This window comes from Oncorhynchus keta, chromosome 35 (assembly GCF_023373465.1).
Source record: "Oncorhynchus keta strain PuntledgeMale-10-30-2019 chromosome 35, Oket_V2, whole genome shotgun sequence".
Lineage (NCBI taxonomy): Eukaryota > Metazoa > Chordata > Actinopteri > Salmoniformes > Salmonidae > Oncorhynchus > Oncorhynchus keta.
Window position 1 is genome coordinate 24,701,492 of NC_068455.1, and position 144,179 is coordinate 24,845,670.

General features: G+C 43.6%; 2 protein-coding genes and 1 pseudogene across 2 annotated transcripts in view; all 3 read left to right on the plus strand.

Moving 5' to 3' along the window:
• Positions 1–10,409: 10,409 nt before the first annotated feature.
• Positions 10,410–14,957, plus strand: LOC118368162 (zinc finger protein 770-like). Its single transcript, XM_035751990.2, has 2 exons — positions 10,410–10,570; positions 11,048–14,957. The coding sequence occupies exon 2, from the start codon at positions 11,114–11,116 to the stop codon at positions 14,630–14,632; it is 3,519 nt and encodes a 1,172-aa protein (XP_035607883.1). The 5' UTR covers positions 10,410–10,570; positions 11,048–11,113; the 3' UTR covers positions 14,633–14,957.
• Positions 14,958–30,438: 15,481 nt separating this feature from the next.
• LOC118369068 (RNA helicase aquarius-like) lies at positions 30,439–105,157 on the plus strand (annotated as a pseudogene).
• A 38,388-nt stretch (positions 105,158–143,545) lies between these two features.
• Positions 143,546–144,179, plus strand: part of LOC118368163 (gap junction delta-2 protein) — a 5,206-nt gene continuing 4,572 nt past the window's right edge. Inside the window, exon 1 of the mRNA XM_035751992.2 lies at positions 143,546–144,179. This exon is cut by the window's right edge and continues 39 nt beyond it. Coding sequence (XP_035607885.1) covers positions 144,148–144,179 — 32 coding nt within the window. The 5' untranslated portion in view covers positions 143,546–144,147.

Here is a 144,179-nt window from a genome sequence, read left to right on the forward strand (position 1 = left end):
CTGCTGCTGCCTACCATCGCTCAGTCAGGCTGCTCTATCAAATCATAGACTTAATTATAACATAATAACACACAGAAATGCGAGCCTTAGGTCATTAATATGGTCTAATCCGGAAACTATCATCTCGAAACCAAGACGATTATTCTTTCAGTGAAATACGGAACCGTTCCGTATTTTATCTGACGGGTGCCATCCATCAGTCTAAATATTCCTGTTACACTGCACAATCTTCAATGTTATGTCATAATTATGTAAAAATCGTGTGACGAGGGTGGTTTCTTTAGTTTTTGTATTGTCTAGGGGTTTTTGTATGTCTAGGGGTTTTTGTGTATCTAGGTGTTTATGTCTATGGTTGCCTAGATTGGTTCTCAATCAAAGAATTATCGTTGTCTCTGATTGGGGACCATATTTAGGTAGCCATATTCCTTGGGTATTATGTGGGTTGTTATGTCTATGTTTAGTTGCCTGTTCTGCACTTCTCATATTAGCTTCACGGTACATTTTGTTGTTTTGTATAGTTTGTTCAGTGTTCTCTCTTTCATTAAAGAAGATGTACGCTTACCACGCTACGCCCTGGTCTCCTCTATATGACAACTGTGACAAATTACAATTTAGCAATTAAACACTAGTGATAGATGTGCAGAAGATGAATGTGCAGGTAGAGATACTGGTGTGCGCAGGAGCAAAAATAATAATAATAATAATAACATTATGGGGATGAGGTAGATGGATGGGCTATTTACAGATGGGCTATGTACAGGTGCAATGATCTGTGAGCTGCTCTGACAGCTGTTGCTTAAAGTTAGTGAGGGAGATATGAATCTCAAGCTTCAGTGATTTTCACAATTCGTTCCAGTCATTAGCAGCAGAGAACTGGGAGGAAAGCCGTCCAAAGGAGGAATAGGCTTTATGGGTGACCTGTGAAATTTACATGCTGGAGCACGTGCTACGGGTGGGTGCTGCTATGGTGAGCAGTGAACCGAGATAAGGTGAGGCTTTACCTAGCAAAGACTTATAGATGACCTGGAGCCAGTGGGTTTGGCGACGAATATGAGGCGAGGGCCAGCCAACGAGAGTATACAGGTCTCAGTGGTGGGTAGTATATGGGACTTTGGTGACAAAACGGATGGCACTGTGATAAACCGCATCCAATTTGCTAAATAGAGTGTTGAAGGCTATTTTGTAAATGGCATCGCCGAAGTCAAGTATTGGTAGGATAGTCAGTTTTACGAGGGTATGTTTGGCAGCATGAGTGAAGGATGCATTGTTGAGAAATAGGAAGCCGATTCTAGAATTAATTTTGGATTGGAGATGCTCAATGTGAGTCTGGAAGGAGAGTTTACAGTCTAACCAGACACCTAGGTATTTGTAATTGTCCACATATTCTAGGTCAGAACCGTCCAGAGTAGTGATGCTGGACAGGCAGGCAGGTGCGGGCAGCGATCGGTTGAAGAGCATGCATTTAGTTTTACTTGCATTTAAGAGCAGTTGGAGTCCACGGAAGGAGAGTTGTATGGCATTGAAGCTCGTCTGGAGGTTTGTTAACACAGTGTCCAAAGAAGGGCCAGAAGTATACAGAGTGGTGTCGTCTGCATAGAGGTGGATCAGAGAATCACCAGCAGCAAGAGAGACATCATCAATGTCATTGATGTATACAGAGAAAAGAATCGTCCCGAGAACCCTGTGGCACCCCAATAGAGACTGCCAGAGTTCCGGACAACAGGCCCTCGGATTTGACAAACTGAACTCTGTCTGAGAAGTAGTTGGTGAACCAGGCGAGGCAGTCATTTGAGAAACCAAGGCTGTTGAGTCTGCCGATAAGAATGTGGTGATTGACAGAGTCGAAAGCCTTGGCCAGGCCGATGAATACAGCTGCACAGTATTGTCTTTTATCGCTGGCGGTTATAATATTGCTTATGACCTTGAGTGTGGCTGAGGTAAATCCATGATCAGCGCGGAAACCAGATTGCATAGTGGAAAAGGTACGGTGGGATTCGAAATGGTCGGTGATCTGTTTGTTAGCTTGGCTTTTGAAGACCTTAGAAAGGCAGGGTAGGATAGATATACGTCTGTAACAGTTTGGGTCTAGTGTCTCCCCCTTTGAAGAGGAGGATGACCGCGGCAGCTTTCCAATCTTTGGGGATCTCAGACGATACGAAAGAGGTTGAACAGGCTAGTAATAGTGGATGCAAAAATTGCGGCGGATAATTTTAGAAAGAGAGGGTCCAGATTGGCTAGCCCAGCTGATTTGTAGGGTCCAGATTTTGCAACTCAAAACATCAGCTATCTAGAATTGGGTGAAGGAGAAATGGGGGCGAGTTTCTGTGGGAGGTGCATGGCTGTTGACTGGGGTAGGGGTTGCCAGGTGGAAAGCATGGCCAGCCGTAGAAAAATACTTGTTGAAATTCTCAATTATCGTGGATTTATCGGTGGTGACAGTGGGGGGCTATTCGATGCTAATGCAGTACGCCACATGATGTTTTTGTGCTGGTCAAGGGCAGTAAGGTCTGGAGTGAACCAAGGGCTATATCTGTTCCTGGTTATACATTTTTTGAATGGGGCGTGCTTATTTAAGATGGTGAGGAACCACTTTTAAAGAATAACCAGGCATCCTCTACTGACGGAATGAGGTCAATATCCTTCTAGGATCCCCGGGCCCGGTCGATTAGAAAGACCTGCTCGCTGAAGTGTTTAAGGGAGCGTAGAGATTGTAGAGGAATACAAATATCTGGGTGTACAGACCTGATCTACAAAAAGAGTCAACAGAGAGAGTACTTTCTCAAAAAGCTGGGATCTTTTAATTTTAATTGTACTATACTGACTCTGTTTTACAAATATTACATTGAGACTATATTTACTTTTTGTATTGTTTGTTGGTTTGGCAATGCCACTGTCAGCCAGAGAAATATGCTGAGAAGGATTATCACCACAGCAAACAGACAGGCTTGGATAAGATTTTTAATGTCAGGGCCCTTCGCAAGGCTCACAAAATAATCTTAGACCCAAGCCACCCCCTATATCCGGACTTAAACTACTCCCTCTGGTTGCAGGTATAGGGCACCCCTCGGCAGGAAAAACAGAACTAGACAATCATTTTTGCCAGGTGTGATATCCCTCCTATATAGCTCAGGCTAATGTTCCTATCGACCCATTAAGGCCAGCAGGCTAGTCTCCTTTTATTGGTATGCAACTGTTAAGAAAGTTGTATTGTCACCTTGTTTTGTTTTGTATTTAAACACCACCTTAAGTGTGTACATGACACTGCAACAAAATTTCACCATGGGGACAATAAAGTCAGTCAAGTAAAATAAAGTTAGTTCCTGTCCTAGACTTGCCTGACTCTGCTGGCCATCCACTTGTCCTGCTGGCTCAGTCTGTAGAGAGAGAGAGACCTATCTGGAAAAGAGAAACTACTCTCTTGCATCCACTGCATGGAGCTACAACTCCAGAACAATGCTGAAGGAAGGTCCATCCTGGGATCAGTTAGATCCACGCAGAAAAGAAGAGGAACTTGAATGTTCATACAGACTACATCTGGACGCACACCAACCCTTTAGTTGATGGCTTTACTATTTATCATTGTGTGTTGTGTGAATGTGCTGATGCAGTGCATTTCTGTAAATATGTGTATAATTGTGTACATGAGTATGGGGGCTTCCTCAAGACACCAGGCCAGTAATCCACTGTATCCTCCACCCAAGCCTTCCAGCAGCTGTCACTCTGAAACAGAGAGCGCCTTTATGAGACAAATCTACTGTTCAGTACAGGACAGTACAGCCCACATGCCAGAGCACCAGGGCCCATTAAAGACCAGCAGTCAGTGTATCCCGGACTGCGAGCTAGGAGCTACTATATATCCATGGATCTCCTGCGGTTAGCGATAGAGTTACGCTTAGCACGCTAACACCCATAATAAAAGCTTTGTGTGACAGAAAAGCTATACATTGATTTGTTTTTAGGGTGTTATGTTTTGTTTTTCTCCCTCATGCTTGGCGGGCCAGAAACGTGTTATTATTGTGTAATAGGCAATCAGAACCAAGCACCTGAAAAGATGAAGCCTCTTTACGTTGCCCATCGATTCTAACTCAGTCTGGTTAATAGGAGACGGTCGTTTCCCTAGCCTACACAGCTGCAGTGCAGGTGTCCACACAGAGAGAGTGTGTGTGTGTGTGTGTGTGTGTTTGATGGGTCTGGCAACAAGTCTATATCTGGTGTTTGTGTGTGTGGCGTGTGAAGAAAACCATGCCATGGTTTTGCTCCACGAACATTTATTTTCTCAAAGATCTTGAACCATATTGAAGAGCTCAATTGGAATGCATCTTTACTCAACCTCTATTCTCTCTGTTGTGCTTGTGATGGAGGGAGCAGAGTGGGCTATTGATCTCAACCCATCTATCTGTGGTTTTCATTGCGCTTCTCAAAAATTTGACAATAGAAGCAAACGACAGATCCTGAAGGTCCCAAAAACAAACAAGCAATTATCTATGAGGCTGAGCAAAACAACACACCAATAAAATACTCTACATGTTAAGATTAACCATGTGGGTTTAGCCTACCTAACGGAAATGCAAGGGCACAAATGTGGAATAACAGCAGCACTCAGTTTAGAAATGTGTAATAAGATCCTTACGAAAATGCTGAACACATGTTAGAAGTTTTGACTCTTCTCAGTTTATTTTTTAACTGTGAGTCCAAAGCATTCCTTTGCCTTACTGAAATACCAAGCAGATCTTTGGGTAGGCACCCCGAGGTAGGAATCTTGTGGTCTGTACAATCCTACATCTTTTTTTTAATACACCCTTTAATCTAAATGTGGTAGGCCTACGGGGCATGGTGTCAGCATTTCAGAATGCCCCAGCCACAACATTTGGTGCCACACACAGACAGACTTTGTGCCACACACAGACAGGCAGACAGACTTGTCGATCACCACAGAAAACAAATATGTCTCAGACATGCAGACAGACAAGCAGAGACATCAGACATGTTGTCACTTCCCTGGACATGGCTGTACACATCTGTAGGGCTACAGTTTGGGCTGCAAATTTCCAGGAACTTTCAATAAATTCAAATCAAATCAAATCAAAGTTTATTTGTCACGTGCGCCGAATACAACAGGTGTAGGTAGACCTTACAGTGAAATGCTTACTTACAGGCTCTAACCAATGGTGCGGGGAAAAAAGTGTGTGTGTGTGTGTAGGTAAGTAAAGAAATAAAACAACAGTAAAAAGACATTTGAAAAAAGAGTAGCAAGGCTATATACAGACACCTGTTAGTCAGGCTTATTGCGGTAGTATGTACATGTAGGTATCGTTAAAGTGACTATGCATATATGATGAACATAGAGTAGCAGAAGCGTAAAAAGAGGGGTTGGCGGGTGGTGGGACACAATGCAGATAGCCCGGTTAGCATTGGTTGGTTGGGCCAATTTAGGTAGTATGTAAATGAATGTATAGTTAAAGTGACTATGAATATAAGATAAAAAAGAGAGTAACAGCAGCGTAAAAGACGGGTTGGGTGGCGGGACACACATTGCAAATAGTCCGGGTAACCATTTGATTACCTGTTCAGGAGTCTTATGGCTTGGGGGTAAAAACTGTTGGGAAGCCTTTTTGTCCTAGACTTGGCACTCCGGTACTGCTTGCCATGCGGTAGTAGAGAGAACAGTCTATGACTGGGGTGGCTGGGGTTTTTGATAATTTTTAGGGCCTTCCTCTGACACTGCCTGGTGTAGAGGTCCAGCTGTGCCCCAGGGATGTACTGGGCCGTACGCACTACCCTCTGAAGTGCCTTGCGGACGGAGGCCGAGCAATTGCCGTACCAGGCAGTGATGCAAACGGTCAGGATGCTCTCGATGTTGCAGCTGTAGAACCTTTTGAGGATCTCAGGACCCATGCCAAATCTTTTTAGTTTCTTGAGGGGCAATAGGCTTTGTAGTGCCCGCTCCACGACTGTCTTGGTGTGTTTGGACCAATCTAGTTTGTTGTTGATGTGGACACCAAGGCATTTGTAGCTCTCAACCTGCTCCACTACAGCCCCGTCGATGAGAATGGGGACGTGCTCGGTGCTCCTTTTCCTGTTGTCCACAATCATCTCCTTAGTCTTGGTTACTTTGAGGGATAAATTGTTATTCTGGCACCACCCGGCCATGTCTCTGACCTCCTCCATATAGGCTGTCTCGTCGTTGATGGTGATCAGGCCTACCACTGTTGTGTCGTCAGCAAACTTAATTATGGTGTTGGAGTCGTGCCTGGCCATGCAGTCGTGGGTGAACAGGGAGTACAGGAGGGGACTGAGCACGCACCCCTGGGGAGCGCCAGTGTTGAGGATCAGCGTGGCAGATGTGTTGCTACCAACCCTCACCACCTGGGGGCGGCCTGTCAGGAAGTCCAGGATCCAGTTGTAGAGGGAGGTGTTTAGTCCCAGGGTCCTTAGCTTGGTGATGAGCTTTGAGGGTACTATGGTGTTGAACGCTGAGCTGTAGTCAATGAACAGCATTCTCACATTGGTGTTCCTTTTGTCCAGGTGGGAAAGGGCAGTGTGGAGTGCAATAGAGATGGCATCATCTGTGGATCTGTTTTGGCGGTATGCAAATTGGAGTGGGTCTAGGGTTTCTGGGATAATGGTGTTGATGTGAGCCATTACCAGCCTTTCAAAGCACTTCATGGCTACGGACGTGAGTGCTACGGGTCTGTAGTCATTTAGGCTGGTTGCCTTTGTGTTCTTGGGCACAGGGACTATGGTGGTCTACTTGAAGCATGTTGGTATTACAGACTCAATCAGGGACATGTTGAACATGTCAGTGGAGACACCTGCCAGTTGGTCAGCACATGACCGGAGTACACATCCTGGTAATCCATCTGGCCCCACAGCCTTGTGCATGTTGACCTGTTTAAATTCCCTGGTTTTCCATAAATCCTGGTTGGACAAATCTGGATTTCCTGCTCATTCCCTCCTGATCCGGGCTACGTCCAACCGGGATTTTGGGAAAACCAGGGAATTTAGTGAAAGTTCCTGGAATTTTGCAACCTTTTCTACAGACTGTGGTGTTTGTCGAAGTTAACTGCTCAAAGTTATTACCATTGTACCTTCAGAAAAATGTATAAAGACATGGTGACATTTTATTTTTGTATGTAAAAAAACATCCTCTACTCAAGAAACCTGCAGCCAGCCCACACAAACTACTAGTTGTTGTGGCTAACATTGTCCTTTGTGTGCAGTGTACCACCCTGCGGCCCTTGTCATTGTGGCCAGGCACATGGACTTTGACTGCGTGCTAGCTCCTTCAGGCTACCCAGGCTGGCTTCGCAGTTTTCCTTCCCCCTGGCAGTTTTATACAGTGGGGGAGACCGTGTTAGGATGTCTCTGGGGCTTCCGTCACTGTGGCCTCTAGTTTAAAATCCATGGGGGCTGATACGATTGTCATGTTTTGAATCTTTTTGAAAGTGTTCTTATTTGTGTTTCTTCAAAAAAAAGGTTTTATTTAATTTTTTACAACGGTGAATACCAGTAACCATCATATCAGACATGTATCACTGACATGTTGGTGCTTCCATGTATTCCTTTATGTAGCCTCTACGACTCTGAAAATGGAATACTTCTCTCTGGTTTTTAACATGTAGGTTCACTTTTTGTGAACAGTCCCATCACAAGTCAGACTGTTGAATAAACGTTGAACGTACTTTAGCTGTTGCCTGCTGATTTTGTTCTAATATGTATCCACAGATAATTGTTTATTAACCCGACCTTCAGTACACTGGTTGTATTTTCAATTCTAACGCAAGCAACTTGTGTATGTCAACAATGGCCGAGTTTAACCGAAGCACAGACCAAACTTTGTCCAATGCAATCAGCTGGAAAATTTCACAAGCACTGCCATCTGATTGCAAGGGAGTGCACTTTGGTCGACAACATTCGGTTACATTCGGCTATTGTTTAGATATTGTGCGTCACGTGTAATGCGTCAGGAGATGGAAACCAATGCTCCAGCACATTGGCTAACCGGGCTATCTGCATTGTGTCCCGCCACCCGCCACCCACCACCCACCACCCCTCTTTTAAGCTACTGCTACTCTCTGTTCATCATATATGCATAGTCACTTTAACCATATCTACATGCACATACTACCTCAATCAGCATGACTAACCGGTGTCTGCATGTAGCCTCGCTACTTTAATAGCCTCACTACTGTATATAGCCTGTCTTTTTACTGTTGTTTTATTTCTTTACTTACCTATTGTTCACCTAATACCTTTTTTGGACTATTGGTTAGAGCCTGTAAGTAAGCATTTCACTGTAAGGTCTACCTACACCTGTTGTATTTGGCGCAAGTGACAAATAAACGTTGATTTGATTTGAATACAAGCAACAGAAACTACCGGTACCGTAAAAAGTTGAGTAAGCAACACTTTCCTGTGGTTACCCTATCTCCACTTCCACTTGGCTTGTAGAGACTTTTGCATATTTCTTTACAGTGACTTCTTTTAGACTGATATCATGGAGTAACCATGGCAACAGTCTGATTTATAGACAATGCTTTATAAGGCTTCATGATGAAGCAGGTTATTGTGTGGTGTATGCAGCCCTCTTATGGCTGATTGTATGAATTGCAGCCAAATAGCAGCTCTAGCAGAGCTCACTGGAGGCCTTGTTAATTCCATTAAAAGTTTGTTTGTTCATTCTTTTGTGTATTTTTGCATCTCTTAAAGTATTTAGTCAAACATCTAATCCGAGGGTGACTGAGTACAGGCAGTAAACAGTATGCTTCTAGAAAGCTCCAGCGCTAGAAAGCCACTAGGTTAATTTGTTAATCTTTAATTACACTACAGGATATGGGACATCTAAGTTGAGGCTGAGGCAGGGACAGACTGGTCCATTTTTAGCCCAGTAGGCCTGTCTAACTTGGGGGTTTTGTGCAAAATAATAATTATCTGGCTAATAATAGGGCCCTCAATGAACAGGTAAACATATACTTCTATAATTGTATTTCCAATAAAACTTAGCAACCCTTTCTCCATTTCTGACTAACTATACCTCTGACAGACAGGTATTTTTATACATGTTTTACCTTTATTTCAACAGGGAGCCTTGCATTTGACAATTGACACATTTGATAGAATACAAGCAACAGTTAGAATACACAAAAATCTGAAATACAATCATTGATAAATTCTACATCTCGTAATTGGGAGTCCCATAGGGCAGCTCACAATTGGCCCAGTGTCATCCGGGTTAGGGAAGGGTTTGGCCAGGGTATTGCTGTCATTGTAAAATAAGAATTTGTTCTTAACTGACTTGCCTAGTTAAATAAATGTGACTGTACAATCTGCTTCCTGCTACTTAGGGAGAGGCAAGTTATATTTCTAAAAAAATCAAGACACTTGAAATTTTTGCGTTTCAACAAGCTCATCCATATGTTTTTTAAAGAATAAGTCTTTGTCAATCCAAATGCCCAGATATTTGTAGGTGGGAATCCGATCAATGGGGGAACCATCCAATGAATAAATATGTAATTAATCTGAAATATTCTTGTGTGAACTAGAGAACAACGCGTATTTAGTCTTGCCTGCATTGAGTCCAAGTTTTAAACAAACCAGGGCTTTTTTGGTAAATGAACAAGTTCAGATTGCAGCTCTAACACATATGGCTGATTATGTCCTGATGTACAGGTTAGTTCAATGAGTTCGGAGGAGATTTGGATTGTGGATAGAATCTTACATTTGCACTAAAATTAAGCCCAGAGATGAGGCAGTATAATTAGAGTTCGTGTCACAATTGTCTTGCTAAGCCAACCATAATCATATTACAAATAACATATTCAAAGAGTGTTTCTTGGGTTTTCAAATGTGAATCCATGTCCAAACAAATGGATTTGATGGATGTGTCTGAATGTCCCCACTAACTGGGTCTGTGAATGAGAATACCAGAAGAGTTTGGAAGCTGTTCCTGCACATTTGGTTATCCTTTTATACAAAAATTACTTTCTAGGCTGTAAGTAATTGGCCTAGTATATTAGCACATATACATGAAATACATAATCACATCATCTATTTTTTATTTTATTTTTTTATTTCACCTTTATTTAACCAGGTAGGCTAGTTGAGAACAAGTTCTCATTTGCAACTGCGACCTGGCCAGGATAAAGCAAAGCAGTGTGAACAGACAACACAGAGTTACACATGGAGTAACACTTTTAATTTTGAAAACGTTTTTAGGTATTCAAAACTAATATAAACAATTTGCTGTGCACTTCATTGACTACAATACACCACAAACAGGGGGAGGAATTCCGCAAAGTTTATTTATGTATGTATTTATTTTACTAGCGCCGAGGATAAAACTCACAGATAGATACTGCCACTACGGTAGACGTCAGAACAGCAGTGTGGGAACCTTAAATAAGTAATACTGATTCCATCCGAGCGTTATTGAGAGACGGACACAGTTGTTGTTTATTTTGAACATTGTTTTCACGTAATCGACATTTTTCGACGTTTTGGTACCGCACTAGCATCAATTTTACTTGTATTTCTTATTATTGAGAATTACCATCAACTGGACTCGTGCATGGTGACTATTTTAAACATTTATCCGGGTGAATCTGGCTAATTAAACATTATGTAAGGTTAGCTAGCTAAGCTAGCGAGTAGCGCTATCCTTTTCAGTTTGCCATTCTAGCTTGAATGTTACGTTAGCTAGCTAACTCAGTCCTAATATGTGTTGACTGCAAGTTAGGCCTATTTTATGTTACATAGGAGTTTGATGTAAATATAGCTATGAATGTAACGTTAGCTAGCTATCCCGTAATATGTAGCTAGCTACGTCTCAACAGGCCTATTTTATGTTACTTACTGTAAAGGAGTTTTATTAATCAGGTGAAATATTTTATTACGAAATCGCGCTAAAAGAGCCATGAATGGATTTGCAATATATTTTTTTGTTGCTCATGCTAGTTTGAAGAATGCCGTTGTTTTTTTATTCAATCAATTATACATTACACCTTTTCTATGTGTATTTACCCACATCATATTTGATATTTTTTCCTAGATTGCTCAATGAAGGAGAATCATCAAGCATTTGTCGAACATCACAGGAACGAAGAAGACTACGACAATGCATCAGTGCAGCGTTTGTTGTAAAGGTTTCCCGAGTGCCTCTAAACTCCAGAGACACTATCTCATACACACAGGCCAAAAGCCATTTACCTGTTTGGTTTGTGGCAAAGCCTTTAGACAATCTGTACATTTAAAGAAGCACTCCGAGACCCACACAGCAAATTACCACAATTGGAGTCCACCCACAGACAGTTTGCAACATACTATACCAGTACCTATAAACCCTGATCCATCTCTTGAGAAATCTGGACATGATTTAATTACAGATACCCCACTGTTGCCTGCAGCATATTTTCAAAGAGATGGGACCATGGAGAGGACACCACCAGAACTGTACACTACAGCCTCAGAGATCAAACCGCAACTTGAACTGATCTCACCTGCTGATAATGGTTTATTTAGCAGCCAACAAAACACCCAGCCAGGAGGCCATTTCTTCACAGATTTGCTGCATGATAACATGATTGTCTCTGATGGAATGGAGAACAGTGCATGGCACACAGATGATGTCTACACATGTACAGTGTGCCTGATGTGTTTTAGTTCCCCTCACCAGCTTCAGAGGCACTTACCAGTTCACAGTCAGCCAAAACCTTTTGAGTGTAACATTTGTGGGAAGGCCTTCAGACTAAGGGCCCATTTGAAAATGCACTCTCAAATACATGAACGCAGGCCTACTGGATTTTCTAAGACTATCCCCATTCTAGGATCTCAGCAAAGCTCTTTCAGAGGTAGAATGAGGGTGAACCACGAATGTCCAACCTGCTCAAAGACATTCTGTTCTCCATCCAAACTAAAGCGTCATTTTCTTACTCACACTGGCCAGAAGCCTTTTTCCTGTGAGGACTGTGGGAAAACATTCAGGCAGGTGTCACACCTGAAAACCCACCTATATGCCTCGCATAATAAATCAAATCTCCAAAATGTGTGTACCAAACAAAAAGAAAAGCGAATAGATGCTAGCAACACAAATGTAGATATGGAACTACAGTGTGAAATAAGCGTCGGTGCCCCGCAGCACCTGGACAAGTTAGAAAAGTCTTCGCTTCCTGTCAAATTAGAGCCGAATGCTAGTGGTACCAGTCAATTTGAGTGTAGCATTTGCTCAAAAACATTCAGCAGTTCAATTAGACACAGGCAGCATTACATGATGCATAAAGAAGTAAGACCCTTTCAGTGCCGTGTCTGCGGCAGAACCTTCCGTCTTTCGACCCATTTAAAGAGGCACCAAGTCAGTCATAAGAACCAAGATGAATCTCAGAACACAAGTCAGGTGGATGATCCAAGGGGTGCTGTGTCTGTGTCGAAGACTGAACATGCTTACCAAAATTCAGACAAAGGTATGACTTCTCCAGAGCCTAATGAATCGAAAGCTCTTGAACTCAATATTATTGTTAAACCAGAGCACTGGAAGCTGAATGTGAAAGATGATAAAGACATTTCAGTTTCCACTCTGCAGGAACCTGAATCAACTGCAGAATCTCACCTGAAGAAGGCGGTATTTGGTCAAACCAGCAGCCAATGTAAGATCAGCCAGAAAGCAAAGAATCAGCAACTGAACCATCAGTGTCTTGCATGCCTTAAATGTTTCCCTTCTCCATCCAAACTGCAGAGGCATATGTTGACCCATACTGGTCAAAGACCCTTTGGGTGCCACACGTGTGGGAAGCGATTTCGCCAGCCAACACATTTGAGGATCCACTCCCACACTCATCTGTGGTCCAAAAATGGAAAGCAAAGATATGCTCCACGTTCTAGACCTCCATCACTTCGAATTACTGAACACCGAGAGTCTCCAGTGGGTGTCCAATTTCAGGAAAAGCTTCCTGAAAAGCACAATTCTGATAGGAACGTTCACCTCAAGTCCCCTACAGAGAAACAGCCAGGTCAAGGCAGTACTTTTGCTTGTGGACACAATGAAAGCAATAGAAAAATGCATTGGTTTCAGCATTCAACTTCCTCCCTATCCAAGCCTCAGCTCCCTCTCCAAATGCCACCAGAAACAACACTGAATCAAAGTGGCCACTTGCAATTGAAAAATCAAGCAATGCCTTCAACGGGAAAAGTTAGTGATGCCCCTTTCCTGAGTACAGGTCCAGAATTGGCTTTGAAAGGCACTGACGCCATCTCTGTGGGGAGTACAAGCCAGACGAAACACCAGTGTTTGCTATGTTTCAAATATTTCCCATCTGCCTCTAAACTACAAAGACATAACCTTGTACACACTGGCTTGAGACCATTCCAATGCCTGGCATGTGGAAAAACGTTCAGACAGGCCACACACCTGAAAGTCCACGAGGGAACTCACAAGTGGAGACCCTTCAGACCTGCCTCTCGACAGGGAAATAGAATGAAAGTAAGAAGGCCGCAACAACTCCAGTACCCTAAAGTCTGTGTTCAAGTTCCTGTAACGAGTTCTATGAAAGCAGAGACATTCCATTCAAATGGTGTGAATGAATGGAGACCATTCCAGGACAATTTTGAGGATACCTGTAGTAATCAACCAAAGGCACAACAGGACAACAACATTAACAGCACTTCTAAACAGTCCATACCAAACAAGGTGACCTGTGCTAAAAGAAAAGCACACCTGTGCACGATTTGTCAGAAGGGCTTTGACACACCATCAAAACTATCTAGACACTTTCTCATACACACTGGGATAAGACCATTCAAATGCAGTTTATGCACTAAAACTTTCAGACAGCCTTGCCACTTGAGAAGTCATGAACGACGAACACATGAGATTAAAACATGTAGTGATGTCCAGGATAACAGCACATTTAGGGACCCTGACCATGAAACTCTTGCCTCTGCTCACGGAAATAAACTGAGAGACATGCCACAGTCCTACAAAGACAGTTCTGATCACTGCTCAGTCACTGATGAGGGTTTAGGTCATTCTTCAGAGGCAAGAGACCCAAGCTTTGTGGCAATACAAGACATAAGCCTACCAAATGATAATATGGAATCTGGGAGTAGACAAAGCGAGGACTATTGGTGCACTGAGTGTCACAGTAATTTCTTGTCCCCATCTGAACTTGCTACTCATCTTATTGTTCACAGACATGCCCTAAACAATGAGATGACAGGTCATAATTCATTGCAACAGGAAATGGGGGGTCACATGCATTCTATGCAAATGGAATTTCAAACCAATCAAGTCATAGCAGATGCAGACAGTCATAATGTTATCCAAAATGAGAGGCTTGATCATTACTGGCGTGAACCAATTCACATGTCATTTCAGTGTGATAAATGCATCACATCTTTTGAAACAGAAAGGGATCTTCAGCTCCATAAATGTGCCTCAAGAAATCAAATTGAGGTTACTCAGTCAAGCACATATCGGTGTGCAATTTGTTTCAAGGATTTCAAGACTCCTTCCAAACTCCAGAGACATTATGTCACCCACACAGGCGAGAGGCCATTCCAGTGTAAAGTGTGTGAGAAGACTTTCACACAAGCGTCTCATCTAAAAACCCACCAGCGCACACACAAATCAAACATGGACTAAACATATATTTCTGTTTTTATTGACCTATATCTATTATGATTTCTTTCTCATCTTTTCTCCGTTTAGTTTAATATGCCCACATCACTATTCAGAAAGGACAAAATGACCATATTAATGATTTAATAAACTGCCTTGTGTTGTAATTGAAATGATTGTGAAATGACTGTTGTGAAGCCAAGCCATTTGTGGAATCGTATAACGGTGTGCTTGTTATTTATTGGTTATTTATCACCTGTATACCTGCCATAATTTGCTGTTATTAATCCAAGTTTTAGATGACATATTCAGAACAAATAAATGTATAAATAAAAGTATTTCTCTGCGATTTTATCTTGATTAGTCAATTGGGTTATGCAGAATTATACTTGACATCATAACTGGTTACTTAATCAATAACATGCTATCTTGATACACTCTAAAAAGTAGGGGTTCAACAAGGGTTCTTATTTGAAGAACGTTACGGTTCTTGGCACTGAAAATGGCACACAAAAGGTTCTTCCAAGAACCCCATAGGTGGGGTTTATCGAGGAACCTCCTTAGTTGGTGGGGGTTCGTGCAGGAACCCAGCTCCCCAACTGAAACATTTGGATTTGAAAGGGTAGCAGGTGCAGGCACTTAACTGAAAAATGTAAAGATCTCAATTTAAGGGAAGGTTTGTCCCTTGTATGAACTAAATTGATATTGTTTTATGACGATCGATCTTTTCATATTTATGCAAAAAGGGACACAATTCAATGGATATCAATCAACAAAGAGTTAAGAATATGTTGAAGGCCTGGGTGCAGATGACTGAACTGCTCACTTTTGTGTCTGCAGGTATTCAGAAAAGGAGGCATACAAAGGTATGTCAATCGGTATTGGTATGTTATGCAGATCACATTACCTCGTCAATGAATATCCCATAGGCCTCTATATTATGGACAAGGTATGTGTATGAAAACAATTATCAAAACATTTTTTTTCATTCACATTCACCACAAAAACCAAGGTACGAATACCGTCAGGTGCATGTTTTGTTAACCATCTGTACAATTACTATTTTTGGGATTCAGACTTCCCCCTCCCTATACCGCTGATGAATATAACAGGAAACCTGTTCGATCACCATGCACTGCAAAATCATTCTGCTATGGATACAGAGATCAACACATTAGCATCAACACGCCAGAGGATATGCCCTAATCAGTTCTTGTCAAACCGCAAACAAACTCAGCATACTTTTACAACCTTTGTTTTGAGTAGAAATTCCAGTTTTGACTTGATAATACATAACATCTATAAAATTACATTTAAAGCTATATAAATCAATAATGTTTTCACTAATAACAGAATCATCAAACTAGGTGTGATTTATTCTATAAATGTCTAGTATACTTTTACAACCTTTGTTTTGAGTAGAAATTCCAGTTTTGATTTGATAGAAATACATAATTTCAAATATTGCATTTAAAGATGAAGAAATCTAATTCAGTGATTGTCTCATAAAAAAGTGAAAATATGCTTTTATTTGCAATAACATTAAAGAAATGTTAATTTCAAATGCAATTTGTTCTATATGAAGTTAGACAATGTTTACATAAAGTTGTACAATGTTTACAATCTTAAATTGTTTGCCAAATCAATGTTTGCATTTTTAGTGCAACAGTTCCACATTTTAAAGTAGTTACAAGGCACAACAGTCCTTTATTTATACACCTCTAATTTAACAGCAAAGAGGCCCCTTCCAATCATTTTCTATTTTGGCTTTGTTGAAGTGCTTCATCCCCAGACAAGCTGAATGGGATCTCTGGCACACAAAGCATTATATCTACAATATTAAAAACATAAAACAGGGTTATGTTTATTTACATGTAAATTACAGTTCTGAAATACCCAAATTCTGTTACATGCTTTTGCAATTAGGAACATTTCCAAATTGAATTGGATTTTTGCTCAATTGCTAAATTGACTTTAAATGACATGCATTTGACCACAACCCTGACAGAAGCACACAACTGAGGTGTTCATCATCGTTGAGTATTCAGGCAATATAAATCGTATAGTAATAAAGGCATGCATTTGCAAAAAACGTTATGTGTTGATAAAAAAGATATCACACATCAATTTTGTTATATCAAACATTACAATAATGGCAGTTTTTGAAATCCAAATCAGTTTAATCGTCACTTGTGCCAGATACGTGTGCACCTATTACAGTGAATTGCTGTCATAGTATGTACAGTTGAAGTCGGAAGTTTACATACAGTCGTGGCTAAAAGTTTTGAGAATGACACAAATATTAATTTCCACAAAGTTTGCTGCTTCAGTGTCTAGATATTTTTATCAGAATATTGAAGTATAATTACAAGCATTTCATAAGTGTCAAAGGCTTTTATTGTCAAATGCATGAAGTTGATGCAAAGAGTCAATATTTGCAGTGTTGACCCTTCTTTTTCAAGACCTCTGCAATCTGCCCTGACATGCTGTCAATTAACTTCTGGGCCACATCCTGGCTGATGGCAGCCCATTCTTGCATTATCAATGCTTGGAGTTTGTCAGAATTTGTGGGTTTTTGTTTGTCCACCCGCCTCTTGAGGATTGACCACAAATTCTTAATGGGATTAAGGTCTGGGGACTTTCCTGGCCATAAATATTGATACTTTTTTATTTTGTTCCCCGAGCCACATAGTTATTACTTTTGCCTTATGGCAAGGTGCTCCATCATGCTGGAAAAGGTATTGTTCGTTACCAAACTGTTCCTGGATGGTTGTGAGAAGTTGCTCTCGGAGGATGTGTTGGTACCATTCTTTATTCATGACTGTGTTCTTAGGAAAAATTGTGAGTGAGCCCACTCCCTTGGCTGAGAAGCAACCCCACACATGAATGGTCTCAGGATGCTTTACTGTTGGCATGACACAGGGCTGATGGTAGCGCTCACCTTGTCTTCTCCGGACAAGCTTTTTTCCGGATGCCCCAAACAATCAGAAATTCATCAGAGAAAATGACTTTACCCCAGTCCTCAGCAGTCCAATCCCTGAACCTTTTGCAGAATATCAGTCTGTCCCTGATATTTTTCCTGGAGAGAAGTGGCTTCTTTGCTGCCCTTCCTGACACCAGATGCACTCACACCTGCCTGCTGCCATTCCTGAGCAAGCTCTGTACTGATGGTGCCCTGATCCCACAGCTGAATCCACTTTAGGAGACGGTCCTTGCGCTTGCCGGACCTTCTTGGGCGCCCTGAAGCCTTCTTCACAACAATTGAACCGCTCTCCTTGAAGTTCTTGATAATCCAATAAATGGTTGATTTAGGTGCAATCTTACTGGCAGCAATATCCTTGCCTGTGAAGCCCTTTTTGTGCAAAGCAATGATAACGTCACATGTTTCCTTGCAGGTAACCATGATTGACAGAGGAATAACAATGATTCCAAGCACCACCCTCTTTTTGAAGCTTCAAGTCTGTTATTCGAATTCAATCAGCACGACAGAGTGATCTCCAGCCTTGTGCATGCTTTAGTGTCTAATAAGCCAAGGCCACTGGACTTGGTGTATGTAGGAGCAATTTATTTTCGTGAATAGGGTGGTGAACCTAATAAAGTGGCAAATGAGTGTAGATATCACAAACAACTCCTTTTGAGCAGTGTCTATCTTTTATACTGGTATAATGGTAAATCTGATCCCCAAGGTCCTCATAGGCTCACTTGGTTATATAGAGTTGGAGGTAAAGAAACAAATATGAAACTAGGACATTAAAACACTGGCAGAATTCTTTCATTCACCTCCATTTACATAAAATATGTATTTTAAAGTATAAATACCCTTCTAAGACAACTGTCTTTCTGGACGTTATAAAATGTTTGCAAATTGTTCTATCTGCAAGGAATATGAACTGAAAAGGATTTGGTAATACCTATGTAGGTGACGTAGTTTCTACACTGGTGTAATTAGTATAATGTGTGGTAGTTGCACACCTCCCTGCTGAATTATGTAGAGCTGATTTGGGACAGTTGATATTTATTTTCATGATCTTTTGTGAAAAAAATACATTTTCACATAGGCTTTGTGCTAGCAGTTTAAGAGAGCAAATAGCATAGGGACAGCCTGGTTGAAGTCCTAGTTTTTAATGGTTAGTGCCAGTAGATTGCAGAGGAGTTCACATACAGTTCAGAGGCAAATCATAATGTTTACATTCTGCCCAAAAACCAAACATGTACCATCTACTTCTTATATTAGTGCTTTTTTATGTTATCCACCCTCTGGTATCGTTCAATACCCATGCTGATATATGGTTATGGATATGGTTCACTCTTAGTTTTCTTTATCTCCACTGTGGAATGTTGTCCATGTTGATCTTCTTGGTTACCTTGGTTTCTCTTGATCCATCCACCTGTCTTCTTTGTTAGTCAGGCCTGACCCCTTCATCACTTAGTTTTTTTCTGTAATCTAATTTAATATGACTGAAGATGCAAGATTTTTACCAGGCCCCTTCTAATAGGGTATAACAGACTCATCAGAACTTTGACCACGCCCTCTAGACCGACTACATGCCCTCTATCAAATCAAAACTGGAATTTTTCCTCAAAACAAAGGTTGTAAAGGTATGCTAGACATTTATAGAATAAATCATACATAGTTTGATGTTTCTGTGACAAACAGTGCATTAGTTATTGATTTATATCACTTTAAATGGCATTTAATAGATTTTATGAAGTCAAAACTGGAATTTCTACTCAAAAAAGGTTGTAAATGCTAGACATTTATAGAATAAATCATATCTAGCTTGATTCTGTGACAAACGGTGAATTAGTTATTGATTTTTACATTTTTAAGAATTCGGTCAGGGGGGACATTTTCTGCACAACATCTGTCCGGCACTGCTATCATCCTCTTTTACCACTTCAACAGATATTTTCCAAACATTACTTTTCTAAACCCTTCACAATGAAGATCTGTGAAGTTATTTGAATTTTTACGAATTATCTTTGAAAGACAGGATTCTGAAAAAGGGACATTTCTTTTTTTGCTGAGTTTATAAGAAAATTATATTTTTCATTGCTTTATATGAGTGTCTCAAGATCTCCGATCTGGAAGCACTCTGAATCCATTCCAGCCATCCTGCACTCTCAGAGTTTGATCTTGTTCAGAACAGCCAACTTGTACCACCTTTCAATGAAAAAGAGGTGGATGTATATTTTACTGGGTTTGAAACGGATTGCTAACATTTCATCCCTAAAATGGCTGTGAGATATTTGGTAACTGCTCCACCAAAGTGGTGTTATGGGAAAGGCTCAAGAAGTGTAGGCAGCTTTATCTCTTGACCAGAGTTCAGATTATGACACTTAAAGCTTCTTGCTGGGGAACGTAACAAATTGGGACTCGTTTGGGTTCTTGTTTACCATGAGTATGGTAATTACTCTAATCACCTACTCTAAAGCTCTGCTGTGTCTAGATATTTGAATGTTCATAAGACAATTCTGTGGTAGAGTTTCTGTCATTGATATCCACCTGAAAGTCTAAGCTTGGGGGAATCATTTTGAGAGTTTCATAAACACAGGCTAATAAAAGAAAGCCATGGACTTAGATGCATCTGTGTTAAATCTTACATGGGAAATGCTAGATAAAAGTACAATGGCAAATCTGCTCATCGCAAAGCATTATGACATCAAGGTGATATCTGGCAATCCAAAAGCAGAAGTCAAAGGAGGAAATCCTTCTGGAGAGGGAGGTTGATGAAAAGGCTCTTGTGGGTAATAGGGTGAGTCCTGTAGATGTGCAACTGCGAGAGTTAGAACTAAAGGCAAAATGTGAACAGAAGTTCGAACTTGAGCAGCAGGAAGAGGAAAGAGAAAGTGAGGAGAGATTGGAGCAACAGAAACTAGACCTTGAGCTTCAAGGAAAGGGAACAGGAATGTGAGCATGCCATTCGATGAAGAGCCATAGATCTGGAAGCACTCTGAATCCAGTCAAGCCATCCTACACCCTCAGTTTGATCTTGGTTAGAACAGCCAACTTGTACCGCCTTTCAATTAACAATTGTTGGATGTATATTTTACTCTGTTTGAGCAGATCACTACATCCCTAAAATGGCTGTGAGATATTTGGTCACTGCTCCTCCAAAGTGGTGTTATGGGAAAGGCTCAATAATTGTAGGGAGCTTTATCTCTTGACCAGAGTTCAGATTATGATACTTAAAGCTTCTATCCTTTTGGCTTACGAGTTGGTCCCAGAGGCATACAGACAACATTTCTGTAAATTACAAAAGACAGAATCACAAAGGCATGTTGAGTTTGCAAGGGAACAGCATGTCTTTTTGAGCAGTGGTGTGGTTCTCAAGAGATCAAGGACCTTGAAGATTTAAAGACACTAATAATTCTCGAGCAGTTCAAGAATTGCCTTCACAAAAGGGTTGCTACCTACATTTATGAGCACATGGATCTCACTCTTGAGAAGGCTGCAGTTGGTGCAGATGAGTTTGTGTTGACACAAATCTACCTTCACAAACATAGCACCTAGTAGTTATCCCTATGAAAAAGTCACCACCTACTGCAAGGTTTGTCCATTTCTACAGTGCCCAAAGATAAAGATCGGCTGAACAGATTTTTCATATCCGTCAGCTTGTCATTACTGCTATGAGAAAGGACACATTTTCTCTGTTGAAACAAACATTTGAGAGATAAAAGGACATTTTTTTGTGTGGGAGCACTCAAATCAAATGTATTTATATAGCCTTCTTACGTCAGCTGATATCTCAAAGTGCTGTACAGAAACCCAGCCTAAAGCCCCAAACAGCAAGCAATGCAGGGGTAGAAGCACGGTGGCTAGGAAAAACTCCCTAGAAAGGCCAGAACCTAGGAGGAAACCTAGAGAGGAACCAGGTTATGAGGGGTGGCCAGTCCTCTTCTGGTGGAGATTATAACAGAACATGGCCAAGATGTTCAAATGTTCATAAATGACCAGCATGGTCAAATAATAATAATCACAGTAGTTGTCGAGGGTGCAACAGGTCAGCACCTCAGGAGTAAATGTCAGTTGGCTTTTCATAGCTGATCATTAAGAGTATCTCTACCGCCCCAGCTGTCTCTAGAGAGTTGAAAACAGCAGGTCTGGGACAGGTAGCAAGTCCGGTGAACAGGTCAGGGTTCCATAGCCGCAGGTAGAACAGTTGAAACTGGAGCAGCAGCACGGCCAGGTGGACTGGGGACAGCAAGGAGTCATCATACCAGGTCGTCCTGAGGCATGGTCCTAGGGCTCAGGTCCTCCGGGAGAGAGAAAGAAAGAGATAATTAGAGAGAGCATACTTAAATTCACACAGGACACTGGATAAGACAGGAGAAGTACTCCAGATATAACAAACTGACCCTAGCACCCCGACACATAAGCTACTGCAGCATAGGTTAGAGTGTTGGACTAGTAACCTGAAGGTTGCGAGTTCAAACCCCCGAGCTGACAAGGTACAAATCTGTCATTCTGCCCCTGAACAGGCAGTTAACCCACTGTTCCTAGGCCGTCATTGAAAATAAGAATTTGTTCTTAACTGACTTGCCTGGTTAAATAAAGGTAAAATAAAATAAATAAAAAATAAATACTGGAGGCTGAGACAGGAGGGGTCAGGAGACACTGTGGCCCCATCCGATGATACCCTCGGACAGGGCCAAACAAGAAGGATATAACCCCACCCACTTTGCCAAAGCACAGCCCCCACACCACTAAAGGGAGGGGGGGGGGCGCCAAACCCAGACAGGAAGATCACGTGGGTGACTCAACCCACTCAAGTGACGCACTCCTCCTAGGGACTGCATGAAAGAGCACCAGTAACCCAGTGACTCAGCCCCTGTAATAGGGTTAGAGGCAGAGAATCCCAGCGGAGAGAGGGGAACCGGCCAGGCAGAGACAGCAAAGGCAGTTCGTTGCTCCAGAGCCTTTCCGTTAAAGGTTGGGCCCGAGTCTGCGTCTCTCACATGGGTAGGCAAATTGAGCTCTATAGGAGAAATCCCTGCCTCCAGCTGTTTGCTTAGAAATTCTAGGGACAATTAGCCCATTAAGTCTCTGGTTGGGATTGGTGTATCTACTAAACAAGATTTTAGATCAGATGTGTATGAACCCTTTGTTTCATACAGGTTTGTGTCTCTGCAGAGTGGCGATGCTGTTAAGCAGCCGATGAAGATAATGCGAGACACTGGGGCAGCCCAGTCCTTCATTTTGGAGGGTGTTTTTCCTTTGTCTAACATTTCAGCAACTGATTACAGTGTGTTAGTACAAGGCGTAACAAGCACAGAGAATTTAACCAACCTTATCGATGCAGTCTTCGTTCTTGATTCGGGGAAACAGGAGTCTCGTAAAATGCAGGGGGTCGGTTTCAATTAAAAAAAATGCTCCTTTATAACAATCTTGTTGAATAGTGTATACTCCCCTGTATTTTTGAATTTGACAAACATTATTTTAATTGTCTAGTATCTGTTTGAAACTACAGAGCCCTGTACAGTTTATATAAATATCTTCTGTGAATCCATAAGGGCAGACAAATTTCAAAGATTGATAGAAAATATCCATATTTTTTTCTGGTGGTTCTACATCAGGGCAATTGAACCCGGTTCATGAAGAAATACCGTCCTCTAGGTTTTCATGCCAACTCTAATCTAGAACACCTGATTCTAATAATTAGCATGTTGATAAGCCGAACCAGTGTAACCGATGTGAAATGGCTAGCTAGTTAGCGGGGTTGCGCGCTAATAGCGTTTTAATCGGTGACATCACTTGCTCTGAGACCTTGAAGTAATTGTTCCCCATGCTCTGCAAGGGCCACAACGTTTTGTGGAGCAGTGGGTAACGAGCCCATGTAGGGGTGAGGAGAGGGACGGAAGCTATACTGTTACACCAGGTTAGTTACACCAGGTTAGTTACAACTGGGGTTGGAGTGAAAACCTACAGGAGGGTAGCTCTCCAGGAACAGTGCATTCGGAAAGTATTAAGACCCCTTGACTTTGTCCACATCTTGTCACGTTACAGCCTTATTCTACAATTTATTAAATTAAATATTTTCCAGGCTTACCGAGTGGCGCAGTGGTGTAAGGCACTGCCTCGCAGTGTTAGAGGCATTACTACAGACCTGGGTTAATTCCTAGGCTGTATCACAAACGGCCATGGCCGGGAGGCCCATAAGGAAGGTGCACAATTGGCTCAGCGTCGCCCGGTTAGGGGAGGGTTAGGCCGGTGGGGCTTCACTTGGCTCATTGCGGTCTAGCGATTCCTTGTGGAGGGCCAGGTGCCTGCAGGCTGTCCCAGTTGGACTGTGTTTCCTCTGACACATTGATGCTGCTGGTTTCCGGGTTAGGCTGGCGGGTGTTAAGGAGTGTGGTAGGCGGGTCATGTTTCAGAGGATGTATGACTCCACCTTCGCCTCTCCCGAGCCAGTTGGGGAGTTGTAGCGATGACACAAGATTGAAAATTGGTGTAAATACAATATATATATATTGATAAGTCACCTAGTCCTAGAGAGATTTACATGGTTATCAATACGTCATGCCAGGGTAAGCCTACACCAAACACAGCCCTTATTTGAAGTGTTTTAAAAAATCTATTGGAACTATTTCCTTGTTTAACCGCTAGGTGTTATGGCTCATACTGTGGTACTCTATTCTACAGGTGTGCGTTTTTTACATCACTGATTAGTAGAACGAATTCACAATTTGGCGGGGTGTCCCGTCACCGGGGTATACCTGTGGTGCGTTTGCAAGGTTGCGTGACGGTTTGTGCTGAACAACACGTTTTTGGTGCAGACGGTTCTTAAACAGCCTTTGAGGTACGTTAGCCAGCAGGTCCGACCCGCTTGCTTACAGTTGCAATGGGATAGGAAGGCTTCCTGTGTTGATTAACACACAGCAGAGGTGTTGTGAGCTATGGCTTGGAAATTGTCCTGCAATCCCAGGATGAGAAATGCGTTGTACCCAAATTGTTCCATTATCCCAATTGTTACACCAAGATAAGTTTTATAGACTGCTAGTTTAAGTTAACTGCCGTTTTCATCCTCATGCTAGCTAGCAGTAGCCACAGCAGCCATTATGGAATGGCATTTCTCATTTCTGGATTGAGGTACATTTTCTGAGCCATATCTCGCGCCAGCTATGCAGTGTCTAAATCTACAGACTGAAGGCTGTCCGACCCTAGTGCAGCTGTTAGCAAGCAGGTCGGATCTGCTGGCTAGAGGTACATTTGGTGGGTGTGGCCTGATCAATATGGATGTGACCATCTGAAATCGCAAAACTTGTGCAGCACACCAGGTCATCGCCCTCTGGGCCACCATAATCACAATGTTTTCCAACTGGTTTTTCAGTACAGTTTTCTTTCACTGTTGGAGCTAGAAACAAGCATTTTGCTGCACCTGCGATAGCCTCTGCAAATATGTGTATTCGACCAGTGAACTTTTATTTGATTTGAGTTCCATTTCTGTTGAATTCCACATTGCACACCGTTCTGTTGTACTGAATGCAGCCCTGGCTGGCATCTTCTGAATTCCGGGAGGGGTTCATTTCCCCCATTTGACTTGGCCAAGATGATTTCAGAGGAGCTGGTGTTCTCTACCAAAGCAAATCCCTCCTGGTTCCTCCACTCACTCTGGGCCAGACATCTTACCATCACTCCCAGAAACAAATCCAGTGCACTCACACAACATTTGCTTATGGGATGCCGAGATTATAGTTTTTGTTATAATAACCTCTCTCACTTTATTTTTCAAGTTGGCTAATAGATACTGGGTGCCCCAAGAATAAACTACCATTCGACCCAAAGGTTAGCCTCCTACTTAGATATATAATTGATTTATTTATGAATATAGTGGAGATGGTCTGCTTGCTCTAACAAACGGTATTTGTCACCCACTCAGGTCTTGGAGGATGTCTATGAGAAAGTGATTCTAAAGTCCGTGTGAGTGAACTCAACTCTTGAATAGCATCAGTATTTTGTAATGTTAAATCTTCTTACCACAAGTCGAATAAATGGTTTAACCAAGTATTCCATGTCTGCTATTTTATCTTCAGGTTCGCCATTAGGAAGATCATGTTACTGGAATTCAGGTGGATTTTTGACCCTTTTTAATGTGGCCTCAATACATTATCAATGATAATAATTTATCATCAGAGAGAACGTCCCTGCCTGTGAAGTAAGAATGAATACCCTGGCCTGTCAAACAGAAATGTTCATCCTTGGTTGTAGATTTTTGGTTCACATAGCAAATGCTTAGCTGTGTTAACAATCAGTGAGTGTGTTGTTGTACATGCTATATTGTTGTGAATGTGGGTGTTGTGTGTGGGCTGTACATGGACAGCCCCAGCAATACATCTACTTAGGGCAAATGTCTCCAGCGAGCATTGATCAATGTCTTCTATATCAATGTCCTCTAATGTTGTTTTTAACCCTTGGTTTATTATGTGTATCCAGGTGTTTATGAAGGTGCCAAGCCACTTCCCCTACTTATTTAAGTGTGTGATGGAGGACGTGTCTCTGAAGGAACAGACTGTACTGTTTGTCTTCCTCCACCACTGCTTGGTACAGCCTGGTACAGCCTGGTATGTTACACACCAACCAATTTCTACCTCTCTGGAAATGGGGAATTTGTTATTGGCTGAATCACCACATATTATATAAGCATCTTGGGTATAGGAGGTTGTTTTATAGCAGAAAGTATGTTGGTAAAAACCATGAATGAAGAGTCCCTTCCCTCTTCCCTTATTCACTCCCCTTCTTGGACCTGATGGAACTGTACCAGTGGAAGCAATATAGCTGAACTATACAGTACCAGTCAAGTGTGGACACACCTACTCATTCCAGGGTTTTTCATTATTTGTACTTTTTTTATACATTATAGAATAATAGTGACGACATCACAACTATGACATAACACACATGTAATCATGTAGTAACCAAAAAAGTGTTAAACAAATCAAAATATATTTTATATTGTTTATATTGATTCTTCAAAGTAGCCATCCTTTGCCTTGATGACAGCTTTGCACAATCTTGTCATTCTCTCAACCAGCTTCATGAGGTAGTCACCTGAAATGCATTTCAATTAACAGGTGTGCCTTAAATGTTAATTTGTGGAATTCAAGAACTTTGAAAGTTTCTTCAAGTGGAGCCGCAAAAAAACATCAAGTGCTATGATGAAACTGGCTCTCGTGAGGACCGCCACAGGAAAGGAAGACCCAGGGTTACCTCTGCTGTAGAGGATAAGTTCATTAGAGTTAACTGCACCTCAGAAATTGCAGCCCAAATAAATGCTTCAGAGTTCCAGTAACAGACACATCTCAACTGTGTTGAGACTGTGTTAATCAGGCCTTCATGGTCGGATTTCTGCAAAGAAACTACTACTAAACCTCCTTGTCTTTGTGAGACGCAATAGGTGAACGGATGTTCTCCGCTTGTGTCGTTCCCACCGTGAAGCATGGAGGAGGAGATGTGATGGTGTGGGGGCGCTTTGCTGGTGACACTGTCAGGGATTTATTTAGAATTCAATGCACACTAAACCAGCATAGCATTCTGCAGCGATTTGCCATCCCATCTAGTTTGCGCTTAGTGGGACTATAATTTGTTTTTCAACAGGACAATGACCAACACACCTCCAAGCTGTGTAAGGGCTATTTGACCAAGAAGAAGAGTGATGGAGTGCTGCATCAGATGACCTGGCCTCAACAATCACCCAACTTAAACCCAATTGAGATGGTTTGTGATGAGTTGGACCGCAGAGTGAAGGAAAAGCAACAAGTGCTCAGCATATATGGGAACTCCTTCAAGAATGTTGGAAAAGCATTCCAGGTGAAGCAGGTTGAGAGAATGCCATGGGTGTGTAAAGCTGTCAAGGCAAAGTGTTGCTACTTTGAAGAATATAAAATATATTTTGATTTGTTTAACACTTTTTTGGTTACTACATGATTCCATGTGTGTTATTTCATAGTTATGATACAATGCCTTGCCAAAGTATTCAGCCCCCTTGAACTTTGCGACCTTTTGCCACATTTCAGGCTTCAAACATAAAGACATAAAACTGTATTTTTTTGTGAAGAATCAACATCAGTTTTATATCTTTATGTTTGAAGCCTGAAATGAAACTTTCGCAAGGCACTGTATCTTCACCATTATTCTACAATGTAGAAAATATACAAAAATTAAGAAAAACCCTTGAATGAGTAGGTGTGTCCAAACTTTTGACTGGTACTGTAGATAGAGCTACTGGTCATGCTTACCCAGTAGTCTCAGTCGTCTCAGATAGGGCTGTTATGGTGACCGTATTACTACCACACCGGCGGTCACGACTGCAGTCAAATTCCACGTGACTGTTTAGTCACAGTAATTAGGCTTCTCCAAGCTCTTATGCTGCTGATGGTCATTAATAGCCTACCAAACTTGCTAACTGCCTGCTACTCAGTACTCTATTGTCCCTCTAATCACTCTGACATAAATGCAAATGTTATCAAAAATGAAACACTTCATGAGAGCCCATGAGCTCATGTTGCAGCAACATTTCTATAGGCTATGCAGTTATGTTAGAAAACAGATTTTTGATGGCCTCTAATTAAAAGAGGATCCTATCAGCTTTATGTCAGTTAGGCCTTTTAAGTGTATTTCTATACTTTCCTAATATTAAGTACATTGCTTCGCTTTACAACAGGAGTATAGCCTACCTGGCTGGCAATAAAATGAACCACGGGAAAGGATTCTCCGTTAGCTATTTAAGTGCATATATTACATATTTCTTTCCCCTGCTTGTTCTGAGACAGGCTCATCATGATGGTCCATTCTAAATAAAAACACATTTATATATAGTATATTTAACGACAAGATTAAATGAAGAATAGTCTGATGGGTAACAATATGAACCAATCACTTGTGAATGATGCTCAGCTTGTGCAGTAAGGCAAGAAACAGCGCATGCAATTTATCATAGGCGCACACCTCATGTATCCTAGCCCATAGGTCTATACTTGTTTTGCAACTGAAGTGGCCAAATAACTTCTTAACATTCAGCACATTCATCTGCTTTACAAATGGTGTGGAGCCTAACTGGCATAAATAGGCGTGTTAGTTTCAAGATTGGGGAAGGTAATTTTCAACATTTAAAAATGCACCTTTCTAATAAAGCAGTTTTTTTAGGGGTCATTACATTCACACAAGGGGATGCCGCTGTGAAATTCATATTATAAAATAATGTCACAGAATTCTAATCAAATCTTGTCTGCTCAGCCAACTAGTGTAGCCCACAGCCATACTTTTATGTCATAGCCAGATCAGGACCTAACATAAGGACTCTTCAGAATATGTTATTCTGAAATAGACTACATTTTCTTCATATCATGTTTCATTAGACCTGTCTAAAATAAATCATGGATATATTGTGATGGTGTAGGCTATATTACATGGATTTATTAGACTTTTTCAAATGTAGACATTCCAAAGGGCTGCATCAGTGCCTTGTAGGCCAAGTGTGGATGCCAGGAGATGCTAAATGTTTGTGTTCATTTATGGTCAATTACAGTGAGACCAGCAGTTATTTGCTTGACAATCAGCGGCTGACAAAATTCCATGACCGCCACAGCCCTAGTCTCAGATCCACAAAGCTGAGCGGACAAGAGCAGAAGTCAGGGAAAAACATCCTGGATGTGGTTTCCATGAAAGTAGTTTGGTTTAGCTTCCACTAGGTGGCAGTGTTACACTTCAAAACACTTTATACTCAGGTGCCACCCAAGCTTATCTGTTTTCCCCAGTCCTGCTCAAAACAATGGGTAGCCACTGCACCAGTCTCACTCTGAAATTCGATTGTTATCCCTCTGATTCTACTGAAGCATATGCAATGGTTAGAATCTATTTGGTGCAAAGCAATTATTCTACCAACTCTCAAATATCCTTATGTCCCTCTCTGATCCCCTCTCCCATTTTCTCTCTGTCTTTCTCTCTGCTCTCCCTCTGCTTCTTTCTGTTTGTCTGTCTCTCAGGAGGTGGATTTGATCAGAGAGCAGGTGCAGCAGCTCATCTTACTGCCCAGGTGGATGCGTCTCTTACCAGTAAGAGCTCCTCTCTCCCTTATCCTGCAGTGCTCCTTTCTTTAGAACTGTCACACTGTTAGATATGCATAATGTTTAAGATTATGCCAAAATATTTTTTACATTACTGAATAGGGATTTATTATGTAGAAAAGGGTCGGTCAACCAAAGACAAACCATTTTTTTTTATAGCGTCATTAGACTCACTGTCTGTCATCTGTACAGTCTTGACTCCAACACGAGTTGACGAATGTTCGCAAGCTCCAAAAGTTTTTCAATCTGATCAAGAACATTTTGACAAGCTGGATGGCAAAGCTTCAAAGCTTCTGGATGGCAAAGCTTCTGCCATGTGCCTGCACCAGCTGTAGAAACAGTCCCATCCTAAATCTAATGGTCCCTCCAAAGTATAATAGTCCTGTCCAAATTATAATAGTCCCATCTGAAATATAGTAGTCTCATTCTAAATATAGTACTCATCCGAAATATAGTAGTCTCATTCTAAATATAGTACTCATCCGAAATATAGTAGTCTCATCCGAAATATAGTAGTCTCATCCGAAATATAGTAGTCTCACCCGAAATATAGTAGTCCCATCGGAAATATAGTAGTCTCATCCGAAATATAGTAGTTCTATCAAAAAAATATAATAGTCCCATCCAAAATCGACATTTTTGTTTTGTCCATAGTCCCATCAAAAGTATAATAGTCCCCTCAGAAATTAGAATAGTTCCATCAAAGGCACAGCGTTGTGTTGCGTGTCGCTAATTATTATTTCCTTCCTTCTATTTCCAGAGGCAAGATGGAGAGGACATTCCTTTCTGAGCTCATTAAGACGTTTTTGGTGGTTCTGATGTCCGTCTCCCCAGCAGGTAAACATTTAGCAACACAGCTGTGATTTATGAACAATGCAGCTTTGTTGTATTCCCGTAAGCAGCTGGACACCACAGCGGGGAGACCACATTTACTGGAGGAGAAAGATTAGATTTTCAAGGCTTAAAATGGTGCTCAACGACATTTTCCTCATGCTGAAAAGTTTTCACAACTTATTGTGCCAATTTAAAAATATTCTGCCGTTTATTTTAAGCTTTAGCAGAGAGACAGACATCTTACTTGGGTACCAGAGGCAAACTAGGACACCCCATGCACATGCCTTTACCTCCTAGTCTTTATACGTGACATTTCTACAGTCCAAACGTCCCTCATTACTGGTGTGAGATGCACCATTTCCAACCTTTTATCAGTCCCAAAGTTCATCCTTTCCTCCTGACTTGACCCCCACTCTGAAAGAGCAGCCCTGTCCAGCTGCCCCCCGCCACGCCCACAGTGACAGTCTGTGTGGTGATGTAATGTAAGGCGACACACAGACCCCCTTCCTGGCCCCAGCACTCTCTCTTTCTCTCTCTCTCTCTCTCCCTCTCCCTCTCCCTCCCTCTCTCTCTCACACACACACACACACACACACACACACACACACACACACACACACACACACACACACACACACACACACACACACACGTCATGGTGTCGTCCACAGTTGTTTGCTGAAAACCCTCCTTCATCTCCCATATCCCCCTCTGTGTTTGAGTGTGTGTGATGGTGGTCATGCGTGTTGTGTATGTTATTACCTGAACTGACTGTCTTCCTGTGTTGTCTCTCTCAGGCCGTTGGGGGGGGAGGTCCACTCCTGCGTGAGGTTCATCGAGCTCATGATTCACCTGGAGGTAAGAAACACACTATTTATAAGGGAATCTATGGTGGTGTTGTGTAGCATATGTATGAAGTGTGCTAGGCATCCATTTATATAGAATCAACTGAATATCTGTATTCACTGAGCATGCAGAGACACATTTGAGGTTGCTGTATCTACCTATACCTGTACTCCTATTTTTATCTTGATATGTGTAGAGTATGCAACCTTAAATGATTGTTTTTTGATGACGTTGAGAAAATACAGGTTATTTCTAGCGTAGAAAATGAGTTTTAACGTCATGGTGTAGTGTGCTTTCTTTTCTGTGGTCTGTTTTGGTTTCATCATGACACGCAGAGAGGATGTCACATAGTCAAGATGTTTCCTTCCCTCTCTGGGCTGAATGGCCACGGTTCTCCTGTTCCCCCCGAGGGAGGATGGGATGGATTGATTTTCCCCCTATCCGATGACATGCTATCCTTTTCCTGGCACTGGCAAGGCAAGCTGCCTCCAGAGAAGTCCTTTCCTCCTCAGCAGTATCCTTTTACAAAGGGATGGCTGAAATCTCATGCTTCCCTCTGGGATGATGTGATAAGACCCTGTGAATCTCTGTATGGAAAAAGAGATCCTACATTTTGTGTGTCTGTTAGGTTGAGCCGTCTGTGACAGGTCTGTGGAGATCAAAGCTGTGGCCGTAGATAAAGCTTGCCTGTCTTGTTGCGGGAGTAGTATCATCTGCAGAGAGGTGAACTCAGTAGATGACATGGCTTTTTTTCTATTCATTTTTGCTGTTATTTTTGTGAGTAGTGTAGGATGTTGTCATTGTTTTTCTCCTTTCCATTTTTTGAAATTTGACTTCCAACCCTCATCTATGAAATGCAAAAAAATAGTCCAAACCACCCTGCTGAAATAGACTCTGAATCAATAGGGCCCTATTTATTCTCTGTGCCTCAATGCTGGGAATTCTGGTTTGTAGATGGATTGATCTGATTGACCCCTATTGAACCCAAATTATGCTTTTTCTAGTTACAGGTAGATGCGTGAATATTTATTTAAAAAACAACATTTTAAGATCTAAGATCATATTTATTGAGCCTATAGTCTTGTATAAGGGCAGCGGTTTCATTGTTTTACCATGATGTGTAATGTGTGGTTCCCTTCTATGTCTGTCCCCAGGCCCTGATCCTAACACGTTGCTGGTTCAACACGGTGCTAGATGACTCCCACCTGGTGGTGATGACTCCCACCTGGTGGTGATGACTCCCACCTGGTGGTGATGACTCCCACCTGGTGGTGATGACTCCCACCGGGTGTCCAGCCTCATGCAGAGAGAGGAGGAGGGACACCTCTTCTGCCAGTTACTGGGCATGCTGTTCTACACCGGCTTTGGGATCAACGACCAGACAGGCAACGCCCTGACAGAGGAGATGACCACGCTCCACTACGACAGAATCGCATCACTGCAGGTACTTGTATACAGTACTACCCAGGATGGATGGATGAGTTACTCTGTTTTGTTTCGTTGCTTACTTGACCTGTCCACATCACAAATGATTCTAGATTTTTCAAATCGTTGATAGGCATCAGTTTTGAACATCATTTGCACATTTAAGCGTTAAAGATAGGAAAAAGTTTACCTAAGTGTACTGTGTGCACCTGGGAGACATAACCCATGCTGTGAGTTGTTACATGTATGAATATGGAACATTCATAATTTACTGACAGCTTCCATATGTCATTTACAAGAAAGAATATCAAGTCAAAGTCAGTCCTAGAGAGAATTCTCAATATTTTAGATTTCAGCCTTACATGCATTTTTACCTCTCAACTTGATATGATCAAATTAATTTAAAGAGAAATATGCAGGCTGGTTCATCTGTTCATCCTAATATTCTCTCCATCTGTCCATCTCTCGCTCTTTCCCCTACCTCTCTCTAGCCCCACACAGATGTTGGATTAGTACATTAGGGAAATGAAAAAGGTGCCTGACATCACACGGTCTCTGGGGTGTGTGGGTAAGGAGTTGTTTCCTTATGATCTCTAAATGTTTGCTGTGTCTTGCCTTTCAGAAGGCAGCAATTTCCCAGAGCTGCAGGACTTTGCCCTGTCCAATGTGGGAGCTGTGGACACACAGGAATCCCTCACCAAACAGTTTGACCATCTCAGGTAGTGTGTGGGTGGGGAGGGGAGTCATATCTGGGATTGTGAACCCCAAAAAACATCCATACACACCCTAACCTTTATGCTACCATGATGACAAATGCTGAATTGTCACTGTCGTATCGCTAACATCCCAACCGCTGCACCCCTGACCGCAAATGGCAGGCAGCATGTGAGTCCTTGAATGTGCAGAGTAGTGTGGTACCAGCAAGAGAGAGAGACTCGCCTCATTAATTTCAGCAATTTGCAGGGGCTTGAGAATAAACTCTTTGAACAGCTGTATTTGTCAGATCATATTAGCAAGTGGCCTTGCCAAACCCCCCTTCCATCGCTTTCATGGGGCTGGGCCTTGTTAGTGTGTGTGTGCTTCCTATCCTTTCCTCCTTTCCTTCTGACCCTGGTCCTAGGTGCTGCTGAGACTCTCTTTCCCCTCTGTGTTATTGTCTCATGGATAAAGCCAGGCTCTGCATTGTCACCGAGCCCCCCGGCTTTAAAGGCTTCCATCACTTTTAACAAGGTGCTTTTTACCCACAAAACTCTCTTATTATTGCCAGCTATTCCAGCTGTGCTACCCATAAGCTAAACTGCCCCTCATCCATTATTCCATATAGATTCGCTAAGTCCCCAAAACACACATGGGCAGCAGGGTTTCCGTTAGCCGGTAATAACCGGCTTTTAGCCGAAAAAAGAACAAAGAACAAAGCCGATAAATAAAATTGCCACCAACCGATTGTCTTGGGAAAAAATCCCTTTGCGAAATAATGCTTTTTAGCCTATTCATTGGGAATACCAGTTGATGGAAATATATTTTTCTGGTAACGCTTATCGGTCTATAGGTTCATTTGCATAATTTTGTGGAATATATTGTACAGCTTATTCGTTATGTATCTTATCACATGCATACAGCATACAGAGCCTTTGAGGGGAAATCTGTCAAAGACAGTGTGAGAACTGCTTCTACAGCATCTCAAACAGCAAATATATAGGCAACGGAAGGCAGGCCTCATCAGCACTTCACACACCACTTTGCAATGAGCTGGAGGCAGTATGCATTTTGAAAACATACTTAAATTGTTTGAATCCTGAACTTTTACAACTTTTATTATGAGGTATGTCTTACCTTGCTTCAAAGTAGCCTAGCCAAAGTCAGACCACAGCCTAGGAGGCAATTATTTTATATCAACTTTCTTTCATAGTCCAGTAGCCAAAGGCACAATCCTAGTCATATTAGCAACCAATGCTAGTTGTTGCATATTAGATCTCCCCTCTTCCTAAATTTCTAGCTGATATTTTCATCTGTCAAATGAAACCGCTCGCATGTGCTTTGAAAATGGTGTTTTCCCATAAATTGCATTATGGGACAAACTTTCGTGCCTAGCCTACTGCTTAGTGCACATTGCTGCATTTACAGTGCCTTCGGAAAGTATTCAGACCTCTTCACTTTTTCTACCTTTTGTGACATTACAGCATTATTCTAAAATGAATTCAATAGTTTTTTTCCTTCATCGATCTACACACAATACCCCATAATACCCCATAATGACAAAGGTTTTTAGAAATGTTAGCAAATTTATTACAAATAAAAAACTGATATCACAATTACATAAGCATTCAAACCCTTTACTCAGGACTTTGTTGAAGCACCTTTTGGCAGTGATTACAGCCTCGGGTCTTCTTGGGTATGACGCTACGAGCTTGGCACACCTGTGTTTGAGGAGTTTCTCCCAATACTCTCAGGCTCTGTCAGGTTGGATGGGGACAGCACAGCTATTTTCAGGTCTCTCCAGAGACATTAGATTAGGGTTCAAGTCCGGGCTCTGACTGGGCCACTCAAGGACATTCAGAGACTTGTCCCGAAGCCACTCCTGCTTTGTCTTGGCTGTGTGCTTATGGTCATTGTCCAGTTGAATAGTGAACCCTCACCTCAGAGGTCCTGAGTGCTCTGGAGCAGGTTTTCATCAAGAATCTCTCTGTACTTTTCTTTATTCACCTTTCCCAGTTAAGAACAAATTCTTATTTTCAATGATGGCCTAGGAACAGTGGGTTAACTGCCTTGTTCAGTTGCAGAACAACAGATATTTACCTTGTCAGCTCAGGGAGTTGATCAAGCAACATTTCGGTTACTCGTCCAATGCTATAACCACTAGGCTATCTGCCGCCCCACCATGCTTCACCATAGGGATGGTGCCAGGTTTCTTCCAGATGTGACGCTTGGCATTTAGGCCAAAGAGTTCATTCTTGGTTTCATCAGACCAGAGAATCTTGTTTCTCATGGTCTGAGAGTCCTTTGGGTAGCCTTTTGTCAAACTCCAAGCGAGCTGTCATGTGCGTTTTACTGAGGACTGGCTTCATTTGGCCACTTTATCATAAAGGCCTGATTGGTGGGGTGCTACAGCGATGGTTGTCCTTCTGGAAGGTTCTCCCATCTCCACAGAGGCACTCTGGAGCTCTGTCATAGTGACCATCGGGTTCTTGGTTACCTCCCCACTCCCCCGATTGCTCAGTTTGGCCCGAGCTGCGAGCTCTAGGAAGAGTCTTGGCGGTTCCAAACTTCTTCCATTTAAGAACGATTGAGGGCACTGTGTTCTTAGGGACCTTCAGTGCTGCAGATACCCTTCCCCAGATCTGTGCCTCGACACAATACTGTCTCTGAGCTCTATGGACAATTCCCTCGACTTCATGGCTTGGTTCTGCTCTGACATGCACTGTTAACGGTGGGACCTTATAGACAGATATAGACAGATGTGTGCCTTTCCAAATCATGTTTGATCAATCAAATTTACCACAGATGGACTCCAAGTTGTAAAAACATTTCAAGGATGATCAATGGAAACAGGATGCACCTGAGCTCAATTTCCAGTCTCATGGCAAAATATCTGAATACTTAGAAGGTATTTCTGTTTTTTACTTGTAATAAATTCTTAACTTGGTTTTGCTTTGTCATTATGGAGTATTTTGTGTAGATTGATGAGGAAATAGTTGTATTTACTCCATTTTAGAACAAGGCTGTAACGTAGAATAATGTAATACTTTCTGAATGCACTGTGTAATGTGAAGAAATAATAGTTTATCAACATTTCCAGCGATGCGTTCTGATTTGTTGCGTCAGACTCATTGATTTATTTTTTTATGTAGCCTAGGCCTATTGGTTTTATGAATTTGGGATCTATCGTCCCACAACTGTCCCAGTGTCAGTTTAAATAGACCATTTTTTTCTTGACAAGCTAACCAATAAAGTAGTTAAATTTTCTGCTATGGGGGATAGTAGATTGACAGACTAGTGATTTTGCTGTTCATTACTAGTCATGTTGGCTGAGGAAAAGTACGTGTGGACAGTTGTTCTAACTTCTTCAAAGTGGGCATCAGAATTCAGTAAGAAGGACAGCGTATCCTTGTATCCTCAAATGGCCATGTTCTGTGAGCTCTGTCATTCTGAGCACCATGGGTGGACCCCTAATCAGGTTATGAACCCAATGCATATGGGTCCAGTAAATGTAGAAAAAATGTCCAGTAAATTTAAATGCTGCCGGTCAAATGTCCGGCACCACATTTTCCTAACGGAAACCCTCACAGGCAGGGCGTTACACACACACAGTATTTTTCTCTTTCATTTTTAAGAACTCCTCATTGCGTGTCGTCTGGCTAGAGATTTGGTGGCGATAAAATTACAATTAGGCAGGCTAGTGCGCTCATGGCCCTAACAAAAAGTAACAGCTCTCAGATCTGTCCTGCGTCCAGCCTCATCTCCCTAATGACTCAATGGAAGCAGCTATTTTAGCTTTGTCATGGAGTACAGTACAGCAACGTGACCCATGCCAGACAGACCAACTGCATGGTCAGCAAAACCCCAGACCCATGTGGTCAAACTAAACATGGCATCACGGGTCTGGCCACACTGCTGCCTACAATGACACATGTCCCGGTCTGTCTGAATAGGACTCTGTCACAGACAGTGTCTCTCTCTATACCAACCCCTGTCTGTGTCATGGTGGCACATGTCACATCTGTCTGATTAAAACAGCCTTCTATTCAGACAGCAGCCTCTCAACCCTCTGCTTCAGCTCTGAGAAATAGAGATGTGCTTGGATTTTCATAATCCCGTCACATTGATGCGGCCCCCCCAGCCCCTGTACACACCATGCTGACAGTGCAGGACTGCAGTGGCCTTAGTTAGCAGGGCAGAGTAGGAAAACACGAGGACTAGTGTACAGTACATCGCAATGCTTACAGGACTTAAGAAAATATCTGTGTCTTAGGTGAATGGGACACTTTTCATATTGTCAGATGAAAGGTAGCGACTTTGAAATAGGATCATTTTCCTCAGAAAAACATAATCTGCATGGTAATATATTCTCTTGAATGTGCGTTTCTACCGTTGGGTCTTCATTTCATATATTTATGTCAATAGAAAAGCGTTGCAAAAAATATAACCATGATGCTCAAAGAAAATACACATGAATTGGAAGTTCATAGTTCATAATGTAAAATATGCTGAAGTAGTTTTTTCTCCCTACAGTCCCAACACTCTCCACCGGGTGGCCTCGTACCTATGTCTGTTACCAGAGCTGGCAGAGGGACAGGACACCACCATTGAGAAAGAGGTCCTCCTGGAGCTGCTGGTCGGTGCTGTTTCGAAACGGGGAGATGTTGTCCCTAACCGCTGATAGGGGATCAGATATGTATTTCATCGTTCTAATGCTTAAAATGTGGGAATTGGGGAAGTTTCATCTGATCCTAGATCTATGGTTAGGGATGATGGGAAGGAGACAAGGAGAGGATGCTAAGATAATGAATATTTACGTGCCCCCCAAGATGCGCTTAAGAATGAGAGAACCCCTCCTCTATTTACGGCTTGGCTAAACCGAAGCGACGTATATGTTGGCTTGCGGAACAATAACCGCCCAGAGAGCATAGCATCATAATAGGGTTGGCGTGGCTGGTTTAAAATACATTCATTTATGCTTTTGGAGTACATACAGTATGCAACCCCCCACACACACTCCTCTCCGCCCTTGAATTTGCCTTTGAATCCAATTAGGGCTCAACATTGGCGATAGAGATGGAGTGGATGAAGTGGAGGAGAGGGAGGTAGAGAGAGACTAATGAGGAAAGAGCACTAAGGTTTCTCTTATCCTAGGAAAAAACACCACTGTTGATCTGATTTGCTCCCCAAACCCACCCACCCTTCGTCCCTCCTATAAACAGGCATACAGTGTGTTGTTAACAAGTCTCATCCCCATAACCCTCCATCACCATGCGACCAGTCCATCCACTGACCTGCTCTGTCCCTACTGCTGTAATTACCCACTTCAAGTCTTCTCTAGTCCTCCTCTCCTCTGCCTGCCACTGAAGAGAAGCTTTTCAATAATTAGCTGATTAGATTGTTCCCAGAGCCATTGTCAGGGGACTCATTTGCGTGGCTCCTGGTTGCCCTGAGCATCCGAAAATCTCCAGATTCCACTTTGGTATTATGCATTATTTGTTTGGTCACTGGTGCCAGAGGCTTGTAGAGATGTGCTGTGTAGAGATGTGCTGTGTAGAGATGTGCTGTGTAGAGATGTGCTGTGTAGAGATGTGCTGTGTAGAGATGTGCTGTGTAGAGATGTGCTGTGTAGAGATGTGTGCTGTGTAGAGATGAGCTGTGCTGTGTAGAGCTGTGCTGTTTAGAGATGTGCTGTTTAGAGATGTGCTGTGTAGAGCTGTGCTGTGTAGAGCTGTGCTGTGTAGAGCTGTGCTGTGTAGAGCTGTGCTGTGTAGAGATGTGCTGTTTAGAGATGTGCTGTGTAGAGATGTGCTATGCAGGATGGAGCAGAGCAGGTCCCACGGACACACTGCAGAGAAAGTCTGTAATTAAACCTGGGGAATGAGAGGATGAGCTGGTCAGAGTGCTACTGAGCTTCTAGCTATCACTGTTCTTGGGGTTATTTACATAATTCCTCAAAGCCATGAGCCACCCACTCTTGAAATAATAATTTCCTATTTAGATTACCGACATTGCAGTGGATTCTTTATCCATCATTATGGAATCTTTGCTTCGTTTTGCAATAACTGTCCGAGATGGGCTCGATGGGTATTAGTCTCAATCAGGGTTGTACAGTCTTTAGATCTATGTACCTCTCTACCAGTCCCGGATGGCTGACTAAGACAAAACCCTGGGTTAGAAAGTAACTGGCAGGGAACACGGCGGTGTAACAAGTTGGACGACTGTGACAAAACCCTGGGTTAGGTAGTAACTGGCAGGGAACAGGGCGGTGTAACAAGATGGACGACTGTGACAAAACCCTGGGTTAGGTGGTAACTGGCAGGGAACACGGCGGTGTAACAAGATGGACGACTGTGACAAAACCCTGGGTTAGATAGTAACTGGCAGGGAACACGGCGGTGTAACAAGATGGACGACTGTGACAAAACCCTGGGTTAGGTAGTAACTGGCAGGGAACATGGCGGTGTAACAAGATGGACGACTGTGACAAAACCCTGGGTTAGATAGTAACTGGCAGGGAACACTGCGGTGTAACAAGATGGATGACTGTGACAAAACCCTGGGTTAGATAGTAACTGGCAGGGAACACGGCGGTGTAACAAGATGGATGACTGTGACAAAACCCTGGGTTAGATAGTAACTGGCAGGGAACACGGCGGTGTAACAAGATGGACGACTGTGACAAAACCCTGGGTTAGATAGTAACTGGCAGGGAACACGGCGGTGTAACAAGATGGACGACTGTGACAAAACCCTGGGTTAGATAGTAACTGGCAGGGAACATGGCGGTGTAACAAGATGGACGACTGTGACAAAACCCTGGGTTAGGTAGTAACTGGCAGGGAACACGGCGGTGTAACAAGATGGACGACTGTGACAAAACCCTGGGTTAGATAGTAACTGGCAGGTAACACGGCGTGTAACAAGATGGACGACTGTGACAAAACCCTGGGTTAGATAGTAACTGGCAGGGAACACGGCGGTGTAACAAGATGGACGACTGTGACAAAACCCTGGGTTAGATAGTAACTGGCAGGGAACACGGCGGTGTAACAAGATGGACGACTGTGACAAAACCCTGGGTTAGATAGTAACTGGCAGGGAACACGGCGGTGTACAAAGATGGACGACTGTGACAAAACCCTGGGTTAGGTAGTAACTGACAGGGAACACGGCGGTGTAACAAGATGGACGACTGTGACAAAACCCTGGGTTAGATAGTAACTGGCAGGGAACACGGCGGTGTACAAAGATGGACGACTGTGACAAAACCCTGGGTTAGGTAGTAACTGGCAGGGAACACGGCGGTGTAACAAGATGGACGACTGTGACAAAACCCTGGGTTAGATAGTAATTGGCAGGGAACACGGCGGTGTACAAAGATGGACGGACGACTGTGACAAAACCCTGGGTTAGATAGTAACTGGCAGGGAACACGGCGGTGTACAAAGATGGACGACTGTGACAAAACCCTGGGTTAGATAGTAACTGGCAGGGAACACGCAGTATAACAGGATTAGTTTAGCATGGCGGCTAGTGACTGACTGATCACATATTAAACACAGGGATTATATAGACTTCTGCATCATATTTGGCACACAACTATCAGGGATGCTACTACATTTAGGCCCCTGACCTAAAAAAAAAAACAGCCTGCAGGCTCACTGAAGAGATACAAGCCAAACTGTATGAGAGAGATGGTCTCTAATGAAGGGGTTGTCATGACAGACGGTGAAGTAGTGTGATGCATCTGACATGATTATTTTTACAAAACTTTGTTTTTAATACCACTGTCAAGTGAGTGAGGGGAGGGTAAGAGTGGGGGGATGGTGCATTCACCCAATGTCTTTCTTTCTCTCTCTCCAGCTCTCTTTCTGTCTCTCTTTCTTCCCTCTCTCACACTAACAGGTGTCTCGTCATGAGAGACGAATCTCCCAGATCGAGCAACTTAACCAGATGCCTCTTTAGCTAACGGAGGAGATTATCTGGATGAGAACATAGTCCCGAATGAGTACTATTCTGGTGAAGGTGTGTGTCTGTCTACTGTGTCTCTGCGCAAACTCGTCTCGCACACACACCCTGCTGTGTTATCCCACACCACAGAGGCAGTGAGCTGGCACCCTCTTAATGGCCAATCCTCTTTAGGCTAGCAGGGGCACCTTCACAGGCTAAGATGCCTACAAGCCCTGTAATCCCATTGAAATCCATGAGCCTATCGACATCTATAAGGCTATCTTAACTGTTTTAGCCTTCCAAGAGATTACAGGTGTAAATTAGCATTCTAGTCTACTCTGCAGCTGTTATATCGAAGGGATTGTCCCTGTCACATAGCTACCGAGTTGTTCCTGGTCAGGGAAAACTCGAGGTCCTGTTTATGTTACACTGAAATAGGTAGGTAATAGATCTATACCAATGACATCAATTACAGAGGATTTTTTTGTCATGTCTCTCTGTTTAATCCTTGTGTTCCAGTTTGTCTGGTTCTTCCTAAACGGAACCTGCAGTTCCTGACCCTCCTCGACTGCCTGCTGAGAAACTTCAACCTGTTTCGTCTGGAGTCCACCTACGAGATCAGACATGACATGGAGGATGTTGTGACTCGCATGAAACCATGGTGAGCAGAGAACACACACCTATAACTGATGGTAAGAAAATGTTCCCACATTTCTGTTTACTTAGAATTTATCATTTTTGCCTCACTCATAACTCAATTTCTATGACATTTTCAGGCGCTCGTAGTATGATAGTGTGGTGTTTGTGGGTTGACCTGCTGTCTTGTCATCCGTTTGGCAGAGTGTGGTGTTTGGGGGCCAGCCAGGAAGTTTCAGACATCACAGCCTTCTCCATCGTGGAGGTGGCTAAGCCATCGCTGTCAACCTCAACGTACGAGACCACATCAAACACGAGTGGGAAGGCAAATGGCTGTGCCATCTCTCAATCCCCTGCTCTCCCTCTCTCTTCTCTACCTTTCAGCATTCCCTCTATATACCGTCTAGTTTTCTGTCTTTTGTTCTCCTTTCTCATGCACTCTGTCTCCCTCCCTCTCTCTTCGTGGATCCCACTCCCTCCCAGTAATAAAGCCTGGGCAAAAAAGTATTTAGTCAGCCACCAATTGTGCAAGTTCTCTCACTTAAAAAGATGAGAGAGGCCTGTAATTTTCATCATAGGTACACTTCAAAATCCAGAAAATCACATTAGTGGATTGATTATTTTTTTAATCTGTAGATGTACTAAAGGAGTCTGTTCTTCAACACATAGCGAACCTCCGAGTGCAGGAGGATGTCAGGATAGTCTAGTGCTACCAGAATCACCCTCCCTTTCTCTCCCACCTCCATACCTCTTTTACGGGTTCACATTCTCCTTCTTTTTGTCTTTCAATTGAGAGGTGTGTGATGTGATTCTCCCTGTCTGCCTCCCTCATCACCCCTCCCCATTGTATAATTACAGCTTCATGTTTTAAAGATCAGCCGAGCGCTGACAGGGAGTTTTCGCTCTCCTTCTCCCAGTGCTGCGGAAGCACAACGTTTGCTTTCTGGTCACGGTGTGGCCCAATCTGCCCTTCGGCACGCGCCTCGACCGGCGCCAGCCCTTTGTGGAGCAGACAGGCCTGGCCTACGTGAGTGGCTGCGAGGTGCAGGGCATGCTGGACGACAAGGGCCGCGTCATCGAGGAAGGTAGGCTGGTACACACGTGGACATCTGTACACACACACAGGCGTACACACACACACACATAGAAGTGCATGCATATACATACATTTCCCACCGTCACACACAGACACCCACACCCCGCCTATACACACTCACAAACTCATGTCACACATCATTCTCCTCATCCTCCTCCGAACACTTAACCTCCAGCCCTTGAGGTCTAGTGAGGTTGTCATGGTGACACACAGAGACCTGACCTTGTTCTCGTTAACGTTCCATTAACCTTAGGGAAACCCATCATACCTGAATGCCTCTCAGTGTTTTATTTATTTGATTTTACTGTGGTAGAAGGGCATGACGGGCATCTCTAGACTCCAGAATACCTTGACAACCACAGTCTCAAATTCATCCTATTGAAGCTGTGACTGGGCTTGCCATGGTTATGGCAAATCCCACTGTACCTTCTCTGCTATGTACTTCTGGGCATACAACTCTCCTTCCGTTGCCTCCAACTGCTCTTAAATGCAAGTAAAACTAAATGCATGCTTTTCAACCAATGACTTGGAATATGTGGACAACTACAAATACCTAGGTGTCTGGTTAGACTGTAAACTCTCCACAGCCTATCTGTAAATAGCCCACCTAAATACCTCATTCCTATATTTATTTTGCTCCTTTGCACCCCAGTATCTCTACTTACACATATATCACTCCAGTGTTAATGCTAAATTGTAATGATTTCACCACTATGGCCTATTTATTGCCTTAACCCCCACTACATTTGCACACACTGTATTTAGACTTTTCTATTGTGTTATTGACTGTACGTTTGTTTATCCCATGTGTAACTCTGTGTTTGTGTCTCACTGCTTTGCTTTATCTTGGCCATTTCGCAGTTCGAAATATGAGAACTTGGTCTCAACTGGCCTACCTAGTTAAAAAAAGGTGAAATAAAAAAATAATATCCCTTGTGGTTTGGCTTTCAAATGAGACTTTCAGTCATGATACCGCTCAATGTGGATCCCAAGGTCAGTGGATTAGCTGGTACTAGATCTGTAGGTGGGTTAGCTGGTCCTAGATCTGTATGGGTTAGCTGGTCCTACTGTAGATCTGTATGGGTTAGCTGGTCCTAGATCGGTAGGTGGGTTAGCAAGTCTTAGATCTGTAGGGGGGGTCAGTTGGTCCTAGATCGGTAGGTGGGTTAGCAAGTCTTAGATCTGTAGGTGGGTCAGCTGGCCCTAGATCTGTAGGTGGGTTAGCTGGTCCTAGATCTGTAGGTGGGTTAGCTGGTCCTAGATCTGTAGGTGGGTTAGCTGGTCCTTGATTTGTAGGTGGGTTAGCTGGTCCTAGATATGTTGATGGGTTAGCTGGTCCTGGATCTGTAGGTGGGTTAGCTGGTTCTAGATCTGTAGGTGGGTTAGCTGGTCCTTGATTTGTAGGTGGGTTAGCTGGTCCTAGATATGTTGATGGGTTAGCTGGTCCTGGATCTGTAGGTGGGTTAGCTGGTTCTAGATCTGTAAGTGGGTTAGCTGGTCCTACATCTTTAGGGGGGCTAGCTGGTCCTAGATCTGCGCAGGCAACTTGTACCTAGAATCCTCCTCTTCCACCAGCAGAGCTCAGAGACGTTTATTGGCATGGATATAATATCAGGTTAACCTCCAGACATGGTATACTAAGTGTTCCTTTACCCCTATGTGAACATGTGGCAGTGTGTACCTCTACCAAAGCACTATGTCCTCTCGCTTCTCCTCTCCATATTCCCACTTTATTAAAAATGTAGCGAGTGGTGCTACCTGGACCAGGGTGTATGTAGTAATGAATCTAACTCTGTTGTCTAGCGCTGGTTAAACTTTGATGCCCACAGGGCCGAGCCAGAGACTATCATGTCATCTGTATCGCCGGGCGCTTTGTGTGAAGTGGCACCATCATTTCGATGTATTTATTCATCCTCCATTTACTCAGCAACCCCATTGAGATGTAAAAGCTATTATATAAGGTTTTCTTTTGGCCTGGCCAAACTTGTTATAAGCTGTGAAACTAGATAAAGTAAAGCTGGAATGAGCTCAAAGAAACAAACACCTCAATCTGATTTTGGCTACTTTTCTCTACTGATTACCTGCCTGGCTACCTGCATGCCTGACTATCTGCCTAGCTACCTGCCTACTTGCCTGCCTGGCTACCTGCCTGGCTACCTACCCAGCTGCCTCACTACCTGCCTACTTGCCTGCCTGGCTACCTGCCTGGCTACCTACCTGCTTAGCTCTTCACAGACAGCTGTCCTCAGCCCTTTATCCCAGTGGGTTTAGTGCCCTTCTTCAACCCACTCATCCGTCAATCGCACCAAACTCGTTTTAGTAGAGCAGATTTAAAGGAAATGCATGGGACAGGAGCCACCTGGCTTGAGTTTCACCACCAGGGCACTGCACAATGGCATCATGCGAGAACCCCATTTTAAATGTTTGTGAAACGCGAGACTCACACACAGGTGCATCAGAGGCTTCCAATGGGAATCAGTCTAAAGCCTCTGGCCTGTGTGTGTGTGAGAGGCATGAGAATGTAATGCGTCTTGGTGCTGAGATTGCTGATGCGTTGTCTGGACCAGGATTTGAGACGTTAGCTGTCTTGGGGACCATGGAAGATGCCCTAGGATTTATGAAATTTGAGACATACAATGTTGTCTAAAATGGGCTGGCTTTTGGGGGGGGTCTGGCCAATGTAGCTAATGTTTCTCTCATTTATTTTGTCTCTCTTGCTCCCTCTTTTGCACTCCTCTATCACTCTCTGTATGTTCGTGTCCTTGGTTGTTACATAAGCAATGAACATTCCCAGACTCATATACCCACCACACATCTTTAGTATCTACTAGTGGTCTATTGGTTAGTATACACTATTCTTGAGAATGAATTCAACCTCATTTTATTTATATTATGCCGTTAGTTGAGTTGCATGTCACATGATCACTAACGGACATAATCCTTTTGACACATACATTTGGATAAGCACGCTTGCTTCATGTTGGTGCTAGCAAGCAGGCTAGGTAGTGCTATATATCAAATACAATTTTATTTGTCACATACACATGGTTAGCAGATGTTAATGCAAGGGTAGCGAAATGCTTGTGATTCTGGTTCCGACCATGCAGTAATATCTAACAAGTAATCAAACAATTTCACAACAGCTACCTTATACACACACACGTACAAAGGAATGAATAAGAATATGTACATACAAATATATATGGATGAGCGATGGCAGAATGGCATAGGCAAGATGCAGTAGATGATATAGAGTACAGTATATACATATGAGATGAGTAATGTAGGGTATGTAAACATTATATAAAGTGTCATTGTTTAAAGTGACTAGTGATACATTCATAACATCTCATTTTTTATTATTAAAGTGGCTAGAGATTTGAGTCAGTATGTTGGCAGCAGCAACTCAATGTTAGTGATGGCTGTTTAACAGTCTCATGGCCTTGAGATAGAAGCTGTTTTTCAGTCTCTCAGTCCCGCTTTGATGCGCTATGGAGATAGCGGGGTGAACAGGCAGTGGCTCGGGTGGTTGTTGTCCTTGATGATCTTTTTGGCCTTCCTGTGACATCGGGTGGTGTAGGTTGTCCCGGAGGGCAGGTAGTTTGCCCCCGGTGATGTGTTGTGCAGACCTCACTACCCTCTGGAGAGCCTTACGGTTATGGGCGGAGCAGTTGCCGTACCAGGCGGTGATGCAGCCCGACAGGATGCTCTCGATTGTGCATCTGTAAAAGTTTGAGTGTTTTTGGTGAAAATAGGAATTTCTTCAGCCTCCTGAGGTTGACGAGGTGCTGCTGTGCCTTCTTCACCACGCTGTCTGTGTGGGTGGACCATTTAAGTTTTTCTGTGATGTGTAAGCCAAGGAACTTAAAACTTTCCACCTTCTCCACTACTGTCCCGTCGATGTGGATAGGGGGGTGCTCCCTCTGCTGTTTCCTGAAGTCCACAATCATCTCCTTTGATTGGTTGGCATTGAGTGGAAGGTTATTTTCCTGACACCACACTCCGAGGGCCCTCACCTCTTCCCTGTAGGCCGTCTCGTCGTTGTTGGTAATCAAGCCTACCACTGTAGTGTCGTCTGCAAACTTCATGATTGAGTTGGAGGCGTGCATGGCCACTCAGTCCTGGGTGAACAGGGAATACAGGAGAGGGCGGAGAACACACCCTTGTGGGGCCCCAGTGTTGAGGATCAGCGGGGTGGAGATGTTGTTTCCTACCCTCACCATTTAGGGGCAGCCCGTCAGGAAGTCCAGAACCCAGTTGTACAGGGCGGGGTCGAGACCCAGGGTCTCGAGCTTAATGATGAGTGTGGAGGGTACTATGGTGTTAAATGCTGAGCTGCAGTTGATGAACAGCATTCTTACATAGGTATTCCTTTTGTCTATATCCCAGTCCAGGGCAGTGTGCAGTGTGATTTTTAAAAAATGTTTTATTTACCTTTATTTAACTAGGCAAGTCAGTTAAGAACGCATTCTTATTTTCAATGACGGCCTAGGAACAGTGGGTTAACTGCCTGTTCAGGAGCAGAACGATAGATGTGTACCTTGTCAGCTCGGGGATTTGAACTTGCAACCTTTCGGTTACTAGTCCAACGTTCTAACCATTGCGTCGTCTGTGGACCTATTGGGGCGGTATGCAAATTGGAGTGAGTCTAGGGTGTCAGGTAGGGTGGAGGTGATATGGTCCTTGACTTGTCTCTAAAATCACTTTGATGACTGAAGTGACTGCTACAGGGCGATAGTCATTTAGCTTAGTTACCTTAGCTTTCTTGGGAACAGGAACAATAGTGGCCATCTTGAAGCATGTGGGAACAGCAGACTGGGATAAGGATTGATTGAATATGTCCATAAACACACCAGCCAGCTGGTCTGCGCATGCTCTGAGGACGCGGCTAGGGATGCCGCCTGGGCCGGTAGCCTTGCGAGGGTTAACACGTTTAAATGTTTTACTCACGTTGGCTGCAGTGAAGGAGAGCCTGCATGTTTTGGTAGCGGACCGTGTTGGTGGCACTGTATTGTCCTCAAAGCGAGTAAAGAAGTTGTTTAGTTTGTCTGTGAGCAAAACTTTGTGATCTGCGATGGGGCTGGTTTTCTTTTTGTAATCCCTGATTGACTTTAGACCCTGCAACATAACTCTCTTGTCTGAGCCGTTGATTTGCGACTCTACTTTGCTGAGGGTATAGCTACACTGTTTGTATTCGGTCCTGTTCCCGGTCGCCTTGCCCTGATTTAAAAGCAGTGGTTCGCGCTTTCAGTTTTGCGTGAATGCTGCCATCAATCCAAGGTTTCTGGTTGGAAGGTTTTAATAGTCGCTGTGGGTACAACATCACTGATGCACTTGCTAATAAACTCGCTCACCGTCAATGAGCGAGTTTGATGCACTTGCTAATAAACTCACTCACCATCAATGTTATTGTCCGACGCTATGCGGAACAGATCCCAGTCCACATGATCGAAGCAATCTTGAAACAGGGAATCCGATTGGTCGGACCAGCGCTGAACAGACCTGAGCACGGGCGTTTCCTGTTTTAGTTTCTGTCAATAGGCTGGGAGCAACAGAATGGAGTCGTGGTCAGATTTTCTGAAAGGCGGGTGTGGGAGGGCTTTGTATGCATCGCAGAAGTTCGGGTCGTGCATTCGATATGCTGATAACATTTAGGGATCCTTGTTTTCAGATTAGCCTTGTTAAAATCCCCAGCTACAATAAATGCATCCTCAGGATATGTGGTTTCCAGTTTACATAGAGTCCAATGAAGTTCATTCAGGGCCGTCGATGTGTCTGCTTATGGTGGGATATACACGACTCTGATTATAATCGAAGAGAATTCTCTTGGTAGATAATGCGGTCAGCATTTGATTGTAAGGAATTCTAGGTCAGATGAACAAAGGACTTGAGTTCCTGTATGTTGTTATGAACACACCACGTCTCGTTAATCATAAGGCATACACCCCCGCCCTTCTTACCAGAGAAATGTTTGTTTCTGTTGCCGCGATGCGTGAAGAACCAGGTGGCTGTACTGACTCTGATAACGTATCCCGAGTGAGCCATGTTTCCATGAAACAAAGAATGTTACAATCTCTGATGTCTTTCTGGAAGGCAACCCTTGCTCGGATTTCGTCTACCTTGTTGTCACGAGACTCGACATTGGCGAGTAGTATGCTCAGGAGCGCTGCGCGATATTCCCATCTACGGAGCATGACCCAAAGACCCCTTCTGTGGCGCCGTTGTTTTGGGTCGCCGGCTGGGATCCGATCCATTGTCCTGGGTGGTGGACTAAACAGAGGATCCGCTTCGGGAAAGTCGTATTCTTGGTCGAAATGTTGGTGAGTTGACATTGCTCTTATATCCAATAGTTCCTCCCGGCTGTATGTAATAAAACTTAAGATTTCCTGGGGTACCAGTGTAAGAAATAATACATTTTAAAAAACGAAATACTGCATAGTTTCCTGAGAACGCGAAGCGAGGTGGCCATCTCTGTCGGCGCCGGAAGTGTATCAACAGCCAATCCAGTAGGGGCTGAAAACTATAGTGTGCTTCGATTTGGTCAATCACAACATGATGTCGCAGAGTATTGAATTAAGTTCAGCTTATTCCAACTTTGGTCCCTCACCCATGCTCGCATCGCCCAACGGTCCCCCCGCCCACTTTGCGTGCTTCATGAATGCACTTCCGTTGTTTCATCACCCCCAACATTCTATGTAGATCTCTTGTGGAAACTTAGCATAACAGATTCTGCTTTGTATTCCCCCAAAACCATATAATACCGGCTGACTGTAGATACCGAGAAATTATATACACGGAGTATGTAAAACCCCTTACTAATATTGAATTGCACCCCCTTTTGCCCTCAGAAAAGCCTCAATTCGTCGGGGCATAGACTACAAGGTGATATAAGCATTCCAAAGGGGTGCTGGCCCATGCTTCCCGCAGATGTGTCAAGTTGGCTGGATGTCCTTTTGGGAGGTGAACCATTCTTGATATCAACGGGAAACTGTTAAGTGTGAAAAACCCAGCTGTTTTGCTGGCACCTACTACCATAACCTGTTCAAAGGCACTTTGACAACAATATTTTGTTTTGCACATTCACCCTCTGAATGGCACACACATACAATCCATGTCTCAAGGCTTGAAAATCCTTCATAAAAAAACGGTCTCCTCCCCTTCATCTACGCTGATTTGAAGTGGATTTAACAGGTGACATCAATAAGGGATCATAACATTCACCTGGTCAGGCTGTCAGGGCAGGTGTTCCTAATGTCTTGTACAGTCGGTGTAAGTAGTTCTTAAAAAATGCTTTAAAAAATAATTGAATGAGGACTAAAATCAATAGCTTCAAATATTAAACCTTTAAAATTAACAATCGTGTCATATTTATGTTGAATACACTTTTTATCTGCTATCCTATTCCTGCTGGAAATGAAGAGGTACAATTTTTGCCTTTGCAATCTTTACCATAGTGTACTACAATCCTTGACCAGGACGTTCAGAGTGTGGCTGAACCCTAACCAGTACCAGTAGGACATGACCGACAGCATCCAGAATGGCACTGAGGACCCCTATGAGTCCTTCAACATCATCATGAGACGCAAAACCAAGGAGAACAACTTCAAGGCTAGTGGGGGGACTGTATTACTGCACATTAAACATGACCCAGTTTGGTATTTACACTCTCTCTCGCTATATCCCTACCTCCATCCCTTCTTCCTTTTCATACTACCTCTCACCTTCCAACCATCCTTTGTTTCCTTCCTCTTTCCCTTCCCTCATTCCTCCCTTTATTTGAGCACAGCCCTCAGGCTTCAATTTTCCCTACTCCACCCCTGGGTGATCAATCACTGACTGGTCCCGCTGGGTCTGGGAGCTGAGAGCCTTGGGGTGATCTAGGATTACCACCAGCTCAAGGCCCCTGATTCCCCCCTCCCACTGACCCCAGACAGAGGCCCTTGTGGCTGAGTGTGACTTTCCCTTCGTCTCTTTAGGCATCCATCTCTGGAGGCATGCCTGTAGTACGATGCACATTCTGTTAGATCAGAGATGGCTAAGAGCGCCAGTTATCGTGGAAATTTAAATGTAGCCACTAACTATCTTGGTTTTATTTTTTGTTTCTCAAGTGTTTTAACCCCTTTAAAGAGCTTGAAAGAATTTATTGAATGTACATTGGAATTGCGTTGAGTGTACAAAACATATACATTGAGTGTACAAAACATTAGGAACACTTTCTGATTTTTGCTTTCAGAACAGCCTCAATTCATCAGGGCGTGGACTCTACAAGTTCCACAAGGCTGACTCCATTGCTTCCCACAGTTGTCATGTTGGCTGGATGTCCCTTGGTTGGTGGACCATTCTTGATACACACGGGAAACTGTTGAGAATGGAAAACCCCCCGCAGCGTTCTTGACACACTCAAACCAGTGCACCTGGCACCTACTACCATACCCCGTTCAAAGGCACGTCTATCTTTTGTTTTGCCCATTCACCCTCTAAATGGCACACACACACAATCCATGTCTCAAGGCTTAAAAATCTGTCTTTAACCTGTCTCCTCCCCTTCATCTACACTGGTTAAAGTGGATTTAACAGGTGACATCAGTAAGGGATCAAAGCTTTCACCTTGTCAGTCTGTCATGGAAAAAGCAGGTTTTCCTAATGTTTTGTACATTGGCTCTATGTGAAATATCCATATCGCAAGAGATCCATATTTCTACGATATTTTAAAACATGTGTAACGTCCGTTTTCATAGTTTACTCCTTGTGCCTTCTCTCTGCCTTTCTCCTACAGGCTGCTTCCCCATGCACACCAAGTCCCGCCCCCTGTCACTCATTCAAGCATGGCAGCGGTTATCACTGTAAATTCACTCTGCATACAATACATGTACAGTCAACTGGAAACAAGAACGATTCTACTTTCCACTTTGCTTCCTAATATAAATCAATGTTTTCTTTATTATACTGTTATTTTTTCTTGCTATCTGCAAAATGCGTGTGTAGGTTGATGAGGGGGGACGATTTAATCCAATTTAAAATAAGGCTGTAACGTAACAAAATGTGGAAAAAGTCAAGGGGTCTGAATACTTTCCGAATGCACTGTATATATCATGTTTGTCCTATGGCATGTTCTGAATCAGAGAGGAATAACTAAGCATATTCTAAAGTTGTTGTCCTAATATAACACCTATTCAATTCTAGCTGTTGTGCCCCGGGAAACACAGACCAACATTTTGGTTCCTACCCTGTCACAACAAACTCCTCCCTGGCTTTTTAATCTGTTGTTATGCCAAACACTGTATTTAAACTATATCATTAGAATAATCATTACATTTCTATTTTTCCACAGATCACCCAAGTGGTTTGAAAATATTGCAAATCAAATCACAATCGCAGTAAAAAACACACAATTAGATGTTTTGCCCATATTGTGCAGTCCTAACACAAGCTCCTTACTGTCATTTCAAAATTACATCAATGCTTGAAGAAATATGTTTTGTTTTACATTTCACAAAATTAAATGAAAAGGAAGATGTTGCTCAAGAATTTGACACACAGGAAGGATATCACATAGTTCAACACTCATTAAAATGTGATTGACATGTAGGCATGTCCCTCTTTTCACATTTGATCAGATTTTGGTACATATTAAAACTTCTTAAGACTAGGGGGCAGTATTCAGAAGTTTGCTTGACTGAGGTGCCCAAAGTAAACTGCCTGTTACTCAGGCCCAGAAGCTAGGATATGCATATGCATGTAGTATTGGATAGAAAACACTCTAAAGTTTCTAAAAATGTTCAGCCCACCATTGATTCCTATGGCTGTCATTTTTAATATGAAAGCAATACCTCCCAGATTGCAGTTCCTAGGGCTTCCACTAGATATCTAAATCTTTTAAGGGGGGTGAGAAGGATTACTTTATCCTATCCTAGGTATTCCCCACCTCTTTAAGGAATACCTAGGATAGGATAAAGTAATCCTTCTCACCCCCCCCCCCCTTAAAATATTTAGATGCACTATTGTAAAGTGGCTGTTCCACTGGATCTCATAAGGTGAATGCACCAATTTGTAAGTCGCTCTGGATAAGAGCGTCTGCTAAATGACTTAAATGTAAATGTAAATGTAGATATATATATACAGTGGGGCAAAAAAGTATTTAGTCAGCCACCAATTGTGCAAGTTCTCCCACTTAAAAAGATGAGAGGCCTGTAATTTCGTCATAGGTACACTTCAACGATGAATGACAAAATGAGAAAAATAAATCCATGTAGGATTTAATGAATTTATTTGCAAATTATGGTGGAAAATAAGAATTTGGTCAATAACAAAAGTTTATCTCAATACTTTGTTATATACCCTTTGTTGGCAATTACAGAGGTCAAACGTTTTCTGTAAGTCTTCACAAGGTTTTCACACACTGTTGCTGGTATTTTGGCCCATTCCTCCATGCAGATCTCCTCTAGAGCAGTGATGTTTTGTGGCTGTTGCTGGGCAACACGGACTTTCAACTCCCTCCAAAGATTTTCTATGGGGTTGAGATCTTGAGACTGGCTAGGCCACTCCAGGACCTTAATGCTTCTGATGAAGCCACTCCTTTGTTGCTCGGGCGGTGTGTTTGGGATCATTGTCATGCTGAAAGACCCAGCCACATTTCGTCCTCAATGCCCTTGCTGATGGTAGGCTTTGTTACTTTGGTCCCAGCTCTCTGCAGGTCATTCACTAGGTCCCCCCGTGTGGTTCTGGGATTTTTGCTCACCGTTCTTGTGATCATTTTGACCCCACGGGGCGAGATCTTGCGTGCAGCCCCAGATCGATGGAGATTATCAGTGGTCTTGTATGTCTTCCATTTCCTAATAATTGCTCCCACAGTTGATTTCTTCAAACCAAGCTGCTTACCTATTGCAGATTCAGTCTTCCCAGCCTGGTGCAGGTCTTCAATTTTGTTTCTGGTGTCCTTTGACAGCTCTTTGGTCTTGGCCATAGTGGAGTTTGGAGTGTGACTGTTTGAGGTTGTGGACAGGTGTCTTTTATACTGATAACAAGTTCAAACAGGTGCCATTAATACAGGTAACGAGTGGAGGACAGAGGAGCCTCTTAAAAAAGAATTACAGGTCTGTGAGAGCCATAAATCTTGCTTGTTTGTAGGTGACCAAATACTTATTTTCCACCATCATTTGCAAATAAATTCATTACAAATTCTACAATGTGATTTTCTGGATTTTTTTCCCATATTTTGTCTGTCATAGTTGAAGTGTACCTATGATGAAAATTACAGGCTTCTCTCATCTTTTTAAGTGGGAGAACTTGCACAATTGGTGGCTGACTAAATACTTTTTTGCCCCACTGTATGTCTCCATGAAGTCTGTCGATCCAGACCATCTGTCCAAACCTGCTATACCTATATATATATAAACAACTACAGATTGATACTTGGAGTCAAAGTATCGAAATATTGTTGAAAACAGCTCTTGTTTTGCTTCTCAAGCTTTCAACATGTTGCTTAAAAATCTCTAACCATGAGTGATAACTTTGTGTGTTTGAACAGAAATACCATCCAGTTTACACCAACTCAGATTGAGGCCATCCATGTTGGGATGCAGCCTGAAACCACTATGGTAAGAACATTTACTGTCTTATCTCTTGTCTGCTACTTACATTTTTATACTAATACAATAAACTGAACTCATACTGGCCATAGAACCATTGACAATATTGATTTTCATAATTTAAGATGTGGTCAAGATCAAACATCTTGTCTGATAAAAAAAACATTTTAAATGTTTTTTGTCTACTCATATCTAGCCACTTGAGTAAACCAAGGCACTAGACGGACAGCATTAAATGTTTGAGCCACAGCTGAAGTCTCCTATCCATTGGCTCGTTAGTTATACTGTGCTTTTCAATCACTCATAGCCCAGAGTGGGTTGTTGGCTACCTATGACAGGTGTATTATTGGCCCTGGCTTCTTGAAGAGCTGAGGATTTGTAACTACTCTTTCTGACGCAGGGGACCGGCTAGGACCTTCCCTCAGACACTAGTAATGTGGAGTTATTTAGCATTCCATTCCTCCTCACTCCTGCAGATCTCAGTCAGGCCCTCTTAGTGAATTACTGCCCTGAAAGCCCCTCCACTAAATTAAATGGTGACGATGGAGCGCGAGCACACACACACACACACACACACACACACACACACACACACACACACACACACACACACACTGCCTCGCAAACACACAGCCTCTCATCCACAGAAACACACACATTCACTAACACACACACAGCTGCCTTGCTTTGATGAAGCTCATTCCTGGCCTGGTGACTCGTAGCTGGCAGAGGGATCTGTCTGTTATTTATTGGGTGACTGCTGGGGAGTAAATATGGCAGCATGGCTATCAGCACAGTCGTAAAACAACTCTACACACACACACAAACCACTCACTGGCATGTGTCGGGACAATCGTTAGCCTCCCAGTCCCAGGCTTCTCCTATCGTCTTGAGCTGTTTATATGTGTTATTCTGTGTTTGGGTCTGTAGTGTATAAAGTGGACTGGCTTTTGAAACTTACCTGAGGTGTGACGTGCCTAAATGAATATACCATCAAGTAAACTCCATTCCAAGTTTTAGCCTCCACTAGTCTGTGAGCAACTTCTGCCCTGGAAAAGAACTGGTTTGAGTCTTCGAGTCAAAATGGTTTGAGTCTTTCCAACTTGTGTAGTGTTGTTTTTTCTAGACCACACCCAATGACCCCTACAGCCTTAACTAGACCCAATGACCCCGACAGCCTTAACTAGACCCAATGACCACGACAGCCTTAACTAGACCCAATGACTCCTACAGCCTTAACTAGACCCAATGACCCCCACAGCCTTAACTAGACCCAATGACCCCCACAGCCTTAACTAGACCCAATGACCCCCACAGCCTTAACTAGACCCAATGACCCCTACAGCCTTAACTAGACCCAATGACCCCTACAGCCTTAACTGACCCCACAGAACCCACAGCCTTAACTAGACCCAATGACCCCCACAGCCTTAACTAGACCTGACCCTACAGCCTTAACTAGACCCAATGACCCCACAGCCTTAACAGCCTTAACTAGACCCAATGACCCCTACAGCCTTAACTAGACCCAATGACCCCTACAGCCTTAACTAGACCCAATGACCCCCAGCCTTAGACCCAATGACCCTACAGCCTTAACTAGACCCAATGACCCCCACAGCCTTAACTAGACCCAATGACCACCACAGCCTTAACTAGACCCAATGACTCCTACAGCCTTAACTAGACCCAATGACCCCCACAGCCTTAACTAGACCCAATGACCCCCACAGCCTTAACTAGACCCAATGACCCCTACAGCCTTAACTAGACCCAATGACCCCCACAGCCTTAACTAGACCCAATGACCCCTACAGCCTTAACTAGACCCAATGACCCCCACAGCCTTAACTAGACCCAGACCCCCACAGCCTTAACTAGACCTACCCCCAGCCTTAACTAGACCCAATGACCCCCACAGCCTTAACTAGACCCAATGACCCCCACAGCCTTAACTAGACCCAATGACTCCTAACTAGACAGCCTTAACTAGACCCAATGACCCCGACAGCCTTACCCACAGCCTTAACTAGACCCAATGACCCCCACAGCCTTAACTAGACCCAATGACCCCCACAGCCTTAACTAGACCCAATGACCCCCACAGCCTTAACTAGACCCAATGACCCCCACAGCCTTAACTAGACCCAATGACCCCCACAGCCTTAACTAGACCCAATGACCCCCACAGCCTTAACTAGACCCAATGACCCCCACAGCCTTAACTAGACCCAATGACCCCCACAGCCTTAACTAGACCCAATGACTCCCACAGCCTTAACTAGACCCAATGACCCCCACAGCCTTAACTAGACCCAATGACTCCTACAGCCTTAACTAGACCCAATGATCTCTCCAGCATTAATTGCTGGTGACACTGTCTGTGATTTATTTAGAATTTCAAGTCACACTTAACCAGCATGGCTACCACAGCATTCGTAGCAATACACCATCCCATCTGGTTTGCGCTTAGTGGAACTATCATTTGTTTTGACCCAACACACCTCCAGGCTGTGTAACGCTATTTGACCAAGAAGGAGTATGCTTTATCAGATGATCTGGCCTCTACAATCACCCGATCTCAACCCAATTGAGATGGTTTGGGATGAATTGGACCGCAGAGTGAAGGAAAAGCAGCCAACAAGTGCTCAGCATATGTGGGAACTCCTTCAAGGATTTTGGAAAAGCATTCCAGGAGAAGCTGGTTGAGAGAATACCAAGAGTGTGCAAAGTTGTCATTAAGGCAAAGGGTGGCTACTTTGAAAAATCTAAAATATATTCTCACACTTTTTTGGTTACTGCATTATTATTATTCCATGTTTTATTTCATAGTTCTGATGTCTTGTAGAAAATAGTAAAACAAAGAAAAACCCTTGAATGACTAGGTATGTCCGAAACCTTTGACTGGAACTGTATATACAAAGGTATGTGGAAACCCCTTCAAATTAGTAGGTTCGGCTATTTCAGCCACTCCTGTCGCTGACAGGTGTGTAACTCTGTAGCCAAACATTGGCAGTAGAATGGTCTTACTGAAGATCTCAGTGACTTTCATTGTGGCACCGTAATAGGATGCCACCAACAAGTCAGTGCGTCAAATTTCTGCCTCGCTAGAGCTGCCACGGTCAACTGTAAGTGATGATATTGTGAAGTGAACATGTCTAAGAGCAACGACGGCTCAGCCGGGAAGTGGTAGCAAGCTCACAGAATGTGACCGCCGGGTGCTGATGCACGTAGCACAAATATTGTCCTCGGTTGCAACACTCACTACCGAGTTCCAAAATGCCTCTGGAAGCAACGTCAGCACAAGAACTGTACGTTGGGAGGTTCATGAAATGGGTTTCCATGGCCAAGCAGCTGCGCACAAGCCTAAGATCGCCATGCGCAATGACAGGCGTTGGCTGGAGTGGTATGAAGCTCGCCGCCATTGGACTCTGAAGTAGTGGAAACGCGTTCTCTGGAGTGATGAATCATTTTTCACCATTTGGTAGTCCGACGGACAAATCTGGGTTTGGCAGATGTCAGGATAACACTACCTGCCCCAATGCATAGTGCCAACTGTAAAGTTTGGTGGATGAGTAATAATGGTCTGGTGCTGTTTTTCATGGTTCGGGCTAGGCCCCTTAGTTCCAGTGAAGGGAAATCTTTGAATTGGAACGCCGACTGCAAGCCAGGCATAATCACCCAACATCTTTGCCCGACCTCACTAATGCTGTTGGTGTTGAATGGAGGCAAGTCCCCGCAACAAAGTTCCAACATCGAGGGGTAAGCCTTTCCAGAGGAGTGGAGGCTGTTATAGCAGCAAAGTGGGACTAACTCCAAATTTTATTGCCCATGATTTTGGAATGATATGTTAAAAATATGTAGAGTTATATAATATAACTTGTGCTATTTTTTTCATGACTTTATGAACCACCTCAAATGTGTTATTTATTATTGTCAGTCTGCGTTAAAGACCAAAATAGACCCCTTGGTCTAAAATAGTTCCAACTTCATTAAATATTTATTCAGTGCTCATGCAGCAGCCGTTTTCACTAGCTCTGATCTTGCTGTCAGAATAACTAACTATAGCTCTGAGACCCAGGCTATATAAGTACAAATCTCAGTTAACACAGAACCAAAGGCTTGCGTAAGTGGTCAGATGCTTGATTAAGTTCTTGGTCCATAAGTGTTAAGAGGAGAGAGAGAACGAGGATCGGAAACGGAACGAAGAACTCCACACTTTCTCTTTGCAAGTTACGTTCTATGGGCCAAATTTCCCCTCCCATCCGCAATTCTAAAGATGCGTGCAAAATCATGATTTGTGCATATAATCAGTGATGGAAGAACCCAAGAACCGGAGCTAATGCCGCCCGTTACCTCACACATCCCGCATCTACGGTACCATTTATGAAGTCTGTCAATGAGAGATTATATCATTATGAATAGCCTCAGGCCATACGTCAGAGCAGGAGCCTCAAGGAGTCTGCAGATACGTATTCTTTTGCCACTGGTAACCATCTTAGCTCAAAGAATGTCAATGGAAACCACAACAAATAGGCCTAGTGATACAAAATATACAGTACATGGGTAGATTCAGCTGTGTTGATTAAATGGGCAGATATTGCTGTAAAAACCTTGATTCTGGCCCTACCTACCCTTAGCTCACTGAAGGAGTCAGATATGGTCATCTTCTGTTTAAAAACAGACCAGTTTTCTCCTGTTTCGTGCCGACTGAACACAGGCCCTTGTTGCGTAGAGCAGAGCCAGTGAGAATGGCATGAGTTTGAAGTATGAGGAGTGGATGTGACGGCTCTGGAATAGCACAATTGCAGTCTGCAGATCAGCTAAAGCTAGCTACAGTACCAGGATGAGAGGCTGTCTACAACATGCACGCTGACTGAATCAACATTCACCCCTTTCTTCCTTCCTTCCTTCCGGGCCAATGACGAGGAAGGAGACACCTGGGGAAACTAATTAACACTGTACTGTATAGGCAATAGGATGAACAATTATTATATTTTCTCAATGGTCAACCAAGGGTAGTTTACAGTGACATTAATATACATTACATTGCCTTTTAATAAATAAATACAAAATTATATAAACCTCCCCCTTAATTAGATATTGAAATTCTGTGTATATGAAGGACAGAGGTATATAGAGCGCTTTTGTGGAAGTTGAAAGCACTTTATGACTAAATGGGTCAGTTCCGTCTCTGTCTCTTTGGCAGTCTCCTGGGACTGGAGAGCAGAGGGCTGCTTTTGTGATGAGGGAAACAAGTTCACCACTTTTTAATTTGATCGTCATCAACAGGTGTAGTTCTGTTTACGAATCATCTGCTGTGAGGCTTAGCAAGAGATCTATTTAAGAGTTAAAGTTTCACTCTGACACGCGCGCACAGCACAACAGTGTCTGGGTGACATGGATGATAGCATGGCCAGGTGCCACTGCCACCCACAAATCATCTTTCTGGTTTGTTGTGGTGGCACACAGGGATGCCTGACTAGACAAAAGATGGCTCGGTTTTCTGTATTTTTGTCTCTTTTTTTTTGAAAAGCAAACTTTTGTGTTTATTTTACACTCTTTGTTTGACAATGTAATTTGTGAGCTTTGTATTTATTCAATATCAAACATTGTAACAAGTGTAGGTAACTTATGTCTTGTTTAAAACTATGGAAATTAAATATGTTTTTGTATGTGAATATTTTAAGCCATTGAAACTGACAACTTTATATTGACCAATGCAGCTCCAATTCCTGTTATACCTTGTCAATGTTATTACATGTATTAGAGAAGACTGCAATTTGGTCCTTCTGGCTATTAGCTTCCATCCTCTCAGCAACCAAAACTATTAATAGCCAGCTTTGAGTTTGGGTTCTTAAACTTTAGATTTGATTATTCACTTCAAGCCTACTGGCTTGTTGCTTGCAGCTGATACTGATTTGTGCATGAAGGGTTTGAAACTATTTCCCTAGGCTGTGATGTCACAGGTTTAGGCTTCAGTTCTCCTCGCAACATTAACATTTCTCCTCGGAATGACTTGACATGACCCTCAGATCACGACACTGATCTTATCTGGCTATGGACAGGCAGTCAATGTTCTGGGAAGGTTGAGGCTATTATCATCGTAGGAATATGGCATAACAGTGTTTGTATAGGGTGGTTGTTACTAGTTTGATACTGTACCAGGCCTCCAGGTACGATGAGAGAATGGATGGTTGTTCAAATGAGTTCCAGGAATATAACCACTCTTCTATGGTCCAATTCAACTGACTGAAATGGACCTGATACTGTTTGCTTTCTCAAGGTAAACTATGGATGGATGTGGTATATGGTGTGTTCTGGTATGGGCGTGTGAACGACGTACTAGGCTGGAGCTGATCAGAGAGGTGGGCAGTCTGCAAGAGAGTCTGGACCTACACCTGTGAGACCGACAGACACTTCTACCTCTACCAGGTCAGTACAGGAGGGGGGGGGTGTTTGGGGATAATAGATGTGAATGTGTGTGACATTAGACTAAAGGTAAGGCATTTTCCAGATGAATTAGTCATTGCTGATATCCCGACCTGCAAAAGTTGGTAATAAAATGTGTCACTAAAATAAAAAAAAGGGGGTGAGATGCTGCCGATCTCATCCCAGTGCAATAAGAGTCAGTATCTTCCTTCCGCTTCGATGGCAAATACCAAAATATTATACCATATCCTCCATTTATTTCTGTCACCTAATTACCAAAAGAAATGCCACAACAGACAGTTCTGGATCAAGTCAAATGTTATTGGTCACATACACATGGTTAGCAGATGTTAATGCTAGTGTAGTGAAATGCTTGTGCTTCTAGTTCCGACCATGCAGTAATATCTAACAAGTAATCTAACAATTTCACAACAACTATCTTTTACACACAAGTGTAAAGGAAAAAGGAATGAATAAGAATATGTACATATAAATATATGGATGTGCGATGGCCGTGCGGCATAGGCAAGATGCAGTAGATGGTATAGAGTACAGTATATACATATGAGATGTGTAATGTAGGGTATGTAAACATGATATAAAGTGGCATTGTTTAAAGTGACTAGTGAGAGCTAGTGGCTAGAGATTTGAGTCAGTATGTTGGCAGCAGCCACTCAATTTTAGGGATGGATGTTTAACAGTCTGATGGCCTTGAGATAGAAATGTTTTTTTTTAGTCCCTCGGTCCCAGCTTTGATGCACCTGTACTGACCTCGCCTTCTGGATGATAGCGGGGTGAACAGGCAGTGGCTCAAGGTGGTTGATGACCGTGATGATCTTTTTGGCCTTCCTGTGACATCGGGTGGTGTAGGTGGCCTGGAGGGCAGGTAGATTGCCCCCGGTGATGCGTTGTGCAGACCTCACTACCCTCTGGAGAGCCTTACGGCTGTGGGCGGAGCAGTTGCCGTACCAGGCGGTGATACAGCCCGACAGGATGCATCTCGATTGTGGCAGCATGCATCAGCAGAAAAGCCCAGAATAGACAACAGAGCCTTTTTAACAAAGAGGAGACAACCCAAGGCAACTGTCATCTTAAGAGGACCTGAGAGAGCTCATAAAATAGCCCAGATCTAAAATCAAGAAGAGTGGAGTGGAGTGGATATCTCACTGAGGCGGCATCCTGTCAGTGAGAGGAGACTGGAAGACACAGCAGGGAGGCTGGCAGCAGGGTGTAGAGGGGATACAGAAGAGGGAAGCTGGCAGTGGGGTGTAAAGGGGAGAGTAGGGTTGAATATTGTATTTGACAAATGTTCCGTTTAAAACATATATAAATATGTCTGTATTTGGTAAGAGCTTTGATCGTCATTAAAATTCTAGCCTGATGCTACCTGAGCCTGATGACCTATACATTAAAGACATTTTATGAGCCCTACATTAAAGACCTTTAATGAGCCCTACATTAAAGAACTTTAATGAGCACGAGCCCAAGCCCAAAAAAGCCCAAATGATTGCGCCGTTATCCAATACATAGCCTATCATATAAGCTACCGCACATTACACACGACAGAAAACATAAAAGCCCATAGATGTAGCTATGCTCTCTTGGGTAAATAAATTAAACTAGCTCCAGTAGGCTAATATTTTTGTACTGGACTGTATTACTTTCCTTTATTGTATTATATGGACTGGAATTACACACCTCATTCAAACCATGAAGCTGGGAAAGAACGTGATGCTAGTGCAGGACATGCGGCCCACAAAGTTACAATTATAGACTTGCGAATTTGAGGTTAAATTAAATCAGTTTAGTTGTCCTCATGTTCATCATTGTAATGACAAGAATAAGATGCAGACGGCTGTCATTTCTCTTCACGGATATTGAATGGTTATGAACAAATAACTGCTATAGCCTACCGCCATCGAGTTCTCTTTCAAACTCCCTGTGAGTTCAATTGGGTGCTGTATTTAACATGCTGCATTTAACATGCTGCACACAAGAGCTTGTATCCCTCTTCGAATGATCTATTAGTATAAGAAACAACAACAATGTAGAGCATGCTATTCTAGTATTTCTTTTCATGGGACTAAGCTAAGGAAAGATATTTAAGGAGAGAGGCCAGCGGAGCGCAAGTGTGTATAGCGCAAGAGACAGAGGCTATAAGTAGAGGCTAATGCATAACCCATCATTCATTAGCTAAATATAAGACTAATACTGCATTGAATTTATTACCTGAAAGAGGTAGGCTAGGACATCTATCTACGCATCAGTGTACAAAACATTAAGGAAACCTGCTCTTTCCATGACATAGACTGACAAGGTGAATCCAGGTGAAAACTATGATCCCTTATTGTGTCACTTGTTAAATTCACTTCAATCAATGTAGATGAAAGGGAGGAGACCGGTTAAATAAGGATTTTTAAGCCTTGAGACATGTATTGTGTATGTGTGCCATTCTCAGGGTGAATGAGCAAGACAAGATTTGAGTGCCTTTGAACCGGGTATGGTAGTAGGTGTCAAGAATTGCACCGCTGTTGGGTTTTTCATGCTCAACAGTTTCCCCTGTGTATCAAGAATGGTCCACAACCCAAAGGACATCCAGGCAACTTGACACAACTGTGGGAAGCATTGGAGTCAATATGGGCCAGCATCCCTGTGGAACGCTTTCGACACCTTGTAGAGTCCATGTCCTGACGATTTGAGGCTGTTCTGAGGGCAAAAGGAGGAGGGGTGCAACTCAATATTAGGAAGGTGTTCCTAATGTTTTGTGTGTGTGTGTGTGTGCATATACAGTGGGGAGAACAAGTATTTGATACAATGCCGATTTTGCAGGTTTTCCTACTTACAAAGCATGTAGAGGTCTGTAATTTTTATCATAGGTACACTTCAAAAATCCAGAAAATCACATTGTATGATTTTTAAGTAATTAATTTGATTTTATTGCATCTCAGTGTATACTGAACCAAAATATCAACACTTTACAAATACTTTTGTTTAGCCAACTTTGATCTATTTGCTAGCTTACAAGGTAGAACAGTTGAATAGGGGAGAATAGTTACAGGGGAGAGGAGGGGGATGAATGAGCCAATTGTAAACTGGGGATTATTTGGTGACTGTGATGGTTTAAGGGCCAGAATGGGAATTTAGCCAGGACACTGAGGTTAACACCCCTACTCTTACAATAAGTGCCATGGGATCTTTAATGACCTCAGAGAGTCAGGACACCCGTTTAATGTCCCATCCGAAAGACAGCACCCTACATAGGGTAGTGTCCCCAATCATTGCCATGGGGCACTGGGACATTTTTTTTTAGACCAGAGGAAAGATCCAACACCACTTCCAGCAGCATCTGGTCTCCCATCCAGGAACTGACCAGGACCAACCCTGCTTAGCTTCAGAAGCAAGCCAGCAGTGGTATGCAGGGTGGTATGCTGCTGGCATGCTAGCCTGTCAACTTGTTCAGATGTTTAAATCAAGTTCAATATCTTATATAATTGTTTAATGCATTTGGAATATCGAGCCAAAACAAATTAATTAAATATATCATCCAGTCCTACTTTGTATGTGACGCAACTGTGTTTGTCTTTGAGTGAGAATGCACGTGTGCGGCATACCAAAAAGAGCCAGACCTGTAACATCCAGGGGGGCTGTCTGCTGCTGTCCTCTCTCTCCCCGCTGCAGGTGATGTCTCACTGGGAAGAGTACATTTCCAAGGTCAGGTCTAAGCAAGGTGAAGGCCGAAGCCATGGCCACACACTTACCCTTCCACAAGTACTTCTCCAACGCCCCCCAGCCTGTGTTCCACGGTCGCTCCTATGATGAAGACATGGACTTCGCTGAGGGTTGCTACCAACACATCAAGAAGAGATTTACCCAGCTGGAGGCAGGCCACACACACACACACACACACACACACACACACACACACACACACACACACACACACACACACACACACACACACACACACACACACACACACACACACACACACACACACACACACACACACACACACATCACATGTTTACCTAGCTAAAGGGACATACACCATGAAGATCCTCACTCTGTCAGAGATAAACATGTCACAAACAAACAGGCTCTTGAACAAACACACACATACCATATCCATCCCAGTCAGAGGTTAATTATGTCACACACACACACCATGTCAGCAGTTCGGATGTTGCTCACGGGTCGTTAGCCATCTTTGTGTGTGTGGTGAAGTGGGAGTTGGAACGCTGAACACACGTGATTCTCTTTCCACAACTGATGCCATGACAGGTCTGCCCAGGCTCACGTGATTGTTTAGATTCTGACTCTCTCTCCCACTCCTACTGGAGAAGTAGCCACTGTGACATCGCACTGCATCACATTTCAACAGTTTTTTTTGTGTTTCTGTTGTGATATTAGGAGTTTGTAATATGATGGGGATATAGTGAGTTTCTTCCTTTTCATTCTTTTCCACCCTCTTTGTTAAATCTCTCACTCACTCACTCACTCACTCACTCACTCACTCACTCACTCACTCACTCACTCACTCACTCACTCACTCACTCACTCACTCACTCATTCACTCACTCCCTCATTCCCTCACTCCCTCTGTTTGAGTGTGTTCTGTGAGACATTGGTTGGAATTACATGGTGATTTGGTGACATGTCACCCCGTGCCCCCTCCCCCTCCTCCCATGACCCCATTGGCAGTGACACAGGACCTGCTGTCTGTCTCCCCACATGCGGATGGAAGATTATAGGGCCTTTCACTCACCCTGCACTCCCTACACATACATACCCTACACATAATTTACCGGACATTTGAGAAATTTACCGACCCATATGCATTGGGTACGTAACCTGATCTGGGTGTCCACCCATCGAGCTCAGAATGACAGAAATCACATTTAGATTATGCTAGTTCATATTAAAAGAAACTGTGCTTCCGGGTTGGATTGCGCGCTGTGTTAAGAAGCAGTGTGGCTTGTTTGGGTTGTGTATCGGAGGACGCATGACTTTCAACCTTCGTCTCTCCTGAGCCCGCACGGGAGTTGTAGCGATGAGACAAGATAGTAGCTACTAAAAACAATTGGATACCACGAAAAGGGGGTAAAAAAAATAAAAAATAAAACACTTTTAAAAAAGTGGGCGAGTGTTAAGGAGCGCGGTTTGGCGGGTCATGTTTTGGAGAATGCATGACTCCACCTTCGCCTTGATGGGTACTGAGTTCTTAACTTGAAATATGAAATATCCTTATTCGTCATATCAGAACTGAGGGTATTGAAATCTACTGAGTGAGAAAGTTTACATTCTGTCAGAACATGTTATTCTATTGTTAGATATCAGCTATTCTATGGAGAGGAGAAGGGCGACAGTCTGGTTCAAGTCAATAGGACAGCCGTGAGTTGGGGAGGTGTAAGATAAAGTGAGGAAGAACAGGTATCAGTAAAGTCCTGTCGAGAACAGAGATGTATTGGCTGTGTGTAAGGAGGAGACTCAGCATTAGGAGGAAGATATAAATATATGTGCTTGTGTAATTATGTCTTTATCTTTGCAGCTGTTTGACCCAGTGGGTGAATAAACTTGGTTGGAGCTTTTCGTAGTCGTCCGTTCGTTTTTTACTCTCTCTATTAAGAACCTGACAGCCTCTCCCAGGCCCGTTGAGGAGTTGCAGTGATGAGACAAGATCGTAATTGGATATGACGAAATTCGGGAGAAAAAAGGGGTACATTTTTTTGAAAGACCGGAAATATAATATGCAACATCTAGCATGGGTTGCTAATATGACTAGGATTATGCCTTTGGCTACTGGACAATTAAATACTTTTTATATAAAATAATTGCCTCGAAGGTAATGGTATAATTTTGGCTAGGCTATGCCTCATAAGACATGCCTCATAATATGTAGTAAACGTTCAGGTTTCAAACAATTAAGTAAATCAAATCAAATGTGTTTTGTCACATACACATGCTTAGCAGATGTTAATGCAAGTGTAGCGAAGTACTTGTGCTTCTAATTCCGACAGTGCAGTAATATCTAACAAGTAATCGAACAGTTCCCCAACAACTACCTAATACACACAAATCTAAAGGGGTGAATGAGAATATGTACATGTAAGTATATGGATGAGCGATGGCCGAGCGCATAGGCAAGGTGCAATACATGGTATAAAATACAGTATATACATGTGATGTGAGTAATGTAAGATATGTAAACATTATTAAAGTGGCATTATTTAGAGTGCATTGTATAAAGTGACTAGTGATCCATTTATTAAAGTGGCCAGTGATTGGTTCTCAATGTAGGCAGCAGCCTCTCTGAGTTAGTGATTGCAGTTTAGCAGTCTGATGGCCTTGAGATAGAAGCTGTTTTTCAGTCTCTCGGTCCCAGCTTTGATGCACCTGTACTGACCTTGCCTTCTGGATGGTAACGGTGTGAACAGGCAGTGGCTCGGGTGGTTGTTGTCCTTGATTATCTTTTTGGCCTTCCTGTGACATCAGGTGCTGTAGGTGTCATGGAGGGCAGATAGTTTGTCGCCGGTGATGCGTTATGCAGACCGCACCATCCTCTGGAGAGCCTTACGGTTGAGGGCGGTGCAGCTACCGTACCAGGCGGTGATGCACCCCGACAGGATGCTCTTGATTGTGCATCTGTAAAAGTTTGTCAGGGTTTTGGGTGACAAGCCAAATTTTTTCAGCCTCCTGAGTTTGAAGAGGCGCTGTTGCACCGCCTTCACCACATTGTCTGTGTGCGTGGACCATTTCAGTTTGTCAATGACGTGTACACCGAAGAACTTAAAACGTTCCACCTACGCCACTGATGTCCCTTCGATGTGGATATAGGAGTGCTCCCTCTGCTGTTTCCTGAAGTCCACAATCATCTCCTTTGTTTTGTTGACGTTGAGTGAGAGATTGTTTTCCTGACACCGCCCTCAACTCCTCCCTGTAGGCTGTTTTGTCATTGTTGGTAATCAAGCTCACTACTGTTGTCATCTGCAAACTTGATGATTGAGTTGGAGGCTTGCATGGCCATGCAGTCGTGAGTGAGCAGGGAATACAGGAGGGGGCTGAGCATGAACCTTTGTGGGGCCCCAGTGTTGAGCGTCAGCGAAGTGGAGATGTTGTTTCCTACCTTCACCACCAGGGCTGTAGTCAATGAACAGCATTCTTACATAGGTCTTCCTTTTGTCCAGATGGTATAGGGCAGTGTGATGGTGATTGTGTTGTCTGTGGACCTGTTGGGGCGGTATGAAACTGAAGTGGGTCTAGGGTGACCGGTACAGTGGAGGTCTCTCAAAGCACTTCATGATGACAGAAGTGAGTGCAACTGTAGTCGTGTAGTTCAGTTATATTTGCCTTCTTGGGTATAGGAACAATGGTAGCCATCTTGAAGCATGTGGGGACAACAGACTGGGATAGGGAGCAATTGAATATGTCCGTAAACACACCAGACAGCTGGTCTGCACATGCTTTGAGGACGTGGCTAGGGATGCCTTCTGTTCCAGCAGCATTGCGAGGGTTAACATGTTTAAATGTTTTACTCACGTCAGCTACGGAGAAGGGGGGGTGCGCAGTCCTTGTTAGCGAGCCGTGATGGTGGCAGTGTATTATCCTCAAAGCGGGCAAAGAAGCTGTTTAGTTTGTCTGGATGCGTGACGTTGGTGTCCGTGACATGGCTGGATTTATTTTTGTAGTCCGTGATTTCCTGTAGACCCTGCCACATAAATCTTGTGTCTGAGCCGTTGAATTGCGACTCCACCTGGTCCCTGTACTGGCATTTCGCTTGTTTGATTGCCTTTGGACGGGAATAGCTACACTGTTTATATTCAGACATATTCCCAGACCTTTTTCCATGGTTAAATACGGTGGATCGCGCTTTCAGATTTGCACGAATAGCACCATCCATCCACGGTTTCTGGTTAATATAGGTTTTAACAGTCACAGTGGGTACAACATTTTCTTTATAAATGCACTCACCGAATCAGCGAATAAGTCAATGTTGTTCCCTGAGGCTGACCGGAACATATTCCAGTACTCGTGATCAAAACAATCACAAGGATATGTTTTCAAAATGCATACTGCCTCCAGCTCATTGCAAAGTGGTGTGTGATGTGCTGATGAGGCCTGCCTTCCGTTGCCTATACATTTTCTGTTTGAGATGCTGTAGCAGCAGCTCTCACACTGTCTGGCAGATTTTCCACTCAATGGCTCTGTTTCTATATGCTATAAGCATGTAATAAATGAGATGCATAATGAATATAGTGTACATTTGCTAATTTAATTCAACATAATTATGCAAATTAACCAATAGACCGATGAGCATGACCAGTCAAATGTATTTACATCGATTGGTATTTCCATAAATGAATAGGCTTAAAAGCATTATTTCGCAATGGTATTTTTTCTTATTCTCCTGGACAATTGGCCGGCTGTGATTTTATTTATCAGCTTTAACATTTTTTAGCGGCCAAAAGCTGGCTATTACCGGCTAACGGAAACGCTGACATATAAGCACACTTGTATTCAGCCCCTCCTGGTTGCATCCAGTCTTTATATAGAGATAACAATAACATTAGAGATTTATGGGAGCCATACGAAGGCCTTGTAGAAGCAATCAAGAAGTTATTGAATGGAGGTAATATCCTAACATGTGTGGTCTTGATTTATCTGGCATCCCCCGTATCACTGGCTGCATCACATCAGACTGGAGCACTTTAAAGTGTTACATCAGCTCAGCCTCTTCCATTATGGTGCTGCAGAGATATGTCTGTCTCCCCCCGCTCAGAGATGTTAGACTCTCCCTCTAGAATCACAGGAGAAGGAAAGTGATCCGCCTCGGTGTCTGTTGCCTACAAGGAGTTTTTAAAGACTAAGGTTGTGTTTATGAGATGCCATGTAAGCAGACGATGTCATCCAACGCACTAACCCACGCATAAACACGCACACGGTCAGTTTCCCTGAATGAACTCAGCATGTACAGACATCGACCACTTGGATTGCTCGACATCCATCCCTATGCCGTTTTTTCCTATTTTTTCCCCTCCACTCTTTCGCTCCTTTCAGTCTGAGTGAATCTGCCCAGGGAGGGAAGACATCCGGCTTCATTTCACCCTTCAACCGCTGAGGAACCACAGGCATTAAAACTAGAGCTAATTTAATATTGCATGTTTTGATTGGGTTTAATATTAATGTTAAAATAGTAAAGCATCAAATATGAGTATTCTCTCGTGCACTCAAAGGCTCCGCTTTTTCTTTCAGGAAAACACCCACAATCGTGCTTTTTCTATTCAGACCAGGCCTTGGAAGGGAATCTGTTGTGAAGTGCTTCGCTGCTCACTAAGCTTCTATTGAACACTAACCCATACCCTTTAAATTCTCACCCAGCCTGCCTCTGAGACACCCACTCGGGCCTTATTGCTTAATTATACTACTCTTCACATTTACGGCCAAGGATGATTGTCTTCCATCATGTATCATCTAATGACAAACATTTGCTCACTGTGGTGCAGCCCTTAGAACCAGTTGTCACTACCTGTCCATGCTGACAATTTAACCTCTAAACCTAACCCCAGACCTCTGAGCAGTCATCTTACTAGTGTGTGTGTGTGTGTGTGTGTGGTTGGTCCCGTCCCCCAATCAGGAGTTCTGTGCCCATCTTCAGGTCTATACCTGAAAAGAGAATTCCCTGTCACTCAGGATGAATAGGTCCATCCAGTCTTTATAGAGCCCCACAGTGGAGGTGTCGTAATTGCCATAAAACCTTACGGTCAAACAGGGAAATGGTTCCATTCAGTCTTCCCATGGGTGATATTAGAAATACTTCAAATAAGGGCTGTGTTTTTTGTAGGCTTACTCTGGTGTGACGTTTTGATAACCTTGTAAATCTCTCTCGGACAAGGGGACTTTTACCAATATACAGTGCATTCGGAAAGTATTCAGACCCCTTGACCTTTTCGATATTTTGTTCCAGCCTTATTCTAAAACATTTCCCCCCATCAATCTACATATATTGACAAAGCAAAAACGTTTTTTTTTAGAAATGTTTGAAAATGTATTAAAATTAAGAAACTGAAATATTACATTTACATAAGTATCCAGACCCTTTACTCAGTACTTTGTTGAAGCACCTTTGGCAATGATTACAGCCTCGAGTCTTCCTGGGTATGATTCTACAAGCTTGGCAAACCTGTATCTGACGTGTTTCTCCCATTCTTCTCTGCAGATCCTCTCATTCTCTGTCCGTTCTCTGTTGGATGGGGAGCGTCGCTGCACAGCTTTTTTCAGGTCTTTTTTCAGGTCTTTTTTCAGAGATGTTAGATTGGGTTCAAGTCCGGGATCTGACAAATAAAATTAGATTTGATTAAAGAATTCTAGCCTATTTATAGAAGCTGCTACTAAAGGACATTACTACATTTAGCTAACATTAGATATTTAATCCAGAGAATCTTACCTTTGCCTCGATTCGGCAGTCTTGTCCAGATCATCATTGTATTTGTAGTTCTTTTTGATAGCCACATTAGCATTTCATTTTTGGGGGGTTAATACAGGCAAATATGTTGATCTGTCACCGTGTCCTAGAGATTTACACGGTTATCAAAACACAAAACACAGCCCTTATTTTATGTCTTTCTACAATCCCCTATGGGAAAAATGAATGGGGGGAAAAAAGATTGCCACCATTTCCCTGTTTGACCTCTGTTTTATGGGTATTATGACTCATACTGGGGTACTCTATTGGGATGTCAATGCTGGGGCAGAATATCCTCAGATTACACAAGGGTCTGTTTAGAGGAGACCATTAAGCCACATCAACCTGACCAATGACCTTTTAGTCTCCTCTCGCTCTAACCAATGCTATAACATCCAGCCCATGATGCCTTCTGTTGTAGTATACACTACGCATGGTAACGAGAATCCACCTTCCCCATATCCCCCCTCGTCTTCTTTCCATTGCATTCCTATCGGTGATTGAATCAGGTTTGACTTACAAGCCTTGGTAAGATTAAGTTTGTCTGGGGCAAGTACTTATTAAACTCTCCCTCCTAATCAGCAGCAGCTGAGCTAACTCATCAGTCTCTATCCTACTCTCCTACATTCAGTGTACCAGGCAGATATATAGAGCACAATTTTTTGTACATTTTATTTTGTGTAAAAACCAGTCAAATGTTTTTGGACACACCTTTTTCTTTATTTGTACTATTTTCTACATTGTATAATAATAGTGAAGACATCAAAACTATGAAATAACACACATGGAATCATGTAGTAACCAAAAAAGTATATTTTATATTTGATTCTTCAAAGTAGCCACCATTTGCCTTGATGACAGCTTTGCACGCTCATAGTTCACGATTATTCTACAATGTTGCAAATATTAAAAATAAAGTAAAACCTTGGAATGAGTAGGTGTGTCCAAACTTTTGGCTGGTACTGTATATATTTTACTTGTTTAAGGACTTTATTGTAAAGGTAGACATACACAAGTGGACTTGGTTTCTGATCATTGTCCCAGTCATATAATTTATACACAGCTATGGCAAGGGGACCTGGAGGATACACTCAGTTATAATAGGTCATCTTTTCCTTTCTAATCACACCCAGAAAATCGCATTTGGCGTTGTCGTGCAATTTATATTACCATGTTCAACCAGGAAGCAGGTTGGGTAATCAAGATAGTACGGGTCTGCCAATGACTGCCAGGATATGTTAATTGTTCAATAAGCATAATTAATATATCCTGAAGAATATTAGCAAAATATAGTGAACAATGACTAGGCAGGGGTGCAGCTATGGGTGGTCCTGGGAGGGCATAGCCCCACCCACTGGGGAGCCAGACCCAGCCAATCAGAATGAGTTTTTCCCCACAAAAGGGCTTTATTACAGACAGAAATACTCCTCAGTTTCATCAACTGTCTGGGTGGCTGGTCTCAGAAAATGGATGTATGTGGAGGTTCAGGGCTGGCGTGGTTACACCTGTTCTGTGGTTGTGAGGCCGGTTGGATGTACTCTCAAATTCTCTTGAAGGTGGCTTATGGTAGAGAAATAAAACATTTTTTATCTGGCATTAGCTCTGGTAGAAAATCCTGCAGTCTCTCTGATAAGCATTCTGAGTAGGAGCCACCCTGACAACACGCAGTGTATTGCTAACCGAATGCTACTATATGTCCAAAGGAATCAGGCAAAGATGGGATATAAATAATACATGTAAAAAGCTACAATATAATTTGCTAGTAAGTGTGCAAAACAGCAACAGTTCGGGTTTTTCACATAATATAATGATAACATATATATATATATTTAAATTGATGGATATACACTACATGACCAAAAGTATGTGGACCTGCTTGGTCGAACATTTATCATGACTATTAATATGGAGTTGGTCGCCCATTTGCTGCTATAGCAGCCTCCAATCTTCTGGGCAGGCTTTCCACTAGAAGATGGAACATTGCTCCGGGGATTTGCTTCCATTCAGCCACGAGCATAAGTGAGGTTGGGCGAGTAGGCATGGCTCGCAGTCGCCATTTAAATGAATCCCAAAGGTGTTCAATGGGGTTGAGGTCAGGGCTCTGTGCAGGCCAGTCAAGTTCTTCCACACCGGTCTCGACAAACCATTTCTGTTCGGGCCTCGCTTTGTCCACGGGGACATTGTCATGCTGTAACAGGAACGGGCCGTCCCCCAACTGTTGCCACAAAGTTGGAAGCACAGAATCGTCTAGAATGTCATTGTATGCTGTAGTGTTAAGATTTCCCTCCAAGGAAACTAAGGGGCCTATCCGGAACCATGAAAAACCGCCCCAGACGTTTATTCCTCCTCCACCAAACTTTACAGTTGACACTATGCATTCGGCAGGTAGTGTTCTCCTGGCATCAGCCAAACCCTGGCATCAGACTGCCAGATGGTGAAGCATAATTCATCACTCCAGAGAATGCTTTTCCACTGTGCCAGAGTCCAATGGCATCAAGCTTTACACCACTCCAGCCAACACTTGGCTTTGCTCATGGGGCGGCAGGGTAGCCTAGTGGTTAGAGTGTTGCAAGTTCAAAACCCCGAGCTGACAAGGTACAATTCTGTCGTTCTGCCCCTGAACAGGCAATTAACCCACTGTTCCTAGGCCATCATTGAAAATAAGAATTTGTTCTTAACTGACTTGCCTAGTTAAATAAAGGTAAAATAAAATAAATACAAAATGGTGATCTTAGGCTTATGTGTGGCTGCTCAGCTATGGAAATCCATTTCATGAAGCTCCGGATTACCAGTTCTTGTGCCGACATTGCTTCTAGAGGCAGTTTGGAACTCTAGTGAGTGTTGCAACCGAGGACAGACTATTTTTACGTGCTTCAGCACTCGGCGGTCCCGTTCTGTGAGCTTGTGTGACCTACAACTTTGCGACTGAACAGACAGTGCCACGTTCACAGTCACTGAGCTCTTCACTAAGGCCATTCTACTGCCAATGTTTTTTATGGAGATTGCGTGGCGGTGTGCTTTGTACACCTGTCAGCAATGGGTGTGGCTGAAATAGACGAATCCACACATTTGAAGGGTTGTCCACATACATACTTGTGTGTATATGTAGTGTGTCTTCATGTAACCCTCTTCGTATTGCCCAATGAGTATTGTCCAATCCAATGAGCCAAACCACTAAAGCATATGTAACAGACACAGAAGGAATGCTCTATTTGAGGAGGATGTTTTTCACTAGTGGTACAACACAGTATAGGGCTACATGACTGAATAAATAGCAGACCTAGTAGTACTTGGCTACTGTAGAACACACAGGATGACTGACTACAAACCAACAGAAAGGAAATGACAGTGGCTAATGGTTTGGGGATCCATCTAACTGACAGAACTGAGGGCTATGTTATGTATGTTGTTGCTTTAGATTAGATTCATCCCTTTCCTTTGAGACATCCCTTGAGGGTTGTTTGGCTGGAAATACATCAGGACAGATTATTCTGCTATTCTGTCAAATATTAAATATGACGACTTCACTAGACAGGTTAGCTAGATACGTATGCCTCTTAGCTCCAGGCCCATTCCCAGTTTGTGGCCACCGGTGTTGATGTACTTGCCATGGACCATTGCAGACAGGGTGATTTTCATACCTGGCCGCAGTGTCTGGGTGTAGCTAACTCCTACCAACCTGTTAACTTTAGCGGATATGAGGCACTGGAGTCCAGCTGGTACTTGGCAGCGATGCCAAAGCAGATGCTGTTGCTGCCTGCTGTCCAGACAAGGTTCACAGCTGTCTCCAGCTTGTCATTCACCTTCTGGTAGATGGACATTGGTGTGTAGCTGTTAGTCTCCTGTCTTGTAGCTGACAGCAACGTTGCTCTGGGTCATTTTGGACTTGGCTGTGTCGAAGGTCATCTGGTAGCCAGCCAGCCATCCCTCATACCCGGCCACCGCTGCCCCGTGCATGGCCGGGCCTGCAAAGTCAGTCTACATCCACTCCCAGGTTGACGTATTCACACTTATAGGCAGTTTTCACCTTCCCACTCTTCTTGCCAGAATTTAGTGAGAATTGTGTGTTGAACATAAGTTCCGGTCCTTTGGTTGCCTGATCTTCAATGGTGATCTCAGTCCCCAGAATGCGGTCTGTGGTCCAGTTCTCTTCTCGTATTCACCCCATTTGTCTCCAGGTTGCCATTGACTTTGTTAGTGTCAGTGTTGGACGAGCCAGAGGTTTTGAATTCTACTCCATTTGAAGACTTGGTCTTGACATCAAGTTTCACTTATCCAAAACCATATACTTGTTGAAGATGTCCTTTGCAGATATGATGGAGGGACAGACATACTTCTGGAATATTGTAACTTTGCTTCAGTTGCTTGGAGCTTTGCATTGGTGCAGATAGTTGTTTCCAGGTTGTATCTGACACCGCGACACGGTCCTGTGGTCCAGCTGGAGGGCGATGAAGGAGCGCAGAGTTCACCACTCAGTTAACAGGCAGAGAGGGGTGAGAATGGAGAGAACTGAAAGCAGGTGAGGAACAGATGTGAAAAGAGGTGCCGTGGTGATGAGGGGCGTTTGAAATGCAAGGCAGGCCGAATGAATGTTTTCGCTGCTTGTGAAAAGAGAAAGAAAGTAGGGATAAGGAAACAGGAAGAGAAGGTGTACAGCTATTCTCCAGAGGTCTGTGCTTTTGTGAGGCAGCAGACAAATGCAAAGAACGTCAGCACCCAACACATGTTCACCACCAACACACACTAATGCTGCAATATGTCTCCCCTTGAACACCAGTCTATGAGCTGTCCTAGTGGAACGCTTGTACACTGTGGGAGGGAGCGCTAAACTAAAGCAACACTGACACAGAGATTAACTAGCTAATCACCACCATACAATCAGATCTAATCATTCTAAAGAAAGACATGTCCATAATTAAAGATGCACTATGCATAAAATCACTCTGCCATTTCCTGGTTGCTAAAATTCTAATAGTTTGCCTAATTTCAGTTTGTGACAAAACAAGCAGGTGTAGTGTTGAGAATCATTGTACCATCTAAATCGCTGTGAAATATATTTTCCATAACCAAAAGTATTGTATTTTCAGCTGTTTGAATCTGGTGTACAAAACCGAATGTAAGACTCAAAAACAAAGCACAGAAAGCATAGCAATGGGACACATAGAACAGATCTACTGCTTGGTCGGGTCGCCCAAAAATGTACATATTGCAGCTTTAAGCAAACCTTTCTTTTACAATCAAAAAGTTGTTTGTTTTTTAACTGGTAATGCATGGGCAGTCATTTTCCCTCAAACACTCTATGGTCTCTGTGGAGAAGAACTGAACTGGCCTTGAACCTTGACACTGACCTACAGTATAGTTCCTCTCTAGAACCCAGAGGACAGTTACAGCAGGTTGGAAGCGTTGGATCATGATAGGAGACCACCAGCAGCTGCCCCCTGTCATTAAGATCATGGCCTTCCAGAAGTACTCCAACATGGAGCAGTCCCTGTTCACCCGCTTCGTACACCTGGGGGTACCCACCGTTGACCTGGATGACCAGGGATGTGCCCGTGCCAGGTGGGTTAGGCGCACTGGGGACATAACAGTGAATATGGTTCAAACAGAAATGCTCACTACATATTGCATTGCATTGCTTGCTGTTTGGGGTTTTAGGCTGGGTTTCTTTTTAAGCACTTTGACATTTGCTTATGTAAAAAGGGATTTATAAATAAAAATATTTGATTTTATATATTTTTATTATCTATAATCAAACAAACATGTCTGAACATGTACAAAATCATTTTGAAATTTGAAAATACTTTATCATGCTGTTTTTGATCATCAAACATTAGTGCAAAAATATCAACACAATATTTGGTTAGTGGGTATGACGTCTTTTAATCCTTTTAAACACAAGACGAGATGAAAATAACTAGTCTGTTAGCCAATTAAAAAACCCTTGCTACGTCCATGATCCAATAGTTGCTAAATACCAGTTGATACACGTGAATATGGTCATGTCTCCCTGGCTAATTGTCTAGTCAGTTGAGTGGATAGTCACTTGAGTTTATATTACCTCTGGTGCCCTCTATGTATACTAACTAACATGGACGCTAAGCTAAAGTGGTGAATAGTGAATCTCTTTAATTCTAATACTATGTTGGCTCTCCCTAACCATAAGAATGAATGGTGAATCTTTCTCTGATGCTAATGCTAACATGGTTCTCCATCTCTCCTCCAGTCTGTGTAATCTATATAACTGCCACAATAAGCAGCTGGAGAACCTGCCCCACGTACAGCTGCTACCCCAGTTCCAGGCCCCTAACCCTGACCTTCAACTTCCAGCTCCTCAACATGGAAAACTTCAATGGAGTGGGAGAGTCAGAGCCCAAACCTTATTTCTACCAGGTTAATAACACATACACACAGAAACACACACGTATAAACAGGAACACACGCACAGTACCAACAGGGTTGGGTAGGTTACTTTCTAAATGTGATTCGTTACAGTTACCTGTCCAAAATTGTAATCAGTAACTTTTGGATTATCCATACTCAGTAACGTAATCTGATTACATTCAGTTACTTTTAGATTACTTTGCCCTTAAGGGGCATTAGAAGAAGACAAAAATGTATGTTACCAATTGACTGACATCTTTTGCAGTATAAATCAATATTAAAGTTTACATAGCTGGCCATATATGGATGTTCAATTTTACTTCATGGGTTGGTTATGTAGGCTTCTTCTAACCCATCACTTTCTACTACATATAATAATACAATTAAATTAAATTATATCCATATCTCCTATCACTATATGATTCCATACGTGTTATGTTCAACACACGCACACGTACACAGCAACACACGCATACATACACAGGAACACACATAAGTACACAGGAACACACACACAATCATTCCACATACACACTCACTCCGCAGAGTAGCAGAGGATATTGTTCAATGGTTCATTCATTTAAACCATAATGGATCCAGGGCCAGTCCAGTTGATATATTCATTACCTAGCGCACCACTAACACTGGATCCACTCAGGACAGGCTAGTGATTTGTCCTCTGGACTAGCAGCCAGATTGTCTTTCCTTATAGAGTGGCTCACTCAGGAGTGTCCTGAAGTTTCTCATTGTTGGTTAAATAAGGACCATGTCTCTCGGTCTGGACATGTTAAATGAGGAGCATGTGTCTCGGTCTGGACATGTTAATGAGGAGCATGTATCTCTCGGTCTGGACATGTTAAATGAGAAGCATGTATCTCTCGGTCTGGACATGTTAAATGAGAAGCATGTATCTCGGTCTGGACATGTTAATGAGGAGCATGTATCTCTCGGTCTGGACATGTTAAATGAGGAGCATGTATCTCTCGGTCTGGACATGTTAAATGAGAAGCATGTATCTCGGTCTGGACATGTTAATGAGGAGCATGTATCTCTCGGTCTGGACATGTTAAATGAGGAGCGCATGTCTCGGTCTGGACATGTTAAATGAGGAGCACGTGTCTCGGTCTGGACATGTTAATGAGGAGCATGTATCTCTCGGTCTGGACATGTTAAATGAGAAGCATGTGTCTCTCGGTCTGGACATGTTAAATGAGGAGCATGTATCTCTCGGTCTGGACATGTTAAATGAGGAGCATGTATCTCTCGGTCTGGACATGTTAAATGAGAAGCATGTATCTCTCGGTCTGGACATGTTAAATGAGGAGCACGTGTCTCGGTCTGGACATGTTAAATGAGGAGCACGTGTCTCGGTCTGGACATGTTAAATGAGGAGCATGTATCTCTCGGTCTGGACATGTTAAATGAGGAGCACGTATCTCTCGGTCTGGACATGTTAAATGAGGAGCGCGTGTCTCGGTCTGGACATGTTAAATGAGGAGCGCGTGTCTCGGTCTGGATATGTTAAATGAGGAGCATGTGTCTCGGTCTGGACATGTTAAATGAGGAGCGCGTGTCTCGGTCTGGACATGTTAAATGAGGAGCACGTATCTCTCGGTCTGGACATGTTAAATGAGGAGCACGTATCTCTCGGTCTGGACATGTTAAATGAGGAGCGCGTGTCTCGGTCTGGACATGTTAAATGAGGAGCACGTATCTCTCGGTCTGGACATGTTAAATGAGGAGCGCGTGTCTCGGTCTGGACATGTTAAATGAGGAGCATGTGTCTCGGTCTGGACATGTTAAATGAGAAGCACGTGTCTCGGTCTGGACATGTTAAATGAGAAGCACGTGTCTCGGTCTGGACATGTTAAATGAGGAGCACGTGTCTCGGTCTGGACATGTTAAATGAGAAGCATGTATCTCTCGGTCTGGACATGTCAAATGAGAAACATGTATCTCTCGGTCTGGACATGTTAAATGAGGAGCATGTGTCTCGGTCTGGACATGTTAAATGAGGAGCATGTATCTCTCGGTCTGGACATGTTAAATGAGAAGCATGTATCTCTCGGTCTGGACATGTTAAATGAGAAGCACGTGTCTCGGTCTGGACATGTTAAATGAGGAGCACGTGTCTCGGTCTGGACATGTTAAATGAGAAGCATGTATCTCTCGGTCTGGACATGTTAAATGAGAAGCATATATCTCTCGGTCTGGACATGTTAAATAAGGAGCACGTGTCTCGGTCTGGACATGTTAAATGAGGAGCGCGTGTCTCGGTCTGGACATGTTAAATGAGGAGCACGTGTCTCGGTCTGGACATGTTAAATGAGGAGCGCGTGTCTTGGTCTGGACATGTTAAATGAGGAGCGCGTGTCTCGGTCTGGACATGTTAAATGAGGAGCACGTGTCTCGGTCTGGACATGTTAAATGAGGAGCGCGTGTCTCGGTCTGGACATGTTAAATGAGGAGCGCGTGTCTTGGTCTGGACATGTTAAATGAGGAGCGCGTGTCTCGGTCTGGACATGTTAAATGAGGAGCATGTGTCTCGGTCTGGACATGTTAAATGAGGAGCGCGTGTCTCGGTCTGGACATGTTAAATGAGGAGCACGTGTCTCGGTCTGGACATGTTAAATGAGGAGCACGTGTCTCGGTCTGGACATGTTAAATGAGGAGCGCGTGTCTCGGTCTGGACATGTTAAATGAGGAGTGCGTGTCTCGGTCTGGACATGTTAAATGAGGAGCGCGTGTCTCGGTCTGGACATGTTAAATGAGGAGCGCTGAGGAGTGCGTGTCTCGGTCTGGACATGTTTAATGAGGAGCATGTGTCTCGGTCTGGACATGTTAAATGAGGAGCACGTATCTCTCGGTCTGGACATGTTAAATGAGGAGCATGTGTCTCGGTCTGGACATGTTAAATGAGGAGCACGTATCTCGGTCTGGACATGTTAAATGAGGAGCACGTATCTCTCGGTCTGGACATGTTTAATGAGGAACATGTGTCTCGGTCTGGACATGTTAAATGAGGAGCATGTGTCTCGGTCTGGACATGTTAAATGAGGAGCACGTATCTCTCGGTCTGGACATGTTAAATGAGGAGCATGTGTCTCGGTCTGGACATGTTAAATGAGGAGCATGTATCTCTCGGTCTGGACATGTTAAATGAGGAGCATGTGTCTCGGTCTGGACATGTTAAATGAGGAGCATGTGTCTCGGTCTGGACATGTTAAATGAGGAGCACGTATCTCTCGTCTGGACATGTTTAATGAGGAGCATCTCGGTCTGGACATGTTAAATGAGGAGCATGTATCTCTCGGTCTGGACATGTTAAATGAGGAGCATGTGTCTCGGTCTGGACATGTTAAATGAGGAGCATGTGTCTCGGTCTGGACATGTTAAATGAGGAGCACGTATCTCTCGGTCTGGACATGTTAAATGAGGAGCATGTGTCTCGGTCTGGACATGTTAAATGAGGAGCATGTGTCTCGGTCTGGACATGTTAAATGAGGAGCACGTATCTCTCGGTCTGGACATGTTAAATGAGGAGCATGTGTCTCTCTGGACATGTTAAATGAGGAGCATGTGTCTCGGTCTGGACATGTTAAATGAGGTATCTCTCGGTCTGGACATGTTTAATGAGGAGCATGTGTCTCGGTCTGGACATGTTAAATGAGGAGCATGTGTCTCGGTCTGGACATGTTAAATGAGGAGCACGTGTCTCGGTCTGGACATGTTAAATGAGGAGCATGTGTCTCGGTCTGGACATGTTAAATGAGGAGCATGTATCTCTCGGTCTGGACATGTTAAATGAGGAGCATGTGTCTCGGTCTGGACATGTTAAATGAGGAGCATGTGTCTCGGTCTGGACATGTTAAATGAGGAGCATGTGTCTCGGTCTGGACATGTTAAATGAGGAGCATGTGTCTCGGTCTGGACATGTTAAATGAGGAGCATGTATCTCTCGGTCTGGACATGTTAAATGAGGAGCATGTGTCTCGTCTGGACATGTTAAATGAGGAGCATGTGTCTCGGTCTGGACATGTTAAATGAGGAGCACGTGTCTCGGTCTGGACATGTTAAATGAGGAGCGCATGTCTCAGTCTGGACATGTTAAATGAGGAGCGCATGTCTCGGTCTGGACATGTTAAATGAGGAGCGCGTGTCTCGGTCTGGACATGTTAAATGAGGAGCGCATGTCTCGGTCTGGACATGTTAAATGAGGAGCATGTGTCTCGGTCTGGACATGTTAAATGAGGAGCATGTGTCTCGGTCTGGACATGTTAAATGAGGAGCATGTGTCTCGGTCTGGACATGTTAAATGAGGAGCACGTGTCTCGGTCTGGACATGTTAAATGAGGAGCGCGTGTCTCGGTCTGGACATGTTAAATGAGGAGCATGTGTCTCGGTCTGGACATGTTAAATGAGGAGCGCGTGTCTCGGTCTGGACATGTTAAATGAGGAGCACGTATCTCTCGGTCTGGACATGTTAAATGAGGAGCACGTATCTCTCGGTCTGGACATGTTAAATGAGGAGCGCGTGTCTCGGTCTGGACATGTTAAATGAGGAGCACGTATCTCTCGGTCTGGACATGTTAAATGAGGAGCGCGTGTCTCGGTCTGGACATGTTAAATGAGGAGCATGTGTCTCGGTCTGGACATGTTAAATGAGAAGCACGTGTCTCGGTCTGGACATGTTAAATGAGAAGCACGTGTCTCGGTCTGGACATGTTAAATGAGGAGCACGTGTCTCGGTCTGGACATGTTAAATGAGGAGCATGTATCTCTCGGTCTGGACATGTCAAATGAGAAACATGTATCTCTCGGTCTGGACATGTTAAATGAGGAGCATGTGTCTCGGTCTGGACATGTTAAATGAGGAGCATGTATCTCTCGGTCTGGACATGTTAAATGAGAAGCATGTATCTCTCGGTCTGGACATGTTAAATGAGAAGCACGTGTCTCGGTCTGGACATGTTAAATGAGGAGCACGTGTCTCGGTCTGGACATGTTAAATGAGAAGCATGTATCTCTCGGTCTGGACATGTTAAATGAGAAGCATATATCTCGGTCTGGACATGTTAAATGAGGAGCACGTGTCTCGGTCTGGACATGTTAAATGAGGAGCGCGTGTCTCGGTCTGGACATGTTAAATGAGGAGCGCGTGTCTCGGTCTGGACATGTTAAATGAGGAGCGCGTGTCTTGGTCTGGACATGTTAAATGAGGAGCGCGTGTCTCGGTCTGGACATGTTAAATGAGGAGCACGTGTCTCGGTCTGGACATGTTAGATGAGGAGCGCGTGTCTCGGTCTGGACATGTTAAATGAGGAGCGCGTGTCTTGGTCTGGACATGTTAAATGAGGAGCGCGTGTCTCGGTCTGGACATGTTAAATGAGGAGCATGTGTCTCGGTCTGGACATGTTAAATGAGGAGCGCGTGTCTCGGTCTGGACATGTTAAATGAGGAGCACGTGTCTCGGTCTGGACATGTTAAATGAGGAGCACGTGTCTCGGTCTGGACATGTTAAATGAGGAGCGCGTGTCTTGGTCTGGACATGTTAAATGAGGAGTGCGTGTCTCGGTCTGGACATGTTAAATGAGGAGCGCGTGTCTCGGTCTGGACATGTTAAATGAGGAGCGCTGAGGAGTGCGTGTCTCGGTCTGGACATGTTTAATGAGGAGCATGTGTCTCGGTCTGGACATGTTAAATGAGGAGCACGTATCTCTCGGTCTGGACATGTTAAATGAGGAGCATGTGTCTCGGTCTGGACATGTTAAATGAGGAGCACGTATCTCGGTCTGGACATGTTAAATGAGGAGCACGTATCTCTCGGTCTGGACATGTTTAATGAGGAACATGTGTCTCGGTCTGGACATGTTAAATGAGGAGCATGTGTCTCGGTCTGGACATGTTAAATGAGGAGCACGTATCTCTCGGTCTGGACATGTTAAATGAGGAGCATGTGTCTCGGTCTGGACATGTTAAATGAGGAGCATGTATCTCTCGGTCTGGACATGTTAAATGAGGAGCATGTGTCTCGGTCTGGACATGTTAAATGAGGAGCATGTGTCTCGGTCTGGACATGTTAAATGAGGAGCACGTATCTCTCGGTCTGGACATGTTTAATGAGGAGCATGTGTCTCGGTCTGGACATGTTAAATGAGGAGCATGTGTCTCGGTCTGGACATGTTAAATGAGGAGCACGTATCTCTCGGTCTGGACATGTTTAATGAGGAGCATGTGTCTCGGTCTGGACATGTTAAATGAGGAGCACGTATCTCTCGGTCTGGACATGTTAAATGAGGAGCATGTGTCTCGGTCTGGACATGTTAAATGAGGAGCATGTGTCTCGGTCTGGACATGTTAAATGAGGAGCACGTATCTCTCGGTCTGGACATGTTAAATGAGGAGCATGTGTCTCGGTCTGGACATGTTAAATGAGGAGCATGTGTCTCGGTCTGGACATGTTAAATGAGGAGCACGTATCTCTCGGTCTGGACATGTTTAATGAGGAGCATGTGTCTCGGTCTGGACATGTTAAATGAGGAGCATGTGTCTCGGTCTGGACATGTTAAATGAGGAGCACGTATCTCTCGGTCTGGACATGTTTAATGAGGAGCATGTGTCTCGGTCTGGACATGTTAAATGAGGAGCATGTGTCTCGGTCTGGACATGTTAAATGAGGAGCATGTGTCTCGTCTGGACATGTTAAATGAGGAGCATGTGTCTCGGTCTGGACATGTTAAATGAGGAGCATGTGTCTCGGTCTGGACATGTTAAATGAGGAGCATGTGTCTCGGTCTGGACATGTTAAATGAGGAGCATGTATCTCTCGGTCTGGACATGTTAAATGAGGAGCATGTGTCTCGGTCTGGACATGTTAAATGAGGAGCATGTGTCTCGGTCTGGACATGTTAAATGAGGAGCATGTGTCTCGGTCTGGACATGTTAAATGAGGAGCGCATGTCTCAGTCTGGACATGTTAAATGAGGAGCGCATGTCTCGGTCTGGACATGTTAAATGAGGAGCACGTGTGTCTCGGTCTGGACATGTTAAATGAGGAGCGCATGTCTCGGTCTGGACATGTTAAATGAGGAGCATGTGTCTCGGTCTGGACATGTTAAATGAGGAGCATGTGTCTCGGTCTGGACATGTTAAATGAGGAGCATGTGTCTCGGTCTGGACATGTTAAATGAGGAGCACGTGTCTCGGTCTGGACATGTTAAATGAGGAGCACGTGTCTCGGTCTGGACATGTTAAATGAGGAGCATGTGTCTCGGTCTGGACATGTTTAATGAGGAGCATGTGTCTCGGTCTGGACATGTTAAATGAGGAGCATGTGTCTCGGTCTGGACATGTTAAATGAGGAGCATGTGTCTCGTCTGGACATGTTAAATGAGGAGCATGTGTCTCGGTCTGGACATGTTAAATGAGGAGCACGTGTCTCGGTCTGGACATGTTAAATGAGGAGCGCATGTCTCAGTCTGGACATGTTAAATGAGGAGCGCGTGTCTCGGTCTGGACATGTTAAATGAGGAGCGCGTGTCTCGGTCTGGACATGTTAAATGAGGAGCGCATGTCTCGGTCTGGACATGTTAAATGAGGAGCATGTGTGTCTCGGTTTCTCCTCTCCGTTTGGCTTTTGCCATTTTCAGACGCCTCAAGGGAACTGACCACAACTCTCTCAAATCTCAGCCCCTTACACACACTTGTCCCGAGACCAGAGGGGTAAAGTGGCCGCCACCACATACCCTCCTCTACACACACACACACACACACACACACACACACACACACACACACACACACACACACACACACACACACACACACACACACACACACACTCGATCAGAGGGGTGAATTGGACACTGGAGAGGCGATAGTGCCAGTGTTTGGTGAATACCTGTCACAGCAGTACACAAACGGCCATCTTTCCCCCGTGCCACAAGCACACACTCCAGCTCAAGGCACTCCATTGAGCACTAGCAACATGAGACCTAGCCAGCAGCAATCTATCCCCCTTTCTCTTTGGCATGGCTCATTTGCTAAAGTACGTTAATACTCCAACCCCTCAAGCTCATTGTTGGTGCCCCTGCTCTGCACTTGCACTGTTCTGAAATGAGTCATAAAGGAAAATGTTTTCTCTTATTTATCCACATCTCGGATAGTTGGAAAATGACGTGCGTCACATCATACACGTTGTATGGTTGGGATGTGAAGTAGACGCCCTTAATTTAAGCAACAAAGCCCGAGGGGGTGTGGTATTTTGACCATTATAGACTGGGTGATTTGAGCCCTGACTGCTGATTGGCTAAAAGCCATGGAATATCAGACCGTATACCACGGGTATGACTAAACATTTATTTTTACTTTTATAATTACGTTGGTAACCCGTTTATAATAGCAATAAGGCACCTCTGGGGTTTGTGGTATATAGCCAATATACCAAGGCCTAAGGGCTGTATCCAGGCACTCAGTGTTGCGTTGTGCTTAAGTACAGCCCTTAGCTATATTGGCCATATACCACAAATGATAATATTATAATATTGTTATTATAAACTGGTTACCAACATAAATGTAACAGTAAACGGGTATTTCTGTGTCATACCCATGGTATAGTTAAGTGATAGTGCCCGAGAAGCCGGTCTTTGGAGGATATATTCGTAGAGGGCCGGCAAACTGCTAATATATCCTCCAAACACCAGCTTCGAGGGCATTATCACTTTTATACAACTGGTTACCAACATACTCAAATAATGATTGACATATTTTTATCAACGTTATTTTGATGAATTTATTCATACTATTTCATCCTTCCACAAGAAATAGTCCCGAAACAAATCTAGTATTGCTAACCAAGCCAGCTGGTCGTTCATTCTATTGATTCGGTTGCCAGAGACGCAACCAGTCATTCAGTCTTTTTGTTCTTTATCTATGTAAGCAATCCAGTCTTTCGTTCTAAATGTTCCATTGCCATACACTCGGGGCTCCGGTTGTGATTCAGCCTGGAATCGAACCAGGATCTGTAGTGACGCCTCTAGCACTGAGATGCAGTGCCTTAGACCGCTGCACCACTCGGGAGCCCATTGATGAGACAGGCTGATGGAACAGACTAAATAGGCATTTTAACGTCGTAGATTTAGCTGTGGAACAGACACTGGCTGGAATGTACTTTTAACCAGTCAGCATTCAGGATTAGACCCAGCCCAGGCTGATATACTGTACACATGGCTGAAATGCTGTTCGAGCCAATCAGCATTTTTTTTTTAAATGTATTTTTTATTTTTTACCTTTATTTAACCAGGCATGTCAGTTAAGAACACATTCTTATTTTCAATGACGGCCTGGGAACAGTGGGTTAACTGCCTGTTCAGGGGCAGAACGACAGATTTGTACCTTGTCAGCTCGGGGGTTTGAACTCACAACCTTCCGGTTACTAGTCCAACGCTCTAACCATATATATATGCCATTTAGCAGACGCTTTTATCCAAAGCGACTTACAGTCATGTGTGCATACATTCTACGTATGGGTGGTCCCGGGAATCGAACCCACTACCCTGGCGTTACAAGCGCCATGCTCTACCAACTGAGCTACAGAAGGACCACTAACCACTAGGCTACGCTGCCGCAGGACCCCAACTATCTGGTTTATAATATTCAGTAGATCACTGATGGGACCCAGGGGAAGATTGAAATCACTGGTCATTTGAAAAGGTTAACATTAGATGGATTATGTTAGCATGTGTGTATTTACCAGTACATTACATTCTCAGTATGTTTCACTCAGCCCTGATTCTACAGTAGCTCAACTGAGGTCCTAACTCTCATTTTCCTTTTAGGGGTAGTGTGCCACAGCCGCACGCTCTTTCACTCCTTCCCCAATTGTATTCCCTCTTTACTTCACATCTCCCTCATTTTACTCAGCCACGTGCCAGTCCTGGGCTGTTACACTCAACCTGGGGCAATGGGCTGAGGCAGCTGTTGCAGCTGTTGCCATGGTTACTGAGTTCTCTTGCATTTGGGCACATAAGATCACATTTGTATCAAGCAGAGACATGAGAGAGACAAGCATACTGGAGACATCACACACACACCAGGGTTTCCATTAGTCTGCAATTCCCCCCCATTTTAAATAAAACGACCAGTGAAGACAAAAAATCCCATTGCAAAATACGTTTTTATTAATTGATGGAAATGACATTTGACAGTCATGCTTATCTGTCTATGGGTTCATTTTCAATTTTAATGTAATTCAATTGGCCTGTGTATATTTTCCTTAGTCAATATGTATCTTATTTATCCAGCACAATTATGCACAGCATACAGAGCCTATTTTAAGTGGGATTTCTCCTGCAGCTCCTCAGTTGGTTTCTGCTGTAGTAAAATGTGCTTTTATAAGCCCATTCATTGTGAAACCATTCTAAAGGCAAACGCATGTCCAGAAAGGTTTTGGTGCACGATTTGAAGAGTTACTATATTTATTTCTCAGCTGGTAATTTAAGGTGCTCCTCCGATTCACCATTCAGATGCAGGCAACAGGCTATCAGCGCGTCATCCACCACTTTACAATGGAAGCTGAAGGCACTATGCATTTTGAAAATATACTTAATTGTTCGAAACCTGAGTGTTGTATTTCATATTGTGATGCATATTTGACCCCTTGCTTTAAAGTAGTCTATAGGCAAAATCCCACCATGGAAACGTGGAGGCAATTATTTTATAAAGAATTCAAAGGCGGCGTTTGGGTTTCAAGTTTGGGGAAGCTTACAATTTATCCTACCATTCTGCGAGCCAGTTATGATTTTCATATGATAATTTTCGTGGAACAGTTTCATTTTAATAATAACTTTAATTTCTCAAAATTATTGTCACCTGGTTAATCATAAAAATGTGAATTAAGATGACAAAAATCTCAAATTTAAAGGTCAACTAATGTGAGATCACCAACCTCTGCCATATGGACACATTGATACACCGTGATCCATTGGCAGCTAAAGAAGTTAGTGCATGGAACTCATAGCCTATAGACCAATGCAGCAGTAGGCCTATTGGTGACATACTTTTATATATAGTTTATGTGGACACCCCTTGAACCTAGTGGATTTGGCTATTTCAGCCGCACCCATTGCTGACAGGTGTTTAAAATCGAGCACACAGCCATGCAATCTCCATAGACAAACTTTGGCAGTAGAATGGCCTTACTGAAGATCTCAGTGACTTTCATTGTGGCACCGTAATAGGATGCCACCTTTCCAATAAGTCAGTTCATCAAATTGTTGCCCTGCTAGAGCTGCCATGGTCAACTGTAAGTGCAGTTATTGTGAAGTGAAAACGTCTAGGAGCAACAACGGCTCAGCCGGGAAGCGGTAGGCCACACAAGCTCACAGAACAGGACCACCGGGTGCTAAAGCACACAGCGTGTAAAAATTGTCTGTCCTCGGTTGCAACAGTCACTAACGAGTTCCAAACTGAATCTGGAAGCAACATCAGCACAAGAACTGTTCGGCAGGAGCTTCATGAAATGGGTTTCCATAGCCGAGCAGCCGCACACAAGCCTTGCGCAATGCCAAGCGTCAGCTGGAGTGGTGTAAAGCTCTCCGCCATTGGACTCTGGGGCAGTGGAAACACATTCCCTGGAGTGATGAATCACGCTTCACCATCTGGCAGTCCGAAGGACGAATCTGGGTTTGGCGGATGCCTGGAGTACACTACCTGCCCCAATTCATAGTGCCAACTTTAAAGTTTTGTGGAGGAGGAATAATGGTCTGGGGCTGTTTATCATGATTCGGGCTAGGCCCCTTGATTCCAGTGAAGGGAAATCTTAACACTACAGTATACAATGTAAGTGAGTGCATGGAACCCTTAATTCTAGATGATTCTGTGCTTCCAACTTTGTGGCAACAGTTTGGAGAAGGCCCTGTCCTGTTTCAGAATGGAAATACCCCCGTGCACAAAGCGAGGTCCATACAGAAATGGTTTGTCGAGATCGGTGTGGAAGAACTTGACTGGCCTGCACAGAGCCCTGACCTCAACCCCATTGAAAACCTTTGGGATGAGTTGGAACACCAACTGTGTCATGCCTAATCACCCAAAATCAGTGCCCGACTTCACTAACGCAGCAATGTTCCATGCTCCAACATCTATTGGAAAGCCTTCCCAGAGGAGTGGAGGCTGTTAAAGCAGCAAAGGGGAACCTACTCCATATTGCCATGATTTTGGAATGAGATGTTCGACGAGCAGGTGTCTACATACTTTTGGTCATATAGTGTATGTAATGGGGAGTTGATTAAAAAAAATACAAAAAAGGGAAAATAATTCACACAATGAAACAATGAATGTGCTAAGTTTGGCGGGAGACAGCTGAGCAATTCTGGAGAGACTCATCTATATCTTCGCCACACACCCTTCCCTTTCTTGTCTCAATGTTTAAAATTATAGTCCTACTCAAGACATCTTCACACATATTTTAGATGTTCTCACTGACAGCTGCAACTCAATAATGTGTTATGCACCCAATGCATCTGGGTCCGGTACATTTCTCAAATGGCTGGTAAATTCAAATCTTCCAGGTCACATTGTCCGGTATCACATTTTCCTAACGCAAACCCTGGCGCGCGCACACACAGATGTCTGCTCTGGTGGGTGGATGTGTGTGTCCATTGGTGCTTGTGTGTGTCTTACAGCATGTATGTGTGTCACAGGGCTACAACTTGGGGCCCAGAGTGTTTCCTGGTCAGATCACATGGTCAGGAATATCTGGCGGTAGTCATATTAACAGGGTCCATATCATTTGAGCCAGATCAGGGGAACAGAAACAGACGTGGTGCAGTGTTTTGATGGGATTCCATGGCTGGTTGTCGAGCAAAGGTCCAGGCTGTGTGAGTTATTCCACCCCACACTGCTCTGTTATTCCACCCTGTTATTCCACCGTGCCCAGCCTTAATTGAAACGGGATGAATAATGCATACTGTTGGAAATTTGTAATTTCATTTTCCGTTGTGGAAGCACTGCCTCCAGGGTGCGTTTCAGTGTGTGTATGTGTGCGTATCTCAGTCTCCGCGTGTGTGTGTGGGCGTCTCCGTGTGCTTGTGGTATATTATAGCCTTTCAGCCCTGGTTAAAAGTCACTGAAACCGATAACAATTTGGTAAGTGAGACGGGTAAGTGTTTTATCAAATCTATCCAGTCCCCTTTAATAGTTGTCGCTAATTAGAACATAGATGGTGAGAATGAGTGATAGTAAGGCCACTGCAGCTTGAGGCTGCAAATGTATACAAAAAAAGACATATATAACTGCCTTTTGAGTTTTTATAGAGATGTCTACGTATTAATGAGTGTGGGGGAGGGATCAAACACTTGGATGGAGAAAGAGATGAAGGCAGAAAGAGATGAAGGAAAAGAGGGTGAGCGAGAGAGAAAGGGAGCGAGAGTCGGAGAGAGGGGGATGGAGAGAGAGACTGGCCAGCTGCTGTTGAACAGCTGTGACCTGTCTGTATTTGGGAGGAGAAAGAGAAGCGTGATGTTCTACTTTTGTCATGATCCTCCAAACCCCCTTTGTTCACTGCACTGCAGACAGAATCGAGGCACTGAGAGGCCAGCTGACTGCACATTGTGTGTGTGTATGCATTGGCGTGCACGTGTGTGTGCGTGCCTGTCCGTGTGTATTTGTGGGTCGTATGTAAGATGGTGTCTGTCTTTTTTTTATCATGCGTGCAAATTTACGTGCATTTCTTTGTGTATCTGTAAGTGAACATCTGTGTGCATGAGGCCTGCCACCTGATCCTGTGTTTTAGTTTAGTGGGAGGGAAAGTAAAGCATATCCCAGTCCCAGTCTGGTTCAGCAGCAGGCCAATGAACTTGAGCCTCACACCCCGTCATGCCGCCTACCAGCCTGGTGGGACATAAGCCCCAGCCAGCCTAACCTCACCCCCATCAGACCCCTCTCTGCGTGGCACACCAACCAGCACAGGGGCACGGGCAAATATTTCATGTATTAAAACAAACACACTCACACAGACTGGTTTACAGTGCCCTCTTGGTACTAAAAGAGCTTGGAATTAGTGTGGAAATGTGTATTAAAAACATGAAGACTTTTGCATTCATCTCGCTTAATGGCTGTGCCATTAAGCCCCTACAACTCATCCAGAACGCCGCAGCCCGTCTGGTGTTCAACCTTCCCAAGTTCTCTCACGTCACCCCGCTCCTCCGCTCTCTCCACTGGCTTCCAGTTGAAGCTCGCATCTGCTACAAGACCATGGTGCTTGCCTACGGAGCTGTGAGGGGAACGGCACCTCAGTACCTCCAGGCTCTGATCAGGCCCTACACCCAAACAAGGGCACTGCGTTCATCCACCTCTGGCCTGCTCGCCTCCCTACCACTGAGGAAGTACAGTTCCCGCTCAGCCCAGTCAAAACTGTTCGCTGCTCTGGCCCCCCAATGGTGGAACAAACTCCCTCACGACGCCAGGACAGCGGAGTCAATCACCACCTTCCGGAGACACCTGAAACCCCACCTCTTTAAGGAATACCTAGGATAGGATAAGTATTCCTTCTCACCCCCCCTTTAAGATTTAGATGCACTATTGTAAAGTGACTATTCTACTGGATGTCATAAGGTGAATGCACCAATTTGCTCTGGATAAGAGCGTCTGCTAAATGACTTAAATGTAAATGTATGTAAATGCTTATTGTCAAACGAGTAGGGGAAAACATTCTAATACACTGGGAAATTCGTTTTTGTATCCGTTTTAGTAATAGTTTTTGTTTGATTGACACCCCCCACCTCCCTCTCTCTCAACCCTTCCTCCCTCTCTCTCTGTAGAAGCTGGGTGAGGCAGAGTACTGTGTGGCTCTGTTCATGTACATGCTTCTGCTGGGTTACCCTGCCGACAGGATCAGCATCCTCACCACCTACAATAGACCTCATAAGAGATGTCATCAACCAGCGCTGTGCTGGGAACCTTCGTTGGACAGCCCGACAAGGTAAGGACATACACCACTATATAAACTGCACACAAGCAGAAACCCTACCCTTTGCTATCCAAAAATGATAGACGCATACCTCATCAATCTACACTTCTACACATAATACTTCATAATGAGAACGCGATAACAGATTTTTTGCAAATGTTTAAAAAAACAAATCTGAAATGTCTTATTTACGTAAGTATTCAGACCCTTTGCTATGAGACTCGAAATTGGGCTCAAGTGCATCCTGTTTCCATTGATCATCCTTGAGATGTTTTCTAACTTGATTGGACATGACCTGTGTACCTGTGTATAGGTTGACAGTGCATGGTATACACTACCAAAAATCCGGAAAATCACATTGTATGATTTTTAAGTAATTAATTTGCATTTAATTGCATGACATAAGTATTTAATCACCTACCAACCAGTAAGAATTACGGCTCTTACAGACCTGTTAGTTTTTCTTTAAGAAGCCCTCCTGTTCTCCACTCATTACCTGTATTAACTGCACCTGTTTGAACTCGTTACCTGTATAAAAGACACCTGTCCACACACTCAATCAAACAGACTCCAACCTCTCCACAATGGCCAAGACAGCTGTGTAAGGACATCAGGGATAAAATTGTAGACCTGCACAAGGCTGGGATGGGCTACAGGACAATAGGCAATCAGCTTGGTGAGAAGGCAACAACTGTCGGTGCAATTATTAGAAAATGGATGAAGTTCAAGATGACTGTCAATCACCCTCAGTCTGGGGCTCCATGCAAGATCTCACCTCGTAGGGCATCAATGATCATGAGGAAGGTGAGGGATCAGCCCAGAACTACACGGCAGGACCTGGTCAATGACCTGAAGAGAGCTGGGACCACAGTCTCAAAGAAAACCATTAGTAACACACTATGCCGTCATGGATTAAAATCCTGCAGCGCACGCAAGGTCCCCCTGCTCAAGCCAGCTCATGTCCAGGCCCGTCTGAAGTTTGCCAATGACCATCTGGATGATCCAGAGAAGGTCATATGGTCTGATGAGTCAAAAATAGAGCTTTTTGGTCTAAACTCCACTCGCCGTGTTTGGAGTATGAAGAAGGATGAGTACAACCCCAAGAACACTATCCCAACTGTGAAGCATGGTGGTGGAAACATCATTCTTTGGGGATGCTTTTCTGCAAAGGGGACAGGATGACTGCACAGTATTAAGGGGAGGATGGATGGGGCCATGTATCGCGAGATCTTGGCCAACGACCTCCTTGCCTCAGTAAGAGCATTGAAGATGGGTCGTGGCTGGGTCTTCCAGCATGACAACAACCCGAAACACACAGCAGGGCAACTAAGGAGTTGCTCCGTAAGAAGCATCTCAAGGTCATGGAGTGGCCTAGCCAGTCTCCAGACCTGAACCCAAATCTTTGGAGGGAGCTGAAAGTCCGTATTGCCCAGCGACAGCCCTGAAACCTGAAGGATCTGGAGAAGGTCTGTATAGAGGAGTGTGCCAAAATCCCTGCTGCAGTGTGTGCAAACCTGGTCAAGAACTACAGGAAACGTATGATCTCTGTAATTGCAAACAAAGGTTTCTGTACCAAATATTAGGTTCTGCTTTTTTGATGTATCAAATAATTATGTCATGCAATATAATGCAAATTCATTACTTAAAAATCATACAATGTGATTTTCTGAAATTTTGTTTTAGATTCCGTCTCTCACAGTTGAAGTCTACCTATGATAAACGTTACAGACATCTACATGCTTTGTAAGTAGGAAAACCTGCAAAATCGGCAGTGTATCAAATACTTGTTCTCCCCACTATATATATATTTTTTTGTGCCTCAGCACAATCCTGTCTTAGAGCTCTATGGACAATTCCTTCGACCTTGGTTATTGCTCTGACATGCACTGTCAACTGTGAGACCTTAAATAGACAGGTTGTGCTTTTCCAAATCATGTCCAATCAAATGAATTGACCACAGGTGGACTCCAATCAAGTTGTAGAAACATCTCAAGGATGATCAATGGAAACAGGATGCACCCAAGCTCAATTTAGAGTCTCATAGCGAAGGGTCTGAATACTTATGTAAATAAGATATTTCTGTTTTTTATTTGTTAATACATTTGGAAAAACATTTGAAAACATGTTTTCGCTTTGTCATTATCAGGTATTGTGTGGAGATTGATTTTATTTAAATTTGATCAATGTTAGAATAAGGCTGTAATGTAACAAAATGGCTTCTGAATACTTTTATTTTTTGCACTGTACAATTACAAAAAATTGGTATTCACAGTTTGCTGCACGCATGAAACAAATATTAGACAGCAAGGCTTGATCCAGGAGGGGATTCTCTGCTGTTACCAAGTGAAGCTTGATTTTGGAAGAAGGTAACCACTTAGCTAGATAGCTTAGCTATCCAAATGCACAACTCCAGAGCATTTAGCACATTTAGACAGTTATGTAATAGTTCTAAGCTATCTAGCTCACAAACATTTAACTCGATCACCTGGCTCGTAAGTCACTCAATGTTGTGCAGCACAAGGTTCAGGTCTTCTCTGCTTGTAAACAAACACCATGTGACTGGGGACAACCGGTAAACTTCATAATGAAACAATACTAGTCCAGTGAAATCAAGAACGCAGTCCTCTATCTCCTAACATATTTCACAAGATGACTGCAGGTATTTACTTAAAAAGTAGGCACAAATATTCAAATAGTTTTGACGGTATTGAAAAAACATCCCGTGGTTATTTCCAGATACCCCGATATGCGGTATATTGTCCAAGCCTACTTCTCCGCCTCTTCAACAAAGTTTGAAGGTAGACACACACACACTCGCACCTCCAAATTTTCACAACCTGTCAGGGTCAGGTGGCTTCTCAGCTCCCAATAACAAAACACCTATTTGCTGTTATGTTTACTCTTCAGCTGTACTTGACTTTAACACCCTCCACATGCACTTCACACTCTGTTAGCTTTTATCACCAAGTCCCTCTGCAACCTGTAGTCCTTAACTATCCGCTGTGAGCATCACAGCACGCTCTCGCCCTGTCTCACTCTCTCTTTCTCTCGCTCTCCTCTCTCTCTAAAATTCAAAGGCGCTTTATTGGCATGGGAAACGTATGTTTACTTTGCCAAAGCAAGTGAAATACAAACAAAAGTTAAATAAGCAATCAGAAATGTAAAAAATAAGCATAAAAAATGTATAGACATCTCAAATCTATTTACAGTAGTGTAACATTGTGTAACTAGGTATTGTGTGAATGGCAATGGAAGATAAACAGATACATTTGGGTTGTATTTACAAAGGTTTTTATGTTACACCGTGCCCTTTTCTGTCTCGCTCTCTCTGGCTCTTTCTCGCTCTCTCTGGCTCTCTCGCTATCTCTGGCTCTTTCTCACTCTCTCTGGCTCTTTCTCGCTCTCTCTGGCTCTCTCGCTATCTCTGGCTCTTTCTCACTCTCTCTGGCTCTTTCTCGCTCTCTCTGGCTCTTTCTCGCTCTCTCTGGCTCTTTCTCGCTCTCTCTGGCTCTCTCTCGCTCTCTCTGGCTCTTTCTCGCTCTCTCTGGCTCTTTCTCGCTCTCTCTGGCTCTTTCTCACTCTCTCTGGCTCTCTCGCTCTCTCTGGCTCTTCCTCGCTCTCTCTGGCTCTCTCGCTCTCTCTGGCTCTTCCTCGCTCTCTCTGGCTCTCTCGCTCTCTCTGGCTCTTTCTCGCTCTCTCTGGCTCTTTCTCTCTCTCTGGCTCTTTCTCGCTCTCTCTGGCTCTTTCTCGCTCTCTCTGGCTCTTTCTCGCTCTCTCTGGCTCTGTCTCGCTCTCTCTGGCTCTGTCTCGCTCTGGCTCTGTCTCTCTCTGGCTCTGTCTCGCTCTGGCTCTGTCTCTCTCTCTGGCTCTCTCTCGCTCTCTCTGGCTCTTTCTCGCTCTCTCTGGCTCTCTCTCGCTCTCTCTGGCTCTTTCTCGCTCTCTCTGGCTCTCTCTGGCTCTCTCTGGCTCTTTCTCGCTCTCTCTGGCTCTTTCTCGCTCTCTCTGGCTCTTTCTGGCTCTTTCTGGCTCTTTCTGGCTCTCTCTCGCTCTCTCTGGCTCTCTCTCGCTCTCTCTGGCTCTCTCTGGCTCTCTCTGGCTCTGTCTCGCTCTCTCTGGCTCTGTCTCGCTCTCTCTGGCTCTGTCTCGCTCTCTGGCTCTCTCTCTCTCTGGCTCTTTCTCGCTCTCTCTGGCTCTTTCTCTCTGGCTCTTTCTCGTCTCTCTGGCTCTGTCTGGCTCTGGCTCTGTCTCGCTCTCTCTAGCTCTGTCTCGCTCTCTCTAGCTCTGTCTCGCTCCCTCTGGCTCTCTCCCTCTCTCTGGCTCTCTGGCCCTGTCTCTCTCTCTCTGGCTCTGTCTCTCTCTCTCTCTGGCTCTGTCTCGCTCTCTCTCTAGCTCTGTCTCGCTCTCTCTGGCTCTCTCTGGCTCTGTCTCTCTCTCTGGCTCTGGCTCTGTCTCGCTCTCTCTCTGGCTCTCTTGCTCTTTCTCACTCTCTCTGTGGCTTCTACGCAGTTAAATCTTTCCTCTAAGCTATAAAATGGCCACCAGCCCATCAGTTCGGCGATATGGCCTAAAAATCATATTTCCATTTTTTTCAAAGTGATGGGCGATTCACGATATACAGTACCAGTCAAAAGTTTGGACACACCTACTCATTCAAGGGTTTTTCTTTATTTTGCTATTTTCTGTAGTGTAGAATAATAGTGAAGGCATCAAAACTATGACATAACATATATGGAATCATGTAGTAACCAAAAATCTGTTTAACAAATCTAAATATATTTTGTATTTGAGATTCTTCAAAGTAGCCACCCTTTGCCTCGATTACATCTTTGCACACTCTTGGCACTCAACCAGCTTCACCTGGAATGCTTTTCCAACTGTCTTGAAGGAGTTTCCACATATGCTGAGCACTTGCTGGCTGTGCTCAGCATATAAGCCTTCCAGTGTCGGGTTCAACTAGGGGTCATGATAAGGGTTGTGTCAAGGTGTGTATAAAGGCGAAGTCAGGTGCAGGAGAGTGTCACGTCCTGACCTTAGTTCCTTTTTTTATGTCTCTATTTTAGGTTGGTCAGGGCGTGAGTTGGGACGGGCATTCTATGTTTTGTTCTATGTTTGTATTTCTTTGTGTATGTCCTGGTATGGTTCCCAATCAGAGGCAGCTGTCAATCGTTGTCTCTGATTGAGAGCCATACTTAGGCAGCCCGGTTTCACCCTTGAGTTGTGGGTAGTTGTTTTCTGTTTTGTGTGTATCACCTGACAGAACTGTTTTCGTTATTCCTCGTTGTTATTTTGTTTCGTGTTCAGTTTTGATTAAATTTACAACATGAACACTTACCACACTGCACCTTGGTCCTCTCCTTCTTCCACCAACGAAAACCGTTACAGAGAGCAGAGTGTGATAAATAAAGCGCACTTTATTATAGTTCCAAACCGGGAGTACAACAAAACAAACGCGCTCAAAAACATAAAGTAAAGCGCTAAAGAACGTCACTTGACATGAAAACAATTACACACACAACACAAATTAGCATTATGATATTATCTTTAATTAAATCATTCAAAAAACATTATTAATGCAATTGCAAACAGAAGTTGACAACAGGAACATAACGCGTGTTTCCGAGTAAGATCTGCAGTTAAGCCCCAAGTTATTTATTAAACCCGAAGTCCAGCTCTGGTGATGTCACTGCCTACGCCATTATCTTTTACTCATGAGACCAAAACCATCCCTACTCTACACTAAAACTATTGTTTATATAGCTATCTAAAAGCTTAGCAGTAAATGTCCAAGTTGATTTATAGTGGAATGTCTGACTATTCTCTTATCTCTTACACTCACCTGCAGAGTTCTGTCTTCACAGTCACATATTTCTCAGTGGGGTCTCTTTATAAGAGGCAAAGAGACCAGAAAATAACCGTGGAACAATACTAAACCTTTATAATGAATATATATTGTTAATCTGTAGTCTAGGACCATATAAATGTTTGGAGGGTGGGGTCTTATAACCCCTCCCCTTCTATTAATACAACATAAGCATAATCATTTATTATAATACATCAAACATTTGGTACAGTCCCTATCATGACCCGAGGGGAGCCCCCTTCACTGGCCCACGGTGTCCAGCGAATTCTCTCTTCTCTCTGCATCTCTATCAGTGTAGGCTAGCTCTGTGACTCTCTGGTGCTATCTCTCAGTCTTTAGCACTATTACTGGGAGCTCAACCCTTCCAGCTTTTCCTTATTTTTTCATTCTCTCCTTCTCTCTCTCTCATTAGGTGTGTCTCTCAGATGGAGAGCTGACCTCTCTGGAGTGACAAACTGCAGGGAGGGGAGAGAGAGAATAATAGAGGAAGGAGAAATGAAATAATGACTGTCTATGGGGAAACTGCTGAGCCGCTGGAAAGGTCAAGCCGGCAGGTCTGCGTTTTGGCCAGAGTGAGAGTGTTGACATGTCATAATGGCTAAAACGCACCAAATGTCACCAGCAGCCCTCCAGTTCAGTCCATTGTCTAATTAGACACACAGTACTTAAGCTACATAGGGTGTCAGGTAGCCTATCGGTGAAGAGCGTTGGTGTCGTTGGAAGTAGACCAAAGTGCAGTGTTATGAGCATATATTTTATTTTAAAATGTCGTCAACAACCGTGAAGCTTACAGGGCTAAATGCCACAAACAAAGTTAACTACCCACAATGAAAGGAGGGAAAAGGGCTACCTAAGTATGATTCCCAATCAGAGACAACGATAGACAGCTGTCCCTGATTGAGAAGCATACCCGGCCAAAATATAGAAATAAAGAAACATAGAAAACAAAAAATAGAATGCCCACCCACATCACACCCTGGCCTAACCAAATAGAGAAATAAAACGGCTCTCTAAGGTCAGGGCGTGACAGTTGGGCCAGTAACCTAAAGGGCGCTGATTCTAATCCCCAAGCCGGCAAGGTGGAAAAGTCTGCCGTTCTGCTCTTGAGCAAGGCAGTTAACCCCCAACAACAACAGCCCTCCGCACCTCTCTGATTGAGGGGTTGGGTTAAATGCGAAAGACACATTTCGGTTGAATGCATTCAGTTGTGCAACTGACTAGGTGTCCCCTTTCCCTACTTCGTACCAACTAGACTAAATAAACCCAGGACACCAGGGAAAGTCAGTCACATCCACACCTCCGGGTCCTGCATTCCCTTTTCTGCTTTTCCTTTCTCCCTGATAGATCATTGATATACACTCTGTGGCCAGTTTATTAGGTACACCCATCTAGTATCAGGGCATGGTGTGGCATTCAAACATGGCTCAATTGGTATCAAGGGACCTAACGTGGGTCAGGGAAACATTCCCCACACCATTACGCCACCGCCACCAGCCTGTACAGTTGACACCAGGCAGGATGGGGCCATGGACTAATGCTGCTTAGTGCTTAGGCCAAAAAAACCTGCCTCTGACGCAACAGGAACTGGGTTTTGTAGGACCAGGTGATGTTTTTCCACTCCTCAGTTGTCCAGTGTTGGTGATCGCGTGCCCACTGGAGCCACTTCTTCTTGTTTTTAACTGATAGGAGTAGAACCCAGTGAGGTCGTCTGCTGCAATAGCCCATCTGTGACAAGGACCGAAGAGTTGTGCATTCCTAGATGCCGTTCTGCACAACGCTGTTGTACTGCGCCGTTATTTCCCTGTTTGTGGCCTGCCTGTTAGCTTGCACCATTCTTGCCATTTACCTTCAACCTCTTATCAACAAGCTGTTTTCATCCAAACGACTGCCGCTGACTGGATGTTTTTGTTTGTAGACCATTCTCTGTAAACCCTAGACACTGTTGTGCGTGAACCCCAGGAGACTGCCGTTTCTGAGATACTGTTACTATGCATTTTTAAGAAGGTGTTTTTGTAGTTAATGTGCAAATTATAAGTGTTGTTGGTGGTCTATCTTTAGAATGTAGACCAATCAATGTTTTTATAAACACAGAAGTAATTTGCTACATTTAACCTACTACTTTAACTGAGTTAAGGGGTCATTTGATTAATGCACACAATCACATTCATGCAAACTGGATTTAGAGCGATGACACGCATGCGTGCACACACATACACAAGCAGGTCAGGGCTAAATTAGATTGACATTGATAGAATCCGTAGCCAAAGCAATAAGGTTAATCAGTCTTCACCAAGTTGGTATTCACTGCAACGCAGTGGTGTCACGGAGGACTGAAGCGAGAGAGAGAATTATGAAGGGAGGGGGGTACAGCGACAGAGGGGATGGAAATCAATCTCTCTTTCTTTCCCATTTCCTGAGAACAGTGGTAGGACAGTCAATACAACATGAAATCAAAAGGAACCCTGCGACACACCGGGACACTTTTATAGATTGACTCAATGGCTTACTCATAGTCTGGAAGATAGTGTCCCCCACAAAATATTTGCATTCCCTACCACTGCCACCCTCTACTGGGTCGCCGACCTCTCACGACCCCTGCATAGCCCTGGGAACCCACTCAACACAGTGAAAGATCAGACAGTAAGCTGTTAGGTTCTAATTCTCAGAGTAAAAAACTCAACAAAGATCTCCACCCGTCTCCCCTAACACATTCCAGACCCATCTGGCTCCTACAGATAACCATTAAATTCTGATGTAAAAACAAGTCTCTTTCACTCCTTATATACTATACTGCTGAGTATAACAATGTTCCAAGTTGAACCCAGAATCTAACAAAGGCATGCTGTCTTCAGGAGCTACCTACAGACTCATAAGTAAGAGGGAGAGAGCAGAGATACAGCAATGCATATTTCAATCAGGTGACCATCGCTGAGCTCCAGTATGACAGTGATATAACGGGGAAAAAGAAGAGCATGTGTGTGAGTGAGTGGGCGATCGGGCGTGTGCGTACACACTACAGCAGATCCCACTGCCCATAGATGTGTGCCTGCCATGAAGTCCTGACCTCTGCAACTCCCTCCCTGGAAGATTTCACATAAATAACTTAACACAATGCAAAATGCTAAGCCCCAGGGCTCTATAGAACCCTCTCTCTCTCATTCTCTAAAAATAAAAGGCTTCTGCCGTGTTTTGCTCTGGAAAATAAGGTGAAACATTTTGGCTGAAATTGCACAGCATATTTGCCCCTTCAGTTTCCACTAGGCTATGCCATTGGGTGGGTGCATTTGAGGTGTGTTTGCCTGCGTATGTCAGGGATGGGTGTTGGCTGTTGTGGGTTAGTAGTAGGCCACTACGGGGGCGAGAGGTCCTGAGAGCGATTGGCCATAGTGTCTGAACAGACAGCTCTGGACATCTCACGTTGTTGTAAAAGCAACATATTGTTGCTTCTGATGCTGCACCTGTTCTATATAGCAGCAGGGTGACCTAAATAAATATTGGTCCGCTTCCTGGTTTTTCCAACCCTCTCTACCTCCTTCCCCTGCCTTCCCTTAGCCCATAAGGCGACTTGGAGGGGGTTTGGCTTGTGGTACTCAAGTCAATGAATAGTGCATTAGACCAAGGGGACTAGGCTAGATGGGATGATTTATTTAAAGCTGTCTCTATGGCGCTTCTCTTCCCTCTGGCCTATTCATCCACTCAGGAGAATGGAAGAAGCCAGTCTCTTAGTACTGGGATACATATCTGGCATGCTCCATCTCCTAGACCAGCTGTTCCCAAACTTGGGGTCGCAACCCCATGTGGGGTCGCCTGATATGAAAATGGGGTCGCGGGAGACTTTAAAAATATATTTGAGCAATGTCTTTTGTATCTCAATCATTGTAATGTGGTTAACCTTAAACATCTAAATGATGAATGTGTATCCCCATATGGAGTCATGATATGATGCACCGAGATGAACTGCCGGCAAAAGAGCTAAGCACAGAACTTGGAGATAGACTGCTGCGCCACTCGGGAGCCCTAAGGCACTGCATCTCAGTGCTTGAGGGGTCACTACAGACCCTGGTTCAATTCCAGGCTGTATCACAACCGGCCGTGATTGGGAGTCCCATAAGGCGGCGCATAATTGGCCCATCGTCGTCCGGGTTTGGCCGGGGTAGGCCGTCATTGTAAATAAGAATTTGTTGACTTGCTGACTTGCCTAGATAAATAAAGGTTAAATAAATTAAAAAAATGTAAAACAAAATATATATATACTGTGGCAGGTAACTTCGATTGTTACACTGCGTGCAAGCCTGTTTGCAAAACAATATGGAGATATGGGATTAGACCTTGACAATGTTCTGTTTCACCCAGAACATTGTCACGGTCTGGTGGTTATGGAGAGAGTGTTTTGGATAGATTTTTTGCATTGAGAGAGGAACTGTTGTCATTCATAATGGATGTAATAAAAAAAATGCCACCTTGACAGTGTAACAGACATATTTGGGTAATACAAAATCAATCTACAGATGAGTGACCAAATCAGTGGATTCAGATAGAGAAAGTATTTTAAAAGTGAAACATACCCCCTTCCCTCAGCTGTGCACTGTAAGTGTCCCACACGAGTGACGACTGCTCACCTCCAATGCTTGGAAGAGCACTTTGGGACCTACTTCCCAATCCGTTTGACTGTGATCCTGGCTGAGTTGACATGCCGGAAAGTGAAACTGAACAGCTGATCTAGCTGACGTGACCGAATGCTGCAGCCAACGCATTCACGGGTCACTACAGATGTGTTTTGGTTCATGACTCATAGGGAACACCCTGCCATCTCCCTCTGAGATTTAATGCTGCGTTCAAAACAACTGGGAACTGGGCACTCATTCAAATCTCAGACTTCCGACTTTAGTGCTTTCAAGACAACTGGCAACTGGGGAAAAAAACAAGCTCTGACTGGGATAATTCTTTTGATAGGTCATCGAACTCGGAATTCCATCTCGGGAACTCGGTCCTCTTTCTAGAGCTCCAACTTTCCGACCTGAAGATCACTGATGTCATGAATTGACCACATGTTTTTCCAAGTTCCCAGTCTTGGAAGCACGATTAAACTCATGGTACCCTTTGCCAGCTCATATGTGTGAAGCTCGATCCAGTGCTTTTGTCTGCATTAAAACCAAATATTGATCCAGGTTGGATGTGACAGCAAAGATGAGGTGCGCACTGTCGACCACGTCCCCTGACATTGAGAAACTCCGACATGACATGCATTGTGCACACCCATCTCATTAATGGTGGTGAGATAAGATGCATTATTGGTGCGTTCAAGACTACTGGAAACTCAAAAATACTAGGTCAAATCATAAAGTCAGTGATCTTCAGGTCGGAAAGTTGGAGCTCTAGAAAGAGACCCGAGTTCCCAAGTTGGAATTCCGAGTTGTATGACCTTTCAAAACGATTTTTTCCTAGTCAAAGCTCGAGTTCTCAGTTGTCTGTAGTCAGATGTCGGAGATTTACGAGTTCCCAGTTGTTTTGAACGTGGCAAATGTCAGACTAATTTGCAATTGACTGTCATAGTCCCACATTAAAGTATGTGATGATGAGTTAAGAAAATCAGAAATACTGTTAGAATGTTTTTCTAAATTGACTGCCATAGCCCCAAATAAAAAATGTATATTTACAAAGCATAGGATGAGGATGGATACTGGTATTTCAACTGAAGTCGTCACTTTAGTAGACAGCTCGACCTATTGCATACTGTATGCAACACTATTGCATAAGGTCAACAATAAAGCATCCCAAAATCAGCTCTTTTCTTCACTGCAAGGAAAATGAAGTCTTTGAAATGTGCTTCTTATAAGGGCAGGATTACCAGGAAATAAATCAACTTGCCTGACACGCGATTCCTCTGCTTCTGAAAGCCCAATCCATTTCTCTCCACTCTCCTCCATCTCTCTAAAAAAAAGCCCTAAATATAGTCTGTGTGTGTGTGGCCTGTGATGTGTGGTGGCCCTTAGTCAGTGAGGACCTGGTAAGTAGCCTGGGTACTCTAAGTAAATACCCTGGGCTGGGCCCCTCTAAGCCGTATTACACCCCCCTGCTTCTCCATGTGGCCCACCAGGATAACGGCAGGAACAACACCAAAGCCCCCTCTAAAGAGATCCACTGCCTTCTGAATTTCGAGGAAGCTCAAGAATCTCAGCTAAGTCTCACTTGTGGACGTTTTAACTAAATCCGTGTGTGTGTGTTAAACAATGTGTGCATTTGTCTCCAGGTGACGATGGTGGCTACATCATCCTCTCACTGGTCCGCACCAGGGCTGTCAGACACCTGAGTTAGGCACTTTACACACACACTAAATGGAAATACAGAACACCAAAAACAGTCTCTTTACCCCCAGAGAGCTCTTTTTAAGTATCTCTTTTTAGAGAGCCTCTTTGTGTGAATAAATGTGTACTGAAAAGGTTGCTGAAAAGTTTGTCTTTACAGACTTATCTACCCATGTCACGCATAGGGTGGATAAAGTCAACTTTTGAGGACTAGGTGGAAAATAATAACTACATATTTTTTGTTAAGTTCAGCTGCAGCATTGTGTAAAGATTATTGGGGTAAGAGTATCGAAAAAAGCATATTCACCATCAGAGTTTTTGTAAAACAAGATTTAGAGAGGCCTCTTGGAAACCACTCGCCTGGGTTAAGTTTGAGGTCTTTCCCTCTCTCAATCTCTTACCCTTTATAAAATATTTTTCTCTCTCTCTCTCTCTCTCTCTCTTTCTCCCCTGCTCTTTCACTCATTTTCTTTCCTACTTTTACGATTCTCTTTTTCTCTATTACTCGTTCTGTTTCTCTCTCTTCTTCTCGATCTCCCTTTCCCTCCCTCACTCCCCTTTCTGAATTGATGCCTAGTGAAAATACCTTGAATTTCCAGGCTGAATTGCGAAACTCACGAGCCCCTATTCCTTAATACTCTGCAAAAAGAACACCAGACAAGCCTAACCCCTATTCCTTAATTTTCTGTGAAATGAACACCAGACAAGCCAAACCCCTATTCCTTAATTTTCTGCGAAATGAACACCAGACAAGCCTAACCCCTATTCCTTAATTTTCTGCGAAATGAACACCAGACAAGCCTAACCCCTATTCCTTAATTTTCTGCGAAATGAACACCAGACAAGCCTAACCCCTATTCCTTAATTTTCTGCGAAATGAACACCAGACAAGCCTAACCCCTATTCCTTAATTTTCTGCGAAATGAACACCAGACAAGCCTAACCCCTATTCCTTAATTTTCTGCGAAATGAACACCAGACAAGCCTAACCCCTATTCCTTAATTTTCTGCGAAATGAACACCAGACAAGCCTAACCCCTATTCCTTAATTTTCTGCGAAATGAACACCAGACAAGCCTAACCCCTATTCCTTAATTTTCTGCGAAATGAACACCAGACAAGCCAAACCCCTATTCCTTCATTTTCTGCGAAATGAACACCAGACAAGCCTAACCCCTATTCCTTAATTTTCTGTGAAATGAACACCAGACAAGCCAAACCCCTATTCCTTAATTTTCTGCGAAATGAACACCAGACAAGCCTAACCCCTATTCCTTAATTTTCTGCGAAATGAACACCAGACAAGCCTAACCCCTATTCCTTAATTTTCTGCGAAATGAACACCAGACAAGCCTAACCCTATTCCTTAATTTTCTGCGAAATGAACACCAGACAAGCCAAACCCCTATTCCTTCATTTTCTGCGAAATGAACACCAGACAAGCCTAACCCCTATTCCTTAATTTTCTGTGAAATGAACACCAGACAAGCCAAACCCCTATTCCTTAATTTTCTGCGAAATGAACACCAGACAAGCCTAACCCCTATTCCTTAATTTTCTGCGAAATGAACACCAGACAAGCCTAACCCCTATTCCTTAATTTTCTGCGAAATGAACACCAGACAAGCCTAACCCCTATTCCTTAATTTTCTGCGAAATGAACACCAGACAAGCCTAACCCCTATTCCTTAATTTTCTGCGAAATGAACACCAGACAAGCCTAACCCCTATTCCTTAATTTTCTGCGAAATGAACACCAGACAAGCCTAACCCCTATTCCTTAATTTTCTGCAAAATGAACACCAGACAAGCCTAACCCCTATTCCATAATTTTCTGCGAAATGAACACCAGACAAGCCTAACCCCTATTCCTTAATTTTCTGCGAAATGAACACCAGACAAGCCTAACCCCTATTCCTTAATTTTCTGCGAAATGAACACCAGACAAGCCTAACCCCTATTCCTTAATTTTCTGCGAAATGAACACCAGACAAGCCTAACCCATATTCCTTAATTTTCTGCAAAATAAACACCAGACAAGCCTAACCCCTCTTCCATAATATGCTGTATATTAAACACCAAGTAACCCTAACCCTCTTCCATAATACTCTGCAAAATAAACACCAGACAACCCTAACCCCTCTTCCTTAATATGCTGTATATTAAACACCAAGTAACCCTAACCCCTCTTCCATAATACTCTGCAAAATAAACACCAGACAACCCTAACCCCTCTTCCATAATATGCTGTATATTAAACACCAAGTAACCCTAACCCCTCTTCCATAATACTCTGCAAAATAAACACCAGACAACCCTAACCCCTCTTCCTTAATATGCTGTATATTAAACACCAGACAACCCTAACCCCTCTTCCATAATATGCTGTATATTAAACACAAGACAACCCTAACCCCTCTTCCATAATACTCTGCAAAATAAACACCAGACAACCCTAACCCCTCTTCCTTAATATGCTGTATATTAAACACCAGACAACCCTAACCCCTCTTCCTTAATATGCTGTATATTAAACACCAGACAAGCCTAACCCCTCTTCCTTAATATGCGGTATATTAAACACCAAGTAACCCTAACCCCTCTTCCATAATACTCTGCAAAATAAACACCAGACAAGCCTAACCCCTCTTCCTTAATATGCTGTATATTAAACACCAAGTAACCCTAACCCCTCTTCCTTAATATGCTGTATATTAAACACCAGACAACCCTAACCCCTCTTCCTTAATATGCTGTATATTAAACACCAAGTAACCCTAACCCTCTTCCATAATACTCTGCAAAATAAACACCAGACAACCCTAACCCCTCTTCCTTAATATGCTGTATATTAAACACCAGACAACCCTAACCCCTCTTCCTTAATATGCTGTATATTAAACACCAGACAACCCTAACCCCTCTTCCTTAATATGCTGTATAATAAACACCAGACAAGCCTAACCCCTCTTCCATAATATGCTGTATATTAAACACCAAGTAACCCTAACCCCTCTTCCATAATACTCTGCAAAATAAACACCAGACAAGCCTAACCCCTCTTCCTTAATATGCTGTATATTAAACACCAAGTAACCCTAACCCCTCTTCCATAATACTCTGCAAAATAAACACCAGACAAGCCTAACCCCTCTTCCTTAATATGCTGTATATTAAACACCAAGTAACCCTAACCCCTCTTCCATAATACTCTGCAAAATAAACACCAGACAAGCCTAACCCCTCTTCCATAATATGCTGTATATTAAACACCAAGTAACCCTAACCCCTCTTCCATAATACTCTGCAAAATAAACACCAAGTAACCCTAACCCCTCTTCCTTAATATGCTGTATATTAAACACCAAGTAACTCTAACCCCACTTCCATAATACTCTGCAAAATAAACACCAGACAAGCCTAACCCCTCTTCCTTAATATGCTGTATATTAAACACCAAGTAACTCTAACCCCTCTTCCATAATACTCTGCAAAATAAACACCAGACAAGCCTAACCCCTCTTCCTTAATATGCTGTATATTAAACACCAAGTAACCCTAACCCCTCTTCCATAATACTCTGCAAAATAAACACCAGACAAGCCTAACCCCTCTTCCTTAATATGCTGCGTACAGTGCCTTCAGAAAGTATTCAGAGCCTTTGCTATGATACTCGAAATTGAGCTCTGGTGCATCCTGTTTCCATTTGTCATCCTTGAGATGTTTCTACAACTTGATTGGAGTCCACCTGTGGTAAATTCAATTCATTGGACATGATTTGGAAAGACACACACCTGTCTATATAAGGTCCGACAGTTGACAGTGCATGTCAGAGCAAAAACCAAGCCATGAGGTTGAAGGAATTGTCCGTAGCGCTCCGAGATAGGATTGTGTCGAGGCACAGATTTGGGGAAGGGTACCAAAAAATGTCTGCAGCATTGAAGGTCCCCAAGAACACAGTGGCCTCCATCATTAAATGGAAGATGTATGGAACCACCAAGACTATTCCTGAGCAAGATGGTCACTGACAGAGCTCTAGAGTTCCTCTGTGGAGATGGGAGAACCTTCCAGAAGTACAACCATATCTGCATCACTCCACCAGATGAAAGCCACTCCTAAGTAAAAGGCACATGACAGCCCGCTTGGTGGTGGCATCATCATCTAGTCAGGATTGAGGCAAGATGAATGGAGCAAAGTACAGAGAGATCCTTGATGAAAACCTGCTCCAGGTAGCGCTCAGGACCTCTTGGGTGAAGACTGGGGCGAAGGTTCACCTTCCAACAGGACAATAACGCTAAGCACACAGCCAATAAAATGCAGGAGGGACTTTGGGACAAGTCTCTGAATGTCCTTGAGTGGCCCAGCCAGAGCCCGGACTTGAACCCGATCGAACATCTCCAGAAAGACCTGAAAAGGCACCCCATCCAACCTGACAGCACTTGAGAGGATCTTCAGAGAAGAATGGGAGAAACTCCCGAAATACAGGTGTGCCTAGCTTGTAGCGTCATACCCAAGAAGCTAGGCTGTAATCGCTGCCAAATGGTGCTTCAACAAAGTAATGTACTGAGTACTTATGTAAATTTTTATTTTATTTATAAATTAGCAAACATTGTTGCTTCAGTAGATTAATCAGGGGGTGCAACTTTAGTTTTCCCTCAAAGAAAATACACTGAACAAAAATATAAATGTAACATGCAAGAATTTCAAAGGCATTAATGAGTTACAGTTCATATTAGGAAATCAGTCAATTGAAACAAAATCATTAGGCCCTAATCTATGGATTTCACATGACTGGCAATACAGATATGCATATGTTAGTCACGGAGACTGTACCTTCAAAAAAAGGTAGGTGCGTGGATCAGAAAACCAGTCAGTATCTGTTATGACCAGCATTTGCCACATGCAGCACGATGCATCTCTTCCTCACAGAGTTGATCAGGCTGTTGATTTTGGCCTGTGGAATGTTGTCACACTCCCCTTCAATGGCTGTGTGAAGTTGCTTGATATTGGCGGGAACTGAAGCACGGTGTCGTACACGTCGATCGAAAGCATCCCAAACGTGCTGAATGGGTGACATTTCTGGCGAGTGTGCAGGCCATGGAAGAATTATGTACAGATCCTTGCAACGTGGGGTCGTGCATTATCATGCCGAAACATGCTGTAATGACGGCAGATGAATTGCACTGTGTTCCTTGTCCGTAGCTTATGCCTGTCCATAACCCAACCGCCACCATAGGGCACTCTGTTCAAAACATTGACATCAGCAAACCGCTTGCCCACACACACTAATGGTTTCTGACAGTTTGTGCAGAAATTATTTGCTTGTGCAAACCCACAGTTTCATCAGCTGTCCGGGTGGCTGGTCTGAGACAATCCCGCAGGTGAAGAAGCAGGGTGTGGAGGTCATGGGCTGGTGTGGTTACACGTGATCTGAAGTTGTGAGGCCGGTAGGACGTACTGCCAAATTCTGTAAAACGATGTTGGAGGCTGCTTATTGTAGAGAAATTAACATTAAATTCTCTGGCAACAGCTCTGGTGGACATTCCTGCAGTCAGCATGGCAATTGCACGCTCCCTCAACTTGAGACATCTGTGGCATTATGCTTTGTTACAAACGGCACATTTTAGTGACCTTTTACATTTACATTACATTTAAGTCATTTAGCAGACGCTCTTATCCAGAGCGACTTACAAATTGGTTTATTTATTATTAATTATTATTATTTATATTTATTGTCCCCTGTACAAGGTGTACCTGTGTAATGGCCCCTCTTCCTTAATATGCTGCATATTAAACACCAGGCAAAACACTGCTACAGCATTTTAGCTCTCTGTACCAGGACACGTGCACACACACTGACCCGCCGTGTGATCTATTATGATGGCTGCGCTGGTGTAACATGTTTTTGCAGATAGGCCTATACCCCATTAGAACCGCAACACGGCTGATTGAAATTGAAGTCTACAAATGGAGCTTTGGCTGGAGGAATAAGTCATCCTCTGTTTTGAAGCCTCTTCTAGCTTAGCGGTTTAACCAGGGCCCAAAAAACACGTCAACTCCCTTTACTCTGTGTTTCATAAAGGAGAGGATTGATGGGCTGGCAGTGAAGTGGTGCGGAAGGGCCAGGGAGAGTCGCACGTTTATCTTGTTGTCAGCACCCTGGCCTGCCCTCGTCTCGCCTATCGCCCATTTAATCTCACACAGGAGATTACACCCTTCTGCCTAATTCACATTACATTTTCTCTCTCTCTTTATACGTGAAGTGGGTTTTAAAACAAGAATCTGTGATTCAGTGAATGGGAAAGGAGATACTGTATTGTAACTGCACTGCACTGCACCATTATCAATGGTTTCACATTGTAAGTTTTATTTTTGAATGGCTGTGTTACTTTATAATATGATAGACATTAAACCGCTGTTGAACTGTTGGCCAAGTCAATAACAACACTTTCTACTTGTGTGTTTTGAGCATAGAAATGCATCAAGCTAGAGGGGATCTCCATGCGAGTAAATGTGACTATTCTAACTTCATAAAAGTCTTGGTTGCCTTTCTGGATGGGTGGGAAAGCAGTGGTTTGTGGGAAATTACCCTGCTGTCCATCTCACGCAGAGCTCTCTCGCTCCCGTACAGCGGTTTTACCTCGTTACATTCCACTCCGCTAATAGCAACCCGCTACCGTGCATCTGACCATATGAATGGCTGATCCCTCCCTGACGGGCTGACCCCTCCCTGACGGGCTGACCCCTCCCTGACGGGCTGACCCCTCCCTGACGGGCTGACCTCTCAATCTGACAGCCTAGCAGAAGGCCTCCCACTGAGAGACACACAAGGGAGGGACACATACGGAGACATACACACTGTGACAGGAGCACACACACGGGGTCACACTCAGATGCAGACACACTCTGACAGGCGCACAACCACACACGTGCTGGTATACAGTAACGTTAACACACACACCAAAGTGAAGACATTCAGGGAGACACAGACACACCCTGACAGGCACACACACACACACACACACACACACACACACACACACACGCACACGCACACGCACACGCACACGCACACGCACACGCACACACACACACACGCACACTGCCCCTCTACATGGCTCCGCATGTTAGGAAACAACGCAGGTGGATGTCCCCTACTCCTACACACAGAGCTGTTTCCCCAGGGAAAGACTGCTTCTGATTGGCTTCTCTTTTGTCAGGCTCTTTGCTGATTGGAGGACTCCTCTTGTGGTTTGTTTCTGTGGCAGTGATGTGTTTTTCGGTGGCTTTTCCATTGTCCAAAATGTTGTGACTTGTTAATTGAATACGTACTAAATACACACACACTAGTACGCTCACACACGCCTACACACAGTTTATTTGTCTATTTCACATTCCACATCTTGTCTGTGTATGAATGTAGCAAAATATTTCAAATCAAATTTTGTACATGGTATGCAGATGTTAAAGCTAGTGTAGTGAAATGCTTGTGCTTCTAGTTCCGACCATGCAGTAATATCTAACAAGTAATCTAACAATTTCACAACAACTACCTTATACACACACATGTAAAGGGATGAATAAGAATGTGTACATACATGGATGAGTGATGGCCGTGTGACATAGGCAAGATGCAGTAGATGGTATAGAGTACAGTACATACATATGAGATGAGTAATGTAGGGTATGTAAATATTATTAAAGTGGCGTTATTTAAAGTGACTAGTGATACATTTATTAAATCCATTTATTTAAGTTGGCAGAGATTTGAGTCTGTATGTTGGCAGCAGCCTCTCTATGTTAGTGATGGCTGTTTAACAGTCTGATGGCCTTGAGATAGAAGCTGTTTTTCGGTCCCAGCTTTGATGCACCTGTACTGACCTCGCCTTCTGGATGGTAGAGGGGTGAACAGGCAGTGGTGGTTGTTGTCCTTGATGATCTTTTTGTCCTTCCTGTGACATCGGGTGGTGTAGGTGTCCTGGAGGGCAGGTAGTTGGCGATTGCTCTTGAGATTTTCTGGGCTAACAATGTAAGAAATAAAACATAAGAAACAAATAACTGCATAGTTTTTTAAGGAGCTGAAGCGAGGCGACCATCTCTGTCAGCTCCATGTTTTGTTGTGAGTAAAATGGTCGCACTGTAGAGCCCTATACACTTATTTTGACTCTACTCCAGATGAACCAATTCCTTCTTCCACTTGCCTCATCCATTTTTTGCGGTAATGATGCAATCATTAGGTTGTCAAACGGACCAAGCAGCGTGTTAACAGGCAGGAGCCACAGGAGAGGCAACAGAGGCAGCAGCAGCAGGAGCAGCAGCAGCTGCAGTGGGAGAGGCTGCACCACCTGGAGAAATGGACATGGGAGGAAGAACTGGACGGTAAAGGACCCTGGGCTCAGCCTGGAGAATATCGCCGCCCCAAGGAAGAACTGGAGGCGGGGAAAGCGGAGAGGCGCTGGTATGAGGAGGCAGCACGGCGACGCGGATGGAAGCCTGAGAGTCAGCCCCAAAAATGTATTGGGGGGGGGGGGGCTCAGGGAGAGTGTGGCAGAGTCAGGAGTCAGACCTGAGCCAACTCTCCCTGATTATCGTGAGGAGCCAAGGTGGAGACCAGAACCAGAGCTGGTGTTGGAGGTGAGCGAAGCAGAGACTTTGAAGGAGTTAATGGGGAAATTGGAGGAGAGAGAGAAATGAGGGAGTTGCTGTGTTGGTGCTTTAAGCATGGAATTCGCCCGACGGAACGTGTCAGGGATTTGATGGCACCTGAGTTAGCACTCCATAATCGTCCTGAGGTGCGTGTTAGTCGGCTGGTGAAGTTGGTGCCAGCCTCACGCACCAGGCCTCCTGTGCACATCCCTAGCCATGCACGTCCTGTGCCAGCACTGCTCTCAAGATCTCCAGTACGCCTTCACGATCTAGCCCATCCTGTGCCACCTCCACACCCCAGCCCTCCGGTAGCAGCTCCCCGCACCAGGCTTCCTGTGCGTGTCCTCGGTTCAGTTCCACCAGTGCCAGCACCACGCATCAGGCCTACAGTGCGCCTCGCCTCTCCAGCGCTGTCGGAGTCTCCCGCCTGTCTAGCGCTATCAGAGCCTTCCTCCTCTCCAGCGCTGCCGGAGTCTCCTGCCTGTTCAGCGCAGCCAGAGCCTTTCTCCTCTCCTGCGCTACCGGAGTCTCCCGCCTGTTCAGTGCAGCTAGAGCCTTCTTCCTCTACAGCGCTGCTGGAGTCTCCTGTCTGTTCAGCGCAGCCAGAGCTGTCAGCCGGTATGGAGCAGTCAGAGCTGTCAGCCTGCATGGAGCAGCCAGAGCTGCCAGTCTGCATGGAGCAGCCACAGCTGTCAGTCTGCATGGAGCAGCCAGAGCTGTCAGTCTGCATGGAGCAGCCAGAGCTGTCAGTCTGCAAGGAGCTGCCAGTCTGCAAGGAGCTGCCAGTCTGTAAGGAGCTGTCAGTCTGCAAGGGGCTGCCAGTCTGCATGGAGCAGTCAGAGCTGTCAGCCTGCATGGAGCAGCCAGAGCTGCCAGTCTACATGGAGCAGCCAGAGCTGTCAGTCTGCATGGAGCAGCCAGAGCTGTCAGTCTGCAAGGAGCTGCCAGTCTGCAAGGAGCTGCCAGTCTACATGGAGCCGCCAGAGCTGTCAGCCTACATGGAGCAGCCAGAGCCGCCAGTCAGCGTGGAGCAGCCAGAGCCGCCAGTCAGCATGAAGCAGCCAGATCTTTCAGTCTGCCAGGATCCGCCAGTCAGCCAGACTCTTCCAGATCTGCCAGTCCGCCAAACTCTTCCAGATCTGCCAGTCAACCAGACTCTTCCAGATCGGCCAGGATCCGCCAGTCAGCCAGGATCCGCCAGATCAGCCAGGATCTGCCAGTCAGCCAGGATCTGCCAGTCAGCCAGGATCTGCTGAGACCACCAGCCAGGCAGGATCTGGTAGATCTATCTACCTGCCTGAGCTTCCTCTCACTCCCGAGCTTCCTCTCACTCCCGAGCTTCCCCTCAGTCCCGAGCTTCCCCTCAGTCCCGAGCTGTCTCAGTCCCGAGCTGTCCTTCAGTCCCGATCTGCTCCTCAGTCAAGTGGGGTTCTGGGTGAGGACTACTAGGCCACGGTTGGCGGCGAGGGTGGACTATCTAGGGACGCGAGGAGAGGGGACAAAGACATTGACTGAGTGGGGTCCACGTCCCGCGCCGGAGCCGCCACCATGGACAGGCACCCACCCGGACCCTCCCTATTGTTTTGAGGTGCATTCGGGAGTCCGCACCTTAGGGGGGGGGGGTTCTGTCACGCCCTGGTCGAAGTATTTTGTGTTTATCTTTATGTATTGGGTCAGGCCAGGGTGTGGCATGGGTTTTTTTTGTATTGTGGTGTGTTTTGTCTTGGGGTTTTGGTGTGTATATATTGGGATTGTAGCTAGTGGGGTGATCTAGCAAAGTCTATGGCTGTCTGGAGTGGTTCTCAATCAGAGACAGGTGTTTATCGTTGTCTCTGATTGGGAACCATATTTAGGCAGCCATATTCTTTGAGTTTGTCGTGGGTGATTGTCCTTAGTGTCCTTGTAACTGTCTAGTGTTAGTGTGCACCAGTTTAGGCTGTTTCGTTTTTCATTACGTTTATTGTTTTTTGTATTGATTCGTGTTTACTTTGTTTTTATTAAACATGGATCGCAATCTACACGCCGCATTTTGGTCCGACTCTCTTTGCCATACAGAAAACCGTTACAGTAATAATTGTTCTGTCTTTTCTGATTGATTAAACAAACATTTCAACCAGCTTTCTATGGCTAGCTTTAAAAATAGGGATATTTTGGAGATGATTAGATTTTCAAATAACCAAATGTGAGAGATTGTAATCTGAATAAATGGAAAAAGGCCATTCTTGAACATAGGGTGAGCCATTCTTACTAATCTGCTGGAGAACCCGTTTGGATTTAAGTATTACTTTTGTATGACTGAAGCCTTTAGTGAGAGGTTCAATGAATATGAACCCCCTCGGAGTTCATATTCATTATATAAATATGGCGGTTTAATTTTGTCTGGCTTGCCATTCCTAATAATAATAATAAAACAACGCCAGTATCTAGGTAATGACTGGATGTAATGATGACATCTCTTTTTAATCCATTTTCAATTCTGTCTGTAACAAAAAATGTGGAATAAGTCAAGGGATGTGAATACTTTCTGATGGCACTGTCTCTCTCTCTTTCTCTACCACTCTTCTTTGTCACCCCTCTCTCTCTCTCTCTCTCTCTCTTTCTCTCCCACTCTTCTTTGTCACCCCTCTCTCTCTCTCTTTCTCTCCCACTCTTCTTTGTCACCCCTCTCTCTCTCTTTTTCTCTCCTCTCCATCCACCGCTCCCTCTAGTTTTGGATTTCTTCCTCACGTTTGCTGCTTTCTCTACTCTCTTGTCTCTTGTTCTCTCATCTCTGTCCCCTTCTCTGCTTTCCAATTTCTTTACCAATTATCCCTATTTTTCTCACCCACTCTCGACTCTTGCTTTGGGATTGAAAGGGGTGTGTAGATTGTGTATGAACTTGTGATTTAGAGGCAATATATGCCAACTGCCAATGCTGGTGCTCTTTTTTTGACTCAATGAAGTGGTCTGAAATGTAATATTTATCTCTTTCTCCACGGGGATGTGAGGCGGTTAGTGGTACCCAGGTCCAGGCTGGGCCTTCAAACAGCTCAATGCCAGACCCGTCCTATCCCTACCTCTCTCTCCCCTTCCTATCCCTACCTCTCTCTCCCCCTTCCTATCCCTACCTCTCTCTCTCTCCCTTCCTATCCCTACCTATCTCTCTCCCCCTTCCTATCCCTACCCATCTCTCTCTCCCCCTTCCTATCCCTACCCATCTCTCTCCCCCTTCCTATCCCTACCCATCTCTCTCTCCCCTTCCTATCCCTACCCATCTCTCTCCCCCTTCCTATCCCTGTCTCTCTCTCTCTCTCCCCCTTCCTATCCCTGTCTCTCTCTCCCCCTTCCTATCCCTGTCTCTCTCTCTCCCTCTTCCTATCCCTACCTCTCTCCCCCTTCCTATCCCTACCTCTCTCTCCCCTTCCTATTCCTGTCTCTCTCTCCCCCGTCCTATCCATGTCTCTCTCTCTCCCCCTTCCTATCCCTACCTATCTCTCCCTCCCCCTTCCTATCCCTGTCTCTCGCTCTCGCTCTCTCCCCTTCCTATCCCTGTCTCTCTCTCCCCCTTCCTATCCCTGTCTCTCTCTCCCCCCTTCCTATCCCTGTCTCTCTCTCCCCTTCCTATCCCTGTCTCTCTCTCCCCTTCCTATCCCTGTCTCTCTCTCCCCTTCCTATCCCTGTCTCTCTCTCCCCCTTCCTATCCCTGTCTCTCTCTCCCCCTTCCTATCCCTGTCTCTCTCTCCCCCTTCCTATCCATACCTCGCTCTCCCCCTTCCTATCCCTACCTCTCTCTCCCCTTCCTATCCCTGTCTCTCTCTCTCCCCCGTCATATCCCTGTCTCTCTCTCACCCCCTTCCTATCCCTACCTATCTCTCCCTCCCCCTTCCTATCCCTGTCTCTCTCTCTCTCCCCTTCCTATCCATGTCTCTCTCTCCCCCTTCCTATCCCTGTCTCTCTCTCCCCTTCCTATCCCTGTCTCTCTCTCCCCCTTCCTATCCCTGTCTCTCTCTCCCCCTTCCTATCCATACCTCGCTCTCCCCCTTCCTATCCCTACCTCTCTCTCCCCCTTCCTATCCATACCTCGCTCTCCCCCTTCCTATCCATGTCTCTCTCCCCCCCTTCCTATCCCTGTCTCTCTCTCCCCCTTCCTATCCCTGTCTCTCTCTCCCCCTTCCTATCCATACCTCGCTCTCCCCCTTCCTATCCATACCTCGCTCTCCCCCTTCCTATCCATACCTCTCTCTCCCCCGTCCTATCCCTGTCTCTCTCTCTCCCCCTTCCTATCCCTACCTATCTCTCCCTCCCCCTTCCTATCCCTGTCTCTCTCTCTCTCCCCTTCCTATCCCTGTCTCTCTCTCCCCCTTCCTATCCATGTCTCTCTCTCTCCCCCTTCCTATCCCTACCTATCTCTCCCTCCCCATTCCTATCCCTGTCTCTCTCTCTCCCCTTCCTATCCCTGTCTCTCTCTCCCCCTTCCTATCCCTGTCTCTCTCTCCCCTTCCTATCCCTGTCTCTCTCTCCCCCTTCCTATCCCTGTCTCTATCTCCCCCTTCCTATCCCTGTCTCTCGCTCCCCCTTCCTATCCCTGTCTCTCTCTCCCCCTTCCTATCCCTGTCTCTCTCTCCCCCTTCCTATCCATACCTTGCTCTCCCCCTCCTATCCCTACCTCGCTCTCTCTCCCCCTTCCTATCCCTGTCTCTCTCTCTCCCCCCTTCCTATCCCTGTCTCTCTCTCTCTCCCCTTCCTATCCCTGTCTCTCTCTCCCCCTTCATATCCCTGTCTCTCTCTCCCCCTTCATATCCCTGTCTCTCTCCCCCTTCCTATCCCTGTCTCTCTCTCCCCCTTCCTATCCCTACCTCGCTCTCCCCCTTCCTATCCCTACCTCTCTCTCTCTCCCCCTTCCTATTCTTGTATCTCTCGCAATTCAATTCAATTCAATTGACTTTATTGACATGGCAAGTTCATTATTACTTACATTGTCAAAGTATACATATTGAAAAATTAAAAAAGTATATATATAAAATATAAAAAAAATAAAAAAATATATATATTTATATATAAATAAATGGTGGGACCAACAGCAATAATAATAGTAGTTGTGGACATGGGTTTACCATTAACAACAACTACAACAACAATATTAATGAGAATAGCAATACATTAAAGCAATGGTAGTGGATCAGTGTCAACATGACTGAGAAGACACATGACATGCTATGAAAGACAAAACAAAACAAAACAAGATGGGAAATATTATCAACACTTGCACTTGCACTTTTCACTGGCTGTCCCTCAGGTTGTGGCAGGAGGACACATATTTGGCTGCCAAAACTGCACATTTGGGCTTTTCACCCAATAAATATTGGATTTTTTCTTCATCTTTTATAGTTTCAAATTCTTTATATTGAATTATAATTTTGGGAAAGAAATATTCTCTTAGGTCTGAGTATTTGTCACAGTGTAGTAGGAAATGCAGCTCTGTCTCTACCTCTCCCCTGGAGCAGAGTGAGCACAGCCTGTCCTCTCAGCCAGGTTTGTCTGTGACAACCGCTCTCTATAGCCAGACTGTGGTCACTGAGTCTGTACCTAGTTAATGTTTTCCTCAGTTTTCTCTCAGTCACAGTGGTCAGATAGTCTGCCACCATGTACTGTCTGTTTAGAGCCAAATAGCATTGAAGTTTACTTAGATTTTTTTGTGGTGTCTTTCCAATAGGTGATATATTTTTATTTTTGTTTTGTGCTGATTTGCTTGGGCCAGATTTTCTGAATGCTGTCCTGAGGCTCTATGGGGTTGGTTTGGGTTGGTGAACTGAGCCTCAGAACCAGCTGGCTGAAGGGACTCGTCTCGTTTTTCATCTCTTGGCATTGTAGAGCTGTGTGATGGAATGTTTTGGGGTGACTTGTTTTTAGGTGGTTGTAAAATTTGATGGCTCTTTTTTTCTATTAGAATGAGGAGGGGGTATTGGCCCAATTCTGCTCTACAATACAGTCTTGCAAAACTCTGCATGCAGTATTTCGATTGGATGTTTGTCCCATTTGGTAAATTCATTATTAGAGATCGGACCCCATACCTCACTGCCATATAGTGCAATTGGTTCTATAACTGATTGAAAGAGTTTGAGACAGATTCTAATTGGAATTTCGATTTTGATGTTCCTTTTAATGGCATAGAATGCTCTTCTTGCTTTATCTCTCAGCTCATTCACCGCCATGTGAAAGCTACCTGAGTGAAAGCTACCTTTCTCTCTCCTCCTTCCTATCCCTGCCTCCATCTCTCTCTCTCTCTCTCTCTCTCTCTCTCTCTCTCTCTCTCTCTCTCTCTCTCTCTCTCTCTTCCTATCCCTATCTCTCTCTCTCTCTCTCTCTCTCTCTCCCTTCCTATCCCTGTCTCTCTCTCTCTCTCTCCCTTCCTATCCCTGTCTCTCTCTCTCTCTCTCCCTTCCTATCCCTGTCTCTCTCTCTCTCCTTCCTATCCCTGTCTCTCTCTCTCTCTCTCTCTCTCCCTTCCTATCCCTGTCTCTCTCTCTCTCCCTTCCTATCCCTGTCTCTCTCTCTCTCTCTCTCCCTTCCTATCCCTACCTATGATATTAACAAATCACAAAAAAAGCCATTGTTTCTTATGCTGGGCATCATTCACAAGTGATAATATATAACCGGAAAACCTGTCATCTATGCACTTAAATAGTGAATGGAGGACGCTTTTCCCCGTGGTTTATTTTCATGCCAGCCAGGTAGGCTACACTCCTGTTATAAATATTAGCATTGTGCTTACTATTAGTAAAGTTGAGAAATAAATATAGTAGGCTGATGGAATCCTCCTCTTTTTTTAGAGGCCATCACCCACAATTGCATAGCCTATAGAAATGTTGCGCAACATGAGCTCATGGGCTCTCATAAAGTGTTTGATTAGATTTTCAAATACATTTGCATTGATGTCAGAGTGATTAGAGGGACAATAGAGTGCTTGAGTACCAGGCAGTTAGCAAGTTTGGTAGGCTACTAATGACCAGCATCAGAGCTTGCAGAAGCCTAATTACCATGGCTAAATGGCCATGTGGAATTTGACTGCCTTCATGACTCGTGACCGCCGGTATGGTCTAGCTGTTACACACTGGGATATGTCAATCTGATTGGCTTACCCAATAGCAGTTGGAAGAGCTGCTGCTAAGCTGCATATGTCAGTCACCCTGCACATGAAGCCATGTTGGGAGAAGAGCCGGTACTTCAGATAAACTACTACACGTCCCCACTCTATAACAAAGTGTCCATATCAGTGTTTGGAAACAAAGGTACGCAGTGACACAGTTCACTGAGATTGTGGTAGTGGATTGGAGCCTACCCTGACCTGACTCCTATGGGTAGCCTCATTGGTCCTGGTAGCATGTAGAGGCCACAGTCTGCAGGCTAACAACACACACTGGGAATTTAGGCATTATCATGCACCAGAGGTTAACTAGCTGTTACATACGCCAGGCTATGCCATTACCCTCCCCCACATTACAACCCCACTGTCTGAGAGGAGAGGTCGCATCCACAGCTGCTCAAGGACAAGCCACAGTACAGTCGTGGTGATTCAACAGACATGTATGGAGCCTAGCTAGAGAACCAGTATGGTTTGGAATCAGGGAAATGGCTATTATTGAGAGCAATATGTTGCACGATTATACAGTTAAGACATGGGGGGCGGGGGGACTATGAAATTAGCAGATATAATTGAAGTCTATCAAATAACATTAAACCCAATTGAAATGGTTTGGGAGGAGTTAGAGAGCAGAGTGAAGGAAAAGCATTCAATAAGTGCCCAGCATATGTGGGAACTCCTTCAAGACTGTTGGAAAAGCATTCCTCATGAGGCTGGTTAAGAAAATGCCAAGAGTGTGCAAAGCTGTCATCAAGGCAAAGGGTGGCTACTTTGAATTATCTAAAATGTAAAATATATTTTGATTTGTTTAACACTTTTTTGGGGTGACTACATGATTCCATATGTGTCATTTCATAGTTTTGATGTCTTCACTATTATTCTACAATGTAGAAAATAGTTGTTTTGTTTTAAATAAAGAAAAAAGGAGATTCTGAAGATACTCCAGCGTTGTCTTGGCTGTGTGCTTAGGGTCGTTGACATGTTGGAAGCTGTACCTTTGCCCCAGTCTGAGGTATTTTGCTAATTCCTTGTGTGACATACAGTAACTACATGACCAAAAGTCAAACATCTCATTGCAAAATCATGGGCATTAATATGGAGTTGGTCCCCCCTTTTCTGCTACAACAGCCTCCAATCTTCTGGGAAGGCATTCCACTATATGTTGGAACATTGCTGCAGGGACTTGCTTCCTTTCAGCCACAAGCATTAGTGAGGTCGTGCAATGATGTTGGACGATTAGGCCTGGCTCGCAGTTGGTGTTCCAATTCATCCTAAAGGTATTCAATGGAGTTGAGGTCAGGGGTCTGTGTAGGCCAGTCAAGTTCTTCCACACCGATCTTGAGAACCCATTTTTGCATGGATCTTGCTTTGTGCACGGGGGCATTGTCATGCTGAAACAGGACAGGGCCTTCTCCAAACTGTCGCCACAAAGTTGGAAGCACAGAATCGTCTACAATGTTATTGTATGCTGTAGTGTTAAGATTTCCCTTCATTGAAGGGGCCTAGCCTGAACCTGACCATTATTCCCCACCTCATGGGGCGGCAGGGTACTGTTGGTCTTGTAACCGAAAGGTTGCAAGTTCATATCCCCGAGCTGACAAGGTACAAATCTGTCGTTCTGCCCCTGAACAGGCAGTTAACCCACTGTTCCTAGGCCGTCATTGAAAATAAGAATGTGTTCTTAACTGACTTGCCTAGTTAAATAAAGGTAAAATAAAATAAATCCACCAAACTTCACAGTTGGCTCTATGCATTGGGCCAGGTAGCGTTCTCCTGGCATCTACCAAACCCAGATTCGTCCTTCGGACTGCTAGATGGTGAAGTGTGATTCATCACTCCAGAGAACGTGTTTCCACTGTTCCAGAGTCCAGTTGCAGCTAGCTTTACACCACTCCAGCCGATGCTTGGCTGGAGAGGTGTAATGGTGCACATGGTGCACATGCACCATGGTGCACATGGTGATCTTGCCATGGAAACCCATTTCATGAAGCTCCCGATGAACAGGTCTTGTGCTGGCGTTGCTTCCAGAGGCCATTTGGAACTCGGTGGTGAGTGTTACAACCGAAGACACCTTTTACACGCTTCAGCACTTGGCGGTCCTGTAATGTGAGCTTGTGTGGCCTAACACTTCGCGGCTGAGCCATTGATGCTCCTAAACGTTTCCACTATACAATAACAGCACTTAGTGTTCACCGAGGCAGCTCAAGCAGGGGAAATTGATTAACTTACTTGTTGCAAAGGTGGCATCCTATGACTGCCATATTGAAAGTCACTGAGCTCTTCAGTAAGGCCATTCTACTGCCAATGTTGGGTCTATGGAGATTGCATGGTTGTGTGCTCAATTGTATACACATGTCAGCCACGGGTGTGGCTGAAATAGCCAAATCCACTCAATTGAAGGAGTGTCCACATACTTTTGTATTCCTATTGTAATTGTACCTTATTTGCATTGTACCTTCCTTATACATTTCCTCCAAGAAAATTGGTCTTTCCTCTATCAGTATTTTTGCCATATTATTTGCTGTACTATTTCTTCTGCCTCTTCTGGAGGATGAAATTGAAATTGTAACCAACTCTTTTAAAAAGGAGTCTAATTTAAACAGGGATCCATTGTCAATCCACTGGAAGTGGTTGGTTGTAATCTGTAAAAATGTTTGTTTGTTTTCAAAGCCTCTGCGACATCAAAGCTAAAGCAGATGTACTCTACTCAGCTTAAAGTAGATACTGTATGTATATTTTGTGTCAGTTATAAGTCATAACCCAGGAAGTAATGCATTTGACAAATAATCCCTTAAAACTGTAGACTTGGATTGTAAATCCCCAGATTCTTCTCTATAATGCTTCTCTGCATGTTCAACAAACTGTTGTTAAACCTACAACAACCATGTTTCTTTTTTATTGAGCAACCGGTACACATTGTGTAATATCCTCCCTCTAGAAAACCCTCCACAAATGACCAACTATCTGTATGTTCAGCTGTCCTCCCTGGCATGCAGTTTACCCTAGTAGAGACTGCCTTGTTGCAGCAAATTAGCGTTAACTGGGAGGAGGAGGCCACTCATACAGACTGACTTGGCTTTGGCAGCTCCAAGCAGGAACTAAACTGAGACTGAGGGGGATATCCATTCCACGGGCAAATAGGAGAAACAGGCTCTCACTTCCTCAAATAATTCAAACTTGCTACATCTGAAGGTGAACATGTCTTTTATACTCATTCGACAGGTACTCTCCCCAATATGGGTTTACATAGCTCTCTACTCTGCATGGCTTTAACATCCTCCTAACCTTTACATTTGTTGATGTGTCACTAGCTCTAACTACATGTAGTATAAATATAACTGTTTTCCTTTTCGTATATCATGTGCAAAGGCAGTATTATAACTGCATTTTATCTCCACATCTTTTAAGGGTCTTTGTAAGAAGTAGTTCTCTCTCTTGTTTTATCCTCTGGATGTTGTTTTTCTCCACATATGTCAAACAAATTATGGTGCTTCAATGTGTGAAAGTATTTTTTTTTTATTGCGTACTTTTCTCTTTTAAATCCAAATATTTAATGGATCCAGGGGAAAAGTAGTAGAGTATTTCTGAATGCTAGTATTGTCTCATGTAAGGGGCGTTCCCTGAAGCACGAGAGAACCTCGAGTGCAGCTGATCTCATCACAACAGGATATTACACAGAACAGACCGGGAAGTGGGCGGAAATGTGTGCAATACCTCGGTTGTATCACGTAAAGAAATGCTGCACCGATATTGAAGTCTAAAAAACTGTTAAGCTAATTGAAGTGCCCTTAAATATAGACTACATGGAGAATTCAATAAATCAGATTTTGTTTTATATGATTAAAGACTTGCTAAAGTGTGAAAATTGAGCATTTTGGCATGTCCCTCCGTGCCACCTCCAACACAGTATCATATGGTGATGATTTTTATATTTTGAAAGTTATATATCTTTAAAACTTGATTGGTGACAAGCAAAATATTTTGAGACCCTGTCAACAATGGACTAATGAAACAAATACCAAAAATATAGTTTTTATATTCTAAAGCACTAGTTATTTTGTTGTACTTCAGCTACTGAGCTCTTGGAAGGATTTATTTTAGGTAAGACCACGGAATTGAATACAGTTTATACTATTTGCATCTGCAGTTACAGATCAATGAGTCTGATATACACTGAACCCAAATGAGTGCTTAGTTCTTGCTGTTCACCTCCACTCCTAAAAAATGCATTAGGAGAGTGAACAAGGTGTCAGGTCCACTAACTCTTCTGTAGTGTAGGAGTGGACAGGGGTTGGGTAGGGACAGAGACAGGGGTTGGGTAGAGACAGGGGTTGGGGTTGGGTAGGGACGGGGGTTGGGCGGGATGGGGGTTGGTTAGGGACGGGGGTTGGGAGGGATGGGGGTTGGTTAGGGATGGGGGTTGGGTAGGGACAGGGGTTGGGTAGGGACGGGGGTTGGGTTGGGTAGGGACGGGGGTTGGTTAGGGACGGGGGTTGTGTAAGGACAGGGGTTGGGTAGGGAAAGGGGTTGGGTAGGGACAGGGGTTGGGAAGGGACAGGGGTTGGGGTTGTGTAGGGACAGGGGTTGGGTAGGGACAGGGACAGGGGTTGGGTAGGGACAGGGGTTGGGTAGGGACATGGACAGGGGTTGGGTAGAGACAGGAACATGGGTTGGGTAGGAACAGGGGTTGGGTAGGGACAGGGGGTTGGGTAGGGACAGGGACAGGGGTTGGGTAGGGACGGGGGGGAGGGATGGGGGTTGGTTAGGGACGGGGGTTGGGTAGGGACAGGGGTTGGGTAGGGACGGGGGTTGGTTAGGGACGGGGGTTGGTTAGGGACGGGGATTGGGTAGGGACAGGGGTTGGGTAGGGACAGGGACAGGGGTTGGGTAGGGACAGGGGTTGGGTAGGGACGGGGGTTGGGTAGGGACGGGGGTGGGGGTGGTTAGGGATTGGGGGGACAGGGGTTGGGTAGGGACAGGGGTTGGGTAGGGACGGGGGTTGGGAGGGATGGGGGTTGGTTAGGGACGGGGGTTGGGTAGGGACAGGGGTTGGGTAGGGACAGGGGTTGGGTAGGGACGGGGGTTGGGTAGGGATGGGGGTTGGTTAGGGACGGGGGTTGGGTAGGGACAGGGGTTGGGTAGGGACAGGTGTTGGGTAGGGACAGGGGTTGGTTATCTTATTATGCTTCAGTAAATCCAGACAAGTACATCCAGATCATCAACTGGGCGTGCTCAATCTGACACTCTTCAACTACAGATGGGAGTGTCAGAGCCCAATTCTGATATTTTTTCTACCAATTGCTATTTTGACCAATTACATCAAGGTCTTTTCACATCAGATCTTTTTCAGAGCTGGTCTGATTGGTCAAAAAAACAATTAGTGTAAAACATTTTATCAGAATTGGGCTGCCTGTGTAAACGCAGCTAGAGAGTTTATATCCTCTGATTGAGTCACCATAAATAGCACACTACACTGGGCATCTGATCTGATGGCTGGGAGGCAATGCTGACCATGGAGTCAATATCTTTGGATGATTTACCTCCATTGATATTTGTATGGGTGATTTATAGTACCAGTCAAAAGATTGAACACACCTACTCATTCATGGGTTTTTCTATATTATTACTATTACCTACATTGTAGAATAATACAGAAGACATCAAAACTATAAAATAACTCATATCGAATCACAGTGTCACCAGCAAAGCACCATCACACCACTTCCTCCATGCTTCACGGTGGGAACCACACATGCAGAGCTCATCCGTTCACCTACTCTGCGTCCCACAAACACACGGCGGTTGGAACCAAAAATCTCAAATTTGGACTCATCAGACCAAAGGATGGATTTCCTAATGTCCATTGCTCGTGTTTCTTGGCCAAAGCAATATTCTCCTTCTTATTGGTGTCCTTTAGTAGTGTTTTTTTTGCAGCAATTCGACCATTAAGGCCTGATTTCAAGCAGTCTCCTATGAACAGTTGATGTTGAGATGTACTTGAACTCTGTGAAGCATTTATTTGAGCTGCAATTTCTGAGGCTGGTAACTCTAATGAACTTATCATTGCAGCAGAGGTAACTCTGGGTCTTCCTTTCCTGTGGCAGTCCTCATGAGAGCCATTTTCATCATAGAACTTGATGTTTTTTGCAACTGCACTTAAAGAAACTTTCAAAGTTCTTTACACTTTCAGAATTGACCTTTCCTTCATGTCTTAAAGTAATGATGGCCTGTCATTTCTCTTTGCTTATTTGAGCTGTTCTTGCCTTAATATGGACTTCTGTATACCACCCCTACCTTGTCACAACACAACTGATTAGCTCAAACGTATTAAGAATGAAATTCCACAAATAAACTTTTAACAAGGCACACCTGTTAATTGAAATGCCTTCCAGGTGACTACCTCATGAAGCTGGTTGAGAGAATGCCAAGTGTGTGCAAAGCTGTCATCAAGGAAAATGGTGGCCACTTTCAAGAATCTCAAATATAAAATATATATTTAACACTTTTTTGGTTACTACATGATTCCATTTGTGTTATTTCGTAGTTGAGATGTATTCACTATTATTATACAATGTAGAAAATAGTAAAAAATAAAGAAAAAACAAACTTTTGACTGGTACTGTATAGAAGGTAGGATTTTGTGACTAATGATCTGAAGTAATATTAATCCGTTCTTATCACATGGGGAGCGGAAGAGCTTTGGTAGTATAAGTACTACTTTTTGATGAGAGATCAATACAATAGACATATGTTTGCCTAACAATATGTATTATTTCTGTCAACTCTGCCAATTCTATCTTTGTGTAATGCACATGGTCTATATTCATGATTGATTTGTTAACTGACTGAAACATTGAAATAGTTTTCCCCCTTCTCTATTTCTCCCAGACTAGGATGGCCAGTTGTGGGTCGTGTTTCTGGAGCATCGTGTGGCTGGTGATTTTGCTGATCATAGCCTGGCCAGTCAGTATTTTGCTGGGGGGGCTCTACGGCCTCATCACCCCCCTCACCACCTGTGTGGGCCTGGACCGCCTGTCAGACTTGCTTCTGGAGGGGGCCAACCTGGGTCGGACCTGCGCCCAGAACATGAGACACAGCAAGGCAGTGTGTTGAGACCAGACTGGACCAGATGCTGGTCCTGGATGTGACTGCCAGTTCTCATCCTGTCGCAAGAGGAATAGTCAGTGTAACAGTTACTGTTCACGCCAAAGGCCATTGTGTCTTGTCACGTTATTGAGGTGTTAATATCTCACACTCCAAAGTCAGCCAGACACGAGGAAAACTTGCACTTACCAAACTTTTAACAAAATAATTATGCTCACTCTATCAATGTGTCATTAACAATAGATGTTATTTTTTGTTTGGGTTTGTCTACTCTACAACTTGAAATACAAATACTTTGTGTTCATAACCTGTATTAGCTGTTTTTAATTCAGAATGACCCCCTGCACAGGGCAGATAAGAATGTTCAACAGCTTAACTTTAACAATAGAGCAGTTATGACTTCATTTTTTATGATTTAAACTTAATGCAATTAAATTATTTTTGAACTTGCCTAACATATGTGTTCACTGATTGAATTGTCATGATGTGCTGACCAGACCACACAGGCACGTGCTGATTTTGTCCCCCCACATCAGACGCGATCAGGACACGCAGGTTGAAACATCAAACAAACTCTGACCCAATGATATTAATTTGGGGACAAGTCAAAAAGCATTAAACACTTATGGCAATTTAGCTAGTTAGCTTGCTGTTGCTTTTACCTGAAATGCACAAGGTCCTCAACTCTGACAATTAATCCACAGATAAAACAATCAACCAAATCATTTCTAGTTATATCTCCATGCATTGTCATTCCTCAGAGAACTTTTGAATGAAGTGGAAGATTTAAGTTGCGCTCTTGCAACTTTGCAAGCTTTCTATTTCTCCACAGAGAAAATAGATCTATTGTGGAATACAGACGACCTGGCTGCTTCTCTAACCTGAAGGATACCTACCTCCAGTTTAACATATGTGTTTTACTTTACAGGAGGAGACTGTAGAGATACCATATGCAGTAATTGGGAAATCATCAGTGTTTCCTTGCTTATAAGGAATGCTTTAGTGTCATTTAAAAAAAAAAAATTCTGATGAGAACAGGTGGAAATCTTTAAGTTTTTAACACTTTTTGATGCACAGTGAATGTGAAATACTCTTCTAGGCTCTCCCTCAAAGTGCTGAGATTTATGGCTTCATCAGCAATCATAAAAGTAAAACTTTGACTCTTACCGTCCAACGCAGAAATTGAGAATAACAAGGTAATGTGCATTTCAGGTACAGTACTCTGATCATATGTTAGAATGAGCATAACCCACTCAAAAATATGACAGGTTGTTGCTATCACTTTTTAGGGAAGACCCAGATGCAGACAGTGTCAAAGTAACAAAAGTGTATTACTAGAACAGGGGGCAGGCAAAACAACAGGTCAAGCAAGGGCAGGCAGAGGTCAGTAATCCTGATCAGAGTCCAAAAGGTACAGAATGGCAGGCAGTCTCAGGACAGGCAGAATTGTCAACACTAGAAAACAGGAACTAGAAACAAACAGGAGCAAGGGGAAAAACGCTGGTCGGCTTGACGAACAAAACTAACTGGCTGATATAAATACACTAGGGATAATAGGGAAGATGGGCGACACCGGGAGCGGGTGGAGACGAGCACAAAGACAGGTGAAACAGATCAGGGTGTGACAGCCACTTCCAATTGAACATTGGCAGTTCCAAATGACCTTGTCACCTTTCAATGATAGTTCTTCTTTCTCAAACTATGTGATATGCAACTTTCCTTGTGGCACAGAACAGTGGTTGAGACATGGAAGAGGTGAAACTTGAAATATAATTCCAGTTCAAAGAAAAACACAATGTCAGAGGGAATAGATAGTGGAATATTCCAATTTCCCAAGCATATCTAGCAGAAAGTTAACTTGTGGGGAGACTTGAGTTATGTTCAAACCATTCATCATGGAAATGTTCCCCTTTGAGAATAATAGTAAGTGTAAATATGCACTGAAGGAAGAAGAATTCAAATGTATTGCAGTGCTGTAAAAGTCCAATTGAAACAGAGTGGGCTATGCAGGCATGAGTACTACAGAATGCTTGGTACATTCCGAAAGTTCTTCTGTTGTGCTAGATGAGGTGCCTGCATACTTTGTCTCTTAAAAGGTATTTCCTGTCTTGTTTTGATTGACACAATGCCTTGTCAACAACATCAAAATATAGCCCAGGTTTCAATCGTTTAAAATCCCTATTAAGATTTATCCAAAATACTGCTGAGTGTAGCCTATGCCATTACCAAATTCAGGGGAGCTATGCATTTGAAGATTAAACAAATTTGATTCATGAATATTTCATATTCATTCCAAAGCACTATTTAACCTCATTATTCTAGTTCTCACTATTTACTGATACACACTGTGAAAATAAACCTCTCATGCTTTTTAAATGTAAATATTTTTTTTTAAATTGATAAAAGATGGATGCATCCCAAAATCGTAGTGAGTGCCATATAAGACCTAGTTAGTTAGCTTTTTTTGTCTCTCCAACTCTGCTCTCAACTCTGATCCTGGGGCAGAAAACATCTCTGCCAAAAATTGCCTGATTTAAATTTGAAATTTGTTGGTTGGCTGGAGCAGCCTAGGCATGGAAGCCAACATCTGAGAGGCTGCAAGTGAGAGAGAGTGCAAGGGAGAAAGAGATGTATAGGAAAGTGGAAGAGGGAAAGAGAGGGAGTGAGAGAAGGGAAAGCAAGAGAGGGGGGAGAGATTCGGCAGGGCTGGAGAGCATTTTATTTGGGTGTGAGATTGGGGATGGAAAAAGGCAGACGTGCCTCACCCTGGGGGGCTCAGAGAAAAGATATGTGGGGCTCAAAATCTAATTAACCCCATACTGCTTTGTAATTTCACCCTCACACACACAGTACACACACTGTACACACACACAAACGCTGTACACACATATATGGTGAGGAGGATACTACTGTACTGCTAACTCAGGGAATGTTAAAGTTTGCCACCTTTAAAAGGGAGAGGAGAGTGGGTGGTATGGTAACCTGTGTCTGTCTTTCAAAGGGAGAGAGTGGTTGGTATGGTAACCTGTGTCTATGTCTTTCAAAGGGAGAGGAGAGTGGTTGGTATGGTAACCTGTGTCTGTCTTTCAAAGGGAGAGGAGAGTGGGTGGTATGGTAACCTGTGTCTGTGTCTTTCAAAGGGAGAGGAGAGTGGTTGGTATGGTAACCCGTGTCTGTGTCTTTCAAAGGGAGAGGAGAGTGGGTGGTATGGTAACCGGTGTCTGTGTCTTTCAAAGGGAGAGGAGAGTGGGTGGTATGGTAACCCGTGTCTGTGTCTTTCAAAGGGAGAGGAGAGTGGGTGGTATGGTAACCTGTGTCTGTGTCTTTCAAAGGGAGAGGAGAGTGGTTGGTATGGTAACCTGTGTCTGTGTCTTTCAAAGGGAGAGGAGAGTGGATGGTATGGTAACCTGTGTCTGTGTCTTTCAAAGGGAGAGGAGAGTGGTTGGTATGGTAACCTGTGTCTGTGTCTTTCAAATGGAGAGGAGAGTGGTTGGTATGGTAACCTGTGTCTGTCTTTCAAAGGGAGAGGAGAGTGGGTGGAATGGTAACCTGTGTCTGTGTCTTTCAAAAGGAGAGAGTGGTGGGAATGGTAACCTGTGTCTGTGTCTTTCAAAGGGAGAGGAGAGTGGGTGTTATGGTAACCTGTGTCTTTCAAAGGGAGAGGAGAGTGGTTGGTATGGTAACCTGTGTCTTTCAAAGGGAGAGGAGAGTGGGTGTTATGGTAACCTGTGTCTTTCAAAGGGAGAGGAGAGTGGGTGGTATGGTAACCTGTGTCTGTCTTTCAAAGGGAGAGGCTTTTCCGCTGTGATTGTGGTTTCAGTCCTAAAATGTTTCATTGTTTCTTCTTTGGGGTGTGTGATTAAGGAGATGACGCAGGAAATATGATAGTGTCATGTTTATTTAGCTCAATGACTACTGCTAATGTGGAAATCTCAGTATGTGAATATTTGAGCTCCTTCCAAAGTGTCTCTTCCACTCACCCTGGCACCGCCATGAATCTTGCACACCCTTGGGTGCTCCGCTTGTACGATCCTCCCAACATTTTGTGTGTTGTTATACCCTTCTCTGCTCAGAAAATATTTTAGAAGACAACCATGTTTGAAAATGGGGGCAGAATGATGACGAAAGCAGGCCTAGGCTAGCAGTCATTACATAATGTAAAAACAAAGAGTCACAAGGATGCGGTTATGGCTTGGGGTCGGGTGACAGCAGCATATGATTCATGGCTCATTGTGCCCTTTTGTCTTTCTTGCTTGTGGTTGACCCGTCCAATGCTCTTAGCCTGTGTTATTTTAGACCAACTTGCTCTTTCTCTGTTTCAAGAGCACCGGCAGTATCATCTGTAATGTCTTGTCCTTTTATCATTGAAAAATAAAATAAATCCTATTTCAACACACGCACACACAGGAACTGGTAGTCATTAATTTTTTTTTTCTTCTATTCTTCTATGATTAATTCTAATTTGGAAATTCAAAGGCACCACAAACGTATCACCATGTGGTAAATTAGTTGATCTGCCAATAACAGCTATTTTTCAGTTTTCCCCTCTCGACTCAGACCACTCCCAGACAGTCCTAGATAAATTCTATGTTGTGTAAATGATCTTTGCTTATAAGCTATTTTCTATTCTTGAAAACATTGAAAACAATCACAATAAGGGAATAAATAGTTACCAGAAATTATTTGATATTGAGATAAAAATGTCTGCATTGGACCATTTTAATGCTATTTTTTTGCAATTCTACACATACTGCAATTTTATAACAAATGTTACGCAATTCTACTCATTTTGCCATGGGGTAGGGAAATCTTTTTTTCTCCAGTTTACAGCTATTTTCCTGCAATTCTACACATGTTGTAATGAGTTATGCCATGCTAATATGATATCTGGGTGAGAATGACTATGAAAATCAATGGGGTCAGGGCCCCTGTGTGCCCGGTCAGTATTCGGCCATGTTTGCTACAAGTTTAGATAGCTGGCTAGATTAACTACCAATCTAAAATCTGTTAGCTGACATGACTAACTGAGTGACTGTCAGTGACTGACATAATAAGCAAAAAATAGCTGATATGCAACCAAATTGCAGCTGGTGTATTCTGCTATTCTTGCTCTCAATAGTAAGTCGAGACTGACTGAGATTGACTGAGTTCCTAAAAAAAGTTTGGACACACCTACTCATTCAAGGGTTTTTCTTTATTTTTACTATTTTCTACATTGTAGAATAATAGTGAGGACCTCAAAACTATGAAATAACACATGGAATAAGGTAGTAACCAAAAAAAAGTGTTAAACAAATCAAAATAGATTTTATATTTCAGATTCTTCAAAGTAGCCAACCTTTTGCATTAAACTACACAGGCTATGTAGGCCTATACAAAGAAAACAGATTCAACTGAATCATATATTTCACAACAATTTTTTTCCTTTGCTTCAAAATGCCTCAATGACCTGTCTCCTCTGCTTAAAGAGAATCCAGAATGGTCAGGTTTTGGAATTTCTACAACTAATAGTGACAAGCAGCTGCTATTGCCAGCTGTGTGGCACAAGTTGTCTCCCCATTTGCTGCTCCACTGTTTCATCCCATCGCCGTCTGAATCACTACCAACCGGGCAGAAACAGGCTGTATCCACGTTGTTTTAAAGTCATTTACATGGAAAACACATTGGATTTGAAGTCATCAACATAAACTGTGGTTTTGAGGGTAAAATATCAACCACAGGATATGTCATCATGACAGTTCTCCAGTAGGACTAGTGATCTATCTACTGGAGAAGTGATCTATCTACAGCTCCCCTTTGCTCCCATCCAGGGTTTTACAGTTTTTTGCTGTTGTTGTTTAAAACAAGATAAGCTATAAAAACATATTTCTCCGTTTATTTTCTCTTTCATGAGATACATTTCGTTGTTTGCATCATTTTCTGTTTTGTAACTTTTTTTGCAATTTTTTTTAAGTAATTAGGCTCTCATTATTTTAAAACTGGATTCATTACATACATTGTAAGTTAAATCACATTTACATAATATATACTGTATCAATTATGAATTAGTAAACAAACTGGAATTAAAGCCAGACTAAGTCAGTGGGACAGCTGGAACTATCCAAGCAGTAGTTTCATCTCCTTCATATGTGGATATTTGGTTGCACTGTCGACCAAACACCATTAAATATTACTTTTGAAATACAATAAATAGCCTAAAGTTAAGGCTATCTTACAAACTGCAAACTTAAAATGAGTAACACATCTATAGACACATTTTGAAATTACTGTAACTATAAATGTATTCTTATGTCATCCCAAAGACTGCATGTTCATAATAACACGCATAGGTCGTATCAGGTCTGTGGAGATCTTCACAATTGCTGTAATTCTCTGTGCAAAATCTCGAACAACATTTCTCATTTGCATCATGTACTTTTAATGTAATCTCAACTGCAATCCAGGTCATTTAATTGCGTTATTAGATGAAGCATAGTGATAACACATTAATCTGTTGTATCACTGAAGCTGGAGACTTATATCTCCCTCACTAACTTTAAGCATCAGCTGCCAGAGCAGCTTACCGATCACTACACCTGCACACAGCTCATCTGTAAATAGCCCACCCAACTACCTCATCCCTGTATTGTTATTTATTTTTGCTCTTTTACACCTCATTATTTCTACTTGCACATCATCATCTGCACATTTAATGCTAAAATGTATTTATTTCACCACTATGGCCTATTTATTGCCTTACCTCCCTAATCTTACTACATTTGCTCGCACTTTATATAGATTTTTTTAATTTTGTTATTGACAGTATGCTTGTTTATTCCATGTGTAACTCTGTGTTGTTGTTTTTGTCGCACTGCTTTGCTTAATCTTGACCAGGTCGCAGTTGTAAATGAGGACTTGATCTCAACTGGCCTACCTGGTTTAATAAAGGTGAAACAAAAATAAAAATCATTGTATTCCCATTTGATCTGTACTGCTTTTGAATGGTTGAACGTATAATGATATTTGTGTGACAACTAAACCAAAAATCAGACATTGTTTTTCCATTTGAATTTGGTTGTGCTTTTAGATGGTTGAAAGCAGAGTGATAACACATTGGAAATTCAATTAACTTTTGGCTGTCTTTTTGAGTGGGTGAATATAGGTTGTCATTGATCAAAGTCTCAAACAAATATTACCCAATTATCCATGTTGAAATGAGATGGTGTGCCCAGCGGATATTGTCTGAGAATGTTACTACTATAACAAGCTTCTTGTCAAAAGATGAAGACGATCCTTTTGGTAGGCCTCTTTGTAAATCCCACGCACAATAGAAATTGTAGCACGTCCATTAATCAGCTGTAATTAAACATTTCTCAATTCATATAATCAATTAACAAATCAATTAATCAATGCTATAATTTGCTACATTTTCCCCAGAATATTATAAATATAGCAGTGTTCGGAAACATGCAGCATCAGGACATCAATTAAGATGTTAATTAATTAAGATAGCAACGACAGATTTCCCCTTTAAGTCTATCAAAAGTGTGCAAGTTTGAGCATGTGTCCACTAGGCCTATATATTCATTTATCAGCATGAATTAGAATGAGCAATAAAAGCCTCACTTTTATTCCATAGGCTGGGATCCTCACTGTTAAATGCCTAATTAAAGGTTAAATAAAAAATACAACAAAATAATGCAGCTGTTTCAAGAGCACATATTTCACTGGCTGTCCACTGGTTTCAAAAACAATGATTAATAGGCAGCTTAAATTTCTTGAATTCAACCACTATTGGGTTCAAATACACATTTAGATGTGTGAACAGCCATCCACAAAACCCACATTCTGTAAGGTGAAAATATCTCAAGGAGAGAGCAGTAGTGTGATTCACGTCAATGCACTATGTAGATATCCATATCGCCATAGACTACACCACTGCTGTCACTCTTACATCCAAGCATTTAGTGACGTTGGATAATCTTTGGATGCTGTTAAACTCTCCCTGCCTCCTTCTCTGTGTTTGTGCTTTTATTTGCAGATTGGGGATAGGTGGAGCTGATTGGGTCGTTAAGGTGACAAGTTGCACCTGGGTTTGGGTTCAACTAGGAGATAAAAGTTCCTGGTGCCTAGTCATAGCTCTTTATCTCCACATGCACCATTTTGTTTTGTGATCTGGTTGATCATGGTTTTGGATTAGGTGCACCCTTCAACACTTACACACATTTTATATTCATCCATGCATCTCCATTACACCCCTCACATGTGTACTTTCACACTTCACAGGTTAGTTTTCCTTTCTAGTTTGCTAGGTATTTGATAAATATTTGTGTTACTCCTTAACTGCCAATGTGTGGACTCCCTTGTTTGTCACCATGTAAGAGCCAGGTTGTGACAAATGGGGTCTCATCCAGGATCTTGCCTTGGCTATTTTGATGTTATCCCTAGTATATATGGTAATTGGTTAGCACTAATTTGTTGTCTGGCTCTTTCACCAGGGTTTTTTTGTATGTGCTATTGTACATTGGGAGTTACATGTTGACTTTTTGTAGTTGTGTTTAATCACACTTCAATTGGTTTAGAGAAATGACCTAAGGTATCGATTTGATGACTTGGTGGAGAGATGACATGTCTCTTTTCCTGTACTGTCTAGACACCTATGTTCCCTGTTGGGTCATCTGATTATGGAGGTGAGTTGTCTTTGCAATGTATGACAGTGAAGTTGAGGCAGACAACTCATTGCCCAGAGTTATGGTCTTTCCCCCTGTTAGGTATAGCGACGTTATTTTTGTGATGGTGGTCAGAGCAGTTGTCTCGGGAGCACATCCGGGGTTGGTTACCTCGTACCAGCGGGCTCTAGTGCATCATTACCCACCGCAAAGCCACTGAAGACTAGGGTTAAGTTTAACAATAGGATTTGGGGTATCTCGAGTAATACTCATCTGTTTTTGCACTTAAGTCAGCTATGTACTTGTTCTGTAGTCGATGTGCACATTCGGGCAGTTCAAAGTTTGGGCTACTATTCTGTTCACTTGGTAGTCGCATTATAGCTTCTATTGAGGATTTTGTCTGTGCCCCTGATGAGTTGCTTATGCAGTTTATGAATGAACAGTTTTTGAAGTTGAGTATCATGTTGAGATTAGTACATCTCAAGGATACTGGGGTCTATTCTGTCAGTGAATTTGCATTCAGCTGATATTTTGAAGGCAGAATTGAGTGAATGTAGTCCAGCTGTATTGGATGTACCAGTTGTGTCTAGTGCTGGTTTGACATTTGAGCATAAAAATTAGTCACTTTTATTGCAACTAAATCATGACTAAGATCTGTAAAGGTTGAAGCAGGATAGGAACAAGCTAAACTGTGGTTGCAACATCAGCGGTTAGAACTTGTCAGAGAAGGCAAGCTTTCAGGTGAATTTGCTTTTGCGATCGACTCCTCAAGCTCCCCAATGGAATGTTCTTCTCTTGGTCGTTCTCCACCTTCTGATGTTGCTGGTAATCTCTGGTTGGTGCCTAAATGTACTGAAAAGGATCCTGATCTATTTTAAACGTTATTTGAAAGTGTAGCAGACTCTCAGGCTTTGCCTGATGCGGACTGTACTTTGATGCTACATTGTGTTTTGACCGGTAGGGCTCAGGAGGCTTATCTTTTAGCGCTACACATAGCAATGATTACGTAAAGGTTCAAACTGTGGCATGCATGCTTACAAGTTGGTCCCTGAAGCGTATCGACAACGTTTCAGAACGTTAAAGGTGAAAAACAGTCCCACATTGAGGTTTCACAGGATTTGGAAACTCAATTCAATCGTTGATGTACTGTTTCAGCAGTCACTAGTTTTAAAGATTTGTGCAACCTAGTGTTCCTCGAACAATTTAAAGAACTGTCCCTGATCGTCTTGCTACCTATATAAATGAACATAAAGGATGGACTGCATCTGAAGCTGCTGTTTTGGCAGATGAGTATGTACTGACCCACAAACAGTTTGAGGGTCCTGTATGTGAGATTGGGGGCAGAGTAACAGTTCAAGTGGATTTCAGTCAGTACATTCTTTTGGTTCTGGTAATGACACATTTCCATCTAGATCCAAACATGGTTCATGTGGACAGAATGATGTAAGTCAAATCTGCAATTATTGTCACGGTAAAGGCCACTAGAAGAATGAATGTCCTGTCCTTGTTAAAAGGGCAGCAGCTTGGCCAGCACAAATTTAAAACCTGTTGCGTTAGCTGGGCCTGTTCCTCATGTTAATCCTGTTGTGCAAGCTCAATAATTGTCCAAAACTTTTAGTACTGATTATTCGCCGTTTGTCACATAAGGATATGTTTCACTATTGGGAAGTGATGTGCCAGTAAAGATCCATTGAGACTGAATCATATGTTTTGGAGTCTGTTCTGTCTTCTCTGGAGACAGATACAGGAACCAGTGTCCTGACTCAAGGGATGAATACATTGGCTCAACCCTTGCACAAAGTAAAACTGTAATCTGACCTAGTGCAAAGTGAGGTTTCCCTTGTGGTATGTCCCTTTCTGCCCATTGACGAGGTGATTTTGGGTAACTTAGTCAGTAGTCGTGTCTGGCGTGATGCATCTCCTCTGGTCATTTCTCATACCCAATCCCATGTAGGGATTATCAATGAAAATGTACAGAGATTCCCAGAGGTACTCTCTGCATGTGCTGTGACTCGTGCTATGAGTAGTGCTGCCACTATGGTCAAAACGGAACTTACACAACACATAGCTGACAGGTTTGATAATCCATTAAATGATTTACCTTTGCCTATGTCCTGTAGCACTCTTGTGATGGAGCAGTCCTCTGATCCTACCTTAAGGTTTATTTGAGCAAGTACTTCCGGTTTAGGAAAGGAGTGCTGCCCAGGGTCACTACATTCAAGATCAGTTGTTGGTGAGGAAATGGATGCCTCACAGCAAAAGTTGTGCGTGATGCTATTGTTCAGATTGTGGTTCCTTCTAAGATTTGATATCTAGTTTTGAAAACATCTCATGATGTTTCTGGTCACTTAGAGGTTAGTAAAACCTATAATCGAATTTAGCAAACATTTTATTGGCCTCGTTTAAAGAAAGACATTTCCTCTTACATTGAAACATGCCATGTTTGTCAGCCGACTGGGAAGCCTAATCAGATGTTAAGGCCAGTCCTGCTACAACCTATACCTGTTACAGGCCAGCCATTTGAGCATTTGATTATTGATTGGGTTCTAAAGCTGCTAGCACCTACATGTTAGCTGTGATGTCAAGCTACGAGATATCCTCCAGTCTATCCACTTGCAATATTATCACCAAGTCTGAAGTTAGGTATTCAAAACATTACCACTAAATCCCATCTAGGTATTCAAAACATGGAGATTGTGGTGATTCAGAGCGATCAGGGTTTGTTGCGCATATTTGCACAAGTCTTGCGACAATTGCGCATAACATAATCAGGCCAGTGCTTATCATATGTGGAGTAAAGGGGCCCTTGAGTGTTTTCATCAGACTTTGAAGTCACTGTTACGTGCGTACTACACTGAATTAGAACGTGACGGGGAAGAGGGGTTACCCTGGTTGCTACTCTGTTAAAGTAGCAAGAGCACTGGGTTCAGTCCTAATGACCTTGTTTTTGGTCATACTGTGTGTGTGGTCCCCTTGTGTATTAAAGGAGGATTGGAAGGTAGTTGAGCCTCCCCCAAATGTGTCATATGTTAGTGATTTCTGACACAGGTTGCATGTAGCTTGTGAAATGACTAAAGGAAAAACTAAAATCCTCTCGGGTGAGGATGAAAAGGTTGCTTGACTAGTTCATGGGACCAGGTTCTGGCCCTGCTGACCATTGTTGGTTCTCCTTTTCAAGCCAAAGTCAGCAGCCCATACACTGGTTTACCAATTGTCTGATTTTAAACTAGCTGACTGCTACCCCTGAGCGCAGAAAATGAATAAGCTCTACCATATCAATTTGTTAAAGCCCTATTATGCTGGATTAGCTAAATCAGAACTACGTGCTAAAACTGATGTGGTTAGTCCTGTTCTTTTGGTGGAATCTGTTGATCGTATGTCAGCCACACCACCTTCACAATCAGTGGCAATGTGATGAAGAGGGGGTGCCGGGCACTGATTGTATTTTGCAGGGTAGGTTGATGAATTGAGTCCCTTGCAAACTTGGAGCGTTTGGGTCACCTGTCTGATTGTCTAGCAGAGTTAACTGATTTGATCCCTGATTTTCAGTCTTTGTTTTCTGACACTTTCTCGTACTTATTTGGCAGTGCACAATATTTATGTTGAGGATGCTGTCCCCACTAAACTTTATCGCGTCTCAATGGAGAAGCTACGTCACTTGGACTCAGATTAAGTACATGCTAGTTCATGATATCCATGTACCATCATTCTCCAGTTGGACCACACTGTGTATCTTGGAGAGCAACCCAGATGGTTCTCTTAGATTTTGCACTGATTACCGGAAGGTTAATAGTGTGACAACAGGACTATTACCCACTCCCACGGATGGAAGATTGTTTTGACCAGGTCGGTGTTGCCCAGTTTGTCAGCAAGTTGGAGTCAAGAGCTTGTGAAATATCAGCTTTTATTACTCCTTCAGGTCTTTACTGTTATACGGTCATGAGTTTGGGCCTATGCAATTCTCCTGCTACATTTCAGCGTCTTATGAATAGGGGGATCTCTGGCCTTGAAGACTGTACATCTAGATGACGTGGTTGTTTATAGTGACACTTGGGAGCGACATCTGGTGCGGATACAGACTCTGTTTGAGCGTTTGGCTGAGTCCTGTCTCATGGTGAACTTAGCCAAATGTGAGTTTGCCCAGGCAACAGTGACCTACATCGGCAGAGTGGTTGGGCAGGGTCATGTTCTCCCAGTGCGGGCTAAAGTGGCCACCGCCCACCACCAAGAAGGAGCTGCAAAGCTTCCTAGGTATGGTTGGGTATTATCAGGGGTTTTGCTGCACGTTCTCCACGGTTGTAGCACCTCTGATTGATCTGTTGAAGAGGGCTGATTTAATCTAGTCTTCCTGCTGTCAGAGTGCTTTTAAAAATATGAAATTGCTTCTTAGCTCTGACCCTGTGTTGGCTGCCCCACGATTGGAACAGCCTTTCAGCCTATATGTGGATGCCAGTAATGTGGGACAGGTGCCGTGTTGCTTCAAGCAGATGACTGTGTGGAACATCCTGTTAGCTATTTATCCTGAAAGTTTAACAGCTATCAGTTGTATTTGTATGGTTGTGGGTTTTGTTTTCGGGTCCTTGTAAGGCCCTGATTTTTATGTAAGGGGTTGTTACGCCCGCCTCACTCTCCCTCCATTGTTCTGTTTTGGGATTAGATGCACGCGTCAACACTTACACACATTTGACCTTCATCCATGCATCTCCATTACACCCCTCACATGCCTACTTTCACACTTCACAGGTTAGTTTTCCTCTGTAGTTTTATACTTTGTTAGTTATGTAAATGTTTTTGTTACTCCTTAACTGCCAATGTGTGGACTCCCTTGTTGGTCACCATCGAAGAGCCAGGTTGTGACAATGCTGACATAGCTTAGACTGTAGCCTACAAAAGCCTTTTCCTGCTATTTTCCCGTGATCCCGCAAACACATTTGATGTCATCGTAGTGGTCTCTGACTTGTGGTCAGACTCACTCACGTTGAACAAATTACTTTTGCGCCTTTTTTCAATTGCTGATTTGAATGTCCTTGAGAACAGAAGCGTTAAAGATATTTTCTGAACATCCTTTCTGAATTTAAATGTAATCCTTGAAGTAATCATCTAGTTTTTCAAAAGTATCTTATTACAATGTTTTTGCTGGTAATGGGTTAGTTTTTTGTAATCCCTTACATGTAAAGGATTACATGTGATCCATTACTCCCTAACCCTGGAGGTCAGCTAGTGATGACTGTTTAACTGTCCGATGGCCTGGAGATGGAAGCTTTTTTTTTTCGGTCCCAGCTTGGATTCGCCTGTACAGTCTCCACCTTCTAGATGGCAGCGGGGTGAACAGGCCCTGGCTCGGGTGGCTAAGGTCCTTCATGGTCTTCTAGGTGTTCCTATGACACCGGGTGCTGTAGATGTCCTGGAGGGCAGGCAGTGTGTCCCCGGTGCTGTGCTGGGCTGACCGCACCACCCTCTGGAGAACCCAGCGGTGAAGATGCAGTGATATACAGCCCAACAGAATGCTCTCGACGGTGCATCTGTACAAGTTCCTTAATCACAACAGCTGATAGCTTAAACCTATAAGCCAATATGACTCCTGTCAATGACAAAGGTGACAGGAATGGCACTGGTCCTTCTGTAGCTCAGTTGGTAGAGCATGGCGCTTGCAACGCCAGGGTAGTGGGTTCGATTCCCGGGACCACCCATACGTAGAATGTATGCACACATGACTGTAAGTCGCTTTGGATAAAAGCGTCTGCTAAATGGCATATATTATTATTATATATTACTTTCAAATACCTTGTTCAGTTAAGACTGTGCAGGGAGCATACCCCTCTGATACTTGTAATTTTCATATGTGGATGTATGTGGGAAAAGACAATTGATGCGGCATAACTTATGGACTTGGATTGGTGTGTTTATGCCATGTTTCATGGGTCTTATGAATTGTGTTGGTATGCAGTGTTTGCATTCCTGATGACCTCAAAGCCATCCATGTATTATATTATTCAAGATCATGTGCTGTAGTTTAGAGAGCATCCTCCCATCTTTCTCTCTCACACACACCTTATCTATCACATCACGTGATGATTCATAGGAAGGTTATAAAAGATTTGAGTTTATGGAAGATTACAGCAGGGAGAGATAAGCCCTTGTACCACGCCCCTTCATTCAATAAAAATGAAGTCACATGATCCTCACTCTAATCCATGCACCTGAGATCAGGTAGTAGAAGGTACCTTTGCATATAGTCTACTATATGTAAATATCTGTTCTCTTCCACACAATGGTCAGAAATATCAATATTTTACATATTGATATTACATAGTAGCCTCATCAAACAAAGGCCAATCCTTCACTTGTAATTTCATTACATTTTGGGGGGAAAATAATATTTGTTTTTATATTATCTAATTTTTATGTAAAGATACAATATAGGCTACTCGATGTATTAAGGCTACCACTTAACATTTACTAATATTTGTGTGTAGTCTTTGGTCTTAAAACAGCAATATTAATGAATGAGGTCACGCCCCTTGCTCCGTAGTTGAGTTGATCATATCGACACACACACACACACACACACACACAGGCAGGCAAACTTGTAAAGCGATTAGCAACTCGGATGGTACTTTCACTTAGTCACAGTGTATCCACAGCATTATTATTTCCCCTGCTTTACTATGGCGTTACTACGAGTACTGAAATCGGGGGTATATCACGTGCACTCAAGAAAAGCTGCTTTATTGCATGCATTGTCACGATTACAGTTACAAATCAACAAGCGTTTGCCTTAAAGGGATCCGAAAAAATATCTGGGCGCCAAACCTTGACCCGAGGGCTCAGTACACAGCGCATTTACCTCTCTCCCTTTATCCCTCTCCCTCTACCTCTATGACCCTGAGCACGCGCACCAGAGACAATTCGGTCTGGCTCAGTAATTTGTATGTGTTGTAAACTTGAAACACCCCGGGTGCACTGAGCTTATCGCCAATCATTTTATCACAGATTAATCTTTCACGCCGGCCCCGGGTTCCATTCGTCGAATATTGAAAATGAGAAATCCTGGCAGCGTTTGGCCGCGTTCCGCCAACCTGTCTGCACATGACGCAGAGAGTGGACTACTTAAAGGCGGATTAACGCTGGCAAGACATTAAATCCAACCTCCCTGCATCCAGACACAGCGCGCGACTCATCAGTCTGATCTTAAGATCGACAATAGGAGAGTTTATTGTAATCAGCCTTTCGGACTCCCCAAGACAACGAGAAAGTGACAGCGTCACGCGAGCGCTCGGGCAGACGCACAGAACCCTATTGCACGACGCGCGAGAGAGGAGGGCAGGACAGCTGCGGGCTCATGATCAATGCATTTGTCAGATAACCTCCGAGCCTCTGGAGAGTGACAACGACCAAAAACCCAGGGAAATATTTTCCACATATTCGCCAGAAAGTTCGTGCAGTGTGCCGTAGACTCTCGCCTGCTCCGGATGAACAACAATGGGGGAATGGACCATACTAGAGAGGCTTCT

Excerpts from the sequence above, each read along its gene's own strand:
- LOC118368162 (XM_035751990.2), top strand. The coding sequence starts at position 11,114 with ATGCATCAGTGCAGCGTTTGTTGTAAAGGTTTCCCGAGTGCCTCTAAA.